The sequence below is a fragment of the Glandiceps talaboti genome, chromosome 8 (assembly GCF_964340395.1).
Source record: "Glandiceps talaboti chromosome 8, keGlaTala1.1, whole genome shotgun sequence".
NCBI lineage: Eukaryota > Metazoa > Hemichordata > Enteropneusta > Spengelidae > Glandiceps > Glandiceps talaboti.
The window spans coordinates 12,866,134-13,010,312 of record NC_135556.1 but is presented as its reverse complement, the minus strand read 5'-3'; the positions used below and the strand labels follow the sequence as shown (position 1 = coordinate 13,010,312).

At 35.0% G+C, this 144,179-nt stretch overlaps 10 protein-coding genes across 11 annotated transcripts in view; 4 read left to right on the top strand and 6 right to left on the bottom strand.

Moving 5' to 3' along the window:
• The window catches only part of LOC144439210 (FERM and PDZ domain-containing protein 4-like), a 19,660-nt gene extending 627 nt beyond the window's left edge, over nucleotides 1–19,033 (bottom strand). Inside the window, exons 1-11 of the mRNA XM_078128482.1 lie at nucleotides 18,924–19,033; nucleotides 18,410–18,526; nucleotides 11,406–11,560; nucleotides 10,786–10,888; nucleotides 9,649–9,811; nucleotides 5,533–5,844; nucleotides 4,047–4,151; nucleotides 3,017–3,148; nucleotides 1,989–2,108; nucleotides 1,375–1,511; nucleotides 655–781 (exon numbers count right to left, since the gene is read on the bottom strand). Coding sequence (XP_077984608.1) covers nucleotides 655–781; nucleotides 1,375–1,511; nucleotides 1,989–2,108; nucleotides 3,017–3,148; nucleotides 4,047–4,151; nucleotides 5,533–5,844; nucleotides 9,649–9,811; nucleotides 10,786–10,888; nucleotides 11,406–11,560; nucleotides 18,410–18,526; nucleotides 18,924–19,033 — 1,581 coding nt within the window. The remainder of the gene's footprint in view (nucleotides 1–654; nucleotides 782–1,374; nucleotides 1,512–1,988; nucleotides 2,109–3,016; nucleotides 3,149–4,046; nucleotides 4,152–5,532; nucleotides 5,845–9,648; nucleotides 9,812–10,785; nucleotides 10,889–11,405; nucleotides 11,561–18,409; nucleotides 18,527–18,923) is intronic.
• Nucleotides 19,034–63,171: 44,138 nt separating this feature from the next.
• Nucleotides 63,172–70,678, top strand: LOC144438948 (lysosomal Pro-X carboxypeptidase-like). The gene is made up of 8 exons (XM_078128177.1): nucleotides 63,172–63,297; nucleotides 65,759–65,857; nucleotides 66,435–66,616; nucleotides 66,804–66,961; nucleotides 67,969–68,141; nucleotides 68,483–68,647; nucleotides 69,459–69,646; nucleotides 70,201–70,678. Exons 1-8 carry the CDS (start codon nucleotides 63,187–63,189, stop codon nucleotides 70,394–70,396), a joined length of 1,272 nt encoding a protein of 423 aa, XP_077984303.1. The 5' UTR covers nucleotides 63,172–63,186; the 3' UTR covers nucleotides 70,397–70,678.
• Nucleotides 70,679–74,827: 4,149 nt separating this feature from the next.
• LOC144439209 (putative ATP-dependent helicase/translocase YwqA) lies at nucleotides 74,828–86,006 on the bottom strand. Its single transcript, XM_078128481.1, has 17 exons — nucleotides 85,932–86,006; nucleotides 84,343–84,415; nucleotides 83,645–83,862; nucleotides 83,143–83,232; nucleotides 82,632–82,772; nucleotides 82,294–82,460; nucleotides 81,727–81,838; nucleotides 80,934–81,113; nucleotides 80,042–80,212; nucleotides 79,222–79,426; nucleotides 78,589–78,768; nucleotides 78,036–78,250; nucleotides 77,715–77,876; nucleotides 76,763–76,921; nucleotides 76,245–76,385; nucleotides 75,463–75,563; nucleotides 74,828–75,098 (listed from the first exon to the last, which is right to left on the bottom strand). The coding sequence occupies exons 1-17, from the start codon at nucleotides 86,004–86,006 to the stop codon at nucleotides 74,828–74,830; spliced, it is 2,661 nt and encodes an 886-aa protein (XP_077984607.1).
• A 4,044-nt stretch (nucleotides 86,007–90,050) lies between these two features.
• LOC144439208 (uncharacterized protein Rv2102-like) lies at nucleotides 90,051–92,706 on the bottom strand. The gene is made up of 5 exons (XM_078128480.1): nucleotides 92,609–92,706; nucleotides 91,688–91,775; nucleotides 91,218–91,388; nucleotides 90,323–90,565; nucleotides 90,051–90,059 (listed from the first exon to the last, which is right to left on the bottom strand). Exons 1-5 carry the CDS (start codon nucleotides 92,704–92,706, stop codon nucleotides 90,051–90,053), a joined length of 609 nt encoding a protein of 202 aa, XP_077984606.1.
• Nucleotides 92,707–95,077: 2,371 nt separating this feature from the next.
• On the top strand, nucleotides 95,078–103,419 carry LOC144438449 (short coiled-coil protein B-like). The gene is made up of 4 exons (XM_078127475.1): nucleotides 95,078–95,446; nucleotides 98,177–98,335; nucleotides 99,189–99,331; nucleotides 100,363–103,419. Exons 1-3 carry the CDS (start codon nucleotides 95,389–95,391, stop codon nucleotides 99,329–99,331), a joined length of 360 nt encoding a protein of 119 aa, XP_077983601.1. The 5' UTR covers nucleotides 95,078–95,388; the 3' UTR covers nucleotides 100,363–103,419.
• LOC144438448 (protein unc-50 homolog A-like) lies at nucleotides 103,396–109,988 on the bottom strand. The gene is made up of 8 exons (XM_078127474.1): nucleotides 109,833–109,988; nucleotides 109,098–109,305; nucleotides 108,460–108,485; nucleotides 107,491–107,556; nucleotides 106,779–106,899; nucleotides 105,586–105,728; nucleotides 104,833–104,934; nucleotides 103,396–104,294 (listed from the first exon to the last, which is right to left on the bottom strand). The coding sequence occupies exons 2-8, from the start codon at nucleotides 109,301–109,303 to the stop codon at nucleotides 104,155–104,157; spliced, it is 804 nt and encodes a 267-aa protein (XP_077983600.1). The 5' UTR covers nucleotides 109,304–109,305; nucleotides 109,833–109,988; the 3' UTR covers nucleotides 103,396–104,154.
• Nucleotides 109,989–110,054: 66 nt separating this feature from the next.
• LOC144438441 (cytochrome c oxidase assembly factor 5-like) lies at nucleotides 110,055–114,207 on the top strand. Its single transcript, XM_078127465.1, has 3 exons — nucleotides 110,055–110,307; nucleotides 111,473–111,568; nucleotides 112,765–114,207. The coding sequence occupies exons 1-3, from the start codon at nucleotides 110,200–110,202 to the stop codon at nucleotides 112,804–112,806; spliced, it is 246 nt and encodes an 81-aa protein (XP_077983591.1). The 5' UTR covers nucleotides 110,055–110,199; the 3' UTR covers nucleotides 112,807–114,207.
• Nucleotides 114,208–114,583: 376 nt separating this feature from the next.
• Nucleotides 114,584–129,154, bottom strand: LOC144438440 (TBC1 domain family member 15-like). 2 transcript variants are annotated; one of them, XM_078127464.1, is made up of 12 exons: nucleotides 128,984–129,154; nucleotides 128,584–128,731; nucleotides 125,367–125,442; nucleotides 124,303–124,454; nucleotides 123,824–123,936; nucleotides 123,357–123,460; nucleotides 122,703–122,770; nucleotides 121,478–121,624; nucleotides 120,610–120,700; nucleotides 119,989–120,137; nucleotides 119,254–119,395; nucleotides 114,584–118,441 (listed from the first exon to the last, which is right to left on the bottom strand). In XM_078127464.1, exons 1-12 carry the CDS (start codon nucleotides 129,044–129,046, stop codon nucleotides 118,321–118,323), a joined length of 1,374 nt encoding a protein of 457 aa, XP_077983590.1. In that variant the 5' UTR covers nucleotides 129,047–129,154; the 3' UTR covers nucleotides 114,584–118,320. The 2 variants fall into 2 exon arrangements, with proteins under 2 accessions (XP_077983590.1, XP_077983589.1); XM_078127463.1 differs by having other exon boundaries at nucleotides 119,254–119,398; nucleotides 128,984–129,149.
• A 186-nt stretch (nucleotides 129,155–129,340) lies between these two features.
• On the top strand, nucleotides 129,341–135,026 carry LOC144438637 (leucine-rich melanocyte differentiation-associated protein-like). The gene is made up of 4 exons (XM_078127750.1): nucleotides 129,341–129,594; nucleotides 130,802–131,062; nucleotides 131,563–131,701; nucleotides 132,686–135,026. Exons 1-4 carry the CDS (start codon nucleotides 129,476–129,478, stop codon nucleotides 132,737–132,739), a joined length of 573 nt encoding a protein of 190 aa, XP_077983876.1. The 5' UTR covers nucleotides 129,341–129,475; the 3' UTR covers nucleotides 132,740–135,026.
• LOC144438636 (uncharacterized) lies at nucleotides 134,889–143,453 on the bottom strand. Its single transcript, XM_078127749.1, has 9 exons — nucleotides 143,387–143,453; nucleotides 142,161–142,294; nucleotides 141,624–141,709; nucleotides 139,098–139,333; nucleotides 138,202–138,295; nucleotides 137,414–137,507; nucleotides 136,821–136,913; nucleotides 136,043–136,121; nucleotides 134,889–135,787 (listed from the first exon to the last, which is right to left on the bottom strand). The coding sequence occupies exons 1-9, from the start codon at nucleotides 143,399–143,401 to the stop codon at nucleotides 135,698–135,700; spliced, it is 921 nt and encodes a 306-aa protein (XP_077983875.1). The 5' UTR covers nucleotides 143,402–143,453; the 3' UTR covers nucleotides 134,889–135,697.
• Nucleotides 143,454–144,179: the final 726 nt, after the last annotated feature.

The window sequence follows — 144,179 nt, the reverse complement described above, 5'->3', positions numbered from 1 at the left end:
CATACACACACACACATACACACACACACACACACACACACACACACACACATACATACAGACACACACACGCAACAGAAATTATAATTGCATTTCAGTTTCAATGATTAAACATGTTTGAAAAGAGCCAAATTCAACCAAGAAACCTCACAAAATAATTAGATTATGAGTAAATTTGTCTAATTAGTGTAAATAATAAACTGTGATGGATGGGCGCAACATACCAGATCTATACTATAAACAGTGAGCATGAAATTCAAGCAACTCAAGTTTACACATCTAGTTGTACACACCCATTGAGGTTTATTACTCACACTTATTGGAAAAATTAATGTTACTTATATAAATTTTTGTAGATACTACTCACTTAATCTGAATATGATTATAATTTCTGAAGTAGTATTCATTCACCTTATACTGTAGACTGTCTTATGCTGGTTAATGTAAAAACAAAAGATTGCACCCTTTGGCCACTAGGGGCACTACTCCCCACTTTTGTCCTTGTGTGATGAGCATTTTAACACAAGTTCATTTTAGAACAAAGAATTCTGCAGATTCTTTTGGTCTATTTTTTTTACCTCTCCTAAAATTTTCAGTTATATTCCGCGGTGGATCAATTTTGGAAGTGAAGAAGACAAGGTACAAGTTACCTACCTTTTGTCCTGGTGCTATCAGGTTTTGATTCATTTTGATATAGTGATTGATAGTTCTTCTGACATCTTTTAGTTTAACACCTTGTAGTACAGACTCTGGTAGGAATTTATCAAGACCACAATCTTTCCTGTGAACAAGACAAGCCGATGTGTTACTTTTCACAAATTATTTTTGGTTCACGATGCATATATTTCAACATACTAAAATGGCACAGTGGTGAAAGAAACAAGTCAATTTGTCACTTTACATTCTTTACTGTTTCTACAGGCTGTTTCTCAAATAAAGGGCATGGTAGTGAGAGAGAGACAAGTCATTTTTGTCACTTCAAATTACTTTTGGTTCAATCTGCATGTTCCTTAAAGTATATGGCAAAGCGGTGTGAGGTGGAGTGTAGAATGATTACATGTTGACCATTGTTATTCTCTAATACCTTTACTGATTGAGGGAGGAGGTGGAAGTGGGGTTGATACTATAGTAAGGAAAAGATATCGCTTGGACTTTGGGTTTGAATTTCACAAATATCTTGTACTCAGTTACAGTTACATTACATATACTATGATATAGACTGAGAAATAATCTGGATGACAGCATAAAGATGATGGTGGTGATGGTGGTGGTGGTGGTGATGATGATGATGACAATAATGGTGATGGTGGTGGTGGTGGTGGTGGTGATGGTGATGATAATAACTGTGATATTGACTACGAAAATGATACTTACTCCAAAGCTTTGATTGATATTTTGGCAGTCTGTTTACTATTAAGGACATGTTCCTGTATTTGTAATGCTGCTAGACGTATTGCCACATCGTATTTCAACTCTGACCCGTACCTGCCTTCTACTACATCATTGCAACACTGCAAAATAACAACAACAAAAATTGACAAAAGATACCATAACGATGTGTTCTAATATGCCATATTCGACACTGTATTTCAACTCTGACCCATACCTGCATTCTACTAACACACTGCAAAATAACAACAGAAATTGACAAAAGATACTAAAATAGTCTGTGATTTTACTAGCGGTCATGTTGTGGGTCAGCCTTTCCATGTAAGCTATCTTGTTCCAGTCACTGACATACATTGTAATGCCCCAGACTCTTGCTCTGTAAGGTAAGCTGTGACGGGGCGCCCTCACACATCGGTCAACTGATGAGAGAGGAGGACTGTGAGGGCAGACTGACATGACATACCTTACAGTCTACCAGACTCTCTGCTGGGGGTGGCTATACAGTCAAAAGTGTCTTGCTAACAAAGACTGGATTTCACTGGGTACTTTGAACAGTACCCTAATAGTGTCAATATTGTATTATTTAAAGTCTAGCTTACCTGTATATAAAAGTAATCGAAGGCTGCTGGATCAGTTCTAAGGAGATCATAGGCATCTTTTGGGACAAAACTAACACGGAATAAACACTTCCATTGGTGTGAATTGGGTTTCATAGAAATCTAGTGAAGAAACAAGACATGAAAAACATTAAGTTTAAAATTACACAATAAAGTACATGTGTTTATTTAAAGGGACATGTTTCAATACCAGATCATCGCATTAGTGTTAACTTAAAGGACACAAGCCGAGTTTACACATGTTTGGATGTAGTTTATAATGCATATTTATAAGGTACTCACAGTGCTGGACTTACTAGAGCATGTTTAGCCACCACTTGCAATTAACTGAACTCAAACCTGGTATCTAGATATACTTTATCAACAATCTGAACATGTAATTTATTGTACATATCAAAAAAATCTTCACGAAATCCCTACTATGCAATCAACAGTTTTAACAGCACCAGAAGACAATTGTAATATTATAGAAAGCATGCATTGCGACATTAAAATCATTGAAAAATAGTTTAATCAAGGTTATTATGAAAGTATTTTCACTTGAATAAAACACTTATAAACTCAGTTTGTGCCACTTTCAATAAGGATTACATGGGCTACCAACATTTTCTATAGCTCTGTCAAAAAAAACAAGATTTTCATGGCTAAGTGTTCATTATAATTCAAAGTGGGCCTTTAAATAGCATACTGACTCTGGTGTGAGCATCATAGCTTAAAATTGTAATAGTCTTAAGCTCAAACAATGAGAAAAAGTGTGTTTTTTACAAAGTGATGCTTACTACATCTTAACTCCTAAGGATTTCATCATTCCGTTTATATATAGCTTTCATCTAATTTTTTTTTTCAGACGGTATTTTTGTAACTAACTAATAATTATGAAGCAAAATTATTATGGTGGATGCCATTACACACACACTAAAAAACTACTGAGTAAAAGACAGTGAAATGGAGTAGATTCATTTTTAGATCATACAAAATGCTACTCATGTATTTTATTTTTGGTTCTGTACCTTTTGAAGTGTTTCATGTTCTTGTAGAAAAGACAGCTTGGATTTGGACGGAGAGTTCATGTCTTGCATCAGAAGTGAGAAGTGCTCCATTGAATTTATCCCTAATTTTTGTTGAAGGATAGTAATCACATCCTGAAATGGATCAAATACAACAATTGAAGGTGAAGAAGTGAAAAAAAAAGTCTGACATCATGTGACCATCACATGACTATCACATGATCCATCTGTAAAGAAAGGAACTATAAACTGGTAAGATATATTTTGACCAAAGACATTCATCAGCTTTGTGATTTACATTAGTAAAGATACCTCTTGTTGTTGAACACCCACCATGCTTCTCAACCATTTGTTCTTGGAGTGAGAGCTGATAGCAGTGTGGCAAGACACATTGTATCTTACAAATGGAAGTGATCTTTTTTTGAGTGAGAATTGAGATAGCGCCCTCTATGGTCAAATGTAACTTTTTATAGTCAACCGATCAACAGGTGGTCACTCGGGGCATATTGACAATAAGGCCATTTTCATATGAAAATGCAATTGTGTTTGCACCTACCATTTATGCGGAGATGCCAAAAAATGCACATGATAAACAAAACAATTTTAAAACTATGCTGAAAGTGGATTATTTTCCAAACAAACAGCGTCTGTGTAAATGCAGCCTAAGTAGTCTGGTGTAACATTGCATGACATGAAAAATAATGACAAATTAGTAAAATGGTGAGAAATTTCATTTTTTTTCATTTATTTTTTCTTTCAAGTCTCTCTAACATACAAATTTATATTAACATTCATTATTTTTTGTGAACATTTCAAAAAAGTTCATTAACAATATGAATTTGAATAAAGGGCAAAATATTCAAAAGAGTACATGCTGTAATAGGAATACTGAAGTAGATGAAATGATGAAAAAGTGTACATTATAAATATACCACGGGTATGGGAGGAGTTGGATGGGGGTTGGGGGTTGGGGGGTTGGATATCAATTTTGAAGAAAAATGCAGCTGAACAAAAAAACCCAGAAATATATTACCTTGACGGTTGTTTTACTGTCATATTTGAATGATTTGGTCTGTCCATTCTCTAAGTACACTTTGAGTACGCTTGGTAAATATAGTAAACTTGGATCAGACTTAACCTGCAAATAAAAGATGAAATATCAACATGATGACAACTTCGGATAATATATTGATAAATTTGAGTCTGTGTATTAAAATTATAATATTAATAAAGGCAATCTATAAGGTATATAATCTCTGCAAGCAGAGCTGGAGGAGCAGAAGTACCGTAAGTGGATAAATTTACTGTATGAAAAGTGGATTCACAGAAACTGGATACTAGGCCATTAAAATTTATACAAGAATGGTAGATGGAAAGTGAAACTTGACTCTCTTTTCTTATTTTCAAGATAATTTCATCTCTATTAACACACCGGAATGATTAGAGCTAATAACAGATATCTGCTTCCGGAGAAGAATAGGTGAGACTTTAATCTATCTTTTCACTTTTTGAACAGATATTAGGTTTTGTAGGATCACTGAAGCAAATCTCATATATCTCCCCTGATATTATTCCACTAAAAGGTTAAAGGGGCACAAGCTGAGTTTATATTTTTTGGGGGAGTCTTTTGCTACATATTCAAAAGACACTCGTAGTATTCTATGTACTGAAACATATGTAACCGTCACTTGCAACTGACTGAACTCAAACCTGATATCAAAATTATAACTTATACATGAGTCGATGACATAATTTTTAATGTGTATGAAAAAAAATCATGCAAATCCCTACTATGCAATCAGCTGTTCTAACAATGTCAGACGACAATTGTAATGTTATAGAAGGTATGCATCAACATTACCAGTGTGCTAGGAGACTTTATCTTAGATTGTATGCAAGATTTTCACTTGAGTAAAAAAAATAATAAATTCAGCTTGTGTGACTTTAATATACTAGCATATGAAACTGTGGAAATTTAGAATTATAGTGGTAACACATAATCCATAACGAGGTGAATATGACATATATGTAACCATAATTTTATAACCCTTGGTATTTTGATAGACATTGTGTCAGAAAGTAAACATGATGTTTGCATACCTAAAGGTATTGATAGACACTTTTATATAGATACATACAGACTTACAGTCGATATAATTTACAAAAACTTTTTTTATACAAATAAAATTTCTTGATAATTTCAGTAAAATACTATCTAGTCTGTTGTGTTCACTCTTTTTGAATAATCAAGACTTTTTCTCTCAGACTTGAAGTGACAAGGCCCTTAGGTAGGTTGCTCATATTTTCCTTGGCTGAATGAATACAAACATTAGGGAATATATCTAATTGCAATGATTTCTATTGAAGACACACATCGACACATTCTGGGTGTTTCTTTTGTCAGTGGAAATACAGAAATATAAAGCTTTGAGAGAACATATATATCAATATTTGTGCACCCAATAAAATCACAAAATACAATTTCTCCGAATCATATCTAAATGTAATGATTTCTATACAAGACACACATCCATACAGTTATCAAATTTATTCATTTTAACTCTCAGTTTGCCAGTCAGTTTGATATCACAGCCAGTCAGCTTGATATCACAGCCAGTCAGGTTGATATCACAGCCAGTCAGGTTGATATCACAACCAGTCAGCTTGATATCACAACCAGTCAGTTTGATATCACAACCAGTCAACTTGATATCACAACCAGTCAGTTTGATATCACAACCAGTCAGTTTGATATCACAACCAGTCAGGTTGATATCACAGCCAGTCAGTTTGATATCACAGCCAGTCAACTTGATATCACAGCCAGTCAGCTTGATATCGACATCAAAACAGTGTGCAAGTGTAATAACAGGACCCCTTGCAATAGAAGTCTACTTCACAATAGCTCAGTAGACAAATGAATGGATTTTGATGGAACTCACAATTTGCCCCACGACTCAACTGATTTGATGTCGCTAGTAGCTATGAATAGGAGTGTCATATACAAAGATAAATGTAGACCCTACTGATTTGAAGTTGTGAATAGGAATGTAATATAAATTGATAACGTAGCCTGAATAGGGAACAAAAGATGGCATTTCGCAGTCCTTGATTTCATGAATAAACTATGAACACTTTCAGCTGTGCCAATAAATCTTATTTTCATTTCACGAGTTTCTTGAATAATTTATGACATCCGTTGAATTTTCTATGGAGTTACTGCTTCAACTTTACTTAACTTGTTATACCCCAATTTGTATACATGTACTGGGAATTTGAAATGTCTCCCAATTCTTGCCAAAGCTTAGACACTGACATTTGTTCGTTTAAAATGGAAACCTGATTTTTGTTATTTCATTTTTGAACTTCACTGTTGTAGTTCCTTGATGACCCCCCCCCCCAAAAAAAAAAAAAACAACAACAAAAAAACCAAACAAACCCCCCATTGTTTTAAAATGATAAAAAAACCCATCATATTCATCCAAGATGGACACATTTGTATTGTTTTGTGTGTGTGTGTGTGTGTGTGTGTGTGTGTGTGTGTGTGTGTGTGTATGTGTGTGTATGTGTATGTATGTATGTATGTATGTATGTGTGTGTGTGTATGTGTGTGTGTATGTATGTATGTATGTATGTATGTATGTATGTGTGTGTGTATGTATGTGTGTGTGTATGTGTGTGTACGTATGTATGTATGTATGTATGTGTGTGTGTATGTATGTATGTATGTGTGTGTGTATGTATGTATGTGTGTGTGTATGTATGTGTGTGTGTGTGTGTGTGTGTGTGTGTGTGTGTGTGTGTGTGTGTGTGTATGTGTGTGTGTGTGTACAGTGACTATGACAAACACAATGGAGCTACAAGCCAAACATTTATCATTTACAAACATTAAAAACAAAATGATAAAAAGAAACTAAAAAGCAGTAACATAAACTATCAGATTTGATCTGAATTCAGGGTACTTCTGAAACTATCAATAGTCAAAATGATCCATTATGTTTGCATGTTGATATCGCCATGGTAACAAACAACTTTGAACCCCCCCAGCAGTCTGGTTGATACATTAATGACTATAATTTTTAGTGAAATATTCCATGACATACTAGATTTATGATTTATTTACTCTTTTTTTTTAATAATACAAAGCATTATTTTAGATCTTTATATAAACAAACAATAATCAATTTCTCAGGTGATGATGATACTCATTTGTAAATTTCGATGTTTGTGTTCTTTCTGTGCAAATTTCACTCCACAGTCAGTGGGTGGTGATATGCTATGGTTGAAATATACTGTGAACAGCGCCCTCAACGGTGTTAAAAATACAGTAAATTTACCATATTTTATTTATTTAATTTGGCACACAAACATTTTGGGATAGACACTTTTTGTCATTTTGGTTCTTTTTTGGCAGAATTGGGCAATTTTTCACTACAGAGTACTGATAGCAATGTTACAATGTGGGCAACTGTATTGTTTTGAAATAAATCTGCCTTTATTATCAGTGCAGTACATGTATTCCGAATTTATCAGTGAGAGCGATTCCATTGTAACCACACTGATTTATTTTGGCGCAAATATCCACCAAATAAGCTCAAACATATTTAGAACCAAATACAAATATTAGCAGTATTTTTTAAAAATTGAAGTTTATCAAACTTGCAGTTATCAGACAAAGTCTTCTATCAAACTTAATATAAAAATGGTGCTGAAATATGAATGCAAAGATAGTCAACACTGGCTTTGTACAAAGACTTTCCAATTATAAAACACAAATGTATCAATCATTGATAAAAAAATCCCCAACAAATCCTTACAAATAACAAATATTTTATCCATGCCTGACAGAGAAAATCAACATTTTTGCAATTCCAACCAAATCAGATTCCCATTGTTCCAGAAGAAATATCCTTAATCGATTACAATCTTGCTGGTTGCCATGGTAATTAAAAACAAGGTGGAATTTGTACGTTTTCCTCTGACAGTCACAAACAATAGTTCACCGCACAATTCTGTAGTTTTTAGCTGACTGCTATTGAGCTCAGTAGAAATTTTCATCAAAGTTGTTCATTGACTAGTCAAATCAGTAGAAATTATTTGTCAAAGTTGTTCATGGAAAACTGAACTCGCTGGGATTAGCTTCATGTGAGTATATGCTGTGTTGGGGGGGGGGGGGGGTTCCAGAAGCAGAAGATAAAAGTTGTATAGAGCTGATAGTCGGGTTATTACATGAATATTAGATTGAAACTGGTGGATATTAAAACTGAGAACATGTACCATATGGGGAGATTAAGCCATTCTGCCACAACCCATCAGCTACGACACATCTTAGCAAAGTTTATATACAAATCCCTGCATAGCATAATCATGCGGCGAACCAAGATGATTCTCAAAGAATCCAAACACTTTGTCACCTCTGACCTGAGCTCCGAGGATTTTCTGAGGATTCATCAAAGTTTGTTGAGGACAACTGAAATATGTGGGAATAGCTCTATGTGTGGAGACATATTATATGAGAGAGAATGCTATACTTCAATTCTCTGACAAGTCACATAGAATACAAAGATTAGATATACTCCTCTTTGTCTCGTTTCCATTATTCAACCATGGCTTCAATTCCAGTAAACGGGTCATTTTCCAGTTAACAGGACAGTTTTTTACGCAATGAAACTGTCCCAAATCTTGTTAACTATCACAATGAAACTGATCCCTATCTTGTTAACCATCACAATGAAACTATTCAAAACCAAGGCCTCAGTTCCAGTAAATGGGACACTTTCCAGTTAACAGGACAGTTTTTACACATTCAAACTGTCCCCAATTTTTTTAACCGTCACAATGAAACTATTCCAAATTTTCTTAACCGTCACAATGAAACTGTCCCCAATCTTGTTAACCATCACAATGAAACTGTCCCCAATCTTGTTAACCATCACAATGAAACTGTCCACAATCTTGATAACTATCACAATGAAACTGTCCCCAATCTTGTTAACCATCACAATGAAACTGTCCCCAATCTTGTTAACCATCACAATGAAACTGTCCCCAATCTTGTTAACCATCACAATGAAACTGTCCCCAATCTTGTTAACCATCACAATGAAACTGTCCCCAATCTTGTTAACCATCACAATGAAACTGTCCAAACTCATACACACAAATACGCTACCACACCTAAGACTGTGCAAACATACCCAGAATTCCCTACCCCAGTGTACGCTAGTCAGTTCATAGCTAATTCAAATACTTTTAATTATCTTATTTTTCACAGAATTCATGCGATGCAGAGGTGGTGAAAGTGACTTTTCTTGACCTTAACTGACATGAATGATCTCAGTAAACAGGTTCATAAGGTTGGAACTTCAATAATATACAGGTAGTAGAGTTCTTTGATACACAACCAAGTTACCTTTGTTCATATCTGCGTTTTGACAATGTGACTGTTGTCGTTACGACAAACATGATTAATGTTCCCTATATGACCTTTACTTTAGTTCTACAAGCTATGATAAGATTGACATTAACACCCACATACAAACACACTAGACAAATACCATGGCATGATTACCCGATTAAAACACCCCATACAATATTAACAAAGATGTTATATTAACACTGTAAGCATGACTTACAATCTTGCCCATGTTGGGGTGAATTTCTTCAGTAAACCGTACACGAGATGGATTGCTTTTTAACTTCAGTTTTTTAGAGATACTCAGTAAGGATGACTTCCTACCGCTGGTTTTATTCATGGAAGGCTGGGCTACAGTCAGTAAGATGAAGTCTTGACAAGACCTGGTGGACAAATACAAAAATGCATTACGCACTTATTGCCTGGCTATGAGGTCACTAGTAGACATCTATTACCCTGAGGGCTGTTATGCAGCAACTATTTCTCGAGGCTGAAAGCTGAGGGAAATAATTGGATACATATCAGGACTAGGGGTAATGTGACATCTGAGTTGTACTACGGCCTGAATAAGGCCAGTCAATAAGTATTTTTTAAGACATCACAGTCAAAGTAAATCACCGGTAGAACTCCTGTGCTGCTGTAATAGTGCCCTAGGAAAAATACAAAACGAATATAGCCGGATATATGCAAATTGAGGTCACTATGGGTCACTAGTCCATACCACATGATACAATCTAAGCCATTCACTGGCGGCTGTAGTATGAGAACAATGTGTCATAAACAATACCATGTGCAAGCCAAGTTGAATGCATTCAAACAAAAAATTATTTTTTACGCCCAGGTCATTCTGTGTCTATGCTCCTGTGTTCTGTATTAAAGCTCAAACGTGAGTCAACACGTTCAAAGTCACCATCATTCTTCCTGGTTTTTCATAAATTATGCTTCCTGCAGCTATAACTATCTCATTTTGAAATATCTTTCTTCATTCATTCAAAAATACTCATTTCCACCAACACATAAAAGACAAGATCCTGAAGTCATTCATGTATTCCTTGGCTGAATGAAGAAAAAATATCAGAGATAATATCTAATGATTCCTCTTCACTGAATGCTTTTCTTTCCTTAGATGTAAAATCAAGTCAGCCATGAAAATTAAATGATTCGTATTTTAATGATACCTACAGGTGGTAAAATTCTGCTTCAGGTAACAAATTTAGAATTAAAGGTATTTGTATTTTGTATCCACTGACATGGGTCATTATATCACTGAACTGTCTCATGCAAAGTGCACAAGAGTGAAGTACTGGACACATTCACAAAAATGTATCTTTTGTGTGTGCGTGTTTTCAAAACTCACCTAACTTTGTTGATGATGTAGTCGCGATGCACCATCTTCACATCTTCATTGTTAATTCTCAAGATTTCATCACCGGCAAATAGTTTACCATCACAAGGACCACCTGAAAGATTTGATTGACACACAAAAAAAAAGTTAATAAAGAAATGGAACAATTTCACCTCTTTCATAGCCTAGTTTCCAGTCATGCAAGGATTTTTTTGGCTCTGGCGTTTGAACTACCATGCCTGGCATTTCGCTAGCAACTGTTTATTTAAACCTAAAATTAAATTACGATTTCCCATAGCGATGACTGGATATGGTAATTATGTGCTTAGCTTGCCGGCAATGTATCTTAGAGTCTGTACATTTCCACACTATTTACAAAGTTTACCCAAAGCCTACCAAAGGGAATTCTTGCCAACTTACGAATCTTACTACGACAGGTTTTCCATTGGCAGTTATAAATCAAAACCCAAACGCTGGATTGCTATTAACCTTTATAAAGCCTGACACCTTAATTACAGAGTTACAGAAACCAAAATCATTAAAGAGTTAAAAGTTTTATCTTTCAGATCACAGTAACTTTGTACATTTCCACCCTACTTACAAACCCAAAGCCAGAATTCTTGTCAACTTACCTTCAGTAACTGATCTCACTACGACAGGTTTTTCACTCCCAGCTACAAATCCAAACCCTAAGATTGAATCTCTCATTAGTTTCACCTCTCTTTCCACCAGAAATAAAGACTCATCTTCTCTTGGGTCGTCACAACTTGTATTATTCAGTAAATGGCTGCAGAAAAAAAAAAAGACAAAAAGAAGGAACACTTAGTTTGGTGATAAATGATAAAAGTGATTCAATTACTTTGATTGAAATAAATTTACATTAAACTTGTGGTGAAGTAACAGTATTGTAAACAACAGAGGAGGGCTACATGGGGACTCAGAGTGAGCTGGAGTTGCAGCTAGTCTAGCCTGATACCTGATGGAACACATTATGAAACTATTGGTTATTGGTATAACTATCAAACATATACATCAGATGGTAGAAAGTTGAATACTCTACTCAGAACAAACTTTTCTAATATACATCTGTGAGTATATAATATATCTTTTGTGTGTGTGTGTGTGTGTGTGTGTGTGTGTGTGTGTGTGTGTGTGTGTGTGTGTGTGTGTGTGTATGTGTGAGTGTGTCTGATGCTCTGCTGACACACATGATTTTTATTATCCAAGGATACCTATCCCTCACCTGAACTGAACTGAACTGAACAGAACAGAAGATGGAAGATGGCATACACATGATAAAGAATACATGGGTCAATACCGACATGAAGATAAACACTAAAAGCATGTCATGTATGTACTAACTATTAAACGGAACCCCAAAATACTCCTGTTACACTTAAAGCAGGACTTGATGGCATTTCATGAAATTGAAGAAATCAAATATACTACGCAGATAACAATTTTCCATTAGGAACTCATTCAGCTATTAAAACTAAAGAAGTAAATTGCATCAAAAAAGCTACATGTACATGCAATTAATTTCTAGATGGCAGCATGTATGGCTTGTGACTTGTATATTACACTTTATAACTATAACATCTATACAGTGTTACCATATGTAATTATCCATGGCAATGATGCTGAGAAAATATTTGAACTTTCCAAAGAAAGGCGTACATATATCAAGAGTATTGTAAATATAATGCCATATGGCTCTAAGTGACAGTGACTGATGTACATGTATACCCTGCTAAGAAAATAAATGTCTAAGCATGTCTGCACTTTTCAATAAAAAGTGAATAATCTAGGGTATTGTAACGTGATACCTTATGACTGACAATGATGGATATACACATGCATACCTGGCAGCTAAGCAAATTTCTGAAAATGTCAGAAAGAGTATAATCACATGAAACCAACATTAACGTGGGCATGTGGATGACAAAGGAGTATTTGTTTTGGATTTTCTATTTATAAAATAACCTTTATTTTATTTTTCTACTTTGAAATACAATGTCAAAGAACATGTATCAAGTCCGTGTTTGTAACTCAATAAATTGCAAAAAACTAAAAAGTGTGTGAAAAGTTTGTTATTGTATGTACAAGTAATTTATTGAGTTATAAACATGGACTTGATATAATGTTCTTCTTTTACATTGTATTTCCAGGTAGAAAACCACAGTAGACTTGTTTTACCAATTCAAGTTCCACAAAGGAATAGTCAAAATTTCATCCATAACGGTCACTTAAATACAAAAGTGTCTGTTCTTTCACATTGTCACCAGTCGGCAGTTCTGGCTAAGGATTTGAAGTCAATTATCAATGCCTTTATCAAGTAACTATGAGGTGTAGTCCGCTAGATTTGTTCTGGGTCACATGACAGGTCATGTTTCCCATATAAGGAATATGATAAGGAATACCTGCTGCTAGGACTGTAAAAAAAAACAGTGTAAGCAAACTTTACATCTTTGAGGACACTTTAACATCATTTGTTTAGTACTATACTAAATGATAACTGCAAAGAAAATGTCTGAACTTTTGAAAAAAGTACATACATCTAGAGTACAGTTCAAAATAATGAGTGACAGTGATGAATACATACCCAGCTAAGCCTGAGTATCTATAAAACTAACAAGTCAATGTACATGTATACCTTGAGAAAGTAATACTTATCACCACTGGATACTCTGCTGTGAAAATGGCAGAAATTTCTAAAAATATACCAGACAAGAATTGCAATAGCTTTTTTGTATCATTTAATGCTTCATCATTATGTTAATACATGATGTAAATTGGCATCAATATACTAGTAACTGTCAGCTTTGTACTATTTTGTAAGAATTCAGAATGATTGACTTTCCACACTTTTATCATTAATTTCTTTTCTGTCTGACTGCATTCACTGAATGGTACCACACAGAGAAAGGTACACTTTACTGTCAGGAGAGTCTTTCATAATTCATTTAATGATGCCCGTATATGCCAGGTATATATTTGTACATGCATGTCTGGCATATGTAAGTTATTGCTGCTGACAATACATGTACATAGTGCTGGCTATTAAAATCCACATCCTGTTTGTAGTCAGAAAGCCGAGACTCTATCAATGATAAATATTCAAATTAGTTAACTGCCTGTTTGATGGTAGTGTTCACTGCCTCTGTTTGATACACCCACGCATTAACCAATACGAATCTGCACATGCAATACTTTATGATTATAGCAAGATTAAATGAATAATTTCTTGCAACATATTGTCTAATACGTGAAACAAACTAACATGCCACCATGCACACATCAAAACATTGGTACCGGCATGTCTATGTCTAGTTGTACTTCTTTAAATGGTTTATTTCATTTACTCAAAATGTAGCAAGAAATTGCTACCTTGCTGTCTTCAAGTGTTGATGTACTGCTTCTTATTGGTTACTCCATCGTTGTATGAAACAGACCCAGTGAACACAACATGAAACACGCTGTAACTTATCTCTTGTGTCATCATTATATTTTTTATATCAACTGTCAAATCTGCCACAATAAAATCACACTTTTCACAACATTAAAACTTTTACATATATTTCCATTATCTGTACTCTAAAATTCCCTAAGCAATCACAAATATTATTACAGAAATTACTTGCACGGGTGCATGTGCATAATAGTAGCATTTTCACTGCAGTACAACACTGAAAACATCATTGAATACCTGTATGCAAATGATATGCAAATGTGGATGCGATTGTTCACTAAACATGAAATCGCATGATTGCGCTATATGATTTTTATGGAAATTTGCAGTTTTAGATAAACCCATGTAATAATAAGAGAAACCCCATGACACGCGAGTTTCTGAGTGGGTACTGAGGGATATTTGCACTCGTGCTTGCAGTGTTTTCTGCTGCACTTTCATGAGCGTAGAGAAAGCAGAAAACACTGCAAGCATTTGTGCAAATACCCTGAGTACGCCACACTGCACTCACATGTCATGGGATACTGTCATATTAATGTCCATCTTTTGGACTCGTCAGCTCTAACATCCTTCAAAGGATTTATTACAGTGATGTGAAAAAACCTGTCTCTTTAATATTTATATATCTGTATCATTTTGTTGCTACATTTTGAGTAAATGAAATAAACCATTTAAAGAAGTACAACTAGACACAGACATGCCGGTGCCAATGTTTTGATGTGTGCATGGTGGCATGTTTGTTTCACGTATTATCCACTATTTGGCTAATATTTTTAATGAACAAATTTGAAACTATAAAGTCTTGTGCTGTAAATTTATGGTCAATGTAGAAATTTTCCAATTTGACGAAAAAAAATATGATGTAGTATTTAAATATTAAAATGTTTTGTATCTAGTTTAATATGCCACGAAGACACAGACAGTCTTTTTAATATTCTGCATTGCACTTATCTATTAACACTTTATTATACATGCGTGTATCTATGGCACAATGTAAACACACTATTTATACTCTGTTACCATGACAATACATACACATTTGAAAGCACATTAATGTACATTATAACTATCTCTTTGTATTATTTCTAATAGTATCTACAGATACTAATACATTTGTGCCATCAATAAAATGTCCCAGAAGATGTTTCTCAGTTACTCATGGCCAAATCTCTGACAGATATATGTCTTCAACAATAGTCATCCATCCATACTAAGTGTATGAAGGATACATTTTGGGCAATAAATTTCTATAGAAACTGGCATGGTCACACCTTGAAACAATTTAGTACACAGTCTGGTCTGTATTGCATTCAAATTTGTCTGGCATTATTACTACTTTCAAAACATAATTTGGGCAGTATTCCATAGAGACCAGTCTATCTATCGAGTCATTATGCCACTTAAAAGCACATACATAACCTTGGCAGTATTCTATAGCAACTAGTCTGTTATTACTACACCTAGACATGTACAGAATCTGGGCAGGATTCCATAGCAACTAGTTTGTCATTCTACACCTAGACATGTACAGAATCTGGGCAGGATTCCATAGCAACTAGTTTGTCATTCTACACCTAGACATGTACAGAATCTGGGCAGGATTCCATAGCAACTAGTTTGTCATTCTACACCTAGACATGTACAGAATCTGGGCAGGATTCCATAGCAACTAGTTTGTCATTCTACACCTAGGCATGTACACAATCTGGGCAGGATTCCATAGCAACTAGTCTGTCATTCTACACCTAGACATGTACACAATCTGGGCAGGATTCCATAGCAACTAGTTTGTCATTCTACACCTAGGCATGTACACAATCTGGGCAGGATTCCATAGCAACTAGTTTGTCATTCTACACCTAGGCATGTACACAATCTGGGCAGGATTCCATAGCAACTAGTTTGTCATTCTACACCTAGGCATGTACACAATCTGGGCAGGATTCCATAGCAACTAGTTTGTCATTCTACACCTAGATATGTACACAATCTGGGCAGGATTCCATAGCAACTAGTTTGTCATTCTACACCTAGACATGTACACAATCTGGGCAGGATTCCATAGCAACTAGTTTGTCATTCTACACCTAGATATGTACACAATCTGGGTAGTATTTCATAGGAACTAGTCTGTCATTACTACACCTAGATATGTACACAATCTGGGCAGGATTCCATAGCAACTGGTTTGTTATTACTACACCTAAACCCATAAACAATCTGGGCAGGATTCCATAGCAACTGGTCTGTTATTACTACATCTAAACACATATACAATCTGGGCAGGATTTCATAGCAACTGGTTTGTTATTACTACATCTAGATATGTACACAATCTGGGCAGGATTCCATAGCAACTAGTTTGTCATTCTACACCTAGGCATGTACACAATCTGGGCAGGATTCCATAGCAACTAGTTTGTCATTACTACATCTAGATATGTACACAATCTGGGCAGGATTCCATAGCAACTAGTCTGTCATTCTACACCTAGACATGTACACAATCTGGGCAGGATTCCATAGCAACTAGTTTGTCATTCTACACCTAGACATGTACACAATCTGGGCAGGATTCCATAGCAACTAGTTTGTCATTCTACACCTAGATATGTACACAATCTGGGTAGTATTTCATAGGAACTAGTCTGTCATTACTACACCTAGATATGTACACAATCTGGGCAGGATTCCATAGCAACTGGTTTGTTATTACTACACCTAAACCCATAAACAATCTGGGCAGGATTCCATAGCAACTGGTCTGTTATTACTACATCTAAACACATATACAATCTGGGCAGGATTTCATAGCAACTGGTTTGTTATTACTACATCTAGATATGTACACAATCTGGGCAGGATTCCATAGCAACTGGTCTGTTATTACTACATCTAAACACATATACAATCTGGGCAGGATTCCATAGCAACTGGTTTGTTATTACTACACCTAAACCCATAAACAATCTGGGCAGGATTCCATAGCAACTGGTCTGTTATTACTACATCTAAACACATATACAATCTGGGCAGAATTCCATAGCAACTGGTTTGTCATTACTACATGTGCATCTAAACACATACACAATCTGGGCAGGATTCCATAGCAACTGGTCTGTCATTACTACATGTGCATCTAAACACATACACAATCTGGGCAGGATTCCATAGCAACTGGTTTGTTATTACTACATGTGCATCTAAACACATACACAATCTGGGCAGGATTCCATAGCAACTGGTCTGTCATTACTACACCTAAACACATACACAATCTGGGCAGCATTCCATAGCAACTAGTTTGTCATTCTACACCAAGATACGTACACGGTCTGGGCAGGATTCCATAGCAACTAGTTTGTCATTACTACACCTAGGCATGTACTAAATCTGGGCAGTACACAGTTACATAAATCAACATCATTACAACAGTTAAACATGTACACGTACATACGTATCTTTATGTCATATATCCTTGATGGATTTCTAATTACAAGTATAAGTAGGAAAGATTGCTTTAGCAGACACATGTCATGTATGATGAAATACTAACTACTAAACTACTAATACTGCGATCCTAACTATAATAACTGTTAATGTATCTGTAAACCCTAGCTGACGGACAGTAAATTTCAAGATTAAACCTAAAAGAGTTTCATCCACAATCCGATACTTTATCGACTTTGTACAGTAAGACTGAAGTTGTGATAATGAGAAATCTATGATCCCCCATTACTTGGAGATATATACATAGTAACAGTAAGATATATGATGATATGTAGTTGTAACTTATGTAAGTGTTTGTTAGAGGCATTTGCAATACTCTGTGAATAGGAATACAAGAAAGCATAAAATGATGCAATTACACTAGGCAGCAGTCTTAAAAAGATGACCAATTTATTTGTATACATCTATCATTTTCAAGAGAAATCATTTTAATTATATTTTTCCCTTGAAGGTACATTTGGATGGAGAATAATATATACAATCTCTAAATTCAAAAAGACAATTTTTAGACTTGTGACCTATTTCTATGTAACAAACTCAATTACTTTGCTGTCGTCTGCAGTATGTAATTTGAAACATCAAAGAAGTTACAATGTATTTCTATTTTTAGCACCAGCTGACATTCTCATCAACTTGAAATTTAACAAGTATACTTACTTGATGAAGTAAGGTTTTCCGTTGTCATCCAACGCCACCTCCCATCCATAGGGTAAGGCATCCCGACAAGTCCAGTTGACTTCAGGTGGTAGCCAATGAGATGTCTTATCTTGGTGGCTGTAAAGAACACAACAATGACCAAGTTAAATACATAGAAATTTATGCCTAGATATTTTTCTAATTTCTGCAATTTGAATTTTAGGCTATTGCTTCAATGTCTTACACACATCCGGTGCATTTACATGTATTTTACAGACTGGGTAGCATACTACTGTCATGGTTGTGTGTGTGACTGTTACAATTCTGCTTTTGCAACTGCTAGGAAATCACAAAGTTGTGCAAACTTTGCTAAGAAATAACTTTAAATGTCACGCGAATGCATTTTTTACATCTAGGCATCCGAAATAGAAGATCTGCATGTATTTTGAGTTACCTGGTTGAAAATTACTTAGATATTGTAAACAGGAAATATCTTCCATTATGACTTCTCTGGCAGTACAAGCAAAAATTATACCTATTTCCACTTTTAGTAATCACTGAATCCAATTCAGCTGTCTTGCTGACAGGATATGCCACAAGTCCGAACATAAAAACTTCAAAATTGGGACAATCATATTTCACCATGCCTTGAGTCAATCATGAATCAATATTCAAGTCAAAATTTGATTTTTCTCAGATTAAAATCAAGAGTAATCAAGAAGGTAGAAAAGTTAACCAGGTGATGGAGATGATGGCCATATTGCCTAGAGAAAGATGAAGTAGAAAGAGTCGTATCCTGGCAACAGTCTTTCATTCTTTGATGACAACACATGGTACCAAGTAATTACTCGTCTACTATACAAGCTGCAAGACAGCCATTTAGAGAAAATATTCGTTTCAAACCGAATTGCAGTAATTTACTATAATATGGAGTAAGGCTACGCTAACAAGGCAATGTTGAGTTAATGTTACAACTGGCTTGACTTGAAATCTGCCTATATTGTATCCTGTATTTAGTCTAAGGAATGAAATTGATTTCAGGCACACATGTTCTTAGGGATGATCGCACAATATCACGCAAGGTTGATAAGTGAACTTCGTTCGCTTAGAAGGGGAAGGGGGTCTGGCGTCAATGCAATTGCTGAACTCATTTTCACAGTTTTAACCAAATCTCAAAAACTTTCACGCCTTTAATGAAAACAGGTTTTGTATCTACTACTGAGATGTTCATAAGTTAATGTGATATACAGTGCTGGGTTTCCGGTAGTTTTTTAATGTGTTTACCATCATGTTTTTGCATTGCATCGATCATGGTAGTGTGACCACTACAATTTTCATCATGTTTTACATCATATATAAATGTGTCGATGTCGCACTTGTTCATTTAGGGGGATGGCAGGTTTTTTTTGTCCTAAGCGAACTAAGTTCGTTTATTGACCTTGAGTGACATTGTACGATCATCCATAGACAAACAAACAAATGAATTTCTAGGATTAACTTGAAATCTGCCTACATGTCCAAAATATTCAGCTAAAAGGAATATACATGCAAGAGATTTAGTGCAATCGTGCTCATCATATATATATTTAAGGTAATGCACATTTAATATTGCAACTGGCTTTCCAGAATTTGAAATCTTCCCACATGTATTCTGTAGTCCATTGTGGGAATTAAAGCGACTTTGAACATGCATGCACGTCCATAGATTGTAATTTGTAGTATGGGATTTGGTCTAGGGATGAGGTAATTGAGGAGGGGAATGATGGACTGACAGTATTTAAATTCGATTGACAGATATTTTTATGATTTTTAACATTTGAATATAATGGACTATGCCATTTGTGTCGAGCAAAGATGTATTTGTTTTATTTCTGAATTTTCGTTTTACTATGTTAAGAATCAGTATGCTAGTTGAAGAAAGCAAAAGGTGCTCTGGGATCAGGTGAATTAGTATCAAATAACACAGATTAGTCTTCTTTGAAATGTTATACCCTTTGTGATATATCCTATCTATGTTACAATGAAAGCTTATAATAAAATGCAACAAACTGTCATCATCTGGCGCCACAACAATCTTATCAACATTGCTACATCTTATCAACTGGCAGGACAAAAATGGACGTACATTTGTTACATTTTAATCGATCGACATGCCTGAAAAGTATACATTGTTACAACATATATGATTTGGCAACAACCTGTTAAGATATTATTACATTATAAATATAACAAAGAATAGTAGCAATTTTGGTAAGATTTTTGTCACAACAGATGCAGAAAAGAAGAAGTGTCAGTAAGATCATTGTTGAGCAAGCAGAAGATAAGATTTAGCACTTTTAAGTTTTAGACATTTTTTTGTCATTAAAGCCAAATTATAAAATATAGCAATGATAGTGAGATTTTTGTTGAGCGGGACAATTATTTTTCAACTTCCGTTGTAATTATGTTTGAACATTAATTGACTGCTAAAGTTTTTTTTACAATCAGGCTATACATGTCTGTTTGAAATATCAATGAGTCTTAAGGTCTTGGAGTAAATCTGTTATTCATGCGAAGACTTACGAAATAGGTACATGTAATCACGATAATACCCAAGCCATCTGATCATACCACGGCATTCTATAAATACCAAAGTACCAAACTGAAACTACATAATACATTAATTTATACCTCAACTTTCTTAGCTTCATTCAAAGCTTTGTTAAAATGAATCCTAAAGTTAATGACAATATTGGTTGGGTCAGCTAATTTCACAGATTGGTTTTATCATTTACTATATTGTTCACGATGCTCAAATCAGCATCATTTTTCCATTAATGATAACCCTGACAAAAATGTGATCTCTCAAATAATCATCAATATGAAGAATAGTTTCTTAGAAATGAAAGAAGCTAATTTGATGATTCACCTGTATTTCCTTGAAATTCTAACTCTGAGAGATCCGATTCCTGATTACCTCATTATGCATTGTATTCAGTTCATACAAATTATTCGGATTTGGTCATCGTCAATGATTGTGACAGTAATAATCCAATTATCTAGTCATCGCATTTCAATTTACAAGAAATCTATTATGTGGCACTACATGTACATCTACGGACTTCTTCTTCAAGCATATTTTTCATAGTTGTACCTTTTAAACTATCTTTACTACATTCTTACTAAATAGACTTTAAATTGTTGTTCCCATACAGATACACTAATTTCATGAGCTCATACTTTTTTAATGATAATTCTTTATATGCTGGTGTTCTGTTTGAATGATGCATCGGACATATTTTGATTACTAGGGAGTTGTGGGCATAATTTTGCTTTGCCAACATTTCAATCCTAATCTCTCATTTCACAAGTGGAGCCAGGACATCTGGACAGGAATCTCTGATATATGGGTCATGCAAATATCAGTACTGTGTGATACATCAACATGAACAGCAACTTGTGGAGCTGTGTCCATTTTGGGGCATTTGGCACAATATCTTGTATAAAACAGGTGGTTTAAAAATAACATATTAATGTTTTTTGGTACCTAAAAATTGCTGAGTTGTTTGATATTAAACCTGTTCATGTTTTGGCAACCAACAGATTTATATGTTTAATTATTATACTATCATAACTAGGCAAAGCCCATGAGCTTGCGCAGGGGAGATTCATTTGTGACCAGCTGCCTGGGCTGCCTCACGACGATATTGTAGATAGCACCCTCTGTGTGGAAAATGCGTGTAGAATGTGAATGCATACTCATTGTGCCGCAATGCATCCTTGGGTAAAATCACCCAAAAAATATCGCATAGTATATATAATGTGCATGCATACTAGTCATTGAGCTGCTACGCGAGCTATAATATATATAGAATAGAATAGAATCTTTATTGCAACCATTTCTTCATTGGATTTTCTGCAATAAGTGTTTGGTGCTAAAACAAACTAATAAATATATCAACTAGAGTAATAACAGTTAACAGAAATAACAAAATAAGGTTTACAGGAAAGTGTAAACTTTAGGTTAGATAATATGCATTACTACCTCAAGATTGGGGGATTGTTCGATAACACAGTGTTAATACTTCTAGTTTGGTATAACTTCACTGAGTTCTATCTATTACAGCATAGATGAGATAACTAGTAATACAAATACAATCACATCATCATAGCCTATTATACTACACATCATAAACCTAAGTGGAGAATAATGGCAAACAGACAAAGAAAACAATCACATTAAAATGACAGTAATTGTTTATGCAATTCATTCATGGGTAACAACAGACTCCCTTTGACAATACCTTTACAACTTTTTAGTGTACATGTACAAGGGGGCAAGTACTGACATGAGTTTTACTTTCAGTAAATATACATGAGTTAAATAGGGGGTGTTGATTGCTTTGGCAATGTACAATAGTTAGAGGTTTGGTGTAATGCAAATAAAAGTTCAATGCTGGATAAATTTACTATGGTCCATTAACTTGTTATTTGTAAACAATAGTGGTAGTAGTTTAGTGTATCCCATTCTATCTTCTATCATTTGACTTAACACTTTGAATGGTCCAGAGGCCCAACTTCAACTTTATAAGTAAATTGTCTCAGAAAGATGACTCAGAAAAACTGACTTTTCATTTGGAAACTAAAGTAATGTGCATCATCGTAAACCATGGCCTCTTTTATGGCACCGTCCAAAACATGCCGTCCAGAGGTTCGTTATTTCACAGTATGGGGGAAGAAATAACAGCTCTGGCTTGCGAGAATGAGTAACGTTCCAAGCATTACATAAAAACATAGCAGCGTGACTGATACTTGCTCTCAATATTGATCTGCTTACCAACTATGTTATCAAAGGCCAGGGTTTTTAGTAATCTCCTGTTTTCACACTAGTTTTATCTTATCAGTGGAACCTAAGGATCACTGGTGCTGGACAAACTTTTTCTGCAGTTCTACTAGATGGTTCACTACCTACAAATTCAGACTATGTGCACTACATGTACCGGTATATAAGGAACTAAACATAATGCTGTCCATGACAAGGGATATTAAGATCTTGAGGTTTGAGTTATCATATGCATGGCTAGAAATTATAGCAGTAGTCCATGTAGTTAAATATTGTTAATTCCAAGTCCTTTTATAGTATATTGTATTTTTTTATATCAGATTTCACTTTTTACTGGCAAATTAACATATTACTGCCTATCTCAGATGACTGAAATGCAGGCAACCAGTCAGTATTCGTCAGGTTCAAAACCACCACAAAACAGCCATTTTGGGGTTTCCTTCTAACTAAGATAAGAAGGAATCTCAATCCACCAAAAATATGTGTATTTACATGTTTCAGTAGTGTGTTTATTTAGAGTTTGTGATCAAAATAGGACATCATGAATACCAGTCACTGAGAATGCACCTTGGAGATAAATTTCCAGCAAATCCAAGTTCTTCAAATCTCTCCAAAACTTTGGCATATGAAAGCTTGTGCTGGTCCTCTTTGAAATAATACAAGAAATTTTGATGTTCACAATCTTGTATTCAAGGAAATCATCAATCTTTGATTTTCCCACAGAGATATCACAATATTCAGCAGCCATATTGTATTGTATTTTACCACTCTGATGATGACAAGAGGTTTGTGACGCGAAGAAGAATAGTTTGGAGAAGTGCAATAAAATTGATAAAACAGAATCAAGTACCTTGATACAAAGAACCATATACTGAAGTACAGTCATGGTACAAGAGATTTAATGATGTTATTCATCTGGGAACACAAGCGACTCTTGACTTTTACTTCTGACATCCCTCATGGTAATTCTGGTAAGTTCATCGACCCAAGCTGATCAACAAGTGTACATGCATTTAAGTATGGAATATAGATGGAGTAACAAACCTGCATTCAGATTCATTTGCTTTTGGGAATCTCTCCTGATTACTTGATCTTTCTAATGACTGAAGCTTCAACTGTGAAGTCAGTTTTACATAAATTATTACTGCAATATTATGGTGGAATCAGTTTTAAGTCTACTGTATATAATACATATACAATGTGAAACAACCCTTGTTATATATACAAGCTGTATGTGATGGCCCAAGGGCAGCTCAAATGTAATAAAGATTACCGACTTTCATTCCTAATATCGACACAGAAACTTGATATCAGTATCCCAACAGATTCCAGGTAACCTTGATGTCATCATCTTGTATCTAATACTAGATTGACAACACTGTATGTACATGTAATAGTATACACTCCTCGGACTTAGGTGCAATAATTGTAGCGTTTGTTGTGATTTTGAGGGTTTATCTTCTGTTCTTGTGCTTTTTTTTCATTCCGATGTTTAATTGGAAACAAATGCTACAATTCCTGCTGGGCAAACTCAAATAGACAAGATCATGCTGAAAACGTCAGTGAGATGTCAGCATACTATCCATTACAAAATGCTACTTGTGCTGATTTTGATGGGATTGGTACCTCTGAACACTTCTTGGGTCTTGAAGGCTCCATAAAAAATGTCGGAGTTAGCAAATGTCCAATTTTTTGGCAAGTAAGGCGTAATTTAGCAGAAAAACCAACTCAACTTGGCAGTTCAGATCTGCTTCACTTCCATCTATTTGCGATAATGTTATAGAAATTGTAACGTTTGTTTCCACTTAAACATTGGAACGAAAAAAAAGCACAAAAACAGAAGAAAAACCCCTCAAAATCATAACAAATACTACAATTATTGCAACTATACTAGGACTATGTCTACTTATGATTTCTATTGCAAACAAGATTTGATACAAGACACTACATCCAATTCCTGTAGTTAATTGCTACTCTCTGATCTATGGCAACATGAGAGAGCTAGTACATGTCCTGATTGTATTAATCTGCAAATGTAATTACCATCTCACACTAGATTGACAACAACATTCAACAAGCTACATATGCATGTACAAGATCTAGTCATAGAATAGCTTGGCTATCTGACTTCATGATGTCACTTGATCCATTATGTCAACTCTCTGGCCTCAGTACATGTAGCAATAGTCTTGGATACACGGAAGTTAGTATGCTGAGTCAGATAGCCAAATCTCAAGCCTAACTAGAGTTACATGTAAAATCTCTATTGAAAAGCTATAGCAAACAAGATTTTGTAAACACACTCAATCCAATTAATTGCTACCCCCTGATCTATGGCAACAACAAGAGCAAGCATATTAAGTTTAATACAAAGTGAAGGTCAAGTGGTCTTGTGGAAATTTAATTAGATACTTGATGTTGAATTTGATGATGTTTCAAATGTTAACTCCAGATGACATCCGTTCAACTGTTGTCCTAATACATCTAAACATGACTTGAATTGAATTCACAAAAAATACTGTGCAAAATGTGCTATTTAAAACCTAAAAACCGTATGATAATGAGAAGTCAATTTGTCATGTACAACAATTTGTTGTCATTAATTTGATGTTTCAAAAGTCATGTCCAGATAACATCCATTCATCTGTGACACGTTGCACCACTTAACCCTGAATTGAAATTTCAAATTCACCAATAATATTCCAATTATGCGGGTGAAAAACCACAATTGTGATAACGAGTACTAAGATGTCATGTACATGTATGTAGCAATTTGCCATCATTAATTTGATGACATTTCGAAAGTCAAGTAAATATGGTATCCATTCATTTGCTGTTACTTTTACATACATCTAAATATTATAATGTGAACTGCAATTTCGAATCACAGAAAATAAACAAAACAAGCAAGTAAAAAGCTAAATATATACCTATAGAAATTAGCACTAATTTGTACAATAATGGTGAAATAGCTACATACGTATTCCATGTGAGGTACATGCAGTCAGCCATCTGCAGTTCTGACCACGAAGTCGAAAATGGTTTTAACTAATGCATATATTTTGAAAGTTAATTATATGTAGCTAATTGGTAGAAGTTTGTCAAATACAAGTCAGCTGAAGATTGGAATTCCATTGTCCATCTGTGGATATAGACACAGGCACCTACAGTAAAGACCATCCCACAAATCAATATTTCTTAATGTTTAGTTTGCAAAGACAGTGTTCTGCTCACCTGCTACATAATAGTCTTGCCTATGGAACAATCTGTACCTGTTGTGTCAATTGTTGTATTGACTTTTGTGTCCTGTTTTAGAAATTAGAGGCATGTGTAAAGGAAATCAATGTTGTATGTACGGAATGCTGCCCACTTGTCATGTTACTGTCACTCTCTCTATAGTTTACTGATGCCCTGCTGAAGTGCAATCAATGGAAGGCACCAGTTGGTGTACATGTAAATAAATACTACCATACCACACACAAGCATATTAACAATGCAGGCATAGCCGGAAACTTCTACATCATGAATGACCATGTCATCTGCAGTTCTAGATAATAGTGAGGTTTAGGCATATACATTGGAAAGAGATTGCACAAATTTATGTATGTTCTGTACACATAGTGTCATCATTGCATAATTTGAAGGCACTGCAGCATTCTGTAGCAGTCGTCAATGTGAAAAGGGCGGTCTACACATGACTGTAAATACATGATAAGTTTTAGTCATTTTTCTTCTATTTTTAAATGCTGCAATTTTGATATCAAAGTTCAGAAATGTAACTGTAAGCTAACTTTTGAATTTTTCTTTTGGGTACTTTTTGGGAAAATGTCTAAAATATCGTCAAGTTTGGAAATCAATGGCATACCATTCTAACCAGCAATACAAATTCTTTCACTTCAGATAAACATGCATGTTCCACTGCCTTACAACTTTTCTTTCTGTAACACATACAAAATGTAACTATAAATGTAACTCTGTACACATCATTATGTGTATGCCTGCTTGATTACCCTCATATGTGCATACACATTCTAATGTGCAGCTAAACCTCTCCTATGTCTGTTGTTGTAGTGTATCCTCAAGTCAATGAGCAACCAAGTTTGGTTCAGCTTCCCTCAATATGTTAGAAATACAGATGATGATAACATCACAGATGGAATGTTTCTATGAACAACTTGTGAAAAGAACATCAAATCAAATCAAAACTGCCTGTAAATAAAACTTTTCCATAGCTCCATGTTTCAACTTGCTATTTTATTTGAAGTTCATACTGAATTAAGTGTTTCTGATCAGTAATCTAACATCTTTGACTCAAATCCCAAGTCATTACCATGGTTACAGCAGGAGCTTGTGGAAACAAAATCTGAAGCTATTATCAGACTAGTCAGTAGTTTGCATCTGTCATTATAACTTACACGCACAAACCCACAAAAGGCATGGCACCAATTTCACCTAGTATCAAAAAAGATACCACTGTACTGATTGCTCAGGAACCTTTACCAGCATAGTTTGTTTGTACATCAAGATGACATGAAGAATGGATTTCAACGTATTGAAGTCACTGTCTATCATCATTGCTGGGAAATTAGTTCTCCTAACAACAGTTTATCCAACAGTTTTCAATACATTGATCTCTCTATCATTGCAAATAAATCCCCACAAGTCCATTTAGTGATCTCAGGCTATTTCACACTTCATTTACTGCAATCACAACAGCAACTCTCAGTAATTACGACCTGACTCGTACTGTATATTGAATACATCAAACAGAAGAAAGCAAACAGGTAATGTTGAGAGATGTTGTTGTTGTAAATGGATGTTGAATTTTTTCATAACCTGAGATGTTTTGCTGGATCTCAATATCCGAAATTACTGTGCAATAAACAATTAGATGCATGACATTGGACTGAGGCATTTTCTGGAGACCAGAAGTAATTAGGAAGAAATTTGTTGCCTATGTAAAGTCACATTTTGATTTTATACAAATACGGTATTCTGTGTACCTAGTATACATTAATACTGAAAACCTAGATATTTTCACTACTACAACGATTTTACGGTCTTCAGCACGTTCTTGAAGACCAATTTTCTCTAACTACCAGACTGGTACATTGTGTTCATGTGCAAGAAGGTATTTTAGTCACTACTTATTTTTGCGTTTTTGTTTTCTGTAGCGAAAATAAATCTTTGGTGAAAATTCACGTGCAAGAAGGTATTTTAGTCACTACTTATTTTTGTGTTTTTGTTTTCTGTAGCGAAAATAAATCTTTGGTGAAAATTTCCAGGTTTACAGTAACTGTGTATTCACTTTTTGAAAACCTAGTACTAATCATTAATGTTGGTTTGGTGGATACATACAGCTCATCTCAAGTTACTGTTCACTGGCTTGGTCTAATACAACCATGCAGAAACCAATATTCTACACTAGTAATAGCAAGATCAGAACTTCTTGCTACATTTTAGCAATTATCAAATAAATCATGTAACCAGATGCCAGACATGTATGTGCCACTGTTTTGATGTCCAAATCTGATGTCTGCATGGTGGCACCTTTTAGTTCATTTCATTTTAGACAAAATGTTGCAAGAAACTGTATTCATTCAATCTTACTATCTTAAAGTATAGAATGTGCAGTTTCTTAATTAATGGTTTCAGCGTGGGTGTATCAAACAGAGCCAGTGAACACTAACATGAACTGGGCTGTAACTTGGGAGAGTAAAACCAAGACAAGTCTCTGCCTGAGCTAATAACAGCCTTTCTTAAGATATTTTAAGATATCCCAATACAATAATTTCACTTAAAAACCTTAAATTCTGTAGCAGATTATTGTTGTCTTATTTCTCCACAATCCAGCTTATTCTTGATTCTCGCAAACCACTGGCTTCATGAATTGTTATAAATCAGAGCAGAATAGATCTTCATTTCATATTTATAATGCTTTTATTATCTTCATATGTGCTAATAGTAGACAACGAAAGCTGAGAAAGCTCACTCTAAAGTTTGATGACTGGGAACCTGAAGATAATTATGTCCATCCATCCATCCATCATGCCCTAGGATCAGACACTGCTTTTTCCGAAAAAGACTTTAAATTTCACTTAGTTTCAGCATCAAAACAATGGACTGCTCTGTTCTTTGATCTCAGTATCTATAGGTATATAAGCAAACCAAGCATCTGGTGGTTTCTTTCTCCACGGAAATGATCATAGTGATCGTAACGTAGAGGATTATGACCGTAGAAAAAGTTGACAGGTATAATAGGAACTACCCATAGACTACATCGGCTAGAGTAGACTTGCCTGCCAATTATATGACTATAATGACGTGACACCCCCCCCCCCCCCCCCTGATTTCTTCAAATAAGAAATTACATAAGAGTTGACTTTCTAATGGTCGAATTATTGCAGGTACCGTATTCCTATCAATACTAAATACTAACAAACGGCAATAATACCTTATGCCTAATATTTGACATTGTGCAAGTTATATTTAGAATGCCACTCCTTACTGGATCAGTTACAATTGTATTGTCTATGCATTTCAAGAAATAAAAACATGCACAGATGTCCATAATATTTGAGTTGAAACCCAACACACATAATGTTATTAACTTTCTGTATGTTGTTAATATTTGAATTTCAATGCAAATAATCCAATGCTATATATTAATTGTATTTCATATTTGTCTAACAAGAAAGGCATCCTTTTACCATTAGCTGTACACACATAGTACTGATGCTGTATCTTATATACCTCAGTTTATCTGCATTTTCATATACATATGTAAATATAATATATGTAAATCTACAGAAATGGAGTTTGTTGTACACATGGCTGAGTTTTATTAGAATTCAGTTCTTTGCATTTTTATACTAAAATTTGCATACTACATGTAGCATAAAAATATAACATGCAATACAAATATAATCTACATTATACATATATGTTAGAAATGGAATTTGTTGTACACGTGACAGTTATACCATAGTGATTTTTATCTCATAGTTCTAGATCAGTTATCTGCATTTTCATATTATACCTCACAAGTAACTGTATGTGGGTGTATATGTGTGTGAATCTATAGAAATGGAGTCTGCTGTACACATATGTACCACAGTAACTTTTATCTTATAGTTTAGTTATCTGCACTTTCATATATGCATGTAAATGTGTGTTGTGTGTAAATATAATATATATTTAAAAATGTGTGTGTGTGTGTGTGTATGTAACTGTGTATGTACATACATACATATATACATACATACATACGTATGTATATACGTACATACATACATACATACTTATGTATGTATGTATGTATGTATGTATGTATGTATGTATGTATGTATGTATGTATGTATGTCTGTCTGTCTGTCTGTCTGTCTGTCTGTCTGTCTGTCTGTCTGTCTGTCTGTATGTATGTATGTATGTATGTATGTATGTATGTATGTATGTACGTACGTACGTACGTACGGTATATGTAAATATACAGTAATGTAGTTTGTTGTACACATTTCAAGTTTTATCTTATAGTTCAGTTAACTAATATATGCAATTTTTTAACCTAAAACATACAATTACTTTGAATACTAGTATATTAATTCCATTTTTATTTTGTCTAGTTTCATAATATAACAAGAGTTATCAATATGTTTGTATAATGCATTGCCAACTTACATTTGTCTGTAGTGTGACAGAGTCCCACTTTATCATCACACTGATTCATACGAGTTATAACTTATACTAGCTACATATACATGTAGCTGTATGTGTTGTATTACTATTAGCTGTATTATTTACCATTCTCGCAAGCCAGAGCTGTTATTTCTTCCGAGACACTGCTCTCTGCGGTGCCGTAAAAGAGGCTGTGGTTTAGGACGATTGCATTTACTGACTATGAAACATCAAGGATACGTCAACCATAGCATTATTCACAGAAAGGAAGCTTTGGCAGACCGGTCAAGGACATTTTACAGTGATATATTTTCCTACTTTCAACTTTTGTACAGGATATTCAACTTTTGTACAGGATATTCAACTTTTGTACAGGTAGATGCAGGTTCATGGGAAACAAATGATGATTTATTTTGAAATAAATGCAGATTTTCAGTAAATTATAATGATGATAAATATATCTAAAACTATATATTTTCAGAAACGTAATAAATATGTGAATTTTATTGTCATGCTGTTTGCTTTTTTCACACTGACTCAAAATGGGGTTTTGGGGATGAAAACATGATTTTTTGTTGTCTATTCAATATTCTATGAAAAAGTGTAACTTGGCAACAACTGCAGGGTCATTATTGCATTTTTTAGGTGTTTTATGTTTTTATATATCTGAACTCTATAAATCCTTGTACCTCACTTTTCATTGTCATATTGCAGACAAACAAGTCTTAGAGACCATAGGAGCAATAGAATTTTGTCAGATTTGAGTTTGAAATCTAAGAATCTACATGTATGTTTCAATCCCATGTCATCTCATTAATGTTATCTAAATTCTAAATACTCATTCTTTTGTTTTAGGCAAACTTTTTCTATAAGCTTAATAGTCTATCTTATAGCTTGTAGACTTGGAGGACTAGTGCTACTACACTATTTGCTATCCTAAATGACATTTTGATTTATTTTGAATTTTGCTGTCCTTCTCTCATCTACAATCATATAGCTGTGTTCCACCCAGATCTAAAAGCCATGTCTTGCCACACCCATAGTGTGTACAAGGCATTATCATAAATTTGACTAGAATACGATGTACATAATGATTTTTGTAAACTTTGGGTTCTGGAGAGTCATGGTTTCATGATTTTATGGTCCATCACATACACATACATTATATTATATACAATTGCTGAAAAACACTGAGTTGAAACTTGTTCCTCACTCATTGTTTAGTGTTAGGAGTCAGCAGACAATGCAATAGTGATTTAAACATAAATATTCATGAATCCAGAGTGAGTTTCACCTTCTGATATTTAAAACAACCATGCATGAAAATCAAGTAACAGCCAAGGCTCTCTCGAGTCTCAGCCTCGGGAGCATCACTTCTATGGAGTGGCATATATAAAATTAATGCATAAGTAACGACAAATTTAATACCATCTTTCATTTTTTCCTATCCAATTCACATTATTTTCAGGTAATAATGACATTAAAATGTCAAATGAGTTATTCCCCTTAACAAAATTGCAATAATATATTGAGGGTTGTTGAAGAACTGACAAGCAAACCTAATCAAGGTAATACATTTCCATCTATGTACTAAAGCAAGCCAATTTTATAGGCAAATATACATGGAGTACCTTACTGTGTTTATTTAACCTTAGACATGAAAATCCCATTACTGTAATGAGACTGTCTTTTAGAAATATTGACTATCCCTGGAACGCTAAATATTGACAATTTTGATGAAATTACTTTGCAGATGTAAAATGATTATCAATTCAAATTAACATTATCAGATGGTAAACAGAGTGTATAATTCAAACCAGTCTATTACTTGGCAGGGAACACACTTCAGTGACTGATTTGTCAAATCTAAATTGCCTTAGTACTCTCATGATTTCCAACACCTGCCTGAATGTCTCCAAATAAATACACTTGACTTTGTATATTCAACATCTCTTGCTTTTTTCCCCTCCTCCTTGTATCATCTTAGAATAAAATCTAGTGGAATCATCTTCTATATTTCCTAGTATTTGAATTATTTTGTTCTCATGCAGTCATCATTAGGCATTTATATAAATTGAGTGGCAATGAGATACAATATACCTGAGTTCTCTAGGTATTTTACTTGAGTTCCCCATCACAATATTATACAAGGTATGGAAATCTATGCATATTTTACAACAACAACACCCCCCCCCCCCCCCCCCACCACCACCACCACCACCACCACCACCACCACCACCCGTTACTTGGGTTCCCCATCATTAAAATTATGGTACAATGTACGGAAATCTATGCATATTTTACACCCATCACCCTCCCACCCCCTCCCCCACCTGTTACTCGGGTTCCCCATCATTATTATGGTACAATGTACGGAAATCTATGCATATTTTACAACCACCCACCCTCCCACCCCCTCCCCCACCTGTTACTCGGGTTCCCCATAATTATTATGGTACAATGTACTGAAATCTATGCATATTTTACAACCTCCCACCCCCTCCCCACCTGTTACTCGGGTTCCCCACCATTATTATGGTACAATGTATGGAAATCTATGCATATTTTACAACCCCCCCACCCTCCCACCCCCTCCCCCACCTGTTACTCGGGTTCCCAATCATTATTATGGTACAATGTACGGAAATCTATGCATATTTTACAACCTCCCACCCCCTCCCCCACCTGTTACTCGGGTCCCCCATCATTATTATGGTACAATGTATGGAAATCTACGCATATTTTACAAATTACATTTCCTTCCTCTGTTACCAGGGTTCCTCACCAAAAAAAATGGTACAACATCTGCAAGATTTACCAGATCCCCATGCAACCCCGATCTTACTGGGATTCAACCCAAAATTTAGGACAAACAAAACAATTGTTTGCTGGTTCCATGATACACAATGCTCTCCTTAGTTACATACTGTCAAACATCATGTATATAACTGTGTGTCTGGAGGAGCTAGTCTTGTGTGTACCAGTGCATGTATATCAACGAGGGAATAGTTTCCACAGACTACTTGTAAAAACTTTATTCCATCATGATGGCATTAATGAATCTTTCTTCGGATTTTGCAATACACATTCAAACTATCTCTTTCCACTATTTCGCATCTAAGATTTAAGAAGAGATGGCTGGCTCGTACAAATTCATAGGATTCTGTCACCTTCTGAAGACACTAGTATAAATAGCCATGATAACTACTTTTCTGCGAACTACCTAGGGCCATTAGAGGTATAATGAGAGGAAGTCTTTGTACGTCTTTCTGTATGTGTGAAAATGGGAAGTCATCGATGTTCTCTACTTTACCGGCACCACTGGCAATAATATAACTGATAGTAATATGTCATACATATAAATACATAATACATATAATTCTTCCATCTATGGTAAAGTTAAACTGGTTTCGAACCATTAAACTTTGAATCAGTTCATTGTTAGTATATGTGGAGATAGGAGAACTGACTTCAAATTCGTTTCGAAATAATTCAGATTTCAAAGTGGGGATGGGGTTAATACATATCACTTGGAAATCTGAGTTGTTCCATCTGTTCATTTTCAACATATGCACTTCTACAGTTTCAAGTCCCATTTCTTTGCAGTCAGTAGCAAATAGCTGACATTTTTTTTTCACTGAAGCACAAAGTCACTCTTCCTGACCCCTTAGTACCCACATATTTCAGATCTTTGCAAATGCGCAAGAGGTGTAACCATAGCAACATTATTCTTTTTTCATTATCATCTCAGGTGAAGTGTTTGGAACAACTTCATGCATTCAAAATAATCAAATACCAGTTTAAGCTCCACTGCATACTATTTTGAAACTCTAAGGCATTATCCCAGTTAAAAGAGGAAATTCAACATGACATGGGAAACGCTTTAAGAATGTCTTTCAGGCGGATATGTATAAACAATGAAGTTTGATGTTGAATACCTGTAGCACATTTTCGGATACAACAATTAATTAATGGTACAGTCTGAAGTTGGTATGTTATACTTCTAGAAGTCACCACATCATCAAAAATGTGTTGATGAATTATTGCCCATTTCATGTTAGTGTTCAATGATTCTGTTTGATACAACCACTCAGAAGAAATCAACAGGAAAATGTGCATTCTAGACTTGAAGATATACCAAATTAGAGGGTTGAGCTGTAGGATTGTAAACATGATTACGATAGTCACCATCACTGCAAGGAATGGTATTCTAATTTTTAGGTCTGAATCTATGACCATTATAGCAAAATGCCATGCATAGTTGGGTAAAAGCGAGAGCAAAATCCCCATATAAGTCTTCAACATGTTGAAGGTGGCCAGTCATGGAAGAAGTAGTCTGGATACTAATGTAGTTTCTTAGTGAGTGGGGGTGTAAATCGTAACGATACCGTATAGGAACTCAACTATGGAAGAAGAAGAAAGGGCAAGTTGATGAAAAACTCAGTGGATTCTAGAGTAGTCTTCATAAAGCAGCAAGATAAAAACACAACATTAACGTAAACATGACAATTCAAGCCAAACTAAAGGCAGTAAAGTCAAGCAACGACGTAACATAAATATTCCACTTCAATCATTTTATAAATTCTGGCTGATAGAAGTTACACTGACATATATTCAAATATCAGCCATGAAAAGTAACAATATATATAGAACAGCATGATACAGCAGTCTGCCCAGAGTTACAACAAAATACATACAGCTAAACAGTGCACATTACTTAGAATGCCTACTGCTTTCTTAGAAAAAAATTTTGTCCCTTGGCTATGTGAAAATACATACGTACAAAGTGGAAAAAAAATACATGCTGTAAACAAATTGATTTGACTGATGAAAAATAATAATTTAGGATGTGTCAGGTGCACTTCAATTTTGGGGACAAATGCAAGGGATAAATATAACAGACACATATATACTTTTAGTGCATGTAAATTTCTCGTTTGTTAGGCCTCATTTGTATTCAGTGTAACTGTTGTTGATACATTTCACTACAGCTGACTATATAGAAACATGACAACTCGTATTAGTAGGACTTATTTCTGTGGAAAAAGCTTTTGCATGTATTAAACTAAAATAAATCCAGTGCTAAAAAATATATGACTACGGTAGATTACATGCTAGTTGTATCATATACATTATGTACACATGATGTTCATTATGCCTCTAGCCATCCTACTCAAGTTGAAAACAATTTATCACACATTCACTCCCACACATAAAAACGAAGCGATATAGTTCATGATTATGACAACCTTACTGGAGTAAAAGACACTTTGTTAATCCTAGAGTGCATATCAAAATCTCAGCCGTGGTGTAAAAGCCGAAAGCTGTAATACAAACTTCCTGTAAACAACGTCATTCTGTGTTCATAATCACCCTTTCCAGTAGACTTTCTCAGGTTTTTTCAAGGAAGATGATTCACTATACATGTTTCTGATTACGAAATGGAACAGTTTTCATTGAAATTAAAATCACCTCCACTTCCCTGTCAGTCTAACATTGGTATGTGTTCGGTAAAACTACACCAAAGAACCTTCTCAGTGTGTGCGCCATCCATGTGAAATGCACTACCATTTGATATTCATAGCACTAAGACTGTTGACATATTCAACAGTGGATTGAGACGCATCTTTTTAGACACTATCTGATTTATGGTTTTGAGTTGCCAAGATGTTTTATGTATCACTCTCACGACAAGGACAGTTGACTCTCTATTTTAATTGTGTGATGCCCTTTGTCACTTATTTGTTTTAATCTACCAGAACCTGATTTTTTTCATTTTTTTATAATTTGCAATATTAATAGCTGTCTTCTGATATTTTATCCTTCGTACAAATTTGAAAGAACTTTTGACCAGCAATTTTATATGTCATTTGCGCCCTTTCTATTGACACATTTTATTGGTGGTTCTTTTTGTGTTTTTGTCGCTGTTGTATTTTTTAATTTTTTTAAATTTTTTAGATTGTTGTACAATGCGCTGAGATATAAGTGTAGCGCGTATATTTAAGAATAAATACGACAACACTGATAATAATTTCATGGACTTTTTTATGTTTGTATTTTTTCTTTTACTTCTTTCATTTCAGTTGCAGCTAGTGCAGGTTTCCTTGGTTATTATTTCTCAAGTACTAATAGTAATATAGTGGATTATGACTTGTGCTTCAAAGCCACTTAGCATTCTTGCAAGGTAGTATATTTTTCCGTTGACAACAGAAAATAATATGTGAGGTAGCCTTGAGTATAGAGTCCACTATAAGAAGTTACGTCTTGTTGTTCACCCCTATCAGGCTTCTCAACTGTGAGCCGAGAGCGTTGCACGACACAATGTATCGTACAGACTGGGAGGATAGTGGTTTAGGACAATGTCGGCTAATGTAAAAGGCACTCTAAGATTCTTTACAACACTGTCAAAATCTATCATCATCTCATCCAATGTTTATATTTGCCCAAAGTGTTCTACAATATGTACATATCATAGTAGAAGCAGACTGAATCTTCTCCTTGATTAATTCCCAGTCTGGTAAAATTTCCATAGGGCTTTCCACTGTTGAAATCACAGTACAAAAGGAAATGAAAAAACCCACATGAAAATAATCAGAGTTTGTTATGTTGTTTGGTGTAATTTAGTAGATATGGAAGTTTTTTTCTTTGGTTATCATTGCAAGAATCAACAGGTGGGTGGGGAGGCAGGTAAAAAAATATTTTTAAATTTTTTGTCATTTTCTTTGATAGTTGTGACAGACACAAAAGATAATAAACATACGATAGCTCAAAGCAACGACTGCTTTTGAAATGAATGTCTTTTTTTTTCACTTCTCTGATTGATAAAAGTAATTTATGTTTTAGTATTGTGTGTTTGTGTGTGTGTGTGTGTGTGTATGTGTGTATGTGTGTGTGTGTCTGTATGTATGTGTGTGTGTGTGTGTGTGTGTGTGTGGCGTGATAACTAGTTCGAAATCTAACACTGTTATTTGTTCTGTTTTAACTTGATTATGTTCTCTCTGTGTGAAGAATTTGTCAATAAATGAATATTAGAATAAAAGAATATGAATATGTTGATAATTAGACTAAATGAATATGAATATGTTGATAATTAGAATAAAAGAATATGAATATGTTGATAATTAGACTAAATGAATATGAATATGTTGATAATTAGACTAAATGAATATGAATATGTTGATAATTAGAATGTTTAATCATTTGTTTTCGGAAAAAAAAATGTGGTCATCCAGTTGATGTTCAATGAAATGAATTGAGTGAATAGCTACTCCCCTTTGGAAAATGCAAATTTCGATTTCTGCATGAGCCTGTCACTATCTCACCAGTTCTTTTAGTTGTTTATACCTTGACTTATTTTTGTTTGCTGGTAACAAGTCATGAATCTAAGCATATCAATAACATATCTACAGCATAGCAGAAGGGAAGCATCGAAGTTGAAATGCTTTGATTAATATCTAGACTATCTCACTTGATAAGGTAGATAAATCCTGCCTACCAGCTACAGCATATGTTATCTGAAAACTAACAGTGTTTCAGTACTGAATTGGAATATATATATATATGGATAATTTATTCAATGGATCTCTACTATGATATCTGTGACCTTTTCTTGTACTTATACACAATTTATCTGTTTTCCTTTATCATTTATAATTCATAATACTAGTGGTTAAAACTGAACACCCTGCTGACTATGCATAATTTATATTTATGAGATGTACAAATATCCAATCTGATGGGGTGAATATATAGTCTGTAAGGTACACCGTGACAAGTGCCCTCACACATCGGACAACCCCTCCCGTGGGATATACAAATATCCAATCTGATGGGGTGAATATATAGTCTGTAAGGTACACCGTGACAAGTGCCCTCACACATCGGACAACCCCTCCCGTGGGCCGGTGAGGGTGGAATGTCATGTATTTACTTCTATTTCATTTGTATACTGTTGTTTTTCATTTTGTTGTTGTTACAAGTGATAAATACGTATCCCTTTCACCTTTTTAGTTTTGTTCAGCACCTTTGAGCAAACCCTATTTGTTATACTGGCGCTCTATAAATGTTGTTGTTGTTATTATTATTATTATTATAAAAACTGAACACCCTGCTGACTATGCATAATTTCTATTTATGAGTGATTAAAAATCTCATGTAGGAATTATTCACAGCTCTGATTGATTTATTTACCTCTATTTCATTTGTATACTGTTGTTTGTTTTCATTTTGTTGTTTGTTTTCACTTTGTTTGTTTTCACTTTGTTTTCATTTTGTTGTTTGTTTTCACTTTGTTTTCATTTTGTTGTTTGTTTTGTTATTGTTTGTTTTCATTTTGTTTGTTTTCATTTTGTTCTTTGTTTTCATTTTATTTTTCTATCAGAGATAGAATGGGGAGGATATCACTTCCAGAACAACAAAATACAAAAACAAGCAACAGTATACGAAGGAAATTGCGGTAAATAAAGTAATTGAGTTGAATTCCTACATCATCATACAACGTCATCTCCTGTGATCATAAAGTCTGTATATGTTTAGAATCTCACACCATTGTTGATTCAGAGAAATAAACTACAACATGGAGTCATTGCGTTTAGAATCTCACACCATTGTTGATTCAGAGAAATAAACTACAACATGGAGTCATTGCGGATACAATCTCACACCATTGTTGATTCAGAGAAATACACTACAACATGGAGTCATTGCGGATATAATCTCACACCATTGTTGATTCAGAGAAATAAACTACAACATGGAGTCATTGCGGTAACAATCTCACACCATTGTTGATTCAGAGAAATAAACTACAACATGGAGTCATTGCGGTAACAATCTCACACCATTGTTGATTCAGAGAAATAAACTACAACATGGAGTCATTGCGGTTACAATCTCACACCATTGTTGATTCAGAGAAATAAACTACAACATGGAGTCATTGCGTTTAGAATCTCACACCATTGTTGATTCAGAGAAATAAACTACAACATGGAGTCATTGCGGTAACAATCTCACACCATTGTTGATTCAGAGAAATAAACTACAACATGGAGTCATTGCGGTTACAATCTCACACCATTGTTGATTCAGAGAAATCAACTACAATATGGAGTCATTGCGGATACAATCTCACACCACTGTTGATTCAGAGACTACACATGGAAAGTAATTTTGCTGTGTGACAATTAAGTCAAAAAACAACATCCATGAAGACAACATATCAAGTTCAAACCAAGTTCAAACTGTGCCTGATTTGAAATATCCCCTGCGGTAATCAGATTGACTAGTACTAATAACATTAGATTCACTTCTATCATTCCATTTTCATACTGATATTACCAAAGTAATTAAATTTGTTCATATTTTCATTTTTCCATTACAGTCACCTGCTTTCGATCAATATGACAGACTCGATCTCACAGCATGCCAATTTGGGAGAAAATTAAACAGAGAGAAACTGACAAACCTCCCCTGAGTATTTCACTCTTTCATTTTAGTCTAATCACATGACCATCCCATACTTACATTGGAGAAAACTTCTCCATCAGTTGATATAATGTACATATTTGTTTCATATTGAATCATAACACAAATCGGTATCTGTTTAGAGGTGAAAGAAACATATAAATATCTCCCTTATGTCTGTAAATGACATGTTTATGACCCATAGAATCCATTATTTTTTGTATTCCACAGAATAGCCAACCTTTTAGCTATAACTCACAAAACGGTTTCAATACATACATTACTGGTATATAGGTACAGGGGTTTGAATCAGTGTTCACTCTAAGCCAATTTGACATGCCATTGACACGTACACACAGCAACTTCTTGTGACCTACCAAAATTTGGTGTTCCCCTATGTCATATCATGGAGTGATTCACAAGAAAACGGTTTATATTTTACTAGACGGCACACTGGTTTGAATTTAGCAATTGTCGTTTTGACACCAAAGACCCACTGAATTTTTGTTTACTATTCAGACTAGCAGGCTCAAAGACAAAATGCACATGCACAAACCTGCCATTGCTATATGGAGGTGTGTGATATTAATTGTAATAGGAGGTTTAGAAGGCATTTCATAGGCTTATATAAACATCAATATGATAAAGGGTTTTTTTAGCATTTATTTAATAAATGAAAAAAGGTATCTCATTGGCCCTAAATGTCCTTTTAGGTATTATGGGCTGCTCTTCAGAAACGTATTTTGTTATCACAGACGCCATTGAATCCATTTTAACATGTGCAGATATAGCATTTCCATGGCAACAAAGAACTTGTTTCCATAGGGATAATACAATAAAACATCAAGTACTTCTCACTAAGTAGGACATTCACTGTACATAAACATGTGTATGACTCATTTGAATGTCAATGACACAATTCTACAGACTGTATTCCAGTAAACATATACCAGAATGCATCACTTGACTCAAATGCATAGAGACAATTTATTGTCAACTGTTAATTGTTTATGTTGAGGGATTATCGAAACATGTGTTTCCATGGAAACGGCACATCGGCAGGGAATTATCGTGATGTTACATACAATTGTCTACTTATGGTATTTTAATGATTAGTAGTTTTGCTGAAAACATCTTATAATCTGACAATTATATAATGACTATGATTCTGACCTATTCAATCAATACATTAATTTGAGTATATAAACTTTTACAAAGCCTGTCCATACTACAAAATTTGATCCGGATCTAATTCGATTTACCTGTCCATACTCTTGTGGTTAATTCGTATCTAATTCGAATGAATTGATCTAGATCGAAGCCTATTCTGGATGGTGGTTTCGATCCGGATCAAAGTAACAGATCGTGATCAGTTACGCCTGGTGTGGACATGTAGGCACGTACTGGAGTGAAATTAGTTTGATAATAAGTAATCCGAAACAAAGCTGGTACATGTGTGGACAGGTATGCCAATATAATTCAAATCGAATCCATCTTTCACTTTTTCAGTCTATATGAAAAGTGGATTCGATGCAGTTTAAAGGGATCTGGATCAGTTTAATTCAGATTGGATCCGGATCAGATATGGACAGGGCTTGTGTAAAATACAAATATGTCTCATTCAAATTTTCATTTCTTTTCCTACTTTTATTTTTCTCAAGGTGATGGTAAGGTACGTGTGGAAACAACATAACTAAAGTTGGCTGGAAGTTTTAAATTCAATATTAACAGTGTTGTACCCACATAAAGTCAGGTATTGTGCTTGAATATGATCTGGTAGGCAAAAGAGTAATTGCCACCGTATCTCAATTCAATGGTTCGGATAACATAGTATTACAAAGACAAGTCGCTGGGCTAATAATCTGGCATTCAATGTTATACCAACATATTACCAAACTTAGACACTATAATTAGCGACTGTGTTGAACCAACATACCAGACACTGTTATTGTTTATGATATGGTGCCAGCTGTGAAGTTCTCATCCCATTGACAACAAAAGATTTCAAGTTCATACCAAAAATTCCATTCTGTTTCAGTTATTGATATTCACTAGGTGTGACTAAGTTGATCTTCATTGATTGCAAAGGCTCAAACATAATCAATCTGTCAATTTTGATGACAATTTCAAGTTGTTGGCAAAGATAATGCTTACAATGTCTGTCTAGCCATATAACACCTATATATTGTTGTAATTTAGGGAAACTAAGATAGCATAATATAACTATAGACAAACACTATTATTACACCCTCAAGAAAAACACTTTTCTAGGTTAACTTAAATTATATTTTGTATTGTGAGTATTTATACAGCCCCTTTCATGTTAGTGTTCACTGATTCTGTTTGATACAACCACACAGAAACCAATAAGAAAATGGCAAATGCTACAGTTTAAGATAGCAAGATTGCAATTTCTTGCTACATTTAGTCTGAATCAAATAAACAAAACTAAATGTACTGCAACTAGACACAGACAAGAGGGAGCCAGCGTTTTGATGTCTGCGAGTTGACACATTAATAGTTCCAGTAAACAGTCACCTGCAATGCACTGTAAACGTCCCTGGCTCCTTCTAACTTTTAAAACATTTCTCTTGAAGCATGTTTACTTTTTCTGGCACAGCTCTTCATTTTAATGAGGAATGCTGAGTATATGATCAACTTATATTGAACATAAATCTTCAGATTTTAAGTCGATAAAGTTGAGTTGATCGTCACTTTAATTCCCATATAATCCTCACATAAACCTTAGTTTTAACTCTAGCTGACCATGTACACAACTAAAAATGTGCATAAAACAAATTCTTACATCAGTTTCTTTTCAGGAAAAATATCTTAGAGTTTCTCCAAACCCCAATTTGGCATTACATTTCTTTCCTTTGGAATGCACCCAATCAATGCATTATAATCTTATAACAAATTCTTTTCATAACTTTATTTATTTACAGTTAGGTTTAATTCCTACTCGGATTCCAGCAGGTAGGAATGTCAGAAGTCAATTCGGATACCTGACAACAATTCTACCACCTCTGATCTGAGTTATTGATTTCACACAAGCTTTACGAGGGCAGCGTATTGATTCACTAACCCTGCCTACAAAAGCCATCAGCACCCACTGACATACATACATAACAAAGGTGATACTGGTAGGAGTGAATACACTCTGAGACTCAGGTATAATGCAATTATAGGGTCTATATGGGTCACTTTAGACATTGTTGGCTTGTTAACGTGTTGCGTGTGTACATTATAGCAACCAACACGCTGGAATTGTATGCACGATTCATGGTACTGGGAGTACACCACTTTGAAGAAGAAAGACTAAAACAATTTAGAATTCATACAAAGTGTCTTTTCCTGTGTACGGTCATATTGTTTGGTTGCTCTTTTGTTTCTTTCCTCCAGTAATGCAGGATTTTTCACAAAAAGAAGCAAGTTTAAGTAAATGAAATTTCTATTCACACAGTCAAAATATTTCTTGGAAGCGAATTCCAAATTTTCGTGGATTTCTGATATTGAAGTTTTATCATAATTGCCAGTTTGGTTTACTTGGGAGTTCATGCAAATACCCCGGAGTACCCACGCTCAGGTACTTATCCATCGTGGATTTCTGATATTGAAGTTTTATCATAATTGCCAGTATGGTTTACTTGGGAGTTCAAATAACCCGGAGGAGTACCCTGCGCTCAAGTACTCATCCATCATGAATTTCTGATATTGAAGTTTTATCATAATTGCCAGCATGGTTTACTTCGGAGTTCAAATAACCCGGAGGATTACCTTGCACTCAGGTACTCATCCATCGTGGATTTCTGATGTTGAAGTTTTATCACAATTACTAGTATGGTTTACTTGGGAGTTAAAATACCCCAGAGTACCTGCACCCATTATGAATTTCTGATATTACTGGAGTTTTATCATGTTGGAAGTATGTGTACTCAGGAGTTCAAATACCCTGGGGTACCCATTCTTGGACTCATCTATCATGGGTTTCTGTTGTTGAAGTTTTATCCAAAACAGCAAATTGCCATAAAATTTTTAGCTGTGTTCATTTGATTTTGTGTACAAGGAATCCTTGTTAGCTCACTTGCATAGGTATATTTTTGTACCTGTATATTTGTACATACATGTACATCATACATTTGCAAATATCAGTAGTATGAATACATTCCAATGCAAGTGGTTAGATGTACAAATAATTGCAATACCACTAATGACTAATGTTTGCATTGATGAAATCCAGTTCGCTAACATTTATGGACAATCACACACAACAAGTACAGCCGCTTTCAGGTTATCATTCACTGGCTCTAATACCATGCAGAAACCAATACCTACAGTAAGATAACAAGATTGCAATATCTTGCTACATTTTGTCTATTATGAAATAAAGCATTAAAATTCTGCAACTGGATGCAGACATGTAGGCACCAATGTTTTGATGTCTGCATTTGATGTCTGCATTAACTGGCACTTGAGTTTATTTCATTTAGACAAAATGTAGCAAGAAACCCAGTATTGAATTTCAAATGTAGCTATCCTTACATGTAAGTGTAGCATGTCCAGTTTCTGTATGGTTTCTGCATGGTTTTATCAAACAGAGCCAGTGAACGGTAACTGGAAAGACGTTGCAGTGTAATTGACACATTTTCCATGTAAACTGACAGTAATATTAGTCTCAAGTTTATACATACGTAGTTGGGCCTGGTGCAAACTGCCTATATCCTTTTCTTCATTCAAATGCTGCAAAACCTGAATGTCTCTTAAATGTCACATATAGTCGTGTATCCATGGATACCAATGTTTACAAAAAACCTTCATGTAAAGCTGTAGAATATAGCAATGATTTGTTACTTTATGAAAAAAAGAACCCCAAAAAACAAAGTCCAAGGATGTCAACTATGTGTGCCATCAATTTATGGATATATTATTTCATCACTTTTGGACATATACATTGAAGTCGGTAAATTATTCAGAACACAACATTTGTTTCTAATTTTACCATTTCAAAGTGACTAATAATTCATTATACCAAAGAAACAAAGAGTATTGCCTTTAATATTTAATAAGAACTGCAATCTGCAGTCCCTCTCTTCCATATCTAAGATCATCCATGGAAACTCAGGTATAAATGTTTTATATGCATGGAGCTAATTATATACAGAAGTAATTTTCAAAGTAATTTCTACTGTTGCTATCGTTTATTAATGAAGGGTTTGATGTATTATAACCAATGCCCTACGAGCAACTGCACAAGGAAATCTTTTGAAGACATTTATATCACTCCTGGCAGTTTGATTTCTTGCTAAATGGTTACCATAGCAACTGCAAGGTATTCAACAATTTGGCACTCTCTTCAGGTATGAGGTCATATACTTAAATAGTTCTGTGATGGATCTCCTTTGATGGGTTCACTCGTGAACAGAATCATGAATTGCCCAGGATGAAAATTAATGTAGTTTATTCTGGAATATTCCTACTTTCATTGGAACATGAAACTGGTATATTCATTGACCAATCTATAATAAATTACACCACATTTTTTTAGATCTTCCAAATTTTTGTTATAAATTTATACACTACCTGCATTTTATCTCACTGAACACAAATCTACATCACTGTTGAAGGAAGATTCAAACACAAAACTGATTTAAAAGCTACTTAAATAAGAACCCCAAGGTACATATAATTCGATAACCTGTACATGCATTGTCAGTGCTGTTCTCCAAGACCGCGGTATCATTGCAGGGACAGTATCACAACAGATAAACATCGAACAAGTGACAAATGATCCGTGGATGATTTATCACAGCTGCTAAAAGTATGTAGCATCATTTCAACACGGTACTGATTTTTCACCTTCAAGGCAGGTTAATCCCTCAAGATCAATGACACAGTTTGATCTTCACTCGACACTGATTGTTTTAACTTCAGAACAATGTGAAATAAAGTGGCTTTTTACACCTTTAAGTAGTATTTTCATCTACGATTTGATATTGGCATATCGTATTATTAAACTACATTCATTTTTGCCAAGTTATAATACTTCTTTTTACCTACTTTCTTTCATATTCTGATATACTCAAATGATGTCTTGTTATTGTCATTAACAGCCTGTTAGTACATGGTAAACTAGTGTCAAGAGCTTGAGTACAAGAAACTGTCAAACACGATTTATGCAAATGAGATAGATTTGTGCTAGATAAAACAGGCTGCCCTGTCACTGCCAGTGTAATCTGTTAACCATGTTAAAAACTGCAATGCCAAGATTAGAGTCGAGTCAAATATCATTACGACAATGGAGATAGAATACCTGCATTGTATAGGTGCAATAATATTTCATCCATGCTCCAAGGAATGTTTATTAATGGCAACTGTTGTTGCTATCATTCAGGCAATGCACAACTATTTTTCCATACAAAGTTTTTTTTCGTAATATTTACTAGTGTATATAATAAAGAAAATAAATGAATAATATAGTATACACTAACTTTCAGAAATAACACTGTAGAGGGTAAAGAAGACATATGTGTGGGTGTTTGAGAAGGGTGCAGCAGTTGGGTGCAGCACTGTGGAAGTAAATGACACTCAGCGTATACATAAACGCCAAATTACGCATACCTGGCCACCATTGCCAAGTATGCCAGGAATGTACACAATAGAAATCTCAGTCACTCTAACCTTCAAAAAGGTGTTCTGCTTTATTAAACAATTCCATCTCATGCCATAAAAATAGTGTTTGTGTTTAAACTACCAAATAGAAAGTAGATGTACAAGTACCAGGGAGTAACTGGCAAAGCGAAAGGAATGCTCACATCCTTGTAAGCCAGTGACATCCACCAGCGTTGACTACCTGAACAAACATTAGAAATCTTCATTCAAGTACCTGTCTGTCAATAGTGACAAATATATCATTATAACCTTTCATGCTTTTCTGACTTTCATTCTTATGACCTTCACATATATATACATCAACACAACTACCTGATGTGGAACGAATAACCTAAGCTGGCTGGCTTTCACAGATCAATGTTTCATAAGCCTTTACACAAGTCATGAACATACAGACGAACAGACCGCGGGAGAAGGGTACATTTTTTTCACCAGGACAACTCCTACTTAAAATGCAGGAACAATGCCAAGATTACATTATCGGTATGTCGCAAACACTCCTCACTATGTGTCCCAGTCTATTTATCTGACTTAATTGGTTTGATTTCAGACTAATTATTATACATCTGACAATTTGGCATACCCGAGACATTTGAAACCTTGAACACTATAACCAGCTAGGAAATACTAGTGACTTTTTCAAAATCACAACATTGAAAACAGACATGCAAAGACTTAACCTGCAATTTGATACCTGTATAAACACAGCATTTATAATTGCCTTTTAAGTCTGCCAGCACAAAAGACAATTGTAAAGAGACACAAAAGAAGCTATTGTATTTGATTCTTTCCAATCTGAGTGTAACAATAGCCATGTAACATTTACATTGGTCTATTGTTCATTCTCTTCTCACTTATTCAGGCTTGCAACTACCCAGATTCAGACATTACACAACTTTGTTAAATTAAAGTATCACTTGGGACTTGATATGTAGTATTCAACATTGCATCTTTCTTTTAGCTGTAATTAACTTAAAGGGCCATGCTTCAATCCCAGGTCATCACACTAGTGTTATCTTAATGATGATTACATGGACCAGAGACCTTTCAGAGGTAGAGGGTCTATGGTCAGACAACCAGTTTTCACACCTAGCTTTTAATCCTAACTGACTTTGACTTTGACTTTGACTTTGACACTCTCTGCCTTTCACAGCTATTCTGTCCTATAATTTAATCCCTGCTATTTGCATTTATATTACTAAAAATACTATAAAAATACTATACTATACAGATTTATATAGGATCATTCTTCTTAATCAGGATTAGTTCTTTTCTACAGCTCTGCCAGACAAGTTTGCCACATTTTAATCCAAATCTGAACTTGGCCCTCAAAATGGCATTTGTAGTACTTTCATGTTATTTTTTCAATATTTTTCTTTGGCTTTGGATGTACATGTATGACATCACAGACAATGGAAATGTTCCTCTTTTGTTTATGATTACATAAATTAACCTCTCGCTATGACAAATCTATGCTCCTAAACTCTATACAGGAAAAGTGCAGCCAGACTCGTTCCTGTCTTTAGTTCATCTGATTTTACAAGACTGAAAATGTGGTGCAATTTCCTCACAGGGTTTCCCATAAACCCATGCAGGAAATACCCAAAATGACAGAACACATGGGAAGTGCAGTAGGACTTCTTTAAATTAATACAACATTTCAAAGTTGTTATCAAAGTGCTTATTCATCGCAAATCATATAAGTTTGTAGCACTGTTTGTAGCACAGTAATCAATCTCTGTCCTGTCACCCAAAATCATATGTAAGCTGATAGCAATAATCGATCGATCAATCAATCAATCAATCAATCAATTTTTTATAGCACCGATTTCAGGAGCAATGTTCTGTTCAGTGGTGTTGAATTTCTAAAACACACCATAATAGGCTTTGGTGAACAAATAAGTCTTCAGTTTTGCTTCAAAGCAATACAAGTGTATTGTATAAAAATCAGAAGTTACATGACGTCAACTGCCAGACTTTTCCTTGTACTAGAGTGTCCATTACTGCATGCATATGTTTTCATAATATTCCAACTCTATTCTGCTGTCCATATCTTTAGTTTCCCTCCACATTTTAATCAACAAATGTAAATACCTGTACTTTCAAATTTGATTAGAATATTGACATAATCTGTCCACAGACTGCAGTCAAAATTGTCTTTTACTTGTCTGCATATTTTTTTTTCAGTTATTCAAAATAAGAATAATTGTGATGAAGATTACTTAAACAAATAATGGTAAAAATGCAGTGATTGAGAAATAAATTACAGAAAGAGTCATTTATCCCAATCCGGGAGGCAAAATCACAATATATTCAAGATCTGGACAAACCAGACAGAATTTAGTTAATATGAGAATATATTCACAAAAGTGAACTTCAAATATGGCTGACATGACTTCCTAAATACCAATCAAGATGTTTTACTTATCCACTGTTCTGGCACCAGCTTCCTTGGAGAAATTTTGTAAGTCTCATAACCTTCAAATATTTAGAATTTGTTGTTCACTTTTATTTTTTGAAGGAAAATGTTGTCCGTCACTTCTAAAATTGTTTTCCCAGGTACCGTAGTCACCCAGGGGCTTACGCATTCGTGCAAATGTTTCGCAATCACTCACTCAGGTTGTCATTCCACACAAAGGAACACAGTGTGTGTTTAAAAAAAAATTCTATTCAAATAAGTATGAAAAAAGCCTGGAGACTTGAGCAATTCTGCTGTTGAGAGTAAATTCCCCCTTTACTTGCATGTCGGCCTAGACTGAAAGATTCATCTTTGATTGCACTCTGTCAATCTAACAATGTGACGTACAAACAAAGGTGACTCTTTCCATCTAATGTTGGCCATGTTTAAAAGATTCTAAAGGTAATTCAAAGGCAAAAATAAATACACCTTTCTGTGCTACTGCTAGAATTTCAAATCAATCGTCCCCAGAGACACTGATAAGAAGAACTGTGGTACCGGATATCAGAATAATATTCTGCTAAAACCCAGGAGAACTCATATATTGTTGAGTACCTGTGGCAATTTTATCTTGTCATGAGAATACTAAAGAGTGAATCTCTATAGAGTATTAAAAAGGTGGTAAAGAGATGAATACCTCGATGCATCTTTTCTTATCCATGGAATTACCATATTGATGACAGCTAGCGTAGACTTTGAGGACTGGCTGACACTTTTGATTACTATTGATTTATGACATCTCGCGATGTTGTTGTGTCAAAGCCTTGTTATCTAAAACATCATTTTTATCCCTTTCATAGGGGATCAATAAATCAATAGCTATACGATGTCAGATGCATATCTTCTATCAAACCACCTTGATTACATTCAGTTGCTGTCAATGCGGCGTCTTAGCAATCAAATTTCAAGAACTATTACAGCCATACCAGAGTACAAAACTGGCTTGAATCTTCAACTGATACTAAAATACAAAATACTATTGAAAGCTATATTTCGATAAATGATAGCGAATTTGCCATCAGTTATGTGCCAATTGCAAGGTACATTCATAAAAAAAGATACAGTATTCAACACTTTCATATATAAAATTATGAAAAATATGTTACATATTAGGTTAGGAAAAAATATATATGAATATTAAAATATTTGTATAAATTATGTTTGGAATTATTATTCAAAAATTAATATTAGTCCCCAAAGAATACATAGTTTACAGCTCTTAACATAAATAAAAACAATATTGTACACCAAAACCTTGAGAAAGGCAAGTAAAAACTGCGACATGTATATAAATTGTGTAATTTGCATATATGCAATTTGATTTAATTGTGTAATTTGCATATTATATGCAAGTTGATTTAATTGTGTAATTTGCATGTGCAATTTGATTTACTTACAACACAAGTGTCTTTCTTCCCCTTTTTTCTCAAAAGTGTCTGGGTTACTTCACTTTAATCTTGTCTTGGAATAAAAACTAAGTAGCAAATGAAGGCTGAAAGTCAGAATGAATCTATGAAGTACGATTTACATATATTTCGTATACGTGCAATCAAGTGCCAAATGAAATGTTTGATAGCCAAGCAAATATTTTACTCAGTGCTCTCAGCTGTGGTCATTTTATGTAGTAAATAGTGTCTAAACAAAGTTAGTATCTAGGTCAGGTAGTTATGTGTTTTCCAAATGGTCTCTATGTTATTGGTTTCTTCCCATCACATGTACAGCCATTACAGATTGAAAAACAGTTTTTTATTGTCTTTTTACATTGATGTCAGTTTCGCATCCACTATTTCTGGAAAGACTTCACAATTCTTGCGATTTTTTATTATTTTTTTCTCGAACATTTAAAAAAAGTTTAGGGTTGGCAGTGAAAAACTAGGTGGGGTAGGGTGACCTGAACCTAACAATTTTTTTTCTCGGTCTAATATCAAATGTTTTAATGAAATTGACGGCACACATTCATGAACCAATGCACCTCCACTTGAAGGTTGAACAAAATATTTAGTACTCAGTGTGCTAGCCTAAATAACACATAACAGTGTAAATATGCTGTGTTTTTGTCTCAGCATTTAGTAGTATGAACAGGTGTCCAATAATTGATGTCACTGAGGGCTAAGCTTTCTACAAAAACTGTTCTTTCTTGCATTGCGACTTAACTGAAAAGACCTCAGGTCCTTTCCGTTTCAAACTCTAAAAATAGCTCCATTCTGACATTTACAGTTTAGTCATCTCACAAGTCAGGAACCGTGAAAGTAACCTTTCTGTATTGAGCTCTAAATAAAAGACACATTCTTCAAGCTAAGATTAGTAACTGGAGCTGCATACAAAGAAAAGGTCTTTCAATTTTTCAATCTCAATACAGTTCATATCCTTGTCCTTGTGGGTTTTTTTTTCAGGTAGTAATTTACATACTCACAAATAGTATTCAGACAGTTAGGAGTCTTTGGACACATACTGTATGGTATCAATGCAATCATTACTTTTAGAGCAACTTTATCAGTTTAGGAACTAATCGAGTGAATAAACATTGACATCTGTTTCCAGATATACAATCAGCTAATTTCAAGTCTTTCATCTGATAACAAGTAAGTTAATCACAAAACAAAATGTTGTCAATTGTTTCAAACAGAAGAGTGTGTTTGTTAAGGTTTGGGAACCCAGCATTAAACAGAGGGAAGAAATTTGATGAAATTTGCATATATTGATACCCTATCTGTATCAGCATTTCAGTGGAAAACCCTAGAAAAAGACCGAACTCAGTACAGGTAGATTTTCTTTACTTAATAATTGCCCTAACATTAAAGAACACTAACTGTATATACCTGTTAAAATCATTTCTTTTTTTAAGCTCTTCTCTTTGCAGCATTTATTTTGCAATTGTTCAAGTTTTATAGTACATGGATATAAGTACCGATCCGAGATTCAGTGCCAGAGGGTGGAAGTCTGTTGCATTGTTGATATCCTGGTATGAAATCAATACCAAAAGGTATGTGGTCTGACTGGTATGTATATTCATATGTAGATATTAAACTTTAAGACAGTAATATGCTTGATAAAATCAATATGCAGTTATCTTTTCAGAAAAGTAAGGACTGTTGACATAAAATATTTCGAAATTAAGACAAGGTCTGTCAACATGCAGTCATGTTGGAATGGCAAAATTGACTACATTTTACTGACTGTGTAATTAACTCTTGGAACTGTGTATGCTTCAACAATATTGTAAACCTGGACATTTTCGCTACAGACTTATTTTTGCTAAATTTGCTGGAAAACAAAAAAACACAACATTAAGTAGTGATTAAAATGCATTCTTGTACATGAACACAATGTACCAATCTGGTAATTAGTTAAAATTAGTTTGAGATCTTGCTGTTCAGACTGTAAAATCACAAAATTTCGAAGTATTGAAAATACCTAGGTTTGCAGGATATTTTCCATGGTGACTTCATTATTACATTTCTACATTCTATAAATAAATTACACATATTATAATATTAACATATTTTGAAAAAAATATATTGACTGTAAGACTTACAAGCAAAATGAAAAGACATGAGGACCGTGATATCACTTGAACTGGTATGATATTAATTCAGGGAACACATCATATTGGTATTAATTTCTTTCATTTAATAGCTTTTACCTTAATAATAATATAGAGAAATTTAAATTTCACAATCGCATGCTCCATTAGATGAACAAATGTGATACGAATGTACACACTGTGTGACTAAAATTGTACACATTTTTTCAAAAAAAACGTCTTATTCACTAACAGGTATTTGACTAATATCATTAATGGAGAAATTATGGTAATTTTAATACAAATAATTGAACCTGGAAAGGAAGTTATAAATATACCCAGCCATGGTGCTATTATTTTGATTGAAATGAAAATGTCACCACTATGCCAACCTATTAGGCTGTCAACTAACACAGAGGCATACAAATTAAAAATACATTGTGGTCTGTACAGGCTGACCAAGACTTTAGAAGTGTATCTATAGCTATGACAGATTGAATACTAAATGTGAAGTAATCAAAATCTCTCTGCATTTGTATGTATGCTTCCACCACATTTGAGGCAATATTTTATAGATTATTATTAAATACATTGTTAGTTTTTAGACAGTGGTTTCTCATACTGCGTTCCAAGCACTTTATAATTTATTACCCCTGGTATAGCTGCAATAATTGGAGCTTAAAATAGTTTTTATTTATGATACTTTTTTTTATTCTTTTTTATTTTATTTTGTGTGACTCAACATTGTTTGTTTTACTGTTTTTTTTCTTACAGGGTTTTGCAAAGAAAAACAAAAACTACAATTCTAGTAGTATTATTGAACCTGGCCAATCTAAAACCTCTCGGCAATTATTTCCATGGTTTTCTCGTAAAAGTAGTCAATTCCCTAGCTTCAATACCAAAATTCACTACGTAAGTATGCGAATCTGTCCATTTTCTGTTCAAAATGGCAATAAATACTCCGAACCGCTATACCAGAGTCCTTCTCAGCAGCCATTATGATGTCGTTTGAGTACATGGAGCATTTGCAGTATTAGTCAACATGTCTGTCAAAAGTTAGCTGTAACATCGAGAACACTACGATTTCCACTTGAAAATAACACTGAGGAAGCATTAATCTGATCGAGAGCGACACATTTATAGACAATGACATAGAATATGCTCTACTTTCAAAGAGGTGAGGGATATTGTCTACAAAAAAACAGTTTGAATATGTGTGTTCAGGATCATGAACACATTTTTTGATAGGAGCTTACACACGATAGATTTGAAATGGTTCTTAGCGGAGGACCGAGAGCGACGTAATGAAACTGCTACAGTACTGCATCTACCCCTGGCACATACCTATAATAATGCAATGGCTCTTAAATTTATACAATCCATACAGGCCACAGGTGGAAATCAGCATTTGTTATTGTCTGGCTGCTGCTATTACTACTACTACTACAATACAGTTTAAAACTAATAGTGAAGCAAATTTTGTAAGAAAAATGTTCATGGTCTATATGGCCTAAGAATTGATAGTAAATGTTATTTTCTGTCCACCCCAACTCTTTGGTAACAGACACAAAATACTTTGAATCTTGACTAAAATTGACATGTATGCCTCCATCCCATTTTATAGGAATGCCAATATTGACAACTTTACAATGTTAAGTATGTAAACAGCTGATAGCATTTTTGTTGGTTTTAGTATGACATCCCAGTTCATGGGGACCATAAAATGAAGGTGGCTGCATGCATACATATATACATATACAGACTACACAAAGCTGACTATGTATGTCACTTCTATGGGTCACTTAATAGTTATTGCTCTTTATGCTGTGATTGATAGATTTCTTCTATATTCCAATATCCATCCTAGTGTAGGCCACCTGTAATGTACACTGTTGAATTAATATATGCAGGAGTTGAAAATTAGCAGTGGTCCACGCGCATGGCACATAGAATACTAAACATCATATTTTGACTACCATAGTACCAACTTTACGTGGTAGTCTATTAGATCAATGAAAATCAATCGAAGCCTGTAGTTACTGTATTGAAATTGTTCACTTTACTAAATATATAAATCTGACTACATTTGTACCAAGTAAAGAAGTTAAATTTGAGTCCTGATAATTTGTTATAGCTATCTCATCCATGAATCTAGTGTTTTCACTAGAATTTTTCATGGCAATTCACGTATTTACAGTATCTGTGTCCATGGTGACTTATCTGTGAAGGGACTTGATCACCTCCTGAAGGTTGAGATTTTAATATTAGAAATATTAAAATGAGCTAAAATTTTCTCCAATCATAGCTTTTACATCTTTTGACGGTCACTGACATGGTGTGAAATATACAAATACAAATTTTAGCTTATCTATGGCCACTTGGTAATTACAAGCCAGCTCAACATAACTGTAACTTATTCAGGGAAAATGCTGGACTCCATATACATGATATGTGAAACTTTAACTCTGTAGCTTTACATGCAGGTCAACTCATCACCACATCACCAGGGAATGTTTGGCTGCACAATACATCATGCAGACAAGAAACTACAATGGATGTTTTTAATATAAAATGAACTAAATGAAACTTAATTTTGCATTTGAATATACTGAATTCGGCTCATCTTAATGTGGAGTTTTCTTCTAATTTTTGAGTTATTATAAGCTTATCGTTGTCAGTGTGTATGGATACTTTGCTGGCAGGATTGTATGCATTACATCAAACATTAAAACCAATCATGGTATACTGGAGGGATGCAGTACATATATACAATATTACCACCTGACAAGCTGTGTCTACATGAATATCAAACACATTTTCCATCAACCTTTTATCAATTTCATAACAAATTGGTAACTTAAATGAATAGGTAATGTTCATTTGCAATCCATACAATTTACCTTGCTCTAGAATTGAGATTGGTTATTTCCAGGAGGAATCCAAGCCTAGCCTGTCTACGGAACTGATGTGTGACTGTGCAAGCACTCATTCCCTTAGCTTATAATAGTACCCATTCAAACTGATGAACTTTGTCGCACCCCAGAATATTTACATTAATTTACATAATTACGCATATTTAAATTATCACTCTTTATGTTGTATACATATTAAAGTAGGGGGTTCAGACTTGTGTGCATTCCATAATGAGTTCATTTAAATATTCAAACACTCTGATGTATGTAATCACTCCCCATTGTGACCAATCAGCTTATGGGAATATTTTCAAATTTTCAAATCCCATCACCCACTTGGTACAGATTCTAGTACAAGCTGAGAGTACAAGTGCTAGCATATAGTCATACATCAGTGCTGTAGACAGGCTAGAGAAATCATAGTTTGAAATACAGATTTTGGTGTCTTAAGCTAGAGTGTGCTCAGAACTTTACGACTGAGAACACCGGATCTCAGCCGGGAGGAATCTACTTGGAACAGGAAGTCAACAAATCTAGATTATTCAGTATATTCTAATAATCCAGTGCATAAAAGAAACTGACTATAACTTACAAGAACGCCAAGGTCAACAAATCAATTTGATCTTTTTGTTGTAGGTTACCAATTAAAGAAAATTACTTGTACATGGCCAAATATACAATGTGATTAAACACTCACCGCAGTAAAATTAACATTTTATGGAATGGAATGGATTATATCGCTGTCAAATATACACTGTGATTTAACATGATTCTCTGTGAATTTTGCATCAGATGAATCTGTTTATCATATGTCTGTTTATTTAAATAGCCAAATATACAGTGCGACTGAACACATAGTTCGGTGAATTTTGCATTTAATCTGATCAGTTCATCTCTTTTCGTTTCCTATACACCCAGATATAAATGTACTATTATTCACAACTGTGTTGATCAATTGCACTATATACTTGCTATGACCTAAATTATGTCAATACTTGGGTCATTCCTATGAAAGGAAACGGGTGATACGTATCACTGGATAAAGTGGTCTTTTGGAGTAGAGTCTACACATTACCCGCCATATTGCCATGAAAAGTAACAGTGCCAACCACTGTTGAATGTATAGCAAGCGAGTCTATAGGAAGTACCAACTTTTTGTCAGTTGCCTTCCATTTCATGATCTGTAGCACACATCATGTCGCACACACTATTGTTAGATTTAAACACTGAAGACGCTCGCATAAAAGTGTACAATTTATCACAAATGAAGACAATACTTTTCTGTGTTAGATATCTGAGAAAGAGTCTTTGAGGGAAGACGGATACCACCAGAAGATTACAACAATGGCAACAGACTGTCGACATGTCACCCTTTAATTCAGGGGTCTGCTAGCTGTACTGACCAAGTAGCATACTAGTATGAAACATGCAAATTGCATTTAAGTGGAGTTCTAGAACAGTTCTACATAGTTCTGTAAAAGTTGTAGACGAGTGCTCTTAGTAACACAATGTCTGCGACTATCAACCCAACCACAACAATGAAAATTCAAACACTCACACAATGTAGTTCAGAAGCTGTAAATTGAAGAAAAAAAATGAAAGGAAAAGAAAAAAATAGCTGTTGTACTCTAATGTAAATATACAGCATACAAGAATAGAGATAGATTATATATTAGTATTTGGCTTCCATATTTACTGGCTCAAACACAGTCATTGTTTTGTATTTGAATTGCATGCTGACATCATACATGTATGTGTTTTAAGCAGGTGTTTCTATATACCGCTATAAAAATAAATTCAATTAAATGTAGAACTCAGCGTAGTGAGGAAGTGACTCCACTGGGTTCACTTCCTATATTCATTCACAAAGTACCGTCAGTGAAGACAAATGTGAAACTTTTTTACATTTCACCACACCAAAAGTTGTGAGATTACTGGTGAAAACAAAATAATGTATGGTATGTGAAAAAAATAATATTTGGCAGGCCTATTCAATTTGTCTATTTCTGCATTTTCTCAGTGTCTCTTGCTCTTCATGTATTAAATCTTCAATTGTCTTTCAAACTTATGGTGATCATTTTGGTTTGTGTCTATTCATTCATTCTGTCTGTCTGTCTGTCTGTCTGTCTGTCTGTCTGTCTGTCTGTCTGTCCATGTGTCTGTCTGTCTGTCTGTCTGTCTGTCCATGTGTCTGGTTGTCTTGCTACATGCCTGTGTATGCATCTGTTTTTCTATTACTTTTTTTCACTTTTTTAAAAGAAAATGTTCTCTATCAGCAGTGTGTCTAGCCACATGTCTGTCTCTCTCTGTTGACACTTGTTTTTTTAAAATATTTTTCTCTTTCCACCTCTCTGAGTCATCTGTTTCAAACCAAAGTCATTAACTATCACCATGAGACTTATCATTTTAATGTGTGTCGTTATAATAGCATCATTATATAAATTGGATCTGTACATAGTAACAAAAATTGTTATCATTACACTAATTGGATATCTGAAACAAATAATTGAAATGGCATGATGGGTCTTGGGTATTCATAATGATAAATGCTGTAAAATTTATAATAGTCTAGATAAAAACATTATTCATCAATGATGAAACCAACCATAATTATCTTGTTATGTAGACAATTGGATGAATGAAAATATTAGTCAATTGTGTAACATTAAATTATTGTTATTGAAAATTACTTTCATTAAATTCACTGTTTACGTCATATTATTTTTCTAATTTATACCATGGTTGCCATGGTACCGATAATCTAAACGAAGTCACCAAATGATACAAACAGTAACAAGTTATGAATCTTCGAAAAAAAATTTTAACTTATAATATATGACTTATTTTTTCAAAGTTGTCTTGTTACTTGTAATTGTATGTGTTCCTTGTTATCGGGTTCCAATCCTTACATTGTAAAACTTGAAACTGCTGTATCATCAAAACACTGTACATATGTGATAATAAATATGTGATATAAATAGAAGTGTGGGCACTGAATGTATGGTAACAGATAAGTACTTACAGTTATACAACCTTTTAATTACTATTTTATAATATTTTTAATAAGTTACTGTAAATATAATCAAAAATGTCAAGTACTATGATATAAGCTACACGCAAGTCGATAAAAGAAAACTGAAATTTAGTAATTGCAATCAATTCTTACTTAAACCTGACAGGACTTTGTGCTTATAGTTTAAATGATAAAAACTAGGCAGTGTGGAGGTATAAAGAATCTATTCATACAAGTAGAGAGATTATTGAAATTTTCAGGAATACTTAGAAAGAGTATGAAGGAAAATGAAAGGTACGATGTTAATAAATCAATGTTCAATGTTTTCTGCTAAGGTTTGGGAACCCTGATGACAGAAATGAGAAAATCTGGTAAAACTCGTATACTTTCCCATACATTATACATGTACAATAATTTTGACGTGGACTCTCACAATGACTGGGAAAGTCAGGTAGATTTTACCTGCTTGTTGCCTCATGACAAAAATACTGGTATAGAACCCTTGTAAAATGACTGGGGAAGTCGGGTAGATTTTACCTGTTTACAGTGTTGTTAACAAAAACACCGAGAAGGAACCCCAGTAAAATGACTGGGGAACTCAGGTAGATTTTACCTGCTTATCGCCCCCGGCTTATTGTCTTATGACAAAACACTGGTATAGAACCCTGGTAAAATGACTGGGGAACTTGAAGTTAGATTTTACCAACTTTAATACTACCCTGAACAAAAAATACTGGTAGGGAACCCTGGTGAAATGACTGGGGAAGTAGATTTTACATGTGTACTGTTCACAAAAACATTGGTAGGAACCCCAGTAAAATGACTGTGGAACTGGGTAGGTTTTACCCACCCACCTACTAGCGTAATAACAGAAATACAGATCTGTGCGTGTGGGCAAATACATAATGATCGTAGTTTCTGATTTGTTGGCCTTGTTGATGGCAAATTACAAAGTTAGCAGTTTGTAATCATGCTGTGACTCCCTGCTGTTACCTTTTAGATTTATGTATTAGCTGCAAAATTCAATAACTTTATAGAAAAGTAGCATCCATTACACAATTCACCAAACATTCAGTGCAGAAATATAAAAATTCCAAGCTGGAATTACGAGTGAACAATATTATAACAGCTAGTAAAACATGTAAATTCATTGCTATTTGACATGTAGCAAAGAAGTCTATAGAAGATTTAGTTCTAATTAATAATCTACAAAAAAGGAGACTTCGAATATTCTTTGTTGTTTTATCTCTCGTTTGAAAGATGTAAATGTGACTGAACCTTGAGTAAGAATGACAGGTTTCTCTGATTTTGTTTTGATAGCCATTTTATGTCTGTCTGTCTGTCTGTCTCTGTGTGTGTGTGCATGCATGCGTGTATGTATGTATGTATGTATGTATGTATGTAATGTATGTATGTATGTATGTAATGTATGTATGTATGTATGTATGTATGTATGTATGTATGTATGTAATGTATATATGTATGTAATGCATGTATGTATGTATGTATGTATGTATGTATGTATGTATGTATGTATGTATGTATGTATGTATGTATGTATGTATGTATGTATGCTGTCTAGGGGTTTACTGTATACTAATAATGCTAGATTTGCCCCCCCCCCAAAAAAAAAAAAAACACAAAAAACACAAAAAACACAAAAAAAACACACAAAAAAACCCCCCACCTAAAACCAAAGAATTAGTTGTGTAAATTTTCCAGCCATTTCTAGTGACAGAATAAATGATAGAGTGATTTTGCCAGTATAAATAATAATCACATTTTAATTTGTTCTTTAATAATGGGCACATTAATATATTTATATATTTGCTACCACTCAACAAATCATTAAATGTATCCTGTTTGTCAAAAAAAAAATATATTAACAATAGCCTTCATACAATAACACTGATATGAATTTAATAATATAATGAATGGTGAATGTGTGTAAACTAATGAAAAGGGAAAAGTGAATCATATCATATTGCTATGATTAATAACAGTGTACTCCACCCAGATCTTTTTAGCTCTGCATTGTTGAAATAAAATATGCATAGATAAAACGTATGGAATAGATGAACTAACACCACTGCATCACTTATTGATGGTTTATTTGGGGCAAGATTTCTGCTATCATTAAAATGAGAAAAAAGAAACTGCATAATTTCCATGGTAACAGTTTTCAATCTTAGGCAAAATAATTCGACTTACTTTAAGTAGTACAGACGTCCATCTGTATTCAGCTTAGCTTGCCATCCCGGTTGCAGAGCCTTGTTTATCTCCGTAAGAATGTTGTGTTTCCCCTCCATTGGGGTGGGGCTCACGGTTTGTAGACGAACTCTGACTAAACGTGGCTGCCCTATACGTACACATATACTATTATTTTTTATTTTTTTTTACATTTCTCACACGGTTCCTGATATGTTTCCCATAACGTGGTTACGGCGGTATATCCGTGCAGTAGAGGGATAGACTCCAACAGGTTGTCGAATTCCAGATAATTTACTCGCAAAGACAATAGTCAATTGAGACTGTGCAACTCCTGTAAATTTAGAATTGAAATTTTTTTTTTTACAATTTTCAAGTAACATACAGGTGTTCGACTATTTTCTCAACTTCGGTTATTAATTTTTTGAATAAAGCTTAAAATTTTGTAAAATATAGGAAGTCTTGTATAGGACCGACCGTAGTAGTACGGCTCAGTGGTTATGATATCGGCGGCCTAAAGTCGACCCACCATGTACACCACTCGATAATGCTGTCGATGTCAGGCTGAGCTAGCTTCGTTCGAACGAACGACTGCAAGTGGTCAAATTTCCACATAAAACCACACTAGCTTCATAGATATAATTTACTTAAACGTTCAGACTTGTAAGACTTCAACCTGCTTACATAGGAAAACGCTGAAATAAACGAAGCCGTCGCTATACCTTGGTAATTAAATAGCATAAAGAACAGTGTTGTATCTACTAACACGAGAATCCAACTTTCCCAGGTGATATCGCGCCCTAAAACTGTAGCCACCTAGCCGCCTGTACGCCGAACTGACTGGCAAAACTACTGTATTTTAGTTATCTTACCTATCCTAAGTTTGAGATACTTTCCACAGAGTCACACGGTATCCAAGGCAATAAACTCGAACTCCGAGCATCGACTGACTGTTGTGTGTGTATTGAAGCGAGCCTCTAACGCTGAACGTGTGTGGTGCAGCTGTGTGTTAGAAAGTCTCTCACATTATTATGGCGGCGCCTTAATTTGCATAACAAATCAAACCCGGAAGAGTTTCCACGTACGTTCTTGCGCTTGCATACGCCGTTGTTGACATGTGACCAATTTGAACAATCCCGTGCGTGTACAAGTTACAGGACGTGTATATTTTGTACGAACCTTTTCTAGTATTGGCAGACAAGCGGGAAGAAATCTGAAAATGATTCGGTTTAGATCTTCTGCCACGATTGTAATTATCTCTTCGCTTTGCATTTTTCAAGCTATCCACCAGTGCATAGCGGTACTGCAGGTAGATCTGAATCGAATCACGTTGAATCGAGAGGTTAGCAGATATTCAAACCCCAGTGGTTACAACTACAAGACACTGTACTTCAAACAAAGGGTAAGTTCACCAAATGAAAACAAGACAACATAGAGTAAGTTCACAAATGAAAACAAGACAACATAGGGTAAGTTCACCAAATGGAAAGACAACATGAAAAGAAAACAATGTATGTATATATGTACAGCAACATCCGAAATGTATTAATAAAGGGGTGGATCTCGTCATCACATGATGAAATACATCAGGGACCAATAACCATCAATCATATACACAAGTAAAAAAAAAAAGATCAAGTTTAGAAATTATATACCATTCTCGTTTTATCAAGAGTAAATCTATTTATAGTTTGACAATACATTCTCCAACACTTTCTCTTTTATCTGAACATTGCATGCCACTTCAGCTTAGGATTAAAATGAAGGCGTGAAAAGGGTACTTGTGTGATAATGCCATAGAAGAAACTTGATAGACAACAGAAGACTGATCCCATGTAATCCTTATATTAAGATAACACTTTATAAGGTGATAATGAGGGATTGAAACATATCCAAGGTCAGTTAAATGCTGAATAGACAATCATTGGAACATATTTATTAGCAGTTTTAATGAAAAAAACCAGATTGAACCTTAATTGTCTATGACATATATTGTAGAGATAAACCAATTTTATTACCTCTAGGTGGATCATTTTAACTTCAACAATGATGATATGTATTCACAACGTTACCTGGTATCTGATGAATATTGGAATCCTGTTAGTGGTCCAATCTTTTTTTATACAGGCAATGAAGGTGATATAGCCTGGTTTTGTAATAACACAGTAAGTATATATTATATGACAAAACCCCATGACTTGTGAATACAAGTGTGGCATACTCAGGGTGTTTGCACGAGTGCTTGCAGTCTTTTTTTCCAGCAGTACTTTATTAAGTGCAACAGAAAACACTGCAAGCATGAGTTCTTGGGTTTTGTTATTATTACATATGTTTATCCTTCAAAACAACAAAATTCCATAAAAATGACACTATGCAATCATGCGCTTTTGGTAGAACGGCCGATTGTGTTCTCATTTGTAGATCACTTGAATGCAAGTATATATGCAATAATGTTTTCGGTATTGCACTGCACCGCAAATACCACTAGTATATGTGCATGCACCTGTGCAAATAATTTCTGGTACATATAAATTATATCTAGCGCATATAGGCAGTGGAATAATACAGTGTATACAGGCAATGAAAGATATACAGCATGATTTTGTAATAACACAATAAGCATATTATACAGTTTTAAAAGATCTGATGGCACTACCAAAAAGTCTTATTGTGTGTAGGTAATGTTTCACCTGTTAGACAGCTTAGGTTTCATCAAGTTGGCCATTTGGTTGTTCTAGCTGCTATAAATTGGTGGCATTGACTTGTTGTCTTTTGGTGTAATTAGATCAAGACTACATGCTACGTTTTCTGGACATGCTAAACATATTCAAAGATGCAGTATGTGATATAATAAATGTGCGCTACTCTTACTTCTATTGTATTTTGTTTCATATAGAATATTTCTTGGGCTGCTACAAATAGGACCTAAAAAAAATTGTGTGGTTCCGATTACACTCAATTTTTTATATACGTGTTTTCCATATACGAGTGGTTAGTTCAGGTAGTTATGTTTTCCGTTGTTTTCCATATGGTCTCTGTGTTATTGGTTTCTTTCCATCAGATGTACAGCCATTACAGATTGGAAGAACAGTTGTTTGTATTGACTTTTTAAGTTGATGTCAGTTTCCATATCCTCTATTTCTAGTGAGACTTCAATATTTTCAAGATTTTGATATTTTTTTCTTGAATATGTAAAAAGAAGTTTCGGCTTGGCAGTGAAAAACTTAGGTGGGGTCGGGTAACCGGAACTAAACAATTGTTTTTTAGGCCTAGACAATATCCAGTTATAAAGTACACCATAGATTGAGAGTCACACAAATATGTAGCCTAAAGATCCAGTCATTATTTCCACTTATATGATACATTCACAACCAGGGTAGGGAATGGTTACATAGGGGGACCAACGACTGGATCTATCAGACTTACAGATGTGTCGTAAAGATAATATCTGACTTTGACAATGAATAAATATGAAATAGTTTATTTCAATTTTTTAAAAACAAAATCCGTCAACTTCAATCATGTCATTAAACTTGATTCCATAATTAAAATGATAAGAACTTTGATGATAACAAAACATATCTACTGGTGTACAAAGAATTCAGGTAATTATTTGTGACGGTATCATGGGTGAAATGATATCACATCATGATGGAAATATTTGAGAGAACACTCGGAAGAAAGATATGCAGGCGCCTTTATTAATGGCTCACTGTACAATATTTGAGTTAACAAACTGTTGAACAAGAGTTCCTTGACTTAGCAATCTAACTTACTTGTTTATTTCCAACATATAACATATTGATTTCAATACAACAATGCCGAGTGAATTATCAGGGGAAACAGCTGATATATGTGGAAATATCAAGTTATATAACTCCTAGGGATGTAGAGGTCATTTTTGCCATATTTATCAAAAATAAGAGACGAGGTTACACCATTTCTATTTTGGAGTATGATAGTCTAACAGGAACACACTGGTAAAATAGCTAGATTAGTGTCACTTTGTGTAAAAAATACAATTTGTCAATGTCCATGTGTTTGTTAGAGCCACATCAATCATTCTTAAAATTCGCATTCTTGTCAGCTGATAAAATAACAAAATAAGTCAACTATTATACCTGAGCCATAATTTGTGGTGCTTAAGTGTGATGGTGTCCTTGAGTGAATTTATTCAAAGGAAAGGGTTTTCACTGTGACCCTTATTGAACTTCAGAAAATGTACTCTCCAGAGACTATTTCATACCAATGGTGAGGGCGCCCTCACTGGCAAGAGTGTATTTTTTGTCAACCCATGTAAGCATGGTGTCGGCTATGGTGCTTTTGGCATTGGCTGCCATGGCAAGTAATCAGCCAATATTTATTCTCTTTACTTTCTATTAGAGTTCATGATGGGAACATTTCTAGTCTAAAACACCAACTGCTTTTGAAGTTACCCAGTGTGTGAATTCATAGACAAGTGTTTGAAGAAAAATATATTTTTATCGATGACATAAAAATAGATAGTATAGTACAGGCTTTTAAATTAATAACAGATGTCAATTTGTGGATGAAAAGGTCCAGGGCTGTGTGTCAGCTGATAACAGATTGACAGAGTGATACATTTCTCCCTCACTTTCATTGCAGGGCTTCATGTGGGACATTGCCCCAGAATTCAAAGCTATGTTGGTATTTGCAGAACATAGATACTATGGTGAATCACTGCCCTATGGAAATCACTCCAAGGTAAATCCCATGTATGGGTTGGTTGGTTGCTTAGCAATACTATCACCATGGCAACAAGTTTGTTGATTGCTAAAAATAGCAAAACCATTGTAGTGGCAATAGAATTGTTGATTGTTTTGTGACAGTCACCATGGCGACAAGTCTTTAGCGCTGTCACCCTGGTGACAAGTTTGTCCAGTCTTGTCACAACACATATGGACTTTCGGAGACTTGTTTTAGAATGGTAACCATTCTCTGTAAACAATTCTGTTTGTAATGACAATATTCGAATCAGTGGAAGTACAGATAAATTACTGAAAATATGCAAATGAATTTTTTACATCATTGATGTTCGAGTAAGGGTCACATGAACTAACTGCATTCATGATCTGACATAAACATTTTACTTTTCATGTACTACTAGAAGTGAATAAAATTTGGTCAGGAATCACAAATATGGATCTGATCTGGGGTGTGTGTGTGTGTGTGTGTGTGTGTGTGTGTGTGTGTGGGGGGGGGTGATGATGTTAAACAGGGAAAAGAAAAGGTAACTGTTTTAAAGTAACCTTCATCTGTTTTGTGTTTTTAACACTACCAGGATCCTGGACGTATTGGTTACTTAACATCGGAACAAGCCTTGGCTGACTTTGCCACTCTGGTACGTCATATCAAATCTACAGTAGTTGGTGCAGAAAATACTCCTGTCATTGCATTTGGTGGTTCCTACGGTGGTATGCTAGCAGCCTGGTTTAGAATGAAGTATCCAAACATAGTAGCCGGGTAAATTTACACTCTCTTTCTCTTACTTGTGTAATATCCTATAAATTGTGAATCACAGATAAGTGAACTTGTTGCACTTTCCCCTCATGTACATGTTTTATATTGCAGACAAAACCTTAGGAATATGTAAAATGTTGGGGCCTATGTCTGATAAAGTCTTGTTATTTCTATTTCTATGGTAACACAGGGCATTAGCTGCATCAGCACCAATCTGGCAATTTCCTGGTTTGTTTGACTGTGGTGGTTCTATGCATATTGTAACACAGGACTTCACAAACGCTGGACCAGAATGTTCTAAGACTATTGGCAAGTCCTGGGATGTGTTAAATAAAATGAAGAATGCAGGTACACATTATGATCAAGTTTAGATTAGGATTACTTTAGGTTTGAAAAACAGTTGACTGACAGAGATATAGGAAAAGTGGATCCTAAACAACAGAGTGATCCTAATGTAATCTTAGGTACGATTGCACAATGTCACACAAGCTCAACAAGCGAACATCGTTCATTTAGGACATCACCCCCTCCCCTTAAGCGAATATTCACAAGTGCAACATCACACGTCTATATATGATGTAAACCACGATCGATGCAATGTAGAAATATTTTATGGTAAACATGAAGTTCCAACCTTATGAACCTGTTTACTGAGATGATGGTAAACACATCAAAATACTACCGGAAACCCAGCACTGTATCTCACTTTAGGGGTAAAATTTTTATCCCATATCAGTAGTAAATACAGAAGTTTTTATCATTGAAAATGTGAAAGTTTCCGAAACGTGGTTAGAAGTGCAAAAATGAAGTTCAGCAATCGCATTGATGCCAGACTCCCTTCCCCCTGTGCGACATTGTGCAATCGTCCCTTATAGCTTTACTGATATAAGATAATACAAATATTAGAACCTGGGATTGAAACCCTAGTCTTCAATCACATTGCTACTTGCAATGCTTGCTTAATGGCAATGATCAACAATAATAATGGCTGTTTTTCATACAATGCTTTTCCACACCATGCTCAAAGTACTTTAGAATTATTACCCCTGGCACAGACCTGCAATGGCACAACAACTTATACTTTCTCAACTCCCTGGAGAGCATACAATAAGCTTTAGATAAATGATAACTTTATACTACACCAAAATGTCTGAGATAACTCCTAGCATTCAGGGTGACTTATCATTGCAGTGGGAAATACCTCATACTTACAGGACAAATCTTTTCAAACAAGCCTAAAATAATTTGCATATATTAAATATATATTTGCATAAAATTTGGTTTTATTTACTTTGTTCCATCTTGTACTATTAGACTTTCACACATGGTACACTGTATTCTTATTTCAAACACAGCTAAAGATCGTGAATGGTTAAGTACAACCTTCCATCTTTGTGACCCACTGAAGACACCAGCAGATGTAGATGTTTTATCATCTTGGTTATCAGATACCTGGTTTAACTTAGCAATGGTGGACTACCCATATCCAGCGTCATTTTTAGAACCCCTTCCTGCATGGCCAATCAAGGTATCTATACTCCTATTTCAAAAGAAGTGTAGAGTTGTTGATATACGTCCCTAAAACACAGTAGCCCTCCCCACTCTACCAGGTGGGGGGTGGGGGGGTGGGGGTGGGGGTGGGGGCTACTCCCCTACTTCACTACATGTATATGTGCTGCCCTTGTGTATTTTTTAGTCCTTTGGTGTCAAATGAGGTCATTGAATCCATTGAATACAAATTAATATAATCTAGCTCATAGATGATTTTATTGTAAATCTAAAATTGATGTTAAAAGCCATTTCTCTCCCTAGTTTCACTTACTTCGCTGCATGTCTTTATCTGATGTGTTTGTGTGTTTTCATCTGTAGGTGGTTTGTTCTCACATGTCCGATAGCAGTGTGGCTGATAAAGAACTACTTAGTAATATTGCCAAGGGTGTATTGGTGTATTATAATTATACTGGTCAAGCTACCTGCCTTAATACCTCACAGACTGCTGTATCAAGTCTTGGTGATTTATTCTGGGGTTTCCAGGTAAAGTTTACGAAATCTAATATAAATGTAGCTTTTGATGTATCGGAGGGGGGGGGGGGGTCTGTCTATCTGTATGGGGGCATTGTCTATCTGTATGAGGGATGGGGTGTTAATTCTTTCTAATTTGATTTGATTTGATTTTATTTGGCAAAAAATATTCACGAAACAAAAAAACAAAAACGGAAATAACACAAACAAACAAATACAGCATGGAATACCTTTGCCGAGGATAACACAAAAAAGTTTTAACAACTTATTTCCATTGTGGTCCTCCAACATGAAACATTACATAGCATAAAAAACGACGAAAAAAAAAACCAGTACATAGCAGACAGAATATACTAAAAAAACTGACTGACCCGGCTACTACATATGGAGCGAGGCCAGCCTACAGTAAATAAACGAACTCACTTTCTTCCAATTCATACAATTTCTCATACATAAAAGCTTTAACACTTTTCTTAAAAAGTTGCAAAGAGCTGACATTACGAATACACGAAGGTAGACTGTTCCAGATTTTAATTCTAGAACAAAGACTTGGCTATCTGGTGGGACAGTGACGTTTGCCAGAATGCCTGTCTTGCCAGTATGTCAATCCATATAGCCTAAGTCTGTGGGTTAATTTAATTCCTATGGCTCTATGCCCAAACATAGTAGTCTGTTAGGAATTCAAACAAGTTAACATTCTGAAAAGTGTGATGTCTAACTGTAAGTAAATTGTACAAGTGATTGACAGCTTACTTGCCATAGATAAATGACTTGACAAGATCATGTATTCTTCCTCTGAGTTTGATGACCTTTGACCTTGCAGGCATGCACTGAGATGGTGATGCCTGTATGTTCAGATGGTGTCCATGACATGTTTCCACCATCTACATGGGACTTTGACACATTTGCCAAAAACTGTCACAAGTCTTGGGGTATCACTCCTAGGAAGAACTGGATAGCAGTTCAGTATGGTGGAAAAGATATCAAGGCAGCTAGTAACATTGTATTCAGGTAAGCAGGTTGGATTACACCTTGTCTCCCCCTGTATGAATGATCCAAGGATCATTTGATGCTGGCCAGATTGTAATACCAAAGGGGATTTGTCAAAATATTTGTAAATATATTTGATGAGGGGATCTGCTTTCTTCTCTGGCAGTATTTCAGTGAAAATATTTGCATAAAGTCTTTCTTCCTCGAGATTTTCACTGTATAGCTGTTATCAGAAAGACAAAAGATTACACAGTTTGGCCACTTGGAATGCTATTCACAAGTAGCTTTTGGATGATAAGTGAAGGTCCGCCTACCTTCTTATAAAAAAAAATCCCTCATTTCCCAGCAAAAGTAGGTGGCATTCTCAATCAAGTAATTCTGTAACTCAAATTTTTTGTTGACTTCTTCATGGACAGCCATGTGATTTGAGCCCTCATTTTTCCTTGTGTGGGACACCCTCTTGTGACATTTCTATCAAAAATGACTACAAAATGGGTAACCAGAATTTGTCATATTAGCCTTACAGATAAATTCATGTAATTTCAAATGAATAATAATTCATCTTTCCTTTGTAGCAATGGTAATCTTGATCCTTGGTCAGCTGGTGGTGTTCTTGAATCACTCTCTGAATCTCTGGTTGCCATAGTGATAAAAGATGGTGCTCATCACTTGGATCTTAGAGCCAGTGACAAAGATGATCCCCAGTCAGTGTTGGATGCCAGGAAACAAGAAAAAGAACATATACAAAGCTGGATACAACAGGCACATTAGATTAGAGGGTGTGTGTTCTGTGTGGTGTTTTGTTGCCATTGTAGCACCAGCAGTGATGCACGTTTTATACAGGCTGACACATATCCAAATATATATCCAAGTATTATTTTTCTAAAGAGTTCTATACTTTAATGTGAAGGAGGGTGTCATTACAGTTAGAAATCCACTATAGGACTGACCTGTCAAGTGCATGCACAGGCCTGACGGGTCAATTGGAATGCTTTAGCCCTGACTGGTCAGTTGTCTGCTTAGCCCTGCCACACACCTGACAGGTCAATTGGCTTGCTACAGCGCTGACTGGTCAGACCTGACAGTTCAGGCCTGCCACACACATGCCACATCAGTTGGCTTGCTATGGCTGACAGTTCAGACCTGCTACAGCCTTGACAAGTCAGACCTGACAGTTCAGGCCTGCCACACACCAGACAGGTCAGTTGGCCTGCTACAGTGCTGACTGGTCAGATCTGACAGGCCTGTCCAATCCAGCCTGTTAGAGGCCTTTCTGATCAGGTCTGAATTAACATGCTTGCACAGACCGTGTTGGTCATGGCTGTACCAGTCTTGCCAAAGACCTGATAAACATTAGTGAAATAGAATATGGCACACATACCTGAGACTCTTTCTATGCAGCAAAATTTAGCTCCAAAAATATTTGAATCCAGTTTGGGCCCATTTGATTTTTAATGTACTATGCAACATACTATATACAGATATAGTCAATACCATGTAGTCTTTCATTGGTATTTTAAAGTCTTCCTCTCAAGAACATGTAATCATCAAATGTCTTAGAATATTTTTCACGTAGATGTAGATTTTCATACTCGACGTGTAAATGAGAGATTTAATTATACATATATGTACTATGTGTAAAACACTAAAGTTGCAATGCCACCAAATCTTTCTCATTTACAGTTTTTTTTACTATTTTTTGTGACATTTTGGAAGATGGCAAGAAAAGTACATTATAAATGTGTTTACAATATTCTTTTGGTCTAGATTCGTAACATGTATGATTTCTAATATCAAAGTTGCTTTATTTTGTAATGACTTGAAGCAAAATGTAGAAATGGTATACATCACAATCACTTTATGACTAGATGACAGGTGGAAGTGGAACTCCATGATAATTTTGTGAAGTGCTAAGCTGACCAACAGCGAAGGCATAATAGATATATATGACTATGCAACACAGTTGATGTCATTTTACATGAAGTAGTGAAATGTGCAATGTAACTGAAGTGTTTTCTATAAGCAGATGACCGTGTATATATATATCTTTTGGTGACAAAGTTGTACAGGAGAATGTCAGCATCAGCAATACTGGGGTAAAAAAGCCAATTTTCATAACTGGAAAGACTGCGATTTTACTGTAATGCTGGCAAAACTGATTTAATATACCAGCTTGGACCAATTACTAGTAGAATTATAGCAAATGAGAAGGCCCAGTACAGATATCAACACAAATCAAAACTAAAAGTAATCCTGCCTTACAGAAAAGAGAGAGCAATTTATGTGATGTTATGTAGAATGGATGTCAACAAAAGTCATTGATCTCCAAGACCACACAGTGTCATATGGCTAATTTCACTGAAATGGTATCCAAAGACACTTACATGTATTCATCTTTAATGTTTTGTTCTTTAAAGAAATCTAGAACCTAATGTCACGGATTTGTATTTAGCTGTAAATGTTTTAAAATAATGAATGTTCTTGAAGAATTCACCAACTATTATGTTCAAAACTTGTCTCTCTCACGGATGACTGTCAATTTTACTAGCCAGTTGATAATTGCAAAGACCAACAGACTAGTGTGCGACACACACACACACACACACACCACTATACAGGCAAATTTTGTATAGAATAACAAATTTTACTGTTGAAAAAAAAAATGAACACAAACACTTGAACAACTAAATACCTTAACATAAATAAATGAATACAGTTATATTGTCAGTTACGATTCGACTGGTATTTCATTCCAAATATGAAACGAGAAAGAGTCAAAAGATGATACTTATCTTGTCTTCCATCACAATTGTAAACAAATACACTCTAGATCTATCACAGTTTGACAATGAATATTGACACTCGTGATGCCAGACATTAATCCTCTATGGATGGAAGGTTGGTTAGTACCATTGGACAGTAATTTTACTAAATTATTGTTACTTTGGAACAGTACATTGGAAATGAATTTGACTTTGTCTACTATGGAGTGAGACAATAACGCTGAATAGTTACACCATTGCATGATCAGGGTCCATAGTAGATTGACTGAAACATCACATTCATTTCTAATTTACTATTCCAAAGTAACTATATTGTACTGTCCTAATACTCTTGAATCATGAACAATATATTCTCTATGGTTCTTTCTGGGGAAGCAATCTACCAAAGGGACGATGCACAACGGTCACACAAGCTCAATGAATGAACTTCGTTCATTGGGAGTCTGGCGTCGATGCGATTGCTGAACTTCATTTTCGCACTTCTAGCCAAATTTTGAAAACTTTCACGCCTTCAATGATAACAGGTTCTGTACTTACTAAATGAGATGTTGATAAGCAATGATTCAAATGTACTTCTAATATGGTATATACAGTGCTGGGTTTTGGGTAGTATTTTTATGCATTTACGATCAAGTTTTTACATTGTATCGATTGTAGTGGTGTGACTGCTACAATTTTCATCACACACAAATGTGTCGATGTTGCACTTGTGAATGTTTGTTTAAGGGAGAAAGTTTTGTCCTAAACGAACAGAGTTTGTTTATTGAGCTTGTGTGATCATCCCTAAGATATTGCACTCTACGATATCTCATGCTATGCAACACCTCTCACTACTCAACCTATGGAGGATTACTGTGTTAGAAATCCCAACATGGACATACAGATAAACATAACTAAAAGATATCAACAAATATAAAAAAAACAAATAGGTTAATATCACCTGAGAATGAATGTAAGGAAATTACCATATAACATTTTTTCAAAGAATAACACAATAACGTAATAAAATGATTGTCAAAAAAACAAACCAATTGTTGAATGCACATACCCTGTTTAAAATGCCAACACAGACTTGTAGTACAAATGAGCATTGTGTCTGATAATTATGTAAATTAAAAAAATATGAACCCTATCTGGGCATGAGGTAGCAGTTGTAGTCATGGTAACATCTACTGAAAGTTTGTTTTAAATATACTAGTCTGGTGTTACTAAGTAAACTACATCTTTTATCACTTTCCAGTACTGGAAAGTTTGTTTTCAATACAGTCAAATATTACTAAGTATTAAAACCACCTTCTAGTATTTGGCATCGTATGTAACATCTACTGAAAGTTGTTTTCAGCATACTGTACATACTACAGAGGGTTACAAGTAAAATATTACTGAGTAAACTACATCTCTGCCCTTTTCTAGTGTTCAATATCATATGTTAAAACATACTGATTGGTCTCAGTTTATGAGGTGAGCCATGCCTTATTCTGTAATACTCATGTCAAGCCATGCCTACCAGCTAAGGGGTTGGTCGATGCATTGGAGCACCCTGTCCTGGTATGTATACCTTACAGACTAACCAGGCCTCTGTTACACAACTTTTCTACATTATAATCATCTATAAATCATCTATATCTTTGGAAATTCTATTAATTAGAATACATGGCACTTCAATAGAATTAAATATAAATAAGTCTATGTATGATATAAATACTAAGTACTGGGTTTTTTGGTTAATGATTGCAATTTAGATACCAATGATGGTGGACAACATTATTTTACACATATATAACAATGCTTCTAGGTCATTCTAAGTTTTTAGTAAAGAGTATTATATGCCGAGCTGAATGCATGTCAAAAAATGACCCTGAGAAAGTTGTATTCGGTGATCATATGTCACCTAACAAAAAATTCTTTGCAACCATCCCTGTTGGGGTGATAACCCTGAGAAAACCACTATATGTTGTCATCTCTAATTTGTAAAGCCCTAGCTCAATTCTTCAAAAATCTGATAGTTGTATAGTTGTATATCCAGGGCAGACACTACTCCCAAAGTGTTCTTACCGCACCGTTACTCACTTTCTCCAAATAAACCAGAGATTTAGTCATATATATATATATGTCTAGTCACTAACAAAACACTCTCACCTCACAGTCTGCCACACATTACATAGTCAGTCTTGAACAAAATGTTCCAAGCTTACTGTTTGTCATACGAGTTATTCTCTATATAAAAGTTCTTTCAAATCAGCAGCTGATGAGTCATACTAAAACAGTCTATAGTCTCTTGAAAACAGAGACCTCAGTTCACCACCTGTCACAAAAATTTAGTTAACTCACAGTGATCATGATGGTTAAGAACATTCTTTATAAAAACTTCTCTGAAATCACCCTCAGATTTGATGATGGCTCACATTCGATACAGAGTCTATTCTCTCGCAAAAAGAGCTCTCAGCTCACCATCTGTCATATTTCCTAGCCATTGCTCACCCACATTGACTGACAGATCTGACAGATCTTTCTTCTTGGCCAGCATCTGGTCAATTTTCTCCTCAAAGGTCTTCTCCGTAATCATTCGATGGACAAAGACTGTCTTGTTCTGACCGATACGGAATGCTCTGTCGGTGGCTTGGTTTTCAACCGCAGGATTGTACCATAGATCATAGTGAATTACATGGTTAGCTTCCGTTAGGTTCAACCTGTCAGTTTCAAACAAAATCAAGGTCAATAATTGTAATAATTATGTACCATGACCAAGGATTGTAATTACTTACAAGTAACGTTTAGCCTGTTCGGACCGATAGGTTGTGTCACACTATCTGTTTGCTGGCTTGTACTCTAGGTGGCACAGTGGTGAAGACGTGAGGACAATAAAGTTATTTCGAATAGAAATGAATTATATACATATATTACAACTACTAGTTCCTTAGTACTGGGTACTGAAAATTTCTACTCAGAGCAGCCTCCTCAGTCAAAACAATTTCTTGTAAGCAAATATCAAATTCTCGTATATGTTCCTGTTGATAACATTGCACCATCAAATTTTAGGATTTGTGTACTTACCCTGTACCTCCAGCTTTGAGTGAAATAATGAAGACTTGTTGATGTGGTTGGGTCTTGAAAGAATTGATCACCTCATCTCGCTTTGTTTGCGACATAGAACCCTATCAATGCAAATACAGGAATTAATAATCCATGATCAAAATACGTATGTAAGAAAGCTTGTACAAATCCAGTGCTTTGTAATCAGACTTAGAAAGTTCATTTTATAAATACTTATCACCAACATGTTTGAATGAAATTAATTTCAAACAAATCTATCCTCTAAACATGTGATTAAATTGTTTGCAGCAAGCACGCACACAGACACAGACACACACACAGACACAGACACACACACACACACACACACGCAGCACACACAGAGTTGGCATCAAATCCTATTCATACCTCCATGGGGATCTTGAATGGTTTCATATGGAATACACATACATACATACATACATACATACATACATACATACATACATACATACATACATACATCCATCCATCCATCCATCCATCCATCCATACATACATCCATCCATCCATCCATCCATCCATCCATCCATCCATACATACATACATACATAAAACATACATACATACATACATACATACATACATACATACATACATACATACAAACATACATACATACATACTTACATACATACATACATACATACATACATACATACATACATACATACATACATACATACATACATACACACACAACAACAACAACAACAATCCACCCACTGTGACACTCTCTGCTATAGCCATCATCCTTTACATACCTCCAAGGAGAGTGGTTTGATGTGGAAGTGATTCTCCAGCATTTTAGTCATCAGTTTTATCATTTGTACATACTGAGTAAATATCAACACTTTCTCTCCTTGCTGTAGAATAGGCTCTAACAACTCCACTAACATCTTCATCTGTAGAAGTAAGTTCAGGAATACATGTAGTGAATTACACCAATGTTTGTTTAGAATATGTATATACAACTTAGCTCAGTGTGTTTGCTAATTAGCCTTGGGCACCTTGGTAATAGAAATGCAAAAATATGGTAAAACTGGCGTAACTTCCAAAACAGTCTGTACCAATAATTTTGGTGGGGAACCCCAATAAAAGTAACTTGGGAACTGACATTTAGGCACCTTCAAAGCCACTTTTAATTGTCCACCACTGATAAAATGACGTTCTGATCTCAGGCGTCTCTACATATCTGCTGCAAAATAAATGTATTATTATTTGCATTAAAGAAATACCTGACAAGTACATACCAGGAACATATGGCATACATAATAATTACCTTTCCTGATGATTCAACAGTGACTTTCTTACTGGATATGTAGTTAGCTGGATGGTTACAAATCTGCTTCAAATGTGTCAACACTTTGAAAATGAATTTGTTTCTCTCTCCTCTTTCTTTGCATTCCATTATTGTCTTCAACATCTCTTGTACAACACTCTGGAAGTCAAGACAGATATCATCCCAATGCCATGTACTATTTATATGATTTTAATAGTATTCTTGCAATATTAACCTTATAGAATAGAATAGAATATTTATTGCATCCATTGTGAAAACTTCATTTCTTTATTAGATTTACTGCAATAAGTGTTTGGAGCTAAAACAAACTACAGTTAGCAAAAATAAGGTTTATATGAAAATATAAACTTTAGGTTAAATAAATGTAATGTATATATGACATCTATCATACTTTATAATGACATTAATCTCAAAGAAATGTAATATTTGTGACATCTTCCAAGAACCTCATATAATATAGCTATAATTGTGATGTGAGCATGCAGGTCTGGATGCACAAGGATGACTTGAGATAGATTGTTGTGACGAAATGATTACTGTAAAGTTTACTTACTAGTGTGCGTCACCATGTTGCACATTGGAGACTTAGTGTAGGGCAAACAGGAGGATAGAGGAAGTCTGTGTGAGGGCGTTTGTCATTGCTAACAGATGACAATGTTATAGCCGTCTGTCTCTTATCTTATATCTTTGTATGCTATATCTATCTATCTATCTATCTATCTATCTATCTATCTATCTATCTATCTATCTATCTACCTACCTATCTATCAGTCTGAGTCAATGTCTATAGATCTGTTGATCTATCTGTCTTATCCACCATTACCCACCCACTCACCTGCCTGCTTGTGTGTGTATGTTTGTTTGTTGTCTGTCTGTCTGTCTATCGACACACAACATTTACATGTTTATACATATCACCTATTTGACATACCTCATAGAGTACAGCTTGTTCAGTGGATAGATTGACATACTTATTATCTATCACTTTATCTGGTAAATCTTTGATGATATTCTTGTCTGTCTTCAATCGTCTCATTAGAAATGGTGCTGTGATAGATTTCAAGATGGCTAACTTCTCTGGATCACGTTCAACCTATGGTCACCGAAAAAAAAGAATATTAACATCTTTTGTAAATTATTCATGTGACTCTAGTATGGGTGAGGTCGTCATTGTGGTTGAAATGACCGCAGTTTTGCGACAAACCCATTTATACATTTTAGACTAATATGAACTCATATATAAGTACAATACCTCAATTGGTTTGGCCAATTTCTCACTGAAGTCCTTGATGGTGCCTAGGTACTTAGGTATGGCGAATTCAAACACTGACCATAACTCTGATAATTTATTCTCCACTGGAGTACCAGATAAGGCAATTCTCATTGGAGACTTGATCTTCTTGAGTGCTTTGAACGTCTGGGATTTGAAATTCTTGATATGCTGGGCTTCATCAATCACTATCATACCTATACAAAACATGTCAAAATATGGTTGTATATTATTATTGTTTAGGTGGAGCAAACTGAATAGAGCCATGATGGTCAAATGCTTATAGTGTAAGTCAGCTTGGCATCTGCACCATGCAAGTTTGAGCCTCGTCACTGCCGGTTGTTCCTGAATGACTAAAGTCCTTGGGCAAGATTTGAACCATGATTGTGCCTCAGTCAACCCAGATGTATAATTGGGGACCTGGTAGGATAGAGATTGCAATGTGAATGCTTTAATAATCCTAAGCACTTACAGAGGCTGCAGTGGATTGAATGCTCCCCAGAGGAAGTATAAAGGGCTGTTTTTCAAAACTCACCAAATTTAATCTTCTGCAGTACATCAACATCCCTCCATAGCAATTGATAGGTAGTCATAATAATATCACTACCACCACCAGTCTTTGCTACTTTTCTACGTTTTGGTTTTGGAGTAATACAGCCTACATTGCCATCAGTGGTATTCAATATTGCTGGTTCTCCTTCACCCTGGCCATGCACTAGAAAGTAAACATTACAACAAATTGGTAACATCTATGCTTTAAAGGGGGACTCCACTCCAGGAAATACAGACATTTTCATAAACTTTGGGTTCTGGAGAGTGATTTTACATCACTTACAATTACTTGTGATTTCAGAGAAACATCAAGTTGATCATGTGCCTTTAAAGGGTTTCTTTACTATGGGCCGCATTGCCTCATGGGAGTTATCAGAAATGATTATTTATGGGTGATCAATTAATCATGACTCCTAAGTCCTTATTCCGTTCACTGTAAAACATCTCTCAGCTCAGTCACTTGTCATTACATTAAGTGTAACCTATAGAAGGGTCTGTGTGATATTACACTGATTCTATGTACTAAGTAAGTACCACTCAACCTGTTACCTATACACAATTTAAGTCTATGAAACATTTATCTACCTTTTCCATAGTACTTTTACAAAATATTTACCTGGTAGATTTCTCCCAGCTCCATAGTACTTCTCTGTAGTTAGTGATGGTGCAAATCTTTGTACTTCTCTTTCCCAATTACTCATCACACTTGTTGGCATCACTAGTAACACTGGTTTTGTTAACTGACCAGCTTTCTTCAAGTGAAGGATTGTTGTTATAGTTTGGATGGTTTTACCAAGACCCATATCATCAGCCAGGATCACCTAGCAACAAACATGCGACAGTGTGGTCAATTCCAACACTTGCGTTTAACGATAATATTATAAATATTTATAAAACACCTTTAACAATTGGATGTCATAATTACCTTTGGTACAGACCTATGTTGGCACAATGGTCCAGTATAATTTTAATTCCATGGGGAGCATACAAGCCAATGCAGCCTCTGCAGGCATACAGAATTAAAATTCACATAGCAAACTCTGTACCACCAGGTCCCCAATTTATACAACTGGGTTGGCTAGGGCACAATTATGATTCAAATCTAGCTATAGGACTTGAATTTGGCGATTTAGAAATAAACGGTACAGACAGGGCTTGAACCAGCAATGTGCAGATTTCAAGCTGGCCGCTCTAACCATCAAAACATCACTATATAATGACATCATTTCAAATCCAACAACTTTAAATAATTCTTAGTAACTTCTAACATAAGAATCTCTTGCCACATTCAATGCGGTTGAAATAGTATTCTATAAATGAAAACTCTTTTTTGAATATAAACTCATAAAAGTTTCACCTAAAGACAGTGTGACCAACTCTAAAGATGTTCACAAACATAAATATCCATTCAAAATACATTATCACTAAACACGTACCCCAAATCCATGCTGTAGATTAGAAACCATCCACTTGAATCCACTAACTTGGTATTCTCTGAGTGTAGCATTTAGATCCATGGGCACCATCTGGTCTGACACTCTGGTTAATTGACGTAGGAACACATCAACATCAGAAGATAGTTGAAAACGAGAATCCTCCACCAAAGACTGCAACAAGATAGTAACAATGAATCAATGGACTGAACTCTTAGTGTGGACAAGATGATGATCAACTTAAAGTAGTATGCACTTAGGAATAAAAATCTCAAAACTGTTGGTGTTACTTTGTTCAAGGAATTTTAAAACTCATACTTTGCAGATACAATAAAGAAACAAATCTGGTGTCACCTTATAATTTCTTTAAAATAGTGGTCAAAACTATATCAATATGTAGTCATTTTTATGGAAGCCAAACAATGTGTTAACTCTAGGAAGGCAAACAAGATTGACACTTTCCTTTCATATGCCAGAGTTTGGAGAGATTTTTTAAAAAGTTGGGTTTACACGGGAATTGATCCCATTCTGTCATAATTTCTATATTCATAAACTGAATATAAAATGCTCACACAGGACAAAACCTGTTCATCTCTTTATGCTGGGCCAAACTGTCAAAACTAACCAACACCCTTCTTGGTATTTATAACTTTTCATTCAGACCTAACCAACTGTACTGCTACAACTTCAGAGCTAAATATAATTACAGGAAGTAGAAAAAGTTCCCTCTAAGCCAATTTGACACGTCATCGACACATACCAATTCCTTGTAATGTTCAAAAAAAATTGTTGTCCCCTATCAGTTACTATATGATAACTTAGGAGAAAACTTAGTATTTATCATTCTGACCCACAATAAAAATTGTCTTTCACACGAGAACACACTATCACCTACCTCTTTCAATAAATCAAGTGCTGATGTTTTAGGTATAGGTTTCTCAACACTGGACAGGATACTTTTCATTTCTTCTGGAGTAATCAACAAATACTTGTCCTTGAACTTCACCAATCTCTTACTACCTCTAACAAGTTTCTCAAACTCTTCAGGTGTTATCAGTTCATTGCCAATTGCAATCTAATAGAAATAATGAATAGCAAAATAATAATAAAAATGATACATTGTTCATATCAGATGGAAAGAAAATCAATCTTGATGAATAAAGGTTAAAATTCTGATACCAATAACATCTAGCAGCTTACGGTTGTAATAACATCTAGACAGTGATTTCACTTCATCTACATTTATATTTTCTTTGCACTTACAGATCTACATATTTTTGCAACACATTCACACTCCATCAGCTTTAACAGGGGTTAGGCTTAACAGAGATACACTCCTGTGATTTGTGTCTGCTCTATAAATCATGATTTATCTTTCTTATGGTATTGTGCAAATAAATACTATATTTCTGTACATATGTTCCATTTGATATTTTATAACCAATTACTTAACTTCCTTATCGTGATTTCAATGCACACAAAACAAAATTATGTTTACCCCAACCCCAATACTCCATTTATCACATGACCCCTAGCAATATTCTATTTGAAGAAATGATTGGTTTTCAAAACCATTGAAGTATTATAGGCTATGTGAGAAGGATCGGGGCATGTACTAGCTATGCCTGTTTTCAAGTTCAAGATTATGACATGGAATGTAATGTAGAATATTAACATGGTTTCATTACCTTCCAGTTGTAAGACAGTAATTCATCAAGTCTAAAGAAACTCTGATGACTTGCCCCTTCTAGGCTCTCTTTACTGTCAGCATGTATGACAGCCTTGGGTTTCAGTAGCTTTCTGTAATTGACAACAATTTCAAGCAACATATTAGTTTACCTGCATGCTTTCACTCACTTGAACTGAAGGACTGATTTTTCTTTGCAAGAATGTTTTCAATCACTGATCTAGCTTTCATGAATCCACTGTAGGTTGGAGAACACTACAGGAACAAGTACAGCATATTGTTTTTACACTTGAACTGGAATCCGATGATTTCCAACCGATATTAAATTTTTTCTTCTAAAGAACAAGATATCTTGTCAATTCATTTATTCAAAATCCCTTTTCGCAAAGTAGATGTGCACTTGCACAAAAGATTGATACATATTTTGATATACCCAGAAACTTTGGGAGTTCCTTTGGCTATAGGACTACTTTGGTACCTAGGTTTGTGAATATTCTCAGTGTCCTGGAGGAAGGCTTATCAATCATTGGAGGAAATAAAGACACTGTCTATTATCCCTGAAACTTACTTGAGTTCCTTAGGGAGGACTACTTTAACACCTAGGTTGGTGAAAATTCTCATAGTTTCCAGGAGGAAGGCTTCTAGGTCATTTGAGGACATAGGTACACTGTCTGTTATCATCAGTCTGTCCACATGCTTCAAGTATGGAACCAAAGTGGACAAGAACTTTAACACCTGGTGAAATAAACAGAGCAGAACTTCAACACCTGAGGCTGGTTAACATTTCTACTGTTTGTACACTACACTATTTCATGAATGTATCCTGTTTATGCGACCATTCTTATCTGCTTTCTACTGTTTGTACGTACGCTATTTCATGATTGTAAACTGTTAATGTGACCATACCTGGTTTCTACTGTCTGTATGATATTTCATGTATGTTCTCACAGGTAGACTGTCAGCATCTGTTTCATTATTACAACACAACCACAAACCCATAGTGTATGTATCCACAATGGTCAAGCCAAGATCTAGGTCATCTTGAACCTGTAAACAAAAAAAATTACATTTTTGGGGTGTGGTATTTTTGTGTCGTGGGTGTTTACATAATGTTCTTAAAAAAATTGGTTAATTCCTCTTTCTACCGGGGTGGGGAGTACTTCATTGTACACAAAAAAATTACAAATTGGGAAACCCAGGATTAATATGATATATCATAATAGTTTTTTATAGTACATTTGATATGAAATGCATGAAAGAAAACAATCACGTTTGACCATTCATCTGACAATTAAATAGAGTATTAATTCCCAATATTTTTCTGACTGACATAAGGAGCCTGGTTGAACTGAAGACTAAGCAAGCATGTGCAAGATGTTGATCATTTTGAGAACTATTGGGGCATTGTTATACTTGCCATTTTGACGGTGAACGGTTCTTCTATAAGTTGATTGATATGGACAGACACTTCAAAGTCAGTTTTCATCAAATCAAATACTCCAAAATACTACAATGCAAAAGAAAAGACGTAGAATGATCATACATACTTGCTGCATTAATATTTTTCTAGAGATAAAAGCTCATTTTCAAACAAGATAGAAGTATAATATAAGCCTAAGAATGAATGTCACCAGTGTAGCAAACTACATCTTAATATACACCAGTATGGACAGGAGATGAATGTATGTATGTGTGTGTGTGCGTGTGTGCGTGTGTGTGTGCATGTGCGTGCGCGATGTCTGTCTCAGTGCAGCCAAAACTGCCATGTGTAAATGAGGACACAGGTCTTTCCATTATTTATTCATTCTTAGAGATACAGGATATTTATAAACACTTACAAACATTTTGACAATGTTGTACGTTCCATGTGAATATAACATATTAGAATAGAAATTCTGCATGGTTGGTTGCTACTGTACCTTTGATATGGACTTTGGCATACTCTTCTCTGCCAATGACAGGACTTGGAAGATATTTCCACAGAAGAAGGCTAGGGATTCCTTTGGAGGACTGTTTTTAAGTCTCTTGTGCATAAAATTCATGTCTTTAACGTATCTGGTTATAACCGTTGACATGAAGTGTAGAACGGCTGACTTGGCATCCAACTTCTTTTCTTCCACACTTACACAGGGACTTGCTGAAAATGGAACCATCATTATAATGTACTTAGACGCATCTCAAGAACTACTGAAATTATGTATGTGCCTTTGCATGTGCATGAAAGTCTGTACAACTGCTGACATCAGACCATGGATGAATGGAACCTGATACAAACAGGGAAAGTAAACAAATGAATCGGATTAATAACACTTGGCACAGCGTGTTGGAACAGCAGAAACTTGTACTACACACCATAGTTTGATAAGAACAGTTTTAAGGCCTCTTTATGTGTACATGAAATGCCAGGGGAACTGGAAATTTGTTGCGAACATGATGTACTATGTAAAGAGGCCATGCAACTGTTCTGAATACAAGTCTCTGTACTTCCAACACCCTGTGCCAAGTGTTAACAATCCAATTCAGTTGTTTACTTTTCCTATTTGTAACAGTTTCCGTTCGTCTACAGTCTGATGTCAACAGTTGTAATTGTGTTGAATGTCTGTGTACAAGTACATACCTGGGTAGGTTGCAGCTAGATTGCTCAGCTGTTCTTCAACAGTTCCACATGTGAATAGTGGCTTCCATATGATCTGCAAATGGAAATACAGTAACAGAAATTAAAGAATATCTGTAATCCTGTGCCTCAGTGCTGTGGATCACATGAATTAAAAATAGCGCAAATATTGCGTTGCCGCACAACTTCATGTTCAGGGCAATGATAGATATATAATTTTTTGAAGATTTAAAGTTGTAACCAAAACAAAATTTTCATACCTAATTTCCATCATCATAATCCAGCCATCCTATGTTGGAAGTGTACAAGACAAGTATAGCAACATCCTAATCAAACTTTAAAGGGATGTGTCTACAAGGTTTTGTACTTCTTTATTTTTTAAAATCAATTTGGAACCAAGTCATACCAATGTAACAGGTTTATCTTTCTTGGTTTTCTTATTGTAATATTGTAAAAGCCAGCTACATTCAGTTTATATGGGTAGGTGATGAAACAGCTGTCTTACAATATATTACATAATCCAGTCATAAACCAAACTGGCCATGCTACAGGCTTTACCACCAGAGGAAATAGTAAAGTAAACATTATAGTTAATTAACAATGTACTGTTTGTTCTCACTGTGTCAGCTATTAATGAGGACAAATCTACACATTTTCAACAAAGTTAAGCTCAATCTACTGGGTAATTTCAGAGTTGAAGATTTTTGAGGAAAAGCAATGACAAAGAATAACACTTCTAGAAACATCTCACCAAGTTTCAAACTCATTCACTTAGTATTTTTTGAGATATAAGTTTTGACCAAAATTCACATTTTTACACCTTAATTCCATATCACTCATGGAATCATGGTATGCTTAACATATCTTCGTCCATACATCCCTAAATGCATTTCCATTAAATTTCAGCCCAATCTGCTCAGTGGTTTTGGAATTATAGATTTTTAACCAAAAAGACACATTTTCAGCCCTAATTTGCATATCACTGATGGAATCATCCCGTCATGAACAAATCTTACTTTACACCCCCTTAAGAATGTTCCCACCAAATTTCACACCAATCTGCCCAGTAGTTTCTGAGTTTAAGTTTTTTGACCAAAAATCACATTTTTTGACCCAAAACCCACATCCCTGATGCAATCACTTTCATTTGAACAATTTCCCAACTAGACACCAGAAGTAACATGACCACCAAATATCAAAGCAATCGGTCCAGCAGTTTTTGACTTTAAGTTGTTTACACACATACACACACACAGACAGACAGACAGACAGACACTTTGCCATGCCTATAGCACTACTGAACCTTTCAGTTCAGTTGTGCTAAAAACTAACATTTATTTACATTGCAATCATACCACATCAACTAAAACAAATCTAGAGACATAATCGAATGTCATTGTAATTATCGTTTACAAATATTACTATAAAGAAGGATTATTCCATTTCAAGAGAAGTTGAACAATCACCATTCTACCAACAAATTATTCTATTCTATTCCCGTCATTGAACAGGCTATATACTTTTGCCCATTGTAACTACAAAAATAATGAAAACTGCATCGGTGTCATCATTTCATAGGGCATGATACTCACCTTGAAATTAGCTATCTTGCCATCATGGCGTTTAGTCAATGGTAACACATCGGGTATAAATGCTTGGCCAGACATGATCCGTAAGGCTACTCTGCTTGCATAGAAAAAGAACCGATATGATGGACTTCCAAAATCATTGCTGAGATGTAGTAGTATCTAAGAGAGAGAGAGTGACATTTAGTATTAGAAATGCATGGTGTGCTTTATATGATATTGGCAGCAAAGTTATATTTCTTTGTCTTGAGGTGATTCGAGATGTGAAAATTTTGTCAGTATACTTTATATTAAACAATATACAGAATATATCATGATGTTCAGTTATAATTGATCATATCTTCTTAAGTTATGGCTGATAGGACAGCATAACATGTCATTTATCTTACCAACTAAACCTATAGAATCAGTCGGTAATCACACTTTTACATTAATACTCTGCAAGGACCTCAGCTTTCTCAAAAAAATGTTCAACAGTATTTAACTTTATTTAAATCTTAATTCTCACAGGATGAATCATGTTCAACATAGAATTTCACTGAATCATAATTATTACTAGTCTATAAATATACAATACACCATGACATCACAGGTTGCTGACCAAGATATTATTACCTGTACAGCTGTCAAAATGTCCATTTTCACCCATTTCTGCAAAACTACACACAAATAAAGATAAAGTTAGATTTCTAGTTAAACATTTATTGTGGTTTACGAGTAATACTGAAGTAAAGCACTTTCTCGCTGTACTACACTCATTTATAGCATTCATTTCAAGTGTAAAAGTAAACTCTTTCAATTGGTTTATTAACAAGCCTAGCAAGTGGCATTTCTAATGTGGTCAATTACCAAATGAAAGAGTATACTTTTACACTTGACATGGATGATATAAACAATTGCGGTACATACAGAAAACACTTTACTTTGATGTTATGGGTTGTATACTGTTATACAGGTCCAGCAATCTTTGACACAATCCAATGTTATATATAAATCCAAACCACTGAACATACTAAATGTATGGTGTTTGAATCATTCATGGAATGGATACATTTTAAAATTACACTCAACAATCATTATTTTTTGAGTAGAGTAGTGATCACACCTCTGACTTCAAGGGCATGAAAGGACCAAATACTGCAATGGGTGACATTAAACTCAGATTAAGGTCCCATCTTAGATTACAAACTTGTTGAATAAATATAGATCAGTCCAACTACACAGACTGTACACTTCTTTTTATTATCCAATTATTTCCTGAAAAAGTTTCTTTGTGCAGGACCAAAGCAAAGAAATAAAAGGTTTTTAAATTCAACCTCATTGTTATCCACTTCATATCACTTTATGCCAAACTCATTCTTATATGACAAATGATAAATTCCAGTTCCAAATTTCAAAAAATAAAAGAATTTCTCTAATTTATTTTTTTACCTCCATCTCCATTGACTGTCTCCACTGTGAAGGGAATCCGTTTAAAGATTTCAGATGGCTCAAGTGTTTCATTCCATAGGTCGTTATGAATCCATAACATACGACTGTTGAATTTATCATCTAAAGGAAACTTAAAGTTACTCTGAGAGAGAACACGTTGTAGATCATCTAAGTCAACATCAGCCATGTAAGACACTTCTTTATTGTTGTCTTTCATTCCACTCAGTCTAAGTAATGCTTCCTGTCCCTTCTTAGCTGCAAAACTGACAAAATAGAAAATACAAATGGAATTGAGTTCAATTTTGTTTCATTCCAATCTATTTGGAAGCACAAATAAAATGCCAGAGAAAGGCTGATAGATCTTATTTTAAAACTACACTAGCAGCAAATGGAACTTTTTTGAAACTACGTTGTTACATGTAAATATGTTTTGATTGCAATATTATACACACTGAACAGTAACAGTATTGTGTAATATCTATTCATATTGATTTTTGGGTCCGTACTACTTAAATCATTGTAAACTGACATTTTTCAAGGTTTAACCCTATCCAACTCTCCTATACTGTTGGCAGTACAATCTAATGTCTATGACGGACGAGTGTTGAGTGACAACTTAAACTGGTATACAAAATATCACCATCAATAATGATGTGAAATTCCACCTGCATTACTAATTCAAAAGTTTTGCATGCTTGTCTTCATATATAGCACAAGAACCAGGAAGATTTCATACCTGTAAAATTCTGTCATAACTTCCTTATAACAGGGTTCGTACACTTAAAGCAAAACAAAATTCCAGGACTTTCCAGGGGTTTTTCATCAGTTTTCCAGGGGTATTCATATTGATTTAGGCCATTTTCCAGGGGTGTCGACACTAAAGTATATTTTTTGAATGACATCTAATTGTCTGATGTGGACGAAAAAAATTAACAACAGTTCCCATAATATGTCACAAAACATTTTAAAGACAATCGACATTATGCAAGATGTTGGTCTCAAAACCACGTTTGCACGCTAAGATTCACGGAGAAACCTCTCTCCTACCCCGTAAGTAGCCGTTTCGTCAAGCTGGTGCATTGATTGTGTAAGATTGAATCGCAGCATACGTCAGTCTAATTCAGACACATCCAGAAAAGTAAATTAAAAACTAAAGTTTGTTCTCGTTATTGTATGGTTTGATGTTACTAGATTTATAAGTCAACTAAAATAATTTTTTTCTTCAAAATTTAGAATAAAAACGTCATTTACGTAACGAAATTTCGAGCTATGAATAACTGAATACATTCATTGCTTGCGTCTCGATGTTTATGTACGGATGCCACGAGTTGCGGAACATCGCGATTTCTCAACTCAACTTGACCATTGACGAATGTTACTGTACCGACAACATAAAACAGTAGTTTATTCTTTTAGAACATGTAACACAAATACCCATTTATCGACGACATAAAAGTCACAACCGTACTTTCAGAACCCGGAAATTCAACTGCACTTCCCTAGGCCGTAGCCCTAGTATCGCCATGTCTAGTCTGAGGCTAGTATGTCGACTCATGCGCCAAACTTGTAATAATTTCTAATCGTGGTTGATGCTTTGATACTCGCTACAATGTTACGATAATCTTGTAATAACAGACCTACTATTACCCCCGGCCGGGACTGTTTCAATATCATGTCCCTGAAATGACGACTGGGAGATGTATGGAGTAGCAATATACGCAAGATCGAAACAAACACTGCGGCGCCCATTCAACTAATCATAGGCACGGTCTGTGGGGCAAAGTGTCTCGTGGAACGATCGTTTGACTGTCTGGGTTCAATCGGTGTGAATTTTGATTCACCACCGTGGCGAAAGACTTTGAAAATATTTTCGCCATTTCACATTTTATATATACGAGATTCAGAATCATATGAATGGGTGGCTCGAGCACAGACATGACGATCATCAATATTAATCGATCGATTGATCATGATCATTTTCCAGGGTTTTCCAGGGGTAGGGCGCATTTTTCCAGGGTTTTCCAGGGCTTTCCAGGGAGGGTTTGAAATTCCAGGGTTTTCCAGGGTTTTCCAGGACCGTGCGAACCCTGTTATAATCAAGTTGTGATGAGAACGGAGGATTGCTGCCCAGACAGTCTAGAATAAATGCTGACATAGATGGTATACGAAGCAACTCACACTTCTTTAGTTCATTGCAGGCTGAGTTGTCTCCATCTGTTAGGTCCTACAAAATATGGTATAATTTTAATATATTAATGAAATGAAAACATAGAATCTCTTCTCAAATAATCCAGACACACACTGTAGATACAGTTGATCTCCAGCAACACATATTAATTTATTTGAAGTAGCGATACCTCTATCCATCAATTTTTAAAGTCAGGGCACAGATGGTTTTGTTTTAAAACAAAGCACGACATTTTTCTTTTAATTTTATAAATACATGTGAGAGCAATTGATTGATCTCCAGCCACAGTTCTCCTGTACACCATAAGATAGAGCGATATCTATAATAAGTAAAACAATTCATGGAAACTTCTTCTTTCAGTCTGATAAGGATATCATGAAATATACTACTTGCAGCAGAAATGCAAATAAATTGTGTGCTTCTGATAACGCCAAATTTCAAAACAGGGTGCCATTGGGTAGGCAGAATTTTTTTTTTTTTTTTTTTTGGGGGGGGGGGTGTTTGGTTCAATGCACCTGTAGAGGTCAACAGAGATTTCTCATCAATGTGTTCACACTTTCCATATGATATGTAGAAGACAGTGTGTGCTACACTGTATTCTGCCATGTTGTTTTGATGTCATCAAATATCACTATTTCTCTCACAAGAAAAAAGTTAGGGTCGGAAGTGATAAACTAGTTTGGGTCATGTTACCAGAACTAAAGAATTAATTTTTTTATATATATATTTGGGGGGGGGGGGGGGGGGGGGGGGGGGGGGGGCTAATACTGAATCTCACCATAAAGTCATCCTGTTGTGATATCTGCAGTGGATAGCCTGGCTCTGTCTCAGACACTTTGATATTGAAATGGTTCACCAGATCAACTCCATGTAGAGTGAACAATGTGAAGGGATTCTTATCAATTTCAGATGTGATCAAGAAATACACAGCTGCCATATGTTTGCAAGGATTACCATAATCTGGACAGCTACACCTGGCTTGCATGTCACTCCATCGATGGGGAAATAAATGCACTTTAGCCTGCAAACAAACATATGTAAAAGGGGAACATCACTCCACATAAAATAAAGGCATTTTCATAAACTTTGGGTCTGGAGAGTCATTGCATGATGTTACTTCACCTACATTATGTGCAATTTCAGAGAAACACCACAATTGAAGATGTCTAAATTGATGATTTTTGTTGTGGGCCACACTGCATCATGGGAGTCAGCAAAAAACATGTGCAACAGATGAACAATAAATATTCATGGGATGTCACTGAAGGTAAATCCAATAAGCACTAAAGAATCAGAATAATTTGCTGACCACAGACGGTGGACAGACATATGCCAACTACAGACTATGTCCATTGGTGGCTTATAATCAATTGTTGGATGATGGTCAGCAATGGGCAGCACCTCAGTTAAGCAGGGGGAACAGGAGTACCTGTCGAAAACATGTGTTTTGATAGTGTCAACCTCAGCATCACTCTTCTTACATAGAGACCTAGTGATTTTTTAGACGAGCACTAGACAAGTTCAAACTGAGACTGCAGTGGTAAGAGGCCTTTTGTAAGAGCCAACTCTTGGTCGATGATAACTAAAGATATATCATTATGGATTTATGTATGAATCATATTGATGGCTGGGTTTTGGTACATTTCTTTATTCATCATAGACACTGCCATTACCTTTTCAAGGAGACCAATAAGTTCATGTGGAAGTTCACCATTGATAATATGGCCATATAACAATGGATTCTGTTCTATCAGAGAGTAAACTGTCTCTTTTTTATCTTGGCTGAAATCTTTAAACAAGACAATCACTTGATATTGCATCTGTCCCTGTACTTTGGCTATAACCTGCAATAAAGTAATACACAAACAATTTGAATCACACAGCCAACAACGCTGCAACTTTAAAGGAAATGCTACTCCAGGAGATAAACATATTTCCATGAACTTTGAGTTCTGGAGAGTAATTACATGATTTCATAATTTTCGCTTGGTTGCCAAGATTCACCAAATTGAATCTCGTTTCACAATAATTGCCCTAGTATTGCCTCATGGGAGTTAGCAGACATGCATGTGTATAAGATGTTATTTTACAATCTAAGCATATCTCTACGCATTGTACATTTTGGTTTCTGTATTATACTTACCTGTGATCCAGTTATTGAGATGTTCAGAACTTTGCCAGTGTTAGCGTAACTTTTCCCTCTCCCCAACCTAGCGTTAGAATCCATTCGCCTGCAACATTAGCATAATGTCATATTCATACCAGATTTAAACTGAATGCCTTCCGTAAGGGTAATATTAAGCTTTTTGTTCCCACTCATAATAATTGCTGGAATGCAACAATCTTTGTTATAGTAGGCTATTAGAAAATCAAATTTAGACAACATTTCCTGACCAGAAATGCTTTTCTTTTTTGTTGCCACGTCTAATTACAAAAATATGCCAATAACTTTTTAAAACTGACAGCTACATCAATAATATTTTCAGGACATATGTACTTAGGTATTGCAAATGTATGTACCAAGTTATAATGAATTTGAAGTGTGCACTCTTGAGATATAGCCTAATTACCGAAAACCATTAATTATGTAAATTGCTCATTAATATTCACAGGATTTTTATCAAAACCTAATCAAGTCTTGCCGTTGCCCTACGGAACACATCTTCAAAATTTTGTTTGAATTGAGCAAGCCATTATGGAGAAAATGATGACACAGACAGAGAGACACACAGACAGACATAGACACACACACAGACTTCCACCCACTAAATACATCTCTTCCTTATGGAAGAAAAAATGAGTGCAAACAAAACAAACAACTATTAATCACATATATGTATATTCAAGGATTCTAAGTGATTTCAGTACTGTTTTCAACAAAACACAGAAAGCCAGCTGAACAAAATTCAAATCAAAGACCTTGGTATGAACAGGATCAGCCTATGCATAGACCTATGCATGTTCACTCTAGGGTCTGTTGTGTACAAAATTAGTCTAGTCTGTATACAGAATCGTTAGATTTAGAGACCACATTGGCATCCAACTAGTACAAAATAGAACTTACCCTAAAGCATCCAAGAAAGCCTTCCCCCATGCTGTTTTGCCATAAGTAGTCTGTACCATTCTCTCAGCTTTAGGTTGTGGCTGAATGAAGAAAGACATATAAGGTGTATATGAGGTACCTATGTGGTGTTTTTCTATTATAGTTTGGGGAACTCTGGCATAAACAGAGTGGGAAAATCTGGTAATTTGAATAGATTCCCATACCTAGTACCATATATACCCTATAGGAAACTGGTAAATTACCTGGGTATATAGGTAGATATTACCAACTTACCTAAGCCATAGATACTGCTAACAGAGAGGGGGAATCAAAGTAAAATAGAGCATGGATAATTGAAAGCATAATACAGAAACATAAAAGATCTTGGAACAGACTTCACTTACTCTACCATAATGAAACTCATCATTACATGATTACAGTACTAAACAGTTTGTCATTGTAAACAGTGGTAGAGAATTTAGTAAATTTCTGAATGATAGGGCCAATCTTATTTGTACAAGACCATAAAAGCTTGGACACCATTCTTCATGTTACCCTAAAATCACATACATACATACATACATACATACATACATACATACATACATACATACATACATACATACATACATACATACATACATACATACATACATACATATACATACATACATACATACATACATACATACATACATACAATGACAACAAACATTGTCATATTCCATTAGACAACATCATAAACTAGTTTTTCACTCTGGACAACGAGTGTGAAGCTACCATCATATTCATATTCATATTCACTTTCAAAAGTTGACCTCTAGCTCAATGTGAATATGATGATAGCTTCACACGTTCATCATCAGATTCGAAGTCTTCCGAATGGATACGAACAAGCGTTCGGGCCGCGGCAAATCACATAAATCCTTCATTGGCAGGTTGAAATCATGTGATTGTAGTTACTTTTCACTTGATTTGCGTGGATTTGCCAGAGTATCCAATTTGCACCATGAATTATTGTTGTCATATAAAAAACTAATTTGGATGTTTAGTATGCCTTTCCCATATCTTTGAAAATGAAATATCAATATTTGAATGTACAAAAAACCTGTGTGAGTAATGTAATAAAATACGGCTTGGCTGGGTGTGTTTTGATTTCCCGAAGTGTCGCTATCTTTGAAACCCTACTTAACACTTACACTGGTGAAATTTACACAAAATAGTGTTGTCAAGACCACAATTATCACAATGTATGTAGTTCCCTTGATCGGGGAGGGTCAACGCAATCGATTGTAAAAATTATGGTCCATGACAACAATAATTCATGGTGCAAATTGGATACTCTGGCAAAAATGAGAAGAAAGCATGCAAATCCACGCAAATCAAGTGAAAAGTAACTACAATCACATGATTTCAACCTGCCAATGAAGGATTTATGTGATTTGCCGAACGCTTGTTCGTACCCGTTCGGAAGACTTCGAATCTGATGATGAACGTGTGAAGCTATCATCATATTCACATTGAGCTAGAGGTCAACTTTTGAAAGTGAATATGAATATGAATATGATGGTAGCTTCACACTCGTCTCTGGACATTATTACACTGCATTTATATGACCTAAAGACATGAAAGATGCCTATCTAATCAAACTGTGCAATTTAACTTTTTATGGCAACTTGGCAAATACAACTATCTTGCAATCATCAAGGCTGCTAAGAAAGTTATAGCATGGAAGTATAACCCACGTGGTTATAGTAACCAACTCATGTAAAAATGACACATGCATGATGTAGTGACAGACAGTGGCCAGATGTTTTTTGGACATGCATGTTTGAGATGTAAACATTCATCCACACAGTACTGAATACTTCTATTGTTTAAGTGCTTTAAATCAACACAGGTTATGCACTTCCTGCCCCATGAATTTCCTGTCTCCCCCTAAAAAAAAACCTGTTGAAACAGCTATTTACACTGTAGTAGATCTTGTTTTGCCGCCAACTCGTGGGCCCCTACATACTACTAAATGCCCTCTTCACTTCACACCATGTCCACAAAACAGTGCCATGTTTGCTTCATTCAGATACAACAGAAAGGCAAGTTTCGTTACTACATGCTGAGTCTTTTTAAAATTGCAATGAAAATGTTACTACGCTCACTCGACCTTATTCTGCAGTATTGGGCATAGCAAGATCAACATCACCACACAGACTCACAGTTGCACTAACTAGGTAACATACTTTTGAGCAGTGATCGCGGTAAATATTTTTTTCCAAATACTATCAAATCCCAATTATTAACAAAGTGAAATACTATACCTGCGCACAACTGCAGCTTTCACCAAAAAATGTGAAAAAGTAACTTTATGTTCGTATTTACAGCTCCGGGGCTCCGCACGTGTTCCTCTCCGTTCGAATTATCCCCCGCGAAATGTCATGATGAGACAACATCCGGATTCCCCCAGCATGCCTTGCGATTCATTGACATCACGAACACTCAAAATGGCCGATGAGTAATGTCAACCTTCGACAATCAGTAGTCTATTTATTGCCATTTTACTTCCCCAGGAGCTACTTTGACGATTTACTCTGTTTCTTTGATAGAAGGACATACCCTCCAATTATCAAAGAGTCAGTTTCCCTCGGAAGGAATATATAATCGCGTACAGTTTTATGGTTATCAGCGAGACGAAGTGAAGTCGGAAGCGCAGCTGAGTTGTCGAGTCGTCATCATTCATTAGACATTAGCCATACATCGGGAGAAATTTTTGGATGGTGTTGAATTGCTCGTGAACATCAATAAAAATGAGTAGTGGAAATGAACAAATGTATACTGTGTCTCTCTCAGACGAGGCTGATCAAGGTGAGTCAATTATTTGTTATCAAGGTCATTTGACAGACTCCTGAATCATTCATCCGACTTCTGTTGACTGTTCAGTCTGTTGACTATATCAATTTGATTATATGAGCAAAGCCTACAATTAAACCGCCCTATCGTCAGGTCTCAGAATATTGTCTGGGAGGTTTGTGTGATTTCACGGGGTTCATATTTGTGTAAGACATTATTTTAGTAAAACTCATCATTCCTGCCATGGACTTGAATAAATCTGTATGGAATTTTTTTTAAAAATTGTATAGTATCTCATTTTCACTATGCATTTTTTAAAATAAAAATCCTTACACATTGATTCAAGTATATGTGGCTGTAGTAACACATCCATGGTTCTGCTGAGCTGTTTTGGTAACCTAATGTCTGTCTGTGAGACTGTGTGTACAGTGTACAACTGTCAAAACTCAAATATGCAAATCATCAATAATTTGTATATTTGAATTGATATCAGTTTATCATTTAGATAATCTAATACAGCACGAATATAGACAACTTACTAAATACAACAAACGCAAATTGTAAACGCAGAATTTCTTCCCCTATTTTTCTTTGAGAAGTGGATATTTGAAGTGACTGTTTTAATTATTATGTTTTGCATCACATGATGTGAAATCAATAAGCTACAGGTAATTTGTATTTAATTTGTAACCTCCCTTTGATTATGTCAGTTAACTTGACATTTCATAAACACTTCAACATTTTCCTAACATAACAGAGCAAAACGATTAATTTTATCAAATTTGTAATGTCTGTGCCATTATTGTATCACCCAGACATGGAAGCAGTATCTTTTTTCCTTTATTAAGTTAAAATGAAAGTGTTTGAATTGAATTTGTGGCAGTTAAAAAAAGACAGTAACAATGAATTAAGTCTTTGTACAAGTGCAGTGTGGAAAAGTGCTATAACATCATCACTATGTCATTTATTGTAAGTATCCTGAATAAAGCAATACAGGAATTTCCCAGACATATGTAGGAACATAGACCCGAGTGGAGTGTCTGTGGCAGGAATAGAGATTTTCACCTTAAAAGAACAATGGATATTCTGCTTTTGTGATGTAAATTTTAAATGTAAATCTGAATACTCTCATTTCCTTGGGAGTGTATAATTACTGTGTGGGGACTTGTCAATCTATATAAAGACAACAAGAGAGTTGTTCATGAGAATACTGAAATACATTGATTTACCTAGAGCCGTTAATATTATCCAGAGTTTAACATTAGTAATAGTGGTGGTCATATGTTAAAAAAGCACCAAATTTCTGTTTTCAGTGATCCATTTGGACCACTAATTTTTTGGGGGAAAATAAAGCACTTGTTCCAAAAAGTCTGTAAATCGATGTCAGATGAAGGGAGAATATCATATTCTTATGGAAACAAAAAACTGTTGGCTTACACAAACAACTGACTGAAAAAAGTTAATTTTGAACCCTGCTACTACCATATGAAACACTGTTCTTGCTCTCATGCTTGTCTTGATAAGGCCTAAAAAAAATTGTTTGGTTCCGGTTACCTGACCTCCACCTAGTTATTTATTGCCGACCCTAGACTTTTTTGTACATATTCAAGAGAAAACAAATAAAATTGTGCAAATTATGAATTCTAGCGAGAAATAGTGGATGTGGAAACTGACATCAACTTAAACAGACGATATAAAACTGTTCTTCCAATCTGTAATGGCTGTAATCTGATGGGAAGAAATAAATAACACAGATACTATATACATCATGTATAGAAAACATAACGACCTGAACTAGACACTCACACATGAAAAAAAAAATTAAAAATAAAATTAAAAATCTACCTACCCCACCTATTCTAAATTTGAGCGTAATCAAAACCACACAATTTTTTTAAAGGCCTAATATAAAGTGCTAGAAAGCCAGAATAGATTAGATTACATGTATATGCATGAATTCTGTATTCATATGGTGATAGTGTCATACACCAGTTACTTCCTTATCATAGACGTGTGTGCATAATTTATAGAAACCATCTGGTCATGAGGAATACATATATGTTATTGTGATGCATTGACAATGTATGTTCAAGGTTTGGAAATTAGGGCATCAAAGTACACTGTATGTTTTTTTTTTTGTTTTTTTTTTTACATCAGAAGGTAACACTACATCAAAGTACAGTTATATTTTATAAACAAAATACCAACATCATGAACCTATAGGGAAGATGTTGGAAACTGCATAGGATTGGCCAACAATCACGAGTTCATGGGAAAGGGGGGGGGGGGGGGGAATCTCCAGACATGCATACTGCAGTACTAGTAATATTGACAGAGAATTAATCTGCTGTTTTATATTTCCCTTCATAGAATTGCTACATGTGTATACATTTGTACATCTTTTGAATCAGTAGTATTTTTAATTGGAGTCTGGAGAGCTGTCAAGTTGTGTTTTTCCAAGGTTTATTGTCGTGGCACTCCAGATTGATTATCACCCCACAGTTCTGTTCAGTTTCCAACATGGCAATAATTATTTCTTCCCTAAACCATAGACAGTGAAGAAGACATATAATTTATCACCCAATCCAGGGAATGTGATTTGTACTACTTATCCATATTTATGTACATTTGCAATGAATGTGTACAAGAATGGCTATCAATAAATATCAGCTGTTTTTGCCCTCATTTATTGTAAGCATTTATCACATCAAAGTAACACTGTTTATATTTTTATCTTTACATCAGAGGGTAACAACACCATGAGGCAGAGTTCCAGCATGGGTAGTAGTCAGTTTGCCAGTACACCTAGTAGTACATGTAGTGATGATAAACTAACAGATGATGAAGCAGAGGAGAAGGCAAGACTCATCTGTCAAGTGTTGGAGCTACAAAACACTCTGGATGGTAAATCAACACCAGAATTTTTGAAATTTAGAGACATAATAACAGTAAAAAAGAGAAGGTCTTATAAGTTTGTACCCACAAATTAATATTGTGCTCTAATGTTATTCAGAAATGTTGTGAAATGGATCGGGATCAATATATTGTTTTCATGGGGATGTCAACTTTGAAAGAAAAGGGTGTATACACACTTAGACTGTATCAGATTATGATTGAGAATGTCTATATGGCAAATTGTGTTTGTACAGTAGGCACATGACTGTGCATAAAATATTAGAAATATTAATCATAAATGAAAGCACTGTACACTGCATGTGTTTGGAAATCAGACTGCGAGTCAAGTGAAAATAAAAGATCAATTCTCATGGTGTGATACAATTTTTCGGGGGGGGGGGGGGATTATTACTATGCAAAATTAACCATAGCTTTCTAATCATAGTTTGTTTCCAACTACATGTATATGTTTATTGAACAATTTACTCTTCTGATTTTCACCAAAATGATTAAATCAATTTTTCCAAGATATAAATTATCACCAAAACAGTTTTTCCTGTCTATATATGTAATACTAATGTATACAATTTGAACTCATGACTGCATGAAGAGAACAAATCTGTAGAACTATACTAAATTTTGATTATCATAACTTGATTAATAGATTTTTCATTCCCCAAAAAACTTATTAAGTAATGTGTGTGAAATTGTCTTGCTGACTCCTGATTGGCTGATTACCCCCATTTGCATATGTCGGTCCCACTGCGTACACCTGGTACAAACATATTTATACAGTGTGTATTAAACAGTGAAAGAAATTTTCAATCATTACTAAATCCAATATTTCATTTGTTGTTTCTAGATTTATCTGCCCGTGTTGATGCAGTCAAAGAAGAAAATCTCAAACTGAAATCTGAGAACCAGGTGCTTGGACAGTACATAGAGAATCTGATGTCAGCATCAAGTGTGTTCCAAACTACATCACCTAAGAGCAAGAAAAAATAGGTAAGAAAAACAGTTCCAAATCTACTTGCCCTATTAAACACAGTCATTTTGGAACTAGCCAAGAGTCAAGTTGTGTGGGGACTTTGACTATCGTCTCCCCACATGCCTAGCATTTTTCTAATGGTTGTGTAGTCAAATGTAAAAATAGACACAGTGATAATCATGATATGGCTGCTGCAATCTCCTTGTTAGTTCTAATCACATGGTGACGCCATGGACGTTATCCCACAGCAGGCAAATATGAAAACCCAATAAGAATTTGCACCGACTTTCTGACCGAAAACCATTAGGGTAATGCTACGTGTGAGGGAAGATGATTGCCAAAATTCCCACACAACTTGGCTTTTTGGGAGCAGTAAACTAGAAACTTTTGGTGTATTTCAGTCAGTCCTTCTACTACAGACCTTATTCGTGCAATGACATTAATTATTCATCATTTAATTTAATGTCTCCAAAACCCTAATACTCACCCTGTCTTCAAAGATATTAGAAAAAATAGATGAATTTGTAATATTTGAAAAATGAGACTGTTATAACTCCTGTGTGTATACGATATATTAGTGTTCCATTGTGATTGTTGTCCACAGAGAATATGTTTGGGGAAATTATAATAACAAAAAAATAAAGAGTTTTGTAAATTGTATTGATTACAAATATTCATAATGGTGAACCCAGTAGCCTATAGTGACCTTGCATAACTGTGACTGTGTATCGTAATATCAGCAATTGTGATCGTCAAGTATCAATAAATTTGTCAGTGAATTATGTTGCACGTCTATCCAGAAATCTTTAAAAACAACTTATTATGGACTGATGAGACAAAATCGTATATAAAAAGTAAAATTCATCATCTCAGAGTACTTTTATTTCTATTTAATATTTCAAGCTGTCTGGTTTTGGCAGCATATTTTTAAAAAGAGCTATCGTTGTAATGATAAATGATAGCTTGTCAAAGTTATGCCTCGTGAGTACAGATATGTGAAAACCAAAACTGTACTAATTAAATTTGAAATATTTTGCTCTCTTTGCAGACTAGTGGAGACAAGATAAGGACGAAATGAACGGTCATCAGCCATCTTGAAGTCTCTCGTGAGTCGTCAGAGTAGAAAGCGTAAAGAAGTCTGACAGCTTTAATGAAATACTTGTTAAATCTAGCACCTCATCTCAAAGCACTTACTTCATTGGACATTCTTTTTTTCAATCACTACATGTGGTAAATTGTGCTTCCATTTTGTTTCTCGGCTTTTTTTTAACAAGGCTACTTGACTATGTGCAATATTTTTGTCAGATATGAAACATGTATGTAAACTTATTGTATATCTTTGTAATGTGACTTCAATTACATGAAGTTATGCTGTGTAATAATAAGTACTTAGTATATAACTAAACCTTGTTGTAGTTAGTTTAGGAGTCCAAGATAGTTAATCGTAGAAATGTTTCTGGATATTGCTGCTGCTTTTCACAAATGTACACTGTAATCATGTTCTGAAATTATCTGAGTAGTGGACACTGTTTATTGTACAAGTACACTCACACAGTTACCGTTGTCAATTACTGTATTGTGATTTGAACACTTTGAATGCTGTAGAGCAGCCAGCACACTTGTATAGTGTTGCAACACACACTTGTACCAGTGTTTTTTTGGCAAAGAATTGGCAACTTCTGTGTAGGGTATCAGGAAAAATTCTGTACCTTGCTGCTATTAAAGTGGCAGCATACGTTGGGTTAGGAATGCTGGTTAATCACCTGGGGAACTGTTAGCAGTGCCGGTAACAAAACACAGTGTACTATTCAAGTTGTCTAGCAAGCACACCTAACCGAAACAATCTGATGTTGTCCTGTAGGCAATACTTTCATTATTATGGCGTACATTTGTACACATACAGGTTCACTTGCATGTACAACATCTATAGTGTCCAACTTTGCTGATGCACATACTTGTTCAATCGTGCATATCACTCAAATTGGCTGTTGCACTAACTTATGGAATGTTGTGTACCCAAATTTGGGTGCACAGTTGATGGTATCTCATCTTGCTAGTCAACACTAGTCATGTTACACTTTTGCTCACTCTCAAATAAAAATTGAAACGATACTTCTTGTTACACGTTGACTAGACTACATACATTCTGTGATTCCAATATGTATGAACAGTGCAGAGGTTTCTGGTATAGTATTAGTTTGGTTAAGACATGCAAAATTGTAACACTGAGATGTTAGACTTTGTTGTTTTGACAATTTGTGTTTATTGATGTATTTGAACACTTTGATGTTGTACCTTAAATTCTGCACTTGCACCATGTTAGTATTCAGTAAAATTGTTCAACAATACGATTTATGTCATATATACCGTACTCATTGTTTTTGCTAAGGGGAAGGAAACCCAGAAACAGAGGGGGAAAATCAGTTTAAACTGACGTAGTTCATCTTCCCTTGTACCACGATTCTGTTTGGGAACCCCCGATGAAGTGGCTGGTAAACTCAGGTAGATCTTACCCTCTCACCACACCCTTAGTAAAAATACTTACACTGTAAATGTACGCCATTGTGTGAGTTACAATCTTAGCAACTTTTATAAGTAGATTATTAGTATATAAATGTTTTAAGGGATCAACAGATTAGTCGTGTTTTAGAGATATCAAAAGTGGTAGATTAACCATAGAAGCTGTCTATGGATTAACACACTGTTAAGGCTACTTTTATCGAGACATTGAATGTTGAGATCTGTGGTTTCAACTGTCGACCAAAATATCAGCAGGGGCAACCAATTTGTTCACGCGCATAATATGAACACATAATAATGAATACAACTCTACAGTATTTTGGTAGTCATGGTAACATCTATCTGTACTATGTAGTAGCACTCTATTAGTATGTAAATGAGATGCAAATTAATATATAGTTGTATGTGATCTAAATTACTAGGTTTCAGTCTCTTGTGAACTTTTTTTGCCAATTTACCAACATTCGCACTGATGCATTTCTAACGTAAATTATATTAATTTTTGTCCAAAAAGATGATAAACTACAATAAAGGAACCGATTAATTTGATATGTTGCATTCCATATTTTTTTTTATTTTTTATTTTCTAATGTACAATTAAGGAGTTTCAAGTACATTAATTTTCAGCAGTACCTTTCATTTTACTTAGTGTAGATTCTTAGAACATAAGAAGCATGAATTGCAGTCAGCAAAATGAGTCCAATTGCCTTGCTAGTAAATGGGTATACATGATGAATGACTTAGTTATGTTCTGAAAAAGAACCAGTTTACCAGAGTCTATGTACATCAATTGCATACAATGTATTATGTAGGTTAGATATGGTAACTATTCTGTGATAGACCATTCTAGAATTCCCCTTCACTGAAATATTAGCAGAGCAGTTACATTTTGTTAAATTTCTGTTAATTTTAAGGAGTACAATCTTGCATACAAAATACCATGCAATCATTTCTAATGCTCAGAATACAGCATGCTACAGGTCTGATGTGTGGCCATGTCTGATATTTCTGTAACCCAATTGTATAAGATGACGTTATCAACAACTGTATTGGCACACGTTTCTTGTTGCCTTGGATGTCCTGTTGGTGACCGTGTGTATGTAGGATTTGAAATATCCATGTATCCATCTGACATCTGGACAACCATAGTGTGTAAGGTACACCGTGACGGGGCGCCCTCACACATCGGTTGGCAAGAGGAGGCCGATGAGGGCGGAACAACATGACATATCTTACTGTCTATGACTACCACAATTCCTTGAATATAATGAATTGTTCATTCTGATTATATCTTATCACCAGAGATGACTAACAGGACAGTGACATTAAATATGAATCTGATGCTTGGCAACTGTTGCTATAGCTACATTACCACATACTTCATCGGTTACTATAGTGACCACATGCTTGGCAACTGTTGCTATAGTTACCACATGCTTCATCTTATACCCACTGTCTGATATTATGTATGACATGTACTTCATTTTTAGTAAGTTATATAAAAAAGACATCGCAATGCTAAAACAGATTTTTATAAACCTTTATTTATTATGTACACATTATGCAACAAATAAATCATCTTGTGTCCCACTAACTTGTTGTAGTTGTATTTTCTTTCTGTGAATTAACCCATGTTAATTACCAATTTCTGATCAAAATGTTGGAATTAAGCATTATCCCAAAATTTAACACTTGCATTCTTCCCCCTTCATGGCCCCACCCGTTGGAGATCGTCACAGACAAATAAAATTATGATTTGTTCACATAAATAATTCCATTCAAACATTGATATCCTTTGAGACCTTTGCTACAGTACAGAACTAAGATACCATTTTGATCCATGAACATAAAGCCCAAGCACATATCTTCTATAAAGTCTTGAAATTAAGTATTTTGATTTATCCTGCTTTTGCATGCTTCTACCGGAATATACAATTTAAAAAAAGAAGAAGATTGTAGCCCTATCTGCTAGCTCTGGTTTCTCATAAACAGTCACAAACATACTACGGTTATTTGTACAAAATACGTTGCCAGCATTTTCTTCAAATCTTGATACTTGTGTATACTGTATGCCAAGAAACATGCATCTGGCTGTGATGACATGAAATGTCGCCTCCACTAGGAACAGCCTCTGAGTGCAACATTCAGTACTTCACTTCAGTTCAACTTGGCGAGTAAAAAATCCTGGTACTGGTATTATTATTATTATTACAGCTGGCTGCCATCTCCCACATATGCTGGTAAGTGTTACATGCAATATATACATTTGTAGGAACAGAAAACAGAGAGTACAGATACTGTAGTGTGAGCTGTCCATTTTCTACAGAACCCTGTATGCATAGAAGTCCATTAGTCCTTTGCTCCAATTCCAACTCATTATCAGAGATACGATATAGATGATTATACACGCTATCATTGCTGGGTATAGTAATACAACTGTTTTCTTCAAGAAAGGTAATGCTGAGGAAAAACAGAAACATGGATTTACTATTATAAAAGAGATTCGATCAGCATTCTGTGATTTAGAATAAAGAGGTTTAGATGCACATATTTATGCGTGTTCTATTCACTTAGCATCAGTTACACGATTTGAATGCAATGTATGTCTTGTGTAGTAGATATTGCTATGTCAAAAGGGTGGTCTATAAGTAACTGTAAATGTAACTTAAGTTTTTGTCATTTTCTTCTATTACATGTCATCATCTTGATATTAAACATGAAAACACCCCTACATAATGGAACATCCCATGGACTTTAGCCTTATAGACTTCCATTGTAAAAGATGACCTCTTTTGACAGAAAATCACTCTTTTGGATGTAATTTGAAAACCATTGATCGGATCGCTTTTTATGGGTTGTACATACTTACATACACACAGACCAAACTTGATGCCTATAGCATGATGAACCTCAGCTCAGTTGTGCTAAAAATTACCTACAATTTGTCACTTCAGTAAACAGAAAAATATATAAAATCCAACTTGGTTATCATACTCACCACTGTAGCCAAGGAATGTGATGTAAATGTAGTAACTAACAGCAATGAGCCAAAGACTGTTACCAAGGAAATAGGAAACAAACCAATCATGGGCAATGACAGCTGTGAGATATGAATACAAATAATCTATGTCAACAAGATTGATTACTGTGTTGAATAACTTACATAGCATTGGCGGGTTAATTATGGTACAACAATTGTGGCCTGGGGGAGTTATATTTGAAAATGTACTATGGATGTCACTGATAACACTTTTGCCTTATCTTTTGTTTTGAATAAATGACATATAACGTAACATATTTTTCTGAACCCAATCAAATTTAGAAATTAAGAAACAGTTGCTACATTCAACTCCTACTGTGTGGCTGAATGTTGATTTTTTTCTTTTAGTTTCTGGCTGAAATGTAGACTTTTGACCCCAAATCTTTGAAATGTTGTAGTATTTTTGCTTGTAATTTGAATCTACCAGGGTACACTATTGGTAGTAGGCATTACCTTGCCAGGTACACCCCCCCCCCCCCCCCACCTGGAGAGATGTAAACAACATTAGTGTATGCACATACACTATTTATATCAAATGGCTGGACTCAACTTGTTCAAGCTATTTCTTAGTCTAAGTCTTTTTCTGCTGGGTTATTGTACTTGCTTTTCTTTCTTCTTCTTTTTAAAAAAAGGGAACAAAATGTCCTACATTCAGCCATCAATTCATGTTACACTGTACACTAAACATCTAAAAATTGCTGAATCACTTACGTTTCAGGAAGAAAAGTTGTAAGAAATGCAGTATCATAAGCAGTGGAAAGAATGCATTGAGATGAACATCAAAAGCATAACCCCATTCCACGTCCTGTGGGGAAGCACTGCTTGGACTCCTCAGATACTTGTTAGTTACAAACCTATAGTGTAAACAAAACATACAAAATCCCTTCAGAAATTAACATCACAATGTAACCAACCACCAGTATGGAAGGATTTTGGAGATTTAGGTTTCATCAAAGCTGTTCAATCGGCCTTTGCAAAATTTGCCATGGTGGCACTCGACTTCCTGTCTGTGTGTACCTTGGGGGGTATACATGGTATAGGTTACTTGGTTAATCATAGAGCACTGCTGCTTTCCTCGATGTCTGAACAATATGAAAAACATCCCTGATTTACACTTCTACAGAATACCAAGGTTAAGAAATGATACTATGAGGCAATGATACCCCAAATTTTAGCGAGGGCGCTGTATTCTCAATTTCCTGTTTGCAGTCTAGAATGGCCTATTCTCATGATTACCTGGAATATAATTTTACCACCTAGGTGACAACAATCACTGAATTAAAACTAGCTTGGGGAAAAGTCTTCTTTATATCACATTATCAAACTGATATAAATTCTCATACAGATATGTATCGCTACAGCACACAGCAGGATACAACTTATGCATTACAGGAGATTTCTTCTTAGCTTGCAAATGCTACTAAGCAATGTATCAAGATCAGAGAGACCAATGACCAGTTTTCATATTGTTGAGATTGACACAATAAAGATAACACACGAATATCCTTTACACAGTGTCTGCTCTGTATTTTGTTAAATAATAACAAAAAACACAATACAAACATAACAAAATGCAAAGCAGACACTGTATGTCATGTTTGTATGTTATCTTTACTATGTCTATCCAGGAGGGTCTATGTCTACCTCAACATGAAACCTTGTGATCAGTCTCACTGATCGTGATACATTGTTTAACAACATTTGCAAGCTAAACAGAAGTCTTCAGTAATACACATACTGAACACATAATACTCAAGTCTGCACTGTTTGACAGATGGCTTGAATAAATATTTGCATCCTTCTGTGACAAGTGGATCTGAATACATGAAACTTACCAAAGAGCACTGGCAACAATGAGACTAACTCTAATGGATGGCAGGAGAGTGTGAATACATGAAACTTACCAAAGAGCACTGGCCACAAAGAGACCAACTCCAATACAGTCAACAAATATCACCCATAGCAAGAACTTGAAAAATGCCAACACATGAAGTTTCAGGACAATAGCAAAACCAATTGATGACACTAAAAAAAAGAAGAATGTGTAATTTTTATTTATTTTTTACAAAAGTACTTTCATGCAATAATCAATATCTATAATGCAAGAAAGAATGTTCATAGTCAGAAAATTTCGATTCACAAAGTCAACACAGTTCTGACGGCATATCCAAAATTTCTGCTGCTGTTGAGAAAATTTGTGATTCTCTTCCAACTGTATTATGAATTACACACAGAAACAAGTTCACTATATTCATTTGTTTTCAATGGAATGATGAACAGATTTCTCTTCAGGATTTACCATTGACTACTTCCACATTTGAATGTCATGAACTTCTGACTATTAGTTTTTAAAACTTGAAATACTTGTAAAAAATATCATACTTTGAAATGTTACAAGCAATGGTCATGTTTTAACCTGTTACAGTAACAATAACACGAAACAACAAAAAATTTTGTTTCCTTGCTGTGGAATAGTATTTTTTAGTGGTAGTTCCAAACTCACAGCATAAATAATTTACAGTATATTTCGGCTAAAATCACTCAGCCTTCATCAGCTGTTACTGTAAATTAGTTCAGAACTCCATGTACTACTACACAACAGGAAAGTTTGCTTACCACAAAGACAGACACTAAGCAGAACAAGAAAAGCTGGATCATCACGGGCCCACTGATCTTTTGTTTCTGAAAATATATAAGACTTTGCCATAAGTCAAACTGATTTGATGGGATCTTAGAAATGACCTTTCCAAATGTCTAAGTACTATGTTGATTATCAAATCTTTTTTCCACAAAATGACATAGTCACATATCAGTGTAAGTTTAGCTTTTCTTCCTTGAATGTACACATAATCAATGTGCTTTCATTGGAGGAACAACAACAGTATTTTTTCAATAAATAGAACAAGATACTTTGACGTCTTTTCTTTTGTCGGGTATACTCTTTTGAGTTGGAATAGGAACGACATGTAAAACCAGCAGTCAAAGACTGAACTACCCTATTGTTGTATAGAATGCACAAACACATAACTTGCTGCTAGATAGACTGCAAGATATGATGGTTGTTCTACACTCATCTGCCTTGAAAAGGGTAGACTGATGAGGGCGCCCTGACAAAGTATTTTACGTTACAGACTACAGAAATGATAAAATTGTCCTGATATTCCTACAATGACAATTTGACATTACATTCATAATAAATAGTAAGCTGTAAGATACGTCATGTCTTTGCATCCTCACCGGCCTCTTCTGGGAGGATACCCTGCCCAAAATGAACCACTGTTTTCAATGCCCACGCTACACGACCGGTCGTACGACCAAATTTAGGTCGTGGATAATAGTAGCATATACTAATACTAGTAATAGGGGCTACAGTAAGAAATACCCGGATGTTCGAATGATCTTCGTCATAGGTTGCTAATATTAAATCATCTTCTTTACTCATATTACTTTTCATGAGTTATTGAAAACAGTGGTTCATTTTGGGCTGCATATGTCTTGGAGGGGTTGACCGATGTGTGAGGGTGCCCCGTCAGCACACCTTACAGACTAAATGAACAGAGTCTAAGATGGCAGTACTGTACTTACGTTTTCTGTATTGGAAATTTCTGTACCTGTAAAAGGCATAAAGAATACAAATTAACATATCATCTGACAAACAGGAATTAAGAATAAGTGTGGTAATAAGTTTCACACAATAATCTACTGGTAAGCAAACCCCAACTACATGTATGTAACTCTTCACTCAAATCTTGTAGTGTTTGACAATGGTAATTTGACTGCAATTCACAGCTTACTTATAAACAAAAGATATGGAAAACTGTCAAATTAATTCAATACACTGCAGAGATTTTCAAATGGAAAAAAAAAAGATCAAGATACTTGAATGACATCAACACTGGTATGTATGCGACAACCAGTATTGGTGCTTGTACGTCTACAATACAGATTTGTGCCTCAGTAGTACTGGTAAGAGTGACCCTATTTTTTTCTTCTGTTTCTCATTACCCGACCGACCCAAATTATCAGCTCCGACATCATAACAAAAGAATATTTTTATTTGCACCCAATCAAAATATTTTGTGGAAGAGCACCCTCTCTGGCAAAAATAAGCAAGTGTCTAGACTGCCACTTGCTCGTCCCAAAGTTTTTTGTACTTTTCTCTCTCCATTTTTTCAAAGCTTCAACAAACTACAGTCTAGCATTATTATGTTGCAAAGACTTACACTTTTTGAGGTGAAATAAATAAATACAACATCTGCCAGAGAGCAAATTCAAAATCCATTTGTTGAAACTTGAATATTCTTCTCAGGTACTTGTGTCGCTTGGCACCTGCCGTGTGTCTGGCCTGGAGTCGTGGATTATTCAGTCCAGTTGGACTAGGTGGAGGGGATGTCTCCACTTTGTGGAGCAAAACTGAACTTGTCAACATTTCTGTAATAATAACAATTAGTATCAACATAAATATATTTCATGTACCATGGAAAATTCTTATCATCTCCATAATAACATTTGATGAAGTAGTCTCACAAACTGTAGCTTGATTTTATTATTTACATGACAATTTTCATGATCTCAGAAGGACGATGCAGTCTGATGTACACAGTATTATTACGCAGTTTGTTATTTTTTTTATGACGCAGCCAGTGAATATATGAATTATCAATACAATGTAATGATAATTGATATTTACTATTTAGGCAGCAAATTTAATATTAATTTTGTTAGTGGAATATATGTGCATTACTTCAGAGATAACACACTTGAAAACTGTTTATGATATATACTTCATACATTTTTCAAACCCTGAAATAATTGTTGCACAGTTTTTTTTGTAAATATTACTATTCCTGCATGACTCATTTTCTATATGGATAAATCTCTGAATCAGTGAATACTAACATGACTAACCCTGGGTGCAGTGCCCAACGTTTACACACCTCTCTTACAGACACACTCACCTGTTGTTTGTCAGCTTCTGAACAGACTGTGTTCTGTTGAAAGCACAAATATCGTTTCTTATCCTTGCAGTCGTATTAATTCTCCGTTATCCTTAATTCATTCGATTTACTATTAAAAATGTGTTTCACGATCCCAACACAGCTCAGTGTTGACGTGTTGAGCCAACAATCTGACTCATCTGCGCAATGGTTTGACGCATTACCCAGTATTCGTCATTCAAAATGGCTGCGCCCTAGTGAAATTATTTTTTTTCTCTCCTTCACTGAAAAACGCCAACTGTAAATTAGGGGAAATTTGAGAAAAGTATCAGGACACTAGCTTTTGATTTTGATATTTTGATTCGGTGGAATCGCCGTCATTTTCAAAATGCCGAAATATTGGGACGATAGACCAGAATTGGAAGATAAAACACCGTGTGCCGGAGTTCGAGAAGATCTCAAGAACTGTCTGCTTGCCAGTGATTGTGTTAGAAAGGTCAGGCTCTGTACCGACACTAGTCTAGTTCCAGACAAGGACAGTAACACGTATTAAATACTTCATCTTAATCCCAAAGATGAAGTATTTAATGCGTAATACTGGCCCTGTCTGGAACTAGACTATACCGACACTGGCAGTGGGGTAGACGGATAGTAAACGATAATTAATAACTATATCAATATCAAATGTACATCTGTTTATACATGGATGTATTTTTATACCTCCATGGTATAATTTAGTGCTAATACATCCATGGTTTATGTTACCTGTATCACTCACTGAAATGCCCCCTGAATCCCAAGACTATTTAGAAAATAAACCAAGATAGTCACAATTGGGGGGGGGGGAGGGCAGTTGTTTGCAAGATTCTGTGCTTACTTAATTAAAGCAATGGTAAGATCGTTGCCTTTCAGTTCAGTTAATTGAAAGTCCTCCAGTATCTAGAGAACCACAGTGACATGTGTAAAGGGAAAACACAAGAACAAAGCAGACATTCACAAAAAGGCAAAATGAAAGAGAGAATGGTGAATGGTAACAATCAGGGGTGAACAAATCCACTGGTCCTGGGTCCAGGACTAGCGATTTTTTTGGACGGACCTGCACAAGTTTTACCTTGTACCATTAATTCTTTCAGCAGGACCACTGGATTTTTTAAGGCACTGGTCCAGGGACCACCAGTTCACAAAATGATTTGTTCATCCCTGGTAACAATTCTTTATATGTACTAGTAAATGAAATACATGTAATGACTGTAAAGAATGTGTTCATAACAAAAAGAGCTACAATGCTTACATGTACATGTACATGTACTAGTTACCTGCTGCAATCTATAAATTTTGATCAACATGCTCATTTATCAATAATAAAATAGACATATCATGCCGAACCATTCATATATTAATATTAATATTGATATTAATAGTTTATCTGTAGCTCTGATTCTAACACATTATGTTATACTGTATAGACCATATCACAAAATGATAGTCAAGCGTTCTGCTTTGGGGCTTGCCCCAGAAGGTTTTTTCAAACCAGACACAGTTCTACTTCTGCTTTGGGGCTTGCCCCGAAAGGTTTTTTTTTTTTTCAAACCAGACACAGTTCCACTTCTAGACAATGAAGCTTGAGTTGAGGTACTACAACCATTATTCTTTATTTACAGGATGGTAAAACTCCAAAAGAATGTCTACGTCTAGGTGAAATTGACCAGGAGTGTAAAGCTTTACATTTTGCCTTCTTTGAATGCAAGAGATCTTTGGTGAGTAGCCAGTTTCATTTAGCAAAACTGATTAAATGAAGTAATCTAGTAATCTCGGTTTTTACTTATAATTATAAACATATAAATAATGTAAATAGTCAACAGTCAATACAGCCTACATTGCGTTTGATACTGTATACGTTGTATATTGTGAGAGAATTTTTTACCTCTGTTCATTAAATTTCTTGACCAACAGAATAAGTTTGAACAGCAGTTTACATAATATATGTAATTGTATGCAATACTGTAGTCTTGTGATATACAGTGTTCTCCTCTGTGAAGATTGCAAGGATGGCAGCTAATTTACATAATTATACTCTTATTATGTATAAATTAATGGTATAATTTGCATAATGGTTTATGTGTAAATTAACATGGTATAATTTGCATAATGGTTTATGTATAAATTAACGTGGTATAATTTGCATAATACTTTATATATAAATTAGCATGGTATAATTTGCATAATAATCTATGTATAAATTAACATAGTATAATTTGCATAATGGTTTGCATTATGATCAGAATATTATAATATGTATGTGATGGTGTATTAAACATTAAAACATACTCAGTCACTCATACTCATGAACATTGGGATTAGCTATTTTTCGTGTGAGAGCAGTTAAAAATTATTAAAAGCTCAAGGATGGTAGAACACTTTTGAAGCACAGCACAAACCTGCCAAGTATGGTGGCCTGGGTGGCAAGGGCAGTATTATCACTGTGCTTTCTCTTTAATGGGGGAGAATGCTGATATAATTTTCATAGAAACTCAAGGATGACATACAATGGTTTCAACAAGTAATAGTAAAGTAAAAAATACCCAATATGCATCATGACTCTACCCTAGAATGAATCTAATAATAATACAGTTGCTTCAATAGTCACAAGAATAGACTTGACCTCTGTGACTGTACCACAATATACATACCCTATATGCGCAGCACCATGGCTCTAACCTTGAATAAATCTAACACAATTGCTTCAATAGGTATAACAGTAGATTTGACCTTCTCTCTGACTGTACCACAAATGCATAGTAGTCAGTCAAGGTCACAGATACAAGTAGAGTTTGTTAGGCCACTGTGATAATATGCTTGAATACAATGTATTGTTTGTACCTGTAGCACATACTTCTTCTTTACTCTCACCTTGTGAATAATTGAGATATTCTATTTACTTTTTTCCCCCCAGCTTGACAACAGACAAAGGTTCAGAGGTCGTAAAGGATATTGACCTCTGTGTATGATAAATACAGGACAGTTCATTGCAAACCAAGCAACTTTTACATATCACCAATGGAAATAAGGATCTTTTGATGTGTAACAGCCATTGCGATATACAAACTACCAAGTACCTGTACACATACCACAAGGAAACACTTAGCCAGGAACCTATACCCAATTCTGGACAAATTTGTACCTGTCCAAGAACAGCATGGATGCCAAGCTGTAGTTTTACCATCACCAGCAAATTGATCGATTCATCTTTGTACATAGTTTTACTTTCTTCCATTATTTTCCTGTAGTAGACATTAAAGCTTTCAATCCAGTCACAAATGGGAGTGTATGTTTTTTGTTGATTTGGGTCAGATTTTCATAGCTGTCACAAAAGTATGTTTTAGGGGAATAGACAACACATAGATTCATTGTTGTGTACACTCCTATCACTTGTTACAAAGTTATGGTTAACAGAAGTGCTAACAACCTTGAATAAACAAGACATTGGACCACAATATCTATCTCTCTGTCAACAGCCTTGAAGGAATCTCATTGAAACTCATGTAAGTTAGATCGCCCTCAAACGGCTAACCTAATTGGCTGCCATCAACAACTCAATGGATGTGTTGTTGTGTATTGTAACAAGTTGACTTTCCACAACACATAGGGCTTATCAAAAACATGAACTTCCCACTAAGAATATTTGGAATGCTTTGCTCTGAAGGTATGCCAACATCATTATGTTGAAGCACCTTTCAACAACTTCAAAGTTAAATTTGTCATGGGGCAGCCATGTGAGAAAAGCAATCAACATTGAAAGTATAAAAGGAACTCTGTGATTGGTCAATTTGCTGCTGAATAATAATATGTCATAACCATTTGAGGATGATTTAAGATATTTAAATTTCAATGACTTTCCTTCAAGGCAGATGACTGAGAGATAGATATTATAGTCACAATACCTTGATTACTCCAGATGTGTGTAGTCAATGAAACCCACTTGGCAAGTGGTCCAAATGAGGAAACCCCCACCAATTAACAATATATCTGAAGACTGTCGCGAAAGTAACTAATAAAGAAAAAAGGCACTCGGAATTTGAAAATACAAAACTTTTATTTGTAGCACATTGAAATACAAATCATTTGCTTTATTATTGGTGTCTCGCAATTCTTTACAGCAGTGTGGATTTCCTGAATAAAGTTATTGCACATTGTAAAAGAGCTATGCAATAGTATACTGAAACCATAGACGATGGAAAGATTCTCTTTCCAAAATCTATCATACAAACATCACAACATCAATCAGGAACGTCGCCAAAAAAAATCAAACCACAAGTGAGAAAACTAACATAACTATTGATATATCGCTTTGTATGTGTAATACCATAAACCAGAAAAAAATATGGATAAACTTACAAAGACCTCTATGAAATAAAACATTGTCAAATACTTTTTTCTCACAAAGGAAAAACGTGCTTATACTTGCTATAGCTAGGCATAGCTACAGCTTGTCTTATATATTATGAAATGAATTATGTTTTGAGATAATCAGGTATTAAAGGCAAGGACAAATAACATTTTGTAATTTAGCCACTTTTTGTGATAATTACATAAATAATAATTACAAACAAATCTTTTCATGAGTGTTTATACAGTTTACATAAAAAGATAAAATAATGTGAACAGAAATTTGAGTTAACATTCATGCACACATAACCTGGACTAATGTGCATATGTATGTATACATGTACCTGCATGCATGCATACAAACAAACAAACATACATACATACATACATACAAACAGACATACATACATGCATGCAAACATGTATGTGTATAGATACATGCACACATACGTATACATACATACATCCTGTTTACATGCATGCATACATATGTACACACACACACACATACATGGAAATTAACCACCGCAGGAGTCTGCCCATAGTACCCTGAAATCAATCTAGAGTGAAATACCAGCTGTATATATAGGCCAATACATAGGCACACATAAATAGCATACAGACATACAAGCTCTCATTCATGAATATTTCTGACAGAAAACAACACATCACCATATAAATTAATAACATTTAAACAAAAATGTAAAACAAGAATGTGCTTTGGAAACAAATCTATAACTTTTCACAAAAGTTTCACAACCAAAATATTCACTAGTTTCTGAAATAAAATCATCATAACTACTACAGAAAACTGAACATAGAACTCAAACATATCTATGTTGCCTAAATCTCCAAATGTACATAATAACTTTGTTGATATTGTTAAAATAAAGTATCTTAGAAGTCTCTGTTTATACTATTTTAAAAACTCTAGAGAAACAACTATATTCAAAAATTAAAACTGGCAAAATTTTGAAAGTTTGCTGACTTTTTTTACTTTTGTTACATGTCGGTTTAGTCTGTAAGATACGACATGTTGTGCCATGTCTATTAGCCAGCACCCACAAGTAAAGAGAAGATGGATATTAAACAGAGCTGAATGATATGGTGTACTTTGCAGTCTACGTGTTGGTCTAACATTATACCAACTCTACACTGCTAGCAAAGTCTCATGAAATATTTGAGGAAACATATGAAGACATACTGACCAAGAAGACTATTGGTGAGCTCTGACTTGTTTTTTTGGCACAGTTCAGATTAGGATTAGAATGTAGGTGTTGAAACAGTTTACTGGCAGACCTATAGAAGAAGTTGGTCCTGATAAAAAAAAACAATCCTATGAAATCCTGCTTGGCTCTGTTGATAAGAGAACCATGGCCTTTAGTGGTGCACTCAGCAACACTGTTCTATCATCAAAGCTTGTATAGCTTCAAAATACCCATTATAGGGAAATCCTATGGAGATGTTGATTGGTCGAAATGAAATGTAGATATAGTACATCAGATTATTCAAATGAAGTCATTATGCAAGCTTGTAGTACTCAAGAAGTATGATAATTTATGCTAATTTATTCAAATATTTTTGCATTTGAGCACATTCAGAGCAGTATTTGGATTATAGAATTTTTAAATAGCAGCATATATAGTTGTAGCTCATATAATGATATTGCAGAGTCACTCGTACCAGTAAATTCACAAACAAATTCAAATTCAACTCCTAGGCTATCTGAGGTGCGAAACTAGTCAAAGATTCACACAGTTGTTTTTGTGCTCATTTACTGGTGATAGATTCATATCATAAACAGCAATTTCTAATTAAGTAGTTGCTTTATCTTCAAAATTCAAACAAAAATTAAATGTTCTGAATAATGACATAGAATTGATATCACAAAATGACTAATGCTGAATTCAATGAACATATCAAGGCAAAAATAAACGAGATGTTTGTTTCTGATAACATATCTTCAGAAAACACGATAGGTAGGTTCATTCTATTTCTTCTATTTTTTCTAAGAAATTGCTTCAATGCTAAGGCAAGATACTAGTTGGTCGCAACACTTCTATGACGGTTTGATGAGGTGTAAAAGAAGTATTAAAATGAAGACAATTATATATTATGTACACAAACACAATATGCAGACTGTGCTGTTCAACTTAATCTTAAAAGACGAGGTTTCTCTGGAATAGGATAATAAAATTTTGAAACTTCGGCAAAAAAAATTACATGGAAATAGAAGTAAATTCTCACCACTTTTACATTTTTGAATGTAAAAAATATTTAGGATTGGTAGCTTAACTAGTGTTGGGCAGGTTATTGGAAACACATTTTTTTTATTCGGCCTAATTAATGCATATCATTCAAATGTACAGGCTACCAAAATATACTTTGGAAAAAATGAATGATTTTGCCATCTTTATAACAACTCTTTCAGACACCCTAATGTTACTTTACACAAGTCATTCCCCGACGAAATTTCTTTTTAAAGTAATTTGAGGTTACAGGTGAGTGTCTTCAAAACTGCAAAATATATCTTTCAATTGTTCAGTCCTAATGGAACATCTTTGACTATGTGTCGATGTATTCAAAACAAAACTTCACACTTGTAGTGGAGTATACTGTATGTAAAATATTTGATCACTTTCAATGAAAATAAGCTTTCAGAATTACCAATACAGATTGAACATTTCTCTGTACTTACTAACAATACACTGTGGAGAGGCACTGCAATTAAAATACAACATACGAGGTATCACAGACTTTCCATGGAGCTATGTGTAATGCTGAGTATGATTCACATATTTAGATATTAATGTCCAATATTTTTGGGGGGTTCAACCACGGAAAATACTAGTAGTGTCATAACCTTTAGGTCATGAGTATTTTCCAGCTGAATGAAGAAAAATATCGGCGAATAATATAATCATACCTGGGCAAGATTATGTTATGAAAAATTGGTCAAAATAATAGTGATTTTCAATGTTTCTAATCATACTTTGAGTACTGCCGACCCAATGACATAAACATGTTGTCATGACAGAGAATGATCAGGTTATCAACCCCATTTTCTTTTGAATGCAGTCAACTTTACTTGTGTGTTGTATAAACTGTGACGTCAGGTCAGTGTAATAATCTCTCATCAGAGTAAATACCATCAATCCTGAATAAATTGAGTAACATTGATAAATTATTGCTGAATAAGCAAATAAGACATGCTATTTATCAACTAATCCCTATATCACTGATTTCATTTTGGTCTTTTCTGATTTTTCTGTATTATTCTCACACTAATGTACTCTATCACTATGTATTCCTGTTTATCTCTGAGATATATATATATATTGATATACACTATCCTTGCAGCATTGAATTACAATGTTAATAAGAACAAGAAAGTCAAGTTTGAAGTGCTTATCTGAGTGTGATAAAGTTGAAATTCACTTGACGTATTAAACATTACAATTACTTGGCAATGAATCTTATCAAACAGCTGTACATGTATTTGACCATGAAATCATCAAACTGTATATCATACATTCAGATCTACCTCACTACAACACATTGATGGTGAAAGTATTTCTATACTCAAGAAATCTTACATAGTCATTATATACAAAATACTTACAAAAGTCCACAAAAGTTGTGCGAGTAAAAACTTTTACTGGGACAAGGAAAATATGAGATATACTGGTAAATGTGATAATGCTTCACTAAAGATGCCCTCAATGACCTTTGAAATGAATTGTTTCCAAGGTGGTTTTGTTCAAACCCTTCCTATGATAAGTTCATTTCACTTTTGAATTCTGATAATGTAACCTATTTAAATAATTTAGCTTCATTTGTTTATTTTGCAATGAAAATTACAGAGGAATCTCCCTTTATGAACTGAAACGTTAGTAACATTGTTTGCTCTTTGGGCCTGTGGCCTTATTGTTCTGAAATAAACAGATTAATTCATGTACAAAATACCAAATGTTACAAGATCTGTGAAACTCTGAATGGTGATATGTCACCTTAGACTGACATCATCCAAGTACATGGATTATAACTCTGTGTAAAACTGTTAGTTAGATATAAATATATATCACAACTCTATTTCAGTTTTGTTTACATAACCTCACTGCCATCATGATGGAGCTGGGTAGTCTATGAGTTGGAAACTGTCTAATGCTGATTTCCGACAGTATGTCAAAAACACACTTTCTGCTCGGCATAACACTTCATCCAACGATGAACTACAGAATGCCCTGTGAGTAGAATTCGATAACATTCACTATTATTGCAATCTATTTTTACTAGACATTTCATCACTAATCACATTTTTACAGTACACTTGCCATGACATCGTAAAAGCAGAATGGCAATCACCTTGATACATAGCCTCTTTAACAGGCTGGATGGTTGACCTGGTAAGTGTTTTCTTCACACAGCCTATGAACACAATATTGAAAACCTAGTATCTTTGGCTATGTCTCACTATCTAACTGTGAGGACAAGTCACCATAAAATCATGTACTGATATTCGAGGGTAATTGTACAATCATCACTTTGCTGCATACAACCAACTAGAGTACATCCCAGTAATCTGACATAGTCAACATACTGGTAATATAGTCATCATGTGACTTATTGAACCAATCAGCTTTGACACATAGTATCCATAAAAAAATTACTGAGTTTTCAATACACAAGTTCACAGGCTGTGTGGAGAGAATGCATGTCAGTCAACTATCCAGCCATAGTATGGATTATATGCTCCCCAGGGAGTTGAGGAAGTATAAAGGGCCATTGATCCGTACCAGGGGTAATAACTGTGAGCGCCTTGAGCTCTCAGGAGAAAAGGTGCATTATAAATTTGCATTATTATTATTATTACTATGGAGGCTACCTGACACATAGCTTTACTCAAATTTTTTACTCTCTTGCCATTCTGGATTATTGCAATCCATAGATAATTCCAATTTTGGTACAGCATTTTCTCAAAAGCACAATGTTCTTACCACTGACACATTACTTTCTTTTACACACCCGTAATTCAAATCATAAATAGAGAACTTACCCGTTGACAGTGAGGAAAACTTCTGCCGTGTCTTCACAGTGTAGAATGACTTGTCTCATATTAATTAAGAATGCTATACATATAAACAGATCAAAGGTGAAATCCATGTTGGTCCTGACTTCATTAACCCTTATTTTGCCACCTTCTGAAGAGAAACAAATAACAACAATGTTTAATAATACTGTCACAGATGCAAAGTGTAACATTATGAACAGACTTCAATGTGTCCATCAACAGCATAGTTATTTACATAATGTATGTTTGTGTTCAACATTGAAGCACACTGTAAAATGTTTATATATTCATCATATACTTTCGTGAGCATAAAGTACTGCCAAAGAAAAGATCGCAAGTACTTGTGCAAATCAGTAACTCACGCTGGCACTAACACATCATATACTATGAGAATGAATGTTCATGGACACCATGTTATTCATATGAAACGGAAATTTCTACTAACTCCATCCGAGTCAAGTAATTTCTTGGCAACGAATCCAAAATTTTTGCTGACTTGTCAGCATCACCAACCCATTGCAGTACACCCATGACGAAAATAACCTTTATTTAGTTAAACATTTCAGATTCACTTCTAAGGAATTTTTTGACTCTGTGAGTAAAAATTTTCATTTGGTATGTCATGCTCTGTCATATTACTTGGTTATGATATATGAACAGGTTTTAGAACCATGCAGACGTCTTGCATTTCAAAGACAGAAGTTTGAAACATAAACTCACCTGCTCTTTGAAAATCTCGAGCTCGCTCTAAATCCCTTTCTCTCTCTGCAAGTACTGAGTGCAGCTCCATATAGTGTGAATTGATGACTTCAAAAACTAACAATGCATCATCAAACGGAAACTCTCGTTTGAATGATAACATCAACCACCTGTAAGTAAAGTCAGAGTTATGTATCATGGTTACTGTAGTGTATCATTGGAATGCTATTATTACAGTAATTATAAGGGAATGTAGTCTGTAAGGTATGCTGTGATGGAGCGCCCTCACACGTCGGTCAACCCTTTCAGGGCAGGTCAGTGAGGGCCGAGCGACATGACGTATATTAGTCTAGGGGGAACATCACTTCTGGAAATAAAGGCTATTTTTGTTTACTTTTGATTTTGGAGAGTCATCTCATCACTTACATTATGCACAATTATCAGAAACACTGAGCTGAAACTTGTTCCCCATACATTGTTCAGTGTAGGGTCTTGCCATGGACATGCATTGTCTCATACCCTGAATACGCGAAACTTATACTCGCATGTCATGGGGTTCTGTCATATCCTTATTTGATAAACTGAATAAATTGAATAAAATCAAGTGTAGTTGTGATTTGCTATCTACTGACACCTACTCACCTGTGTGCAAACAGGAGATCAGACACATGACAGCCTTCTAAGTGTTTGTACAATACACTGTCTAACTCTTGTAAAAGATCTTGTAAAAGTTCTGAAGAGAAAAGAAAAAACAAGACAGAATGTCAAATGTCTGAATGTCAAGACACATCTGTTTGCAAGAGCTTTCAAACTCTTTACAATGATCTACTATTGTTTCTGTTCAACGCCAGAGAACATTACATCATATCGGATTTTGACACTATGCAAACTCTTTTGATTGATTAACTGATTGATTGAATATCAGTGACTTGTGATGTTAGACATCATTTGTCCAAATTCTTGATGTTTCATTTCATTATTCAGGTGACCAAAAAGATTAGAAGCAATTTAAAGAAAAAATGCACAGTATATGTACTAGGTATTTTCATTTCTATCATTACTGTGTGGTACTCAATTTCACTACACATCACTCTCTAAAATTTCACTTCCAAAGATTAACTAATTTTCATAAACTTCATTTTTGACAACTTATGCATTAATCTTCTATATCTCACTCTCATAAGCTTAGGGAAAGAACAGAAAACTTTTGGGTTCATTTCTGGGAGGGGTAGAGCATGATTTTTTTTGGAGAGCACAAGGGAGAAATGAAAAGTTTTTTGACCAAAACAATTTTCTCCTCAGCCTACCCCCTCCATAAATTCTGCACGTTCCCTTTACATATTTCTTCTTCTTAACTTCACTATCTATTACTAATTTTTTCTAAACTTCATTTTCAAAAACTGTCACTTATTTTTTCTAAAACTTTAGTTTCATAGACTCACTAATATCTTCTAAACTTCATTTTCACAGACTCACTTATTTATTCAACACTTCATTTTCATAGACTTACTTATTTTCCTAAGCATTCCTGACTCCAGGAAGTCTGAATACACATCATCCATGTATTTAACAAAACACCAATAAGCCTCCATTTCTGAGTCCAGAACAACCAGAAACCTACTTAGTATATCATTCATTCCCTGAGCATATCCAACATCTGTTAAAAATAAGAAAGAGATTCTGTGATTATTTTAAAAAAAAAATTATCAACACAAATTTCTTGAGTGCCCAAGAAATCCCCAGGCAATTGTTTCAGTAGGTGTGAAGCACCAAACTTTGTTTACTTGCCAGGAAGTCTCACACATTTATACAGCACATCTCTTTGGAAGTTATGAGCCAGATTTGCTCATTTTCATAGCTTGACTTTAGAGAGATCGGAAGGGCAGGATTTGTGAAAATGATTTTCTTGGTCCACGAAGCATTAAGAAATGCAGCAAATAGTCTTGGATTAGATTTTTCTTCATTTACCTAGCGATTTCTTAGGGTATGTTGATTTGTTTGACATGGGGTGGGGTGGGGTGGGGTGAGGTGGCAGTACGGAGTGACGTGGGTTGGGATGGGTGAGGTAAATTGCTGATGAAACAGTTAAAAAAGCTTCTTATATAAATTAATGCTGGCTCATGACATTATACTATACCCATGTATCAGCAGGGACGTTTACAAAGGTTAGATGGATATGAGATAAAAGTTCACGACACATGTATGCTTAAAATCACTTCTATATCAGCATAGTCTAGATGCTATCCATGATATCAATTCATCTCTTCACCCCGTCTAGCTCAATGAGAAATTATGAACCAAAAGTTGTTCATGCAAATGAGTAAACCCCCAACTGTTAGAATGATGTAAACAGTGTATAAGTAGCATCCTGAGCTGACAAATATACCATATATGGACATTATGTAAATGAGTAAACCCCCAACTGTTAGAATGATGTAAACAGTGTATAAGTAGCATCATGAGCTGACAAATATACCATATATGGACATTATGTAAATGAGTAAACCTTCAACTGTTAGAATGATGTAAACAGTGTATAAGTAGCATCTTGAGCTGACAAATGTACCATATTAGGACATTAGTGTAACTACCCACAATAAATACTAACTTATCATTGGGCAGAATTCTGTGATTGATTATCAGTACCTCATTCAGCTAGACATGAAGAGAGATCTTGAGACTTGATGCCATGGATAGCATCTAGACTAATATCAGTATTAACTACGATGACTTACCTGGATGAAATGCAGAAAAGGTTACAAGTATATCTCTGAGTACTTGTAATTTTGGATTCTTGTCTCCTCTAAAGAAATAAAGGGGAATGTAGTTTATTAAACAGGTCAATACACTAATCCAAACTAATGGTGTGGAAGTAATAGTCTCTACAACTTGGATGATTTTGGGTTAAAAAAATGGAATACACAATTCCTCCTGTATCTATGTTCTTTTAATAATAACATGATATACAGTATCAGCTACAGTATGTACTTGTATGACATCACCTATGTACTTGTATGACATCACCTATGACATCATCCATGTTGTACAACATTATCTACATAGTTGTAAAACATTACGTAGTTGTATGACATCACCTATGATATCATCCATGTTAGTTGTAACACATCACCTATGTAATTGTATGATCTCACCTATGTACCTGTCCAACATTACACATGTATGCATGGACAAGGAAAAGTGTATGACTTGACATGAACTATGTACTGGCATATTACTTATGTCAGTATCCATGTACTTGAAAAATGTAAATATTTGCAAGCATATGACATCACCTAGCATATGCTTGCATGCTATCATCTATGACATCATAGCATGTACTTGTACAACATTGTCCATGTAATTTAATGAGATCTACACTATATACTTACACAAAATATTCATGATCTCTATCTGTCCTGGGTACATCTTTGTCTATAACCCTTATTGCTCTGAGAAGTAGATTTATGTCATGAGTTTGACGTCCAGCATATACCTGTCATTGAACAGATAGGAAGAGAGATTCATGAGTTACTGACTGAGAGTCAGAGAGACTGGTTTACCAAGCAGTACTATATCATTACGATGTTGGACTGATAAATTCTGACAATGTCATCTCTAGTTACTCTGTATTGGCAAAGGATGGTGCTAGTACAAGCAAGTGAAAAATTCCAAATAAGGAAACTACCTGAAAGTTAGACAGCCAATATCTTGCAACACTTGAAGGTCAAATTCTTAAAGATCTCAAATCATTTCAAGAAACTACTTCAGTACACTGACTTGTCTGAATGAAACCAAACTCAAAACAAGCAAAGGAAAGATTATCATGCAATAACTCTTGACGGTCTTTCATACTGACCTGTGCTTGTATGTCTGCAAACTGTTTTTGTTGTTTCACTCTTTCACTGAGTCTATCATCACCACTGACTGTGATATTATGGATGGAATCTTCCTCATTCTCACCTTCACCTCCTGTAAGTAAATCACATCAGGTGTCAATCTTTATATTGTTTGTGTTTATTTGGTGTTTATTTATTTATGTCCTTTTTTGTGGTTTTTCTAAGACAATAAATATGAAGAAAACAGAGACATTTCAATATTTACAGAATATGCAATGTAGCGAAATATAAATAATGCCTAGCATGATAAGCCAAGGCACAAGCATTCTTTCACTGCTAGTTCTATTCCCTGAAGAAGGGCATCTATGTGTATGGCCAAAATATAGGAAATAAAGTAATTTTGCCAAAGACAAATGGACTTGTTTACTTTTCAAACCTAAAATAGTATAAGTATTGTTGTGCTAATGTGTTTATAAGTGAATGTACAATCATTATTTACCTCCATCATCTCCAATTCCTTCTAGATAGCTTGGTTTTAAGGGATTTTCATCGTCATCAGCTGGTGGTTTCACCTGTGCTAGTAAACCTTTCCATCTTGTCTTCAATGCTTGGTATCGGCAATGGTATTCTAAGGCAAGAATTTCCCTTTCACTGTAAAGAACAAAAAAAATATGTTTGTACTTGAACAGAAAAATATTACATTGTAAACAAGCAGAAAACACATGAAATAGTATCAGTAAAACCATAGACAGTGAAGAATCCCACTCTCTATCGTAAAACAAGTGGTCTATGAGAAATAGTAGTTTGTGGATGGTGTCTCTAATGTGGTTGAGATTGACGAAGCAGCACCAATGACTGTAGTCTAGAGGCTATCCAAGGCTTTGAATCTCTTCTCAAGTCTTGCTCAATGAGGTCCTGAGATGAAATATCAAAATCAGATGAAGCTACCCACAGTCATTAGCATCATCTCTTTGTTAATCAATAACAGAATTATGCCTAATAAGTTAGTGTTTATTGGTTGTCAGTAACATAATGTCCATATATGGTCATATCAGAATGCTACATATACACTGTTTACATTATTCTAACAAGTGGGAGTTTACTCATTTGCATGAGTAACTTTTAGTTCACAATTTCGTATTGAGCTAGATTGGGTGAAGAGAGATTTTGAGATTCAACACCAGAGATAGCATATAACCTACAAATGACTGTATGTTGTACTTTATGATACTCACACCATTACAGCTCATGTCATATTATCTTACTGACCTGAGGATGCTCTCTGTAAACAGTGTGAAAGCTCGCCAATATTTCAGGAAACTTTTTGAGTTGACTTTTTGTTGCGATTATTCACTTTTCATTCGTGGTTTCATACAATATTAATACATGATAACATTTCAATGGTACATTGGTTACTAGGATTATCAAATATTTCTGAAGCGATCAGAATAAAATAAGAAAGTAATAACAAAGAGAGAAAGTTTACCATTAAGTCATTCAGTATATATTTACAATAGAAAGACAGATTTATCAGTGAGTTGTTAACAAGGAAGTATTTCTTACCTGGCTGTGGATGAAAATGGATAAAGTCCAAAAAGGAATTTCCATGCATCTCTACGTACTTCCGGTGATATACCACCTGTTGAAATAAGGGAGAGAAAAAGATTACACTATTGTGACATGAATTTTATTACATACCCTGCTGCATACATATTGTCCATTGAACTTGTCATACATGTTGGATGTTTTGGAGCTAAATTTCAATATTTCTATAATACAAGTCCTTATTTGACACTTTCTTTTAGAAAAAAGAGCTAAATGCAAAAAAAACCCTGAATATTTCCTGAAATATGATACTTGATCATGGCATTAGCACCCTATGTGCTTTTAGCATTTACAAATTTATTAAGTAACTGCACCAATTATAATGTGTTACATTGATCGACCAGTCGCATGAAGAGAAGGGCTTGGGATATCAGTCGGACAGACAGAAATACAAACAGAAAGACAGACAGACAGACAGACAGACAGACAGACAGACAGACAGACAGACAGACAGACAGACAGACAGACAGACAGACAGACAGACACTTTAACTCAGTTCAGTTGTGCTAAAAAACTGAATATTTCCTGAAATGCCATACTTGACCACAATGTTAGCACCCTATTATATTATAAGTGTTTTTACCATTTACAAATGTATTTTACCCGGTATAAAATTAATTATGTAACCAATCACAATGTGTTACAATGCACTGTTCACACATCAAGGGAAGACACACTGGCATCAGTCCCTTGTGAGATTTTATTTTTGTAAGTGTCAACTCATATTTCAATTATTTTGAGTTTTTTATTCATTTTTAGTGTTGTAAATGGAAAATGTCCAACTTAAAAAAAAAAAAACCCAGTTACAAATAGTCTCCCAAGGGCTCTATGCATCTAAAAAACTGTTTTGCAATCACTCACTCAGGTCATTGTATCACATACACAAACACTCATATTTTTAACCAAAAATATATTTTATATAAATAAAGAATAAAAAAAGCCTGGAGACATGAGAAAATCTACACTAAAAGATTTCACTGTGGGAGCTCCTGTAATAATCTGCTATACAGCTGACAATTCTTTGTGGTATGTAAGGGTACCTACAACATTAAACTGAGACCATGAACTGAGAGTCTCAGTCTGCAAAAAATAGCCATTTGAGACCAGTCTCAGAAGGCAAAAAATCACGCTTTTTTTAAGTCTAAATGAATGAGCATTCTATTGTTGCACATAACAAAACTGATCATAAATTTTTAATTATTGATATCATACATTGAATTAAATATACATTATGTGACAATGAATGCAATTTTAGAATGACAATTGCAATCAATATGCAGAAGTGTCATAATCAATTTAACCAATGGTCTCATTAATATTTCTGTTGTTAGGTAACACATTAATCTCACACAGCTGACTACTGGATGAATACAAGGTGCATAAAAAATTCTATATTTGTCTTTTGTAAATTATTAGTTAGTTTATTTAATTCCATACTATAATGGTAGGATCATATGATGCACATGGGTTGTAGGTTATAAGGTTATTCTTGTACTACATCATAAATGTCAATCTATACCCTGTGTGTGTGTGTGTGTGTGTGTGTGTGTGTGTGTGTGTGTGTGTGTGTGTGTGTGTGTGTGTGTGTGTGCGCGCACATGCATGATAAAAGTGAAATACTACATTTAATACATGCTTGTAATAATATAAATGACTTATTTTCATTACATTCTGACTTACTGAACTTGAAATGACACAGTAAAGTTACTGGTACCATTACATACACAATGGTGCATACATTCTGGCGACAGCATACATAAATGTAATCTACATGTACATATTTCATGCTGTGAACATCAGAACAGTTTCAGTGTGTATACAATGAGACCATTTTAAGGCTACAGCACAGAGTAGTCTATGTCCACATTTACAAATACGCAAATAAATGTACAAGTGCAATGGTTCTCATGTGTCACAGCTCTGGATTTCGTTGTATAGTTAATTTGATATTCTATACAAACTTTCATATATTGCAAACAGTCTGTTAGCAGCAGTACATATGATATCATAACATATGTTTTGTCTCAATTCTATGTAGTTTTGATGGCGAGTTTCAGTTTTGTTTTACTGAACATCATTACATATGTACCACAGTACCAGTGAGTACTTGTACCAATGCCCATGTATACTCGTGGTATTTGCACTTCAGAGCAATACTGATAATGATAACAATATTGCGTACAATCATTCCTATACACACAAAATCACATGTTCGCACAACATGAATTTCATGGAAATTTGCTATTTTGGATATAAACATAACAGAACCCCATGCCATGTGAATGCCAGTGTGTGGGTACTTGGGGATATTTACACACATGCTTGCAATACTAAGTATTTTCTGTTGCACTTACCACAGAGAGCATTGCAAATACTTTGAGTACCCACACTTGCACTCATGAGGTTCTGTCATAGCATTGATTTAGCTGAATGTTTCATAACCAAACAATACATTGCAGCATGTGGTACAGTTAGTATTATTGGGTGAGTAGTAGGTAAAATTTGTATGTGTCAATGATCCAGTCTTTTTGTGTTATTATATGCCACTTTTAAAGTATTGCATCATTGTAGTACTACAGTTACACCAAACATTTAAACAATACACATTGTATAAACAAATTCTAAAAAGTGTACATTTCACTTCTTTGTTAGTATAATATAACAACAATAAGTAGGTACAATCATAGACAATGGAGGGGATGGTACAATCTACCTGAATTCCTAAGTCACTTTAGTGCAGTTCCCAAATGAAATATATGCTCCATCTTATCACAAGCTTTGCCAGTTTTATCTGATCTTTATATAGTTACCTGGCTTCCCCAAAAGCAAAGCAAAAACAGTACAAACAATATGGTCTACCTATTGTTCTGTCTAAACTGTGCCTATAAACAGCATATGAGGTGAACAGGGATGTAGTAGGTATCATTCCATTCCAGAGATCTATGGTCCCTCCAATCCCCCTATACTCCCAACCCAAGCTGAGAGCCAATCTTCTGTCACAGCCGACTGCCCTATATTCGTTATCAGGTAACTCAAACATGTCATGAGATAATATTAGTAATTTCTTCTCAATGTCATTGATTTATTGACGAATATATTTGAATGTGAAATCGATTAAATATATTCATCTTCCTTATAATATGTGTACAAATTACATTTCTCTCTTTCCACCTACCCTTGAAAACTGCTGCCCGAAATGAATGTTCTTCCACAAGTCTCCCATCGGTATCAAATAATTTATTGAATTGTTCTCTGTCGAGTGGATCGCTTCTGACAATATTGTCATCAACTGTTTCCACTGACCATGGATCACTGTAATCGACCTGTATTTGATCGATAATAAGAACGAATAACGTTAGGATTAAAAATGTCGAGGACGGGTCAAGGAAAATGAGGAACATGCGGAAGACGTTGTTTACAAATTACATCGTCAAATATGTATGTTACAATGCACTGGCGTATCGAGGAATTACATGAATGGAATTATATATATGACCACTTTTGTGATCATCACCATTTCATATCAAACATTTGTTGTTAGAATTTTCAAAAAATAATAATATTTTTGTAGTTACCTGTTCAAAAGTGTCGTCCCAACTGCATGTTCGTGTCAGAGGTACTTGCGATACGGTCGCCATTATACTTATGGCAATTTTCTATCGAAGTTGCACTGACTTTAGTACGGTGGGGAGAAATGATGTTCTGAGTTTCTATTGGCTATAACAAGCAGATTTTTAAACTGTTTTTATGATTTTAGTATAACATGCAATCATTTATAGTAGATTCAATGTCTGGATAGCTCAAAATGTTATTTATTTACAATAATTAGATGCGTTTGACAAATCATCCCCACCTTTTATGTAATGGTTTTGTCCATATATGTCAAAGTTGAAATAATATGTACGTCATCTTTAATCACCTGACTAGATGAGTAACTTACCGTTCGTGTGTTGTTCATTTACATTTAGACCGGTAGCTATCAAGGCATTTCCTTGCCATCTAAACCAAATACGATGAGTCATTGAAACGCGTCACTGGTGGTACCTTACAGGTTTGACTTTTGAGAAATGGGAGAAAGGCAGAGACTGTCGCTTGCTTTTCAGGAGCTGACGGAATTTCCAGTCAAATATCTCGGAGACCAGGCCGAGACTTTGGAAGAATTAGACATAAGTCATAACCTGTTTACGTATCCTTTTATGCAGTCTTACTGCCAATAATGACATTGTACTGTTTTTGCTACATCAGTTGATTTTGCACAATTATAAATAATCAAGTTTACAATAATAGTAATAATATGCACATGTTTTAATATGCAACAACACCTCACAGTGGTATTGTCATGGTACTCACCTGACACAGTGACAGCTGATAGGACACCTTTCTAAGCAAATATAGGTCAATCATTATTTTAAAGTCAACCAGCTACTCAAGGATCAATAAATTATGCAATATCAATTAGTCTTTACCACCCACAACAATTACTGATGATAGTGGGTCTTTTTTGCTGCCATTGCCAAGTAGTTTGGAAATGTGAAAATGTCCTACGTGTAAAGGCAATAGCTGCCATGCAGCTTTGGAAAGTTTCAAGTTGACAAGACGTGCATAACAATCTGATGGGGGCCAAAAGCCAGAAAAGAGGAGGCACAAAGAGAAAGTATTCTAAAGACAGACAAGGGAACACAGAAAGCACCTGATAAGGACTGGGCTTCAGTAGTGTCATAACTAAATTTGAAAAATGTAAATGCAATGTAATAGCGATGTTCTTCCAAAAGTGAAGAATGTAAATTATGTCTTTACTAATAGTGTCATATTTGTGCCCCTGGCCCACTACCATGACAACAATTTGAACATTCTATAGTGGATAGATTCCTAGTTTCCACTATATATTAGTGGCATCCCATTACATAAAAAGCAACCCATGATTCGTCATGGAGTGGTATTGTAGATGTGCAAGGATTTGCATAAAAATTATATGCATACTAAATGTGTATGATGGTGTACAGAGGCAAAATAGAATCATATCTACTACAGAATTACATTTTACATACCTACACTTTTAATGTGAAGTACGGTATGACAGAGGAGATTCTTCCCAAACCCAAAAGAATGTCAGCCAGTCACTAATTTTCATACGCAGTGTGATCTTGAAGTTCATTAAAATTATGTAAATTGCAAACCACAAGCATATTTGCAATAACTGTATGTTTTTAGTGTTGACTAGTGTGCTAAGAAACCTGTGATAATTTGTATGACAATGGCAGAATACAGTTTTGCAAACAAGCTGTCCTGAAGTTGGACATGTTAAGAAACTGGACAACAGTGTTGTACTGTGTTCCTCAATCTCACTGTTCAAATGTTTTCACCCATTCATCATCCTTAACATAAACCTACAGTGAGGTCCGATTTCTGGAGAACTTTGTGAATCTGAACACTCTGATTCTGGACAATAATAACATTAAGTCTCACACCAAGTTTCCACCATTGTCAAGTCTAACATGTCTGTGGCTGAATCAGAATAAGATTTCAAACTTGACCATCTTCATTGATATGCTGTCAAGGTCATTTCCAAATTTACGCTATCTCTGTATGATGAACAATCCTGCAGCACCAAGCTACTTCAATGGTGGATCGTATCAACAATATAGAGAATACAGGTATGAAAGTGACACTTTTTTTTTTCAGATTTACTTGACAGTGCTACAAGAAACAGTTTCCATACTATATCTATGCACATAAAATGATAATAATTAACAATATACATAATTACCTTCAGTAAATACATACATCAATATATAAATAAATAAATAAATTAATTAATTAATTATGATTTGCAACAGTAGATGTACATAACTGACAAGTACTTTCACACCTGAATTTACATATATTGAATCTAACCTTTTCACACCTCTCTAGTTACTCAACACCTCCAGTAAATTTGGATCATTCTGTCAGATCCAGTTAGACACTGAAGAAGGACAAGTGATTTGTTCAAAACATGTCTGCTTCGCCATCAAAAGTGGAAGAAGAGAACTTGTGTATACAGTATGTCTGTAGGTAATAACTCGAAGTGGCAAATCTAAATTCCAAAATGACAAAACATAAATTTTTATTATTATTTAATATAATATCGATTTTTTCCATCCCTTTTCACCAGACAATATGTTATAAGTCAGTTACCAAACTTAGAAGTACTAGATGACAATAAAATAGAGCCTGATGAAAGAAAAGAGGCAGAGAGAATTTTCCGACAGCTTCCAGTCCAGAGTGGTAGTGAAAATTCAGCAAGGAAGAAGGTAAGATTTGTAATAATACCAGATTCAGTCTCAATGTGTTCTGTAAGTGTAATACTCAAACACAAATTTACCTGTGTTGGTAAACCATTGTATTAACGTAAACTTTTGTTCCACTGAAACACAAAATTGAAAATTGTTACCCGAAGTTATAATGACTACACACTTCAGTTTTTGTCAGGAGATTGTGTTTGCAGCAAAAGGTTAGTTTGATTAAATATTGCTGCACCAGATCATTTCCAAGCTGGCAAACAAACAATATGTAACAGTAAAGGAATATATAATCCAATGCATTCATTTAAGTTCATGTATTATGACCCAAGAGCAAATTCATAATTTCATTTTACATTTTTTATCATCAGAAGCATTTTACTGATGAGAAAGTCAAGTTCATTATGAATTTTTCCACTTCTTTATGTATTTGGCCCCAAGTCACATTCTACCTTGGGTTTGTTAAAATTGTTTGTGATAGCATAACTTCAGAAAATAGGGTAGGTAGGCTGGAATTTTTTTTTGTTTTTGGGTTTTTTTTTTTGAGAATTTATTCGCACCAACAGACAAGGTACTAGTTGGTCACAATATTTCTGTGATAGTTTGATAGAGTGTAAATGGAGATAATTATATTTGAATTAGACAAACAAAATATACAGACTGTGTCGTATAGATTTAACTTACAGTCTGAAAAGACCTGGTTTCTCAGGAATTGGATTTTGTTTTAAAAATTGGCCAAAGATACTTTGGTTGGCAAGACAAGAAGATTTACAGGAAAATAGAAGTAATTGTAATTCCCACCATTTGACCTTTTTGAATGTAAAATAAATGTTTGAGGTTGGCAGCTTAAACTAGAGTTGGTTGTGTTATCGAAAACAAACTATCTTTTTAATTTGATGTTAGGGATGTACTATGTCTCATTTTGTTACGTACACTAACCATACGAGAGCCATAGTTCTTAATTCAACACAAAATTTCTTCTTTTATCGTTTACAGAGATCAAAAAAGAAGAGAAAGCCTGCAGTGCCTTATAGTCTTGATAGTACATGATATTTACTGGATGACATACATATCACAAGTACTTCTATATGATTTGGCTGAGATGAAATGTCTGTGTTTCCTCTAAGATGTGTTAGTTGCAGGCCGAAATCTCAAACTCGTATGAACTGTTGTGACTTGAGTAACTCATCATACATTCATTGCAAAAATGTTTTATACGACGTGCAAGTTGAACACATTCAAACACAAAATGTGGGTTTCGTACACTAGTCATTCTACTTCACAGCAACATCCATTGTGTAGTGCTCAAAAATATTAGTAAAAATGTTCAAAGTCCCCATTACTCTTAATCATAATGTTTTTCATAAATTAAGCTTATGCAGGTATAATTATATTATTCCCAATGTTTTCCTTCTTTCAGCTGCAAAATACTTGTAACCTATAGGTTTGTCACTTCTCATCTTTGACTCATAGTGACAAGACCCCTTAGGTCACTCATATTTTCCTTGCTTAAGCAAAGAAAAATATTGGGGAATAATATTAATGAACTGTGGTGTCCAGACCTTCCCTTACAACTGCATCAGCCATATATTTCATTTCTACAAGTCTTAGAGGAAACACTGAAGACATTGTATTATTTACACAGTGAAGACTCATCGTATCAGCTGATGTGGACAGTTTCTAAATTGTTTCTAAATGAGAATCCATATATTTTACCATTTTTGGGATTAGTTACCATTGAATGGTCACTGAAATACTAACTAGTCTTGATAACAAATAAATGAAGACACTAACTACATTGTATGTGATACCGATAGACTCAAAGATTTGTTATATTGTGAGTTCTCCTGTAATCACTCGTATATTTTGTCGTCTTAAGGCCACAGGCTGATATGACAGTACATAATTTAATGAAAACACACTACAGTAGAACAGGTTGCAAAATGTTGTTGAAACTTTTATAAACGCATCAAGTATTAATCAATCAACATATTTTATATGTAATGATGATAATAATGATAATGTATGCTGAGTACTTTATTAATTTGAATGGAATTCAGAAATTAAAATATGGCTGCCACTTGTATAGTACCCAAGTGCCCTAGTGTTAACGCAGAGAAATCCAGAGTATCTGGGGGAAAGTTGCATTGTGTGTAGTACACTCAAACTGAGAACCACACTTCTTATATACAGATCTGGGAAATTGTAAAATCAAAACACAGCCAATGCTTGGTGGGTTTGAACACAGACTGCAGTGGTGAGAGAAATACAAACTAACCACTAAGCCACTGACAAACCTACAACCAAACGTATTGAACATCAACAGACAGTACCTTGTATTTTCACTGTGCCAATGTACAGATTGTGTTCAGTTGAGTGTTAAAAGGTATGCGTACAATTATGAATCTTTCAGTTTACAATGCTGGTAGTTACTGTAAGATTTTTTGATACAATGAAGCTGTAATGAAGCTGAGAGATAGGACAGATTTTACTGTCATCCATTTATCATCAAATGTTTGAAATAGTGATTGCCTTTCCCTACCAATGATTCAACAAATGAAAGTAGTTGATACAGCATATACTGTCAAGACAACAAAATAGATAAACGTGATAATGTAATGATTTAATTATGCTGTACAAAACTGACTTTTGAATACGGATTTCCTAGCAATGGAGAATGGTGAGATTTGTCTGATTTCAAGGAGATAAGAGCATAAATCGGAGAGTTGAGGGTAATATATTGTACTTTGTAAAAGTATAAAAAATAGCAACTGCAGATGGGATTACTGCAGTAAATTGATCATCGAGTCCCTTCTTGCACATAATACTGGTATATAGTAGATGTGTATTTGAACTATTAATGTTACCACAAAGGTGTATAAATGTTAATGATGATATTACTTTGGAAGCAAGCTATTGGCAAACTAAGTTAGACTCAAATAAAACTGTTGATGAATGCGGTAGATTACACAAGTGGGTGATAGCAGTGCTGTGGTTATATGGATATACACACCCTGTAATTAAGATAGTGTAAAACACTGAAAGTCCCCAAATGTGTGGCCACTTGAGAAAAACTTACTGATGCATCCCTTGTGTGAGTGTAATTGCATGATTGTCCATTGATAACTGATATCAACATGTTACTATAATAGTCTTAGTTGTGTCTGTATTAGCATAGATGTTGGAGAGAGATGCTCTACGTCTATGGCATTAGCAAGCCGGTAGTTGGCTTGCCATTGTTGTATATGCCACCACATTTATAGACAACATTCACAACATACAATAGAAATGAAAATCTGTGATTTATTTATACAGTTGAACTGTTACATTTTCAAGTTTCCAAATAAAAAGTTTGAAACTAAGCGAGAAGTGTTTTTACTGGGTATGAGGACATGAAACCTGACTGTTTAAAATTGATGAAATATGTTCATTGTCAATTTGTATTGTATTGTTGATGTTCTTCAAGAATAACAGTCTGGGTTTAAAGACATGAAAGCTGATTTGGGAGTTGCAAACATGTACAACTGTCTTGGTGAGGAGATGACAACACATCTCATATAAGTACACGTTCAAAGTAGGCAAAGCGTAAGAATAGCAGTCCAGGTATGAAGACATGAAAACTGATTTGTAGTTGCAAGCATGTACAATAGACTTGGTGAGTGGACGACACTTGTTACATAAGCATTTGCGTCATAACTCTTGACAGTGCTTAGACTTTAATTCCATACATTTAAAATTGTATGTTGAAATAAACATACTTTGGAAGCTGACATCAAAAATGACTGCTCAAAGCCTTGCATATGACACTCAAAAAAAGTTACATAACTTCATTGTCCCTGGTCACCTTGATACCTGTCGTTTGTTATGCAATACATAATACTATTTACACATAATGTAACAGTTCAGGTGACTCCTCAGTATGGATGCAGTTTTTTAAGAATATTCCAAAGATGGTAATATGAAGATATCCAAGCAGTTCTGTTGGTTTTCAGTCTGTACATAATAATATTACAAAGGACAGTCATAAACATGTACTGCTCTGTCATCAGAAACTGATACAATCTTGGATCCATTGCCATTATATTTGGCCTGCCACACCTACAACAGACAAAACACAGACAAATGACAACATTAACAAATCATGAGATGATCTGTTAGCCCAGAGACTTAGCTTACTAGCTTGATATTGCTTTGGCTCAACATGTCAAGCAAGATAGCCAAGTCTCGGGACTAATTATCTGTGACTCACAAGTAATTTTGTTGGCTGAACAACAAAATATTGGGGAATAATATCAGAGAGTTTGAAGGCTAAACGTCTGACCTTATCACTCAGTACAGGTTTGCAATACTCACCTGGTCATAATGGTCATAGAATGTAGCTACACACTGCCTGCTACCTGCATCCCAAATCTTCACTGATTTATCAGAAGAACTATCAAAATCAAACAAGAATGGGTTGTTACAAGAACAGCTGGTACGGTAAATCTATACGCACAGCTAGAAATCTACAGGTCTGAATTCATTTACCTGTACACTACAGGCCTGGTGGTCATGACTGTACCAACTTTGCAGCAACCTTGTTTGGTCAACAGCAATGTTAGATAGCACTATTGCCAACCTACATATCTGACATAATTCACATGAAGCCAACTCCCAGGACACCTGCCAAATGTTTATTGCATTAAACGAAGTACAAACTATTGTCATATGGCAGGCAGGCATTCTCACGTGCTGCACCCTGTTTATGGAATGCACTGTCATTGGAAATGCGACAAAAACCAACAGCTAACACCTCCAAAAAGAACAGCTAACACCTCCAAAAAGAACTTAAAGACATATCTATTCTCCAGAGCATTCTAACTGTACAGCACCTCTGAACTCTACATCGTAGTGGAAACTGGCAATTTTTTTAATTCACTGATTGATTGATTGATAAATACATTTTACACTAAAGTGTAGTTTATAAATTGACACAATTCCAATCAACCAACTCCATCACTGTATAACAACACTAATGAAATGATAAATTTACAAGATTCAAACAATCTTTATTTTCCCAGCTACAAGACACAAAGTTTATTTGACACTCATCTGACAATATCAGATTTATTACATAACAAATGACACTTACCATGATACAAAATGAGTATTATCTGGACTGAAGTTGACACTCGTTACCCATGACCCATGACCTGAAAGTGTACCTGCCAAATTTGCATGTTGTCTGAAACGAAATCATAACAACCGAAATAAATTGTGTATGCCATACAGTGGCCTTCTTTGAAGTTTACTTTAATCTGCATTTTCTAATGGACTAAACTGTATTTGTTCTATTTGGAAAGGACTGTAAACATTGCAGTCTGTAAGGTACGCCGTGACGGGGCACCCTCAAACATCGGGCAACCCCTAACACATGAGAGGAGGCCGGTGAGGGCGAAACGTCACGACGTATCTTACAGTCTATAAACATTGGTGATAAAATGTGATTACACAAGAAACAAACTGGGACATATTGTTGACAGTCCTCTGGGTGATGATGATTAATTTCCTTTATTTGCAAGACTGAATACTAACACACATAAACAAGTCTTCGTCAAAGACACAGCCCCCCCCCCCCATCATACATACATTAAGCACCAAAAGTAAATGCACATAACTGCTTCATTTCCAGTAGGAACTTAGAATTACTGTTCAAATGAAATCATTTGATTGGTCAATACTTACACATCATAGATTTTAATATGCCAATCATCTGATGCTGTGGCTAATAATTGGGAGTCTGGTGAAAAACACAGTGATCTGATAGGCATAGCATGACCTGTCATGATAGAAATCAAATAGAGAGAATACCAGTAATTAATCCTCTGTTTACTGTAGGGTAGAGAGCTTTTTAATCCTAGCTTGTTCTTACTTGTAGTCTGGTCCCTGGCACATTGTTTTGGTTGGGTACAGTGGGAAGAGTGGTTATAACCATATTTGCTAAACTATTGCCAATCTATTCCAGCACTGATATGGTGATTTAACTTACAGTCAAGTCTTGAGAGTTTGACTATTGTCTCCCCTCTCACCTAGCATTTCCCTAAGAGTAGTTTATTCAAACCTGAAATTGGTGATTGGAGGACTGACCACCACTCTCCCTGCCCAGGTGAGTGCACAACCTTCCTTCAAACAAGTGGTGATTATTAGAAAATTTTAAGCAGAAGCTCTTCAGTTTATCTGCACATATATTAAGATTCTTAAAGCAGTATTTGATATACCATTGTATTATATGTCAAAGTAGACGAAGTGAAAGTTGTCTCTGATTCAAATTACTCTGCAACCTCTTTATAATGAACCCTGCTATAGTGAACGTTCTGTAATAACAAACACCCTGTCATGCCCCCAAACTTGTATTTCCAATGGCATACATACTTCACTATAGCAAACACTTCATTCTAACAAATCTTTTCAATGTCTCCCAATGAGTTCATTATAAAATTGTTAGTGAATAATAATTATTAAATGTTACCAACCTTCCAATGTGTGAATAAGTTTACCAGTTTGTATATCAAATATGTTAACAATTCCATCAATGGCACCACTAGCTATGTATTTACCATCTGGACTCTGAATCAAAACATACATGTAGACAAACAAAATGTCAGGAAATATCACTAAATCATAAATAAGACATGAAATACAACGTAGGAAATATCACTATATCATAAACAAATAACATACAAATTATCTCTGAATCATAAATAGTTATCAGCAGACATTTCTGGCCAAGATGTTTCGCTCCAGCTTAGTTGAACTGCCTCAGTAGGCCCAATCTGTATCACTAGTCTATGATTAACGCTTAGCTCCAACTCGGACCACTATAAGAACCTCTGTGGTTCCAGTCACTTGTCTAAATGGTACTATTGCTTACAGTTACTTTTTTCTGTAGGTGTTCAACTTTTTGATCCACAAACATTCGCACATTAATAGTCTGTACATTTTGTTTTGCCATTTCTTCAACTGTATCATAAACATAAACTGAAACATAACATTAGCTGTATGAACACTCCAACAACAATATTTAAGTACAAAGTAAAATGATGTATTTCTCCAAATCTTGTGCCAAATAACAAAATGTTCCTGTTACAATAACAGAAGGTGGGGTTGGTATCAATGTTCTTGAAATTTCGTTTTCTTGGATTTACTACATTTGTTGTTTCTTTCTGAATTTCAAACCATATCAAAATATGACATATACATAACAAAGTTTTGGGCAACTAGGGAAAACCAGGGTAGATTTTACTAGGTAACTAAAATGTGGTTTTAGTCGAATATTCTTTGTTTTTTATTGTTACTAGTCTAGAAAATGAAAATAATACACCATCATACATCATGTTTATTTGCCTAAACAATCCAGACAAATACTTACATAAGCTATACTGAGGGTAAATTTTCCTCTGGTATCCAGAGCATGTTCCTTCTTTCCACTTTCCACACCAAACAGATTAATTTTGCCAGTGTGGCTTCCTGTGGCTAAATGCCTGGCATCAGGAGAGAAAGCAATAGTCCATGCATCAACAGGACCTGCATCCATCAATCTCATCTGTTTACCACTCTCTAAATCCCATAACCTAATGTGACTGTCTAAGGAACTAGAACCAGCAACTGTAGTTATCAGTCAAGGAAATCAATGATTTGAAAGAATATAGTTGGTCTGTAGACTCTACAAGTGTTTTTTTTTATACATCACTGTATTTACAGGAATCATGGAATGTATCTAATTTTAAGAGTAGCATGAAAAATTGGAAAAGTAGGCAGTTATACCTATGAGGGAGACTCATGAATCAGTCCAATGATTGATATATACAGGGTTCGTACGGTCCTGGAAAACCCTGGAAAACCCTGGAATTTCAAACCCTCCCTGGAAAACCCTGGAAAACCCTGGAAAATGTGCCCTACCCCTGGAAAACCCTGGAAAATGATCATGACCAATCGATCAATTAATATTGACGATCGTCATGTCTGTGCTCGAGCCACCCATTCATATGATTCTGAATCTCGTAAATGTAAAATGTCGAAAATATTTTCAAAGTCATTCGCCACGGTGGTGAATCAAAATTCACGCCGATTAGACCCAGACAGTCAAACGATCGTTCCACGAAACACTTTTCCCCACAGACCGTGCCTATGCGTAGTTGAATGGGCACCGCAGCGCGCAGTGTTTGTTTCGATCTTGCATATTGCTACTCCATCTCCCAGTCGCCATTTCAGGGACATGATATTGTAACAGTCCCGGCCAGGGGTAACAGTGGGTCTGTTAACAAGATTATCGTAACATTGTAGCGAGTATCAAAGCATCATCAACCACGACTAGAAATTGTTACAAGTTCGGCGCACGAGTCCGACATACTACTACTAGAAACTCAGGCATGGCAATACTACGGCCTAGGGAAGTGCAGTTGAATTTCCGGGTTGTGGAAGTACGGTTTTGACTTTTATGTCGTCGATAAATGGGTATTTGTGTTACATGTTCTAAAAGAATAAACTACTGTTTTATGTTTTCGGTACAGTAACATTCGTCAATGGTCAAGTTGAGTTGAGAAATCGCGATGTTCCGCAACTCGTGGCATCAGGACATAAACATCGAGACGCAAGCGATGAATGTATTCAGTTATTCATAGCTCGAAATTTCGTTACGTAAATGACGTTTTCATTCAAAATTTTGAAGAAAAAAATTATTTATTTTTCTGTATATGTCTGAATTAGACTGACGAATGCTGCGACTCAATCTTACACGATCAGTGTACCAGCTTGACGAAACGGCTACTTAGGGGAGAACCATTTGATTTGGGGGGGGGGGGGTATGGAGGCAGTAGGTACGGGAGCAATTTTTTTTCCAGTCCAGTGACAGCAATTTTTTCTTTCTACTGTCAGTCCTGCATCAATTTTTTTTTTCAAATGGAGTAGCAGTGCAAATTTTTTTTTAATTAGTCATTACTTTAGTGTCAACACCCCTGGAAAATGGCCAAAATCAATATGAATACCCTTGGAAAACTGACGAAAAACCCCTGGAAAGTCCTGGAATTTTGTTTTGTTTTAAGTGTACGAACCCTGATATAGTAGTTGAAATAACAATTCCTGGAAAAGTAGCAAGCTGGCAGGAAATTGCAGAGTAGCTGGTTGTTCTTGCCAGCAACCAGCTCACATCTACATCCTCGATTTATAAAATTTATTAGAAATACTGGTTTATTTACTGGGTATTATAAAAATCTTACAATAACGTTTAAAGTACTGGCAATCATAAATTGACAAATATGAAATATTGGTTGATACAAGTACATGAACATCTTTTCATATTGTGAAAAGTTGAGCTTTGCATCACTGATATTAAAAGATGTTCGTGGCAGCATCACACACTCAAGATTAAACTTAGCACAAGTGAAATTTTGGATTTGAAAACATGAGAAATACTAGTACTTCAGGAATATAGAACACAATTCAAGACCATTCTCTGGTAACCTCAGAAAGTTCACTAAAATACTTGTCAAGACTTCTACACACATTATTAATGACTTTGCTAGTGTAATAAATTCTCAGTTATATTTAATTGGCTAATATATTCACAACCAATCAAACAGTAGATTATGAATCACCAATGGCCAATTTATTGAAAATCCTTACTTATGCAAATATCTCATTAATATTCATAGAATATTTAATAAAACCTCATCATTTCTGGTGATTACCCTGAACAATATGTATTCCAAATTTTGTTGGAATTGAGCCAGCTATTTTTGAGAAAAGGACAGCACAGACAGACACCGACATATACACTGAGACAGACGTCCCCATACTATCCAAAACTATCCTTCCCTTACGCTCAGACCACAAAAAGAATTGTGGTCTTAGCCTTATGGAAGTTAAAAATGGTAGATTAATTATGATAAAAGGATTCTAGTGCCACTAGGATTGATATCAACTGACACCACACCAAGTTGATGGCCTTCCAGCGTACTTTTCAATTCTAACTGATCATTCTCCCTGTGTAAAAATACAAGACATGAATTACAACATGAGGAACAGAAACTCTAGCAACTAATAATGATTTGTCGTTCACAGTAAATTAATATATAATTAATATATACTGTAATATATAATTACTACTATACTTTGGAATGGTAAATTAAAAATGAATGACACTTTGATCCATCTACTATGGATCTTAATCTTTCTGTCAGATACAGTTAGACACTGAAGAAGTGATTTGTTCGAAAACATGTTTTCGCAATCAAAAGTGAAAGAAGAGAACTTGTGTATGAATCATAGTGCTTCCATGATGAACAATATACAGTGTTATTTAATTGTTGGTTTGTTCTTTGTTTTTCCAATTTGGATCCTCAAAAATCAATTATCAACTAGTTAGCATAGCTATTCAACTAACCTGGCATAAAAACAGATTTATCTTACTTAGGTAGGTTACAATACTACTTACCATTTCCACACTTTAACCAAGTCATCTACCGACCCAGTGACGATGTATTCCGTGCCATCGTTCTCACTCCTAGCCCAGGCTACACTCCAGATACTGTCTTCATGGGCTTGTTCCTGCTTAAACTGAACTGTGTACTGGATTAAAAAGAGAAAATAATTATAAAGATGAAGGTTGCAGTTGTAACCACTGAAATCAATGTCCATAAACTCTTACAATCATGTGCTATAAACATTTTTTTCTCTTATCAAAATACAACACAAATTTACTTTTGCTATAATTATAAATTCAATATTGACATCAGAACTGTTACAAAGTATTTCAGAAAATTTTCCACAAAATAAGCAATTGAAGGGCTGTAGGTGTTCACCCAACCGTTAATCTCATGGAGAATTACTTGTAGTTACTCTTAGAGAAGATAGACACAGAATGAGACGTTAATTCTCTTTCTACCAGGGGTGGGGGGGGGGGGGTACTATTTCTATGTACACTAAAAACTAAAAGTTGGGAAAATGAAATTAATTAATTTTTGAGACTTGACAGTGGTATATTTCTTGTCATATGAAGATAAATTCACTGACAAGCAGTCTTGTACTTGGTTGTACAATTACACTATCAATGAGTGAATAGAATCCTGCTTGTCATACTACTGTACACAATTTTGGTATCTAACTGTTTATAGATGTAATATGGTATGTGCAGGAAAACAGCACATGGTCAGTGTGTGATAACACAGATAACTGCATCAACTATATTTCAAAACTGGTCTGTAAGATACACCATGTCACACTGCTCTATCAGTCATCACATCAGTAATTACTAATAAAGTGCCAGCACTTGGTGCACCTTAGAGACTAACTTAACATGTATACCATTTGTAATTAGTGACAGATTACTGGAGAGTTGGATAGCCCTACTTGCAGACAGAGTATGGACTCAATTCTGATATTGTTCCTATCCTTTTGTACAGGGACAATATCAGAACCTAATCTCTGTACTCCATGTGCAAACAGGACTTGGCGTTGTGTAGATGTTCCTTCCATAGATGTATGTCATATCATATAAAAACCACACTGTATGGATAAACAACAGGGGTGGGTCAGGTCTACAACATCATTTTGCAGAAACAACCACACACGACTAGTTTGAGGGACTATTAATCCAATGGATGTACAGATTCATGCAGAGGATTCACTCCATGTCTAGACTGGTTAAACAACTTAACTCACCAAATGATGTGCCATGTTTTACTCTACTTTTAACAAAGTGTTTATCAGAAAAGTAGTTTGTCTTTCAGTGAGTTTGAGACAGCTTGGTTAGTATGATAGGAATGAATAACATGGGTAAGTAAGTATACAAGTACAACTTGAGTCAAAAAGTGACAAAGCTGCAAGTCCAATATATTTTGGGAAATAAAACTTGACAAAAAGTACATGTATAACATTTTACACAATGCATACTTTTTTTCACTTGCTAAGTTACTACTAGTCCTGCTTGCAGACGGAATATGGGACTCGATTCTGACAATGACTCTAAATATCAGGGGAGAAGGAATGAGACATTGTACCTCCAATGTCAGAATCTAGCAGAATCGAGACCAGACTTACTTCGTCTGCAAGCAGGACTAAATAGACAAATGTACATTCTTGAGAAAGTCAGTCTTCACAAGTGATACCCGAGAAGCAACTCGCTCTACACTTATAACAAAGCATAGACACACTGTGCTAATAAAAGCTTGTATCTCAGACATACTACATACTAGGCCTACATGTAGATATGTCTAAGGTACAACAACACAACAGTCAACAGTAAATAAACCGGAAGTCACAGTAACTACGATCACATAGAGAACTGAGAGCGGCATCATTTGTCAGAAATAGAAAGAACGCAGTCAGCTGTTTCGATAAAAGGAGAAAGATCGCAACAACAAAAGAAAACAATATGCATTTGCGACTGAATATTACAACAACATCCGAAGCGTGATCGCTACGATACTCACCATTTTGAATACTTAATGAGGAC

Coding starts and splice junctions, on each gene's coding strand:
- LOC144438636 (XM_078127749.1), bottom strand. Junction 138,296..139,097: donor TTACCCTCAGTATAGCTTAT/GTAAGTATTTGT, acceptor GTTTTGATTCAG/AGTCCAGATGGTAAATACAT. Junction 136,914..137,413: donor CATATTAAAATCTATGATGT/GTAAGTATTGAC, acceptor ATTTCGTTTCAG/ACAACATGCAAATTTGGCAG.
- LOC144438448 (XM_078127474.1), bottom strand. CDS start 109,303: ATGTTGACAAGTTCAGTTTTGCTCCACAAAGTGGAGACATCCCCTCCA. Junction 105,729..106,778: donor TTTGTGGCCAGTGCTCTTTG/GTAAGTTTCATG, acceptor TTTACACTATAG/GTTTGTAACTAACAAGTATC. Junction 104,935..105,585: donor ACAACTTTTCTTCCTGAAAC/GTAAGTGATTCA, acceptor CATATCTCACAG/CTGTCATTGCCCATGATTGG.
- LOC144438449 (XM_078127475.1), top strand. CDS start 95,389: ATGAGTAGTGGAAATGAACAAATGTATACTGTGTCTCTCTCAGACGAG. Junction 95,447..98,176: donor CTCAGACGAGGCTGATCAAG/GTGAGTCAATTA, acceptor TCTTTACATCAG/AGGGTAACAACACCATGAGG. Junction 98,336..99,188: donor GCTACAAAACACTCTGGATG/GTAAATCAACAC, acceptor TGTTGTTTCTAG/ATTTATCTGCCCGTGTTGAT.
- LOC144438440 (XM_078127463.1), bottom strand. CDS start 129,046: ATGGCGACCGTATCGCAAGTACCTCTGACACGAACATGCAGTTGGGAC. Junction 125,443..128,583: donor TCGGGCAGCAGTTTTCAAGG/GTAGGTGGAAAG, acceptor TTATTTCAACAG/GTGGTATATCACCGGAAGTA. Junction 123,461..123,823: donor TTGCAGACATACAAGCACAG/GTCAGTATGAAA, acceptor GTTCAATGACAG/GTATATGCTGGACGTCAAAC.
- LOC144438948 (XM_078128177.1), top strand. CDS start 63,187: ATGTATTCACAACGTTACCTGGTATCTGATGAATATTGGAATCCTGTT. Junction 66,617..66,803: donor TATCCAAACATAGTAGCCGG/GTAAATTTACAC, acceptor ATGGTAACACAG/GGCATTAGCTGCATCAGCAC. Junction 69,647..70,200: donor GCTAGTAACATTGTATTCAG/GTAAGCAGGTTG, acceptor TTTCCTTTGTAG/CAATGGTAATCTTGATCCTT.
- LOC144439208 (XM_078128480.1), bottom strand. CDS start 92,706: ATGTCTTTCTTCATTCAGCCACAACCTAAAGCTGAGAGAATGGTACAG. Junction 91,776..92,608: donor GCTTTCTTGGATGCTTTAGG/GTAAGTTCTATT, acceptor CTAATGTTGCAG/GCGAATGGATTCTAACGCTA. Junction 90,566..91,217: donor TTATTGGTCTCCTTGAAAAG/GTAATGGCAGTG, acceptor GTTTGTTTGCAG/GCTAAAGTGCATTTATTTCC.
- LOC144438637 (XM_078127750.1), top strand. CDS start 129,476: ATGGGAGAAAGGCAGAGACTGTCGCTTGCTTTTCAGGAGCTGACGGAA. Junction 129,595..130,801: donor ATAAGTCATAACCTGTTTAC/GTATCCTTTTAT, acceptor ATAAACCTACAG/TGAGGTCCGATTTCTGGAGA. Junction 131,063..131,562: donor CAACAATATAGAGAATACAG/GTATGAAAGTGA, acceptor CCTTTTCACCAG/ACAATATGTTATAAGTCAGT.
- LOC144439209 (XM_078128481.1), bottom strand. CDS start 86,006: ATGTCTGGCCAAGCATTTATACCCGATGTGTTACCATTGACTAAACGC. Junction 83,233..83,644: donor TGCCAAAGTCCATATCAAAG/GTACAGTAGCAA, acceptor TTTGCATTGTAG/TATTTTGGAGTATTTGATTT. Junction 79,427..80,041: donor ATCTACAGCATGGATTTGGG/GTACGTGTTTAG, acceptor GTTTGTTGCTAG/GTGATCCTGGCTGATGATAT.
- LOC144438441 (XM_078127465.1), top strand. CDS start 110,200: ATGCCGAAATATTGGGACGATAGACCAGAATTGGAAGATAAAACACCG. Junction 110,308..111,472: donor CCAGTGATTGTGTTAGAAAG/GTCAGGCTCTGT, acceptor CTTTATTTACAG/GATGGTAAAACTCCAAAAGA. Junction 111,569..112,764: donor TTGAATGCAAGAGATCTTTG/GTGAGTAGCCAG, acceptor TTTTCCCCCCAG/CTTGACAACAGACAAAGGTT.